Below are 144,179 nucleotides of genomic sequence, written 5' to 3' on the forward strand. Positions count from 1 at the left end.
CAGAAATCGCACTAGTCTAGGGTAAACTAAACTATAATGTAAAATGACAATAAAACCAATAAATCTCGGTACATAAACGGTATAAGTTATTCGGTCCTATTCGGTCCGGTTCGGTTCAGTACCGACGGTATTTGCAGCTGAAAACGATACCGGACCGAACCGGATTTTCAAATTCAGTTTCGGTCCGAACCGGACCGAATTTTAAACGGTCTGGTACGGTCCGGTAATAGGTAGTGCGGTCCACGGTACGGTTTGACACCCTTATGCTTCACGTCCAACATGTAAAACGGAAAGGAGGTGGAGCACAACCATTGCAGGTCTCAGGACCTAAAAGAATGTTTAGAGGAAGCATTAACTCCTCTCAAAAGATCACGATCTGCAATCCTCATGCAAGTCCGAGACTCAGGAAAATCAAGGTTACTAAAACCCCCTAGAAGAATACATACATATCCCCGAAATGGGGCTGACACGTTTGAGTATTGCCATTACAGTGAAAGCAAGAGACACCATACTCATGGCTGCCAACTGTTGGGAGTGAGGATGAGAGCTGAACCCTGGAGGGTGCTTAAATCGGCATGTAAAGGCCCTTCACTAGGACAAGGCTCCATATACACTGAAGAGGCACAGCAGGACTCCTCCACGCGATGGGACGGAGTAAAGAGGGAAGGCTCCAATGGTGCCCATGGATGAGGACCTTCCTAGAATGGTTGCAGCATTCACAAGTCCACTCCCAAGCCACTAAGGCAAATAAAGCAAGCAATAAGTGTCACAGGCGCTTTCAGGCCCTCCACAGGAGCACGCTTTATTCAAAGTGAGGCAATCACTTTCGACGAAGAAGGAAATCAATGATGTCTATGTCCCTCGCAAGGAAGCCATTGTATCCAAGGATAGGTTGGCTAAGACATGGGACAAGAAAAATCTTGGTTGATACCAGATCATTAGCAAACACTACGTCTCTAGATGCTTTGCCCTCACAGAGGATCAACTAGGAAGTGTCACCATCAACTGCAGCTTTGAGGTATAGCTTCCTGAGAAGTTCCACTTCCATAGGGGAAAATGCAGTTAGGTAGGATTGTAGGAACTTCCACCCACAAGTAAGTTGACCCACAATGTTTACGGTTAGGAGCAACTTGTCGGCGTGCGGCATCCCCTCGAGCCATCCCCCTTTCAGGGCAGTTTGTGTTATTGTATCCCCCAGGCGTGGGATGTGAAAATCACCAACTGCTAAGGGTGTTGGGCTCCGCAGGACTGATCGAAGATAGTTTAGGACCTATCGAAACGTTATCAGAAGACAGCCTGCAACTCCACTTGCAAGGGCCACTCTCACTAACTAAATATATAATAACAAGTGTAAGAGCTTGGGGCAACGAGGAGAACCAGTCAAAAAGGGGCCATGGTTACTGAACCTACTCCATATACCTCGGGGGTGACTTCCTTAGAAGTTTTTCCAAGGATTGTCCCGAGAAGTGACTTCCCAAAAATCATTGGAGGGATGCTTCTTAAGCCTTTCCTTCAGCGAGAAGCTTTTGCAACTTTGCTAGGAAGTGTTTGCAACTTTGCTGGGAAGCGTTTGCAACTTCACTACTGAAACGTGTTTGCAATTTCTTTGAGAAGCATTTGCAACTTCGCTAGGAAGCGTTTGCAACTTCGCTGGGAAGCGTTTGCAACTTCCCTAGGAAGTATTTGCAACGTCACAAAGAAGCATTTGCAACTTCACTGGGAAGCGTTTGCAACTTCGCCGAAAAGTGTTTGCAAACTCACTCAGAAATTATGGCAACTTCATGAAGAGACATCCACAACGTGACGAAAAGATGATTTATGGAAAAACCTTGTTTCAATCTTTAGTACGAGAATAGAAAAGGATTTTCAAATGCTCAGGAGATAGGAGCAGCAAAAGAGCTTTGGACAAACTTAAAGTTCATTTAGTGGTATTCAAGAAGTCACTCACTGTAGTAAGCTAACTCCACAGAAGGGGATAACCATCTGCCAAAGATTTGGGGGCTGACAGAAAACTTGACTATGAACCAAAAGATGGATGTTCAAGGAATTTTTACTCACAAGTAAAGTGCATCTTAAAACAAGTAAGAATCACTCACTCATACGAATTACAAGTGTTTTCCTAAGTATGACTTCCCATACGAAGGACACGCCTTTTGGTTTCTCCTCTTGAGTATTTATACTTCGTCATTTTCTTCATGGTTTCCTGAGTCGCTTATGTGGGCTCCCAAGGGAAGGGATTTATATTGGTAATCACTTCCAAAGCCTACACTTGTTTTTTTTGTGGAGGTCTGATCAAACATGCTTGTCAATATGATGTTGCACAAAACCCATACTCAATGCATGTTACGGATCCACTATATGAAAAAGTGCATAATTCATGAACTTAGACAAAGAGACGATTAAAAAAAAAAATTCTTCATTCACTGATTATTTGAAATCCGCAAAAGGAAAAGAGTTGCCATAAAGATAGGAGCTCTAAAAAAAAAGAAGATATCTTCTTGGATGGTGTACTTCATCATTCAGCAGTTCAAGGGTTGACATCATCTTGGATGGTCATTATGATAGTTATGGGGAAAGAGGATCCTCTTTAGCTTTAGGATGAGGGATCTTGGGATCAAAGGCCACAACAGAATTACTTGGAGGAGAGAAAGACTGAGATGCACCCTTGGGAGAGGAAGTAGATGCTTCCTGCGAGGTCTGCATCCAGCTAAACACAGGGGGATGTTCAGCCTTTTGCAGACGTTAGCATTTAAAAAAGAATTTTGCAAACTCTCTCCAGGGCATCTTCAGGAAGTCTCTCGGTCATTAACTTGAAGGCTTGATCTAGGCCAAATTCAAAACCAGGAGAGGCTGCCTTTAGTACCTCCTTCCTAAACTCGTAAGATTTCCTGAAGTTATTCACTGCTTCCTCCCAATATCCACATGCCTTGTCGATCAACTTTCTCACTTTGGCCTACATGTGATCCAATTCAGTTTGAAGAGCCTACTTCTCAAATCCCATTTTTGCACATAAGACTACTTGAGCTTCTTTTTCTTGTCGAAGATTGGCTAGGGAACTCTCCAGATCTTGCGTTTGGATGTATAACTTGAACTTCTTAGCCTCCACTGCCATCTTCTCTTGAAGAAGCTCTCTCCTAGCCCTATTTTCTGCCTTTCTTTCTTCAACCGCCTCATCTCTTGGTTCTTATAATGGATATTACTCTTGACAAGCTGGCCAGTCATTTCCATCAGAGAATCCACTTTCCTTTTGAACATGTCCTTTTCGGCTATGGCCTTGTCATGCTCCGCCACAAGAGTTGCGTCATAATCCTGACGCTCTTTCAAACTCCTGGTAAGAGCGGACACTTCGGAGGCCAAATATGTGCTTCGCCGGATCAGTCCTTCAGTCATAAAGACGGAATGGTACATATTCCTGAGAAATGAAGAGGATTAGCTCTTAAAGGATGATGAAAGAAAAAGAATTATGGAAAGAACTTACTATGCAACTTGAGAAACCAGGTTGTGCAGGGGGAACTTGTCAAAAACTCGCTTATCACACAATGCTCCATCCACTCCCTGATTTTTGTAGTTTCTCCTATGAGTTTGCCCTGCTCTGAAATTTTCCATTACGGAATCCAATAGGACGATGAGGGCTCTATTGGACTGATATGGACACTGTCTTCCCTAAGTACATTGGCTAAGGACGTTGCTGCTATTGCTGATGATGTTCTCAATACTCTCACTGGTGTCTTGGACACTTCGGCTATTGAAGCCTTTAATGCAGTTTTGGATGCTGGAACTGATGCAGCTGGTGTTGCTATTGCTAATACTGGTGTTGCTGCTGGTATTGCTGATGATGATGCTAGTGCTAGTGCTGCTGGTACTGGTACTGGTGTTGATATTGCTGCTGTTGTAGTTGGAGAAGGAACTCCAACGAGTTGAACATTCTCAAAAAATTTTAAAAGATGGGATGTAGTGGTCCTGGGTGCTGGGCTGGCCTTGACAATTTTGAAAGTAGTGAATTTCAAGGTTCTTTCCCCAATAGTAACTCCCGAAAGAGATTGCCCTGGAACCATTGTTGGGATACCCTTAGGATTTTTCCCAGACTAGCTGGCCTTCATCAACTTTATGGTGTATTGTGATAGTAAGACCATTTTTTGAAATATGTGGATGCTACCGACCAAAAAAAAGACCGCAGGTATATACTTGGACTCGTGCAGGATGTTATTGATGAAGTTGGGAAGAATAATGTGGTGCAAATTGTCATGGTCAATGGCTCCAACTTCACCTGTGTATATTCTCTATTGGACATAGGAGTGTCAACAGTGCGGTTTGGAGTAGTTTCGGTCTGGGCTTAATAGTTTCGGGTTGAAGAACACCAGCCTAAACACGGCCCATTAGCAAAATAACTATTTGGGGCTGTTTCGATTTGGTGCAGTTTGGATTCGGGCTGACTAACGGTTTGAAATCAGGTATAGTAATGATTTGGACTAAGTTAAAAGTGAACATTCAAATTTAGTTTTCTTATAGTTGGAGGATTAGTTTCAAATTATCTGTTTGGAATTACTTCGTGCTGGTTCAATCAACATCTATAAAACTTGAAAAGTCTTGTATGTAGTTTCAAAAACCATAATGCAAAAATCAAGTGCGAAGAAAAAGAATAAGAATACTTACATGAATACACACAAGATTATTTTCAAGACTTAATTCGGGTAAAGAAACAATCGGCTATGTAACAACCCCCGTATTTCTAACCCAGGATCCGTATTGCAGGTTCGAGAACCCGAAGGTCTAGTCGGGTAAATTTGTGGTGTGAAACCCACCCAACCGACCCGGAAACCGAGAGGCCGAGACCCGAAGAAAGAAGAAGCAGCGGGCCACCCGAGAGGACGGTGCGGCTGATTCCATGAAGGTTGATGATGAGGTCTATTATGGAAACAGAACCGATGAAGACTAATTAGTTGATGGACGGAGGCTCTCATCTTGGTTTGAAGGCATCTACCTACTAGGTAAGTCACTGACGTGGCAAAACCTCTTAGGTTTGGATTGATCGGGCCTCAATCCCGTGGCCTGGCGCATGGCGACGATTGGCGCGGGCCACGACCAACCACCGACCAATGGGGCGCTGGGCAAGTAGGTTGATTCTGCTCTATTTAAGTCTAACCCGAGTCCACCGATGCTGCCTCCAAACCCGGAACGAACCAAAGACCTCGCAAGCACTCTCGCATCCTTGGAGTTCGGCGGACTCGGGAACCCTTGCATCAAAAGGAGCTACTCCCTCTCTCTACACTGTCTTCCTTTGAGTTGAGACAGAGAAGAGAGCGCATCCTCGTGCAAACACTCCGAACATGTTCTCATGATCATCCTAAGGATTTAAGGCTAGAACAATGATCTTAACCATGATCATTGCAAGCTTGAAGGATTCATGATCAAACCATGATTTAACTCGAATCTAATCGAACGACCTCTTTGGATCTCTTCATTGACATGTTAGTGGTTAATGGTTGTGTTTCTCATGATCCATAATCCATAGAATTCTAGTGTTCCTCTACCTACTATGTGTTCTTCATGATGCATGATAGTACAATATGGTAGGACCTATTAGATTTATGCTCTAAGCCTACATGAAGACCTATGCTGTCATGTCATTACCAAAAGCAAGATCCATCCTCCTATAGTCTTGTCCGTCATCAAAACACAAGATCCATGGATTATTTATGGTAACGCCAATTGGATCTTGATACCGATGATTAGTGGAGGCCCCAAGCAGAATACACGAGAGCACCCCGATTAGTACCCGAACCACCAAAGGACAATCTCAAAACCGATCAAGCACGCGCAGGCGAGAGGGGGACCACCGACCAACCACGACCAAGAGACAGCAACCCGAATGGGCCGGATGTTGCTAACGTAGGGACCCAATATGTGATATACGTAGGACCCCCAAGGCCAAGATCACGACAGGATCGCGAGTATAAAAGGTAAGGATGGACCAAACAAGATAGCATGAACAGCTATATGAATGTCATTAATAGTTCTAAATAGATCTACAATGATATACACGTGCAAACGAACGAGCAACACATATGAATTGATCAGAGATACACCAATGAACAAATGATGAGATAGATCCCAAAGGAGACCAAAGGATGATATGAATGATGCAGGAGCACGATGGTTGGAAAGGAGAGGTGGACAGCCGGACTACACGGGAAAAGGGAGCGGAGATGCCCCGGACACCCCACGGGAGACAAAAGGATGCAGTAGGGGCAGGAGCGAGGGACCCAACGGAGGGGAGAGACCGAACGACCCGGGAGCAAGGGGACAGGGCGCAAGACCGGAACCAACCCGGAGAGGACGGAACACAGGGGGGCCAAGGAGGGGCAAGGAGACGGGCCACGGGCGAAGACCGGAACCAACCCGGAGAGGACGGAGAGCCCCACCAAGGGATAACCAAAGGGGATGAGTCCGAGCGAGGGCGGTGCCAAGGAACGCGACCAGGGAAGGAACGGAAAGGACGCGGGACGAGGAAGGAAGACCGGATCGACGAGAACCAAGAGAAGACGAGGCAGGAACCGACAGCGCCAGACAACCAAAGGGGAGAGAGGGGACAACCCCGCCAAGGGCCGAGGGAGAAGGACCCAACCAACGGCGCAAGACCGGGAAAGACCGGAGAGAACCAAGAACAAAGGTGAGGAGTGAGGGACCCAAAGAAGACGGGAGACAAAGCAGCGCCAAAGAGACCAGCAACAAGAGAGAACACACAGGCTCAACAAGCAAGGGGAACGCCAAGAAGGAAAGCAGAGCGAAACTACCAGACAAGGAGACACCGGGCGGAAACAGACGGCCAGAGGAAGCGCAAGGCGAAGAGACAACCGGGAAGGGAGGGACCACAAACGAAGAAGGGGGAGGAGAGAGGAAGAGGGAAGGGGACAGAGACTACACACAAGGAGGCACAAAGGGAGAAAAAGACCCAAGACGACGGGATTAGCACAGAGAGCACGGGAGAAAGGGGAGCACACACGGGAACGAAACAACGCGAGATTCATCTCAATGGATCAGAACCCGCACCGTTATGGTTGTTCAGATTAGTATGCTATGGGGAGGTGATCACCGTACCGTCTTGGGGTGGTCACACCCGGGAGCGGATAGGGTCCGGCAGGAGGGCGTGACATGTGGAGTGTTCGGATAGAAGTCCATGATCCATACCCTGAACACATGGATCTGGTTTCTCGAACGAAGAGCCTTGCTTTGCTTGGTAGTTGGACTTCTACAAGGCAAGCGATGTCTGGAGATGTCCGGAATGAAGGTAAGAACTCCCCCATGTCTTCTTTAGGGTTAGGTTGTACTTGGACATCAACCCCCCTAGCAAAGCATCCTTGTATAGCAAAATACATGGGGGAGGTTGCTAGTGGTGGTCGATTGAACCAAGCGACCGCCTAGTTCTAGTTGCGGGATTTTACCCTATTTTGCCCCCTGACTCCTATAAATAGTAACCCTTGCCTATTTTACGAATATTTTATTCGGGATTACCGTTTTTGGTGGTTAGACAGTTGTGGAGATGTGCTGGAAGTAGATCTGAAGTGCTATTAGAGTCCTAGAAGGTTCTACTATCATTCATAGTTGATCTGGTTGAGGTAAGTGATTCCCTGTTCACTCATGCTTCACCACTTGCTATGATAAAAGTAGATTAGTGTTTGCCTTTGGTTGTTCTTGATCCTTCTATGGCACTGCCTACCTTTTTGTTAATCTTGGTGAGATCAGATCCGAAAACGAAACCCAACTTTCATGAAAAGGGCTGATCTAATCAAGAGGGAGGTTTCTAGATAACCAATTTGATGTCTTTGTTTAGGTTTAATATCACCTGTGGTTATGGAAGTAATAGATTTGAGATTCGGACTATGATCATTCAAAATTCGGATTGAAAACAGATGATCAGAAGCCTGAGTTTCGGATTGAAACTCTCTGTTTTTGGGGCGGTCACTAGTTGCGGTCGCTTAGCCTAAGTGACCGGCTGGTTTCCAGTGACCAATTGACTTCTGGTTTTGATCCGATTTGATTCATTCGATTTATACCTTATTGTAACCCTGTATATAGGTGTCCTCTATTTGAAGAGAAAGTTTTATAATTGTTTACGGATTACTTTTTATGAACGAATTACTTATATGCAGGTAAGGGCATACAATCCTGTCTTTATGAATTGACTTGAACATGCTAGTCCAGTGTCTGTTATTATTAAACTTTAATTTCATATGCTGCTGTAATCATGTTTCACATGCTGATCTTGTTATATGACTGCTGTTTGTATTGTTTATACTTGCACTTTGTCGATTATGAATGTGATATGATATTGGTTGATAGTACGTGGTTCTAATGGAATAGGTATTCTATTTGGATATCTTAGCTTGGGATATAAAAAGCCTGTGGTATGGGACACATGCCTGCTGATGTCTCCAGCACTGTCATAACTACTGGATGACATATTTAGGTAGAGTCTAGAATTGCATGGCTAGGTACCCCACATGCTACTACCCTTTCGGTAGGGGAATTGAAGCCGGATGACCCGTGATGACAATGATGTGACGATGGTCCACTGTTAGTCTTATAAATGGTAGGGTTGCATATGTTAGGGTTGGGCTCATAGACGTACAAGGAATGGACCGGGTGTCGTGAGGAGTCATGAGAGCATTCCGCCCCAACAATATATGGATGACCATAGGGTTATGGAATGAAGTCCAATAGTGGTAGCCAGTCCATGAGGGTTCTCATTCCTAGGTTGCGAAGGATACTGAACCGAGTTGGTTGGTGCCATAGGGAATGTATCTGGACTTCATGTAGTATGTTACCAGTATGACCTTGCATTGGATTAGAAATCCCGACATGCGCCAGTACTCATGCCAATGGTCGTGGTGAGAGAGTGTTGACTTAATCCCAGCCACGGTTTGAGAGCTAGGTGTGGACTTTCCATTTTATTTAGGATCCCTACAGAGGTAATCAGTCCTTGCCGAATCAGAGTGACTAGACCTACCCAGATGAGGGTTGGTGTATATCTTAAAGCATGTCAACTATTAGAGACTTGCATAGTTAGATCTTAGCAGCATTCATACTTTGCACTCATACATATCATATATGCATTTCTGATTGGTTGGACATATGGATGGGAATTGTTATTGTTCTTAGTGAGTTCTCCAGAACTCATTCCTTTATTTGTATATGTTTTATTAGCCTGCGCAGATGGAGGAAATGTGTCAGAAGATGGATTGGTTTCCTATGAAGGAACCTTCGCGTATGAAGAAGATGTGGCACCGACAATGGGAAATGGAGATAGCCTGTGTGGGAGCTCTTGCGAGTGCTTAGAATGTGCTTATCGCACCCATTGATGGGCGGAGGAGACAGGTTGCCAGGCAGTTTGCTCAATGAATGGAGAAGAACTGGAGGACTCCTTTTTTAGAAATTCATGAAAAACATTACTTAGCTTTAGAGAAAGAAACTGGAAAAAAAATAATTTAATTCTTTTTGATTGCTTCTGCTGAACTCGTATTCTTTTGATTTATTATTCTTTCATTGATTATTTTATTAGAGTATTTGGACTCCTGTAATCCTTTAATTCATTAATTGAACTATTCTTGCTCTTGATTGTCTTTATTTGTATTTATTATTGTTGATAGACTAAAACCGTGGATCCTGTGACCGATCACTTCCACGGTTGTCGGGCGGGTAACCGAGACCGGCGGGTGGGGTGTGACAGGCTATCAATTTGGAAACTGCTACATCTATGCTGGAGTTGGATTTTTTTTTCTTTCTCTTACACAAATTTTTTCACTTTCTCTTTTTCTCCGAAGAGAAGGCCTACAATGATAAGAGAACCTCCCTCAATCTCTGGCTTAGCTTCGCATCCACTAAGTTACCTACCTTGAGTAAAATGGAATGGGAGGGAAAGCAAATAACATAGTCACAACTCAGTTCAAGCTAATTGTTTTCTTAGAAATTAAGGGCTGAATTTCAGATCCTGTTGCTGTCAGACACTTGCATCTCAAACTTAAAACAATAAATAAAAGTAATAGCATAGAGAGCAGTATTAATGGCTCAACTAAACACAAAATTAGTGTTGATATCACCTAATAATTTGCAAAGCAACACAACGAAACTATGTCCAAGAGAATTGTTGGCAAAGCTATACAAAGCTATAAAAATGCCAAAAAGCACCCAAGCTCAAGAGGAGGTTTATGTGGTTTAGCAGCAAGCTATGCTTTTGGTTGGGGGGCGAGATGGTTTTCACTACAAAGATGAGAAGAATAGAACATAGTTTTAATTCATTTTCTTCCTACCTTTTTTAACAGCGATCCCAATGGAGCAAATTACACATATTTCTTTGATGGACATTGGAGTTTTGTTTAGTAGAGAATGGGAATAGTCTTATTTTGAAAGCAAGAAAACCTTCTGGAAAGTTAGAACTACATGCCTCTGTGGCTCTGTAGATGCACCTGTAGCAACAGATAGGTGAGCTCTTGCCACAAAGGAAACAAAAAATAAAGAAACAAGAACAAAGAAGAACTAAGAAGATGAAGAGCAGTTGAGCAAATTGCCGCTGCTTGCTCGCTGGAGTAGCCAAGAAGATGAAGAGACAATGAGCATTGAAACCAAAAAGGGCAAAATAAAACCCGAATTTTGTGAAATAGAGAGTGATATGTGAGAAAGAGAAGAAGAGAAACCCTAAGGTGTTAAGAATTAGGTTAAGGTTCATTTAATTTACTAACTTATTTTATCTTAACAGGTAACGGGCCATGTTTTAGTTTCGGGCTGATTTGGGCCAAGCGCTTTGGGCTAGCACACACGGGTTGGCCCGAACCAGCCGAAACAGTTCGGGTTGAGGCTGCTCAGCCCATACACAGCCCATTAAGGTTCGGTTCGGGGCGGTTCGGCTATAATGGGCCGGTTTGGTCCGGTTTCAACGGGTCGAGTTGTAAAATGACACCCCTAATTGGACACCCTGCGCAGCTCACTTTACATCAGTAAGATCAGTATTATCCAGACCACAGTGGAGAGGGTCATGCAGGTAACTAATTTCATCTATAATCATAGCGTTGCTCTAGATATGATGAGGCGAGCATGTGACAGTAAGTTGGTGCGACCCAGTCCAACGAGACTGACAATTTGCATCTTTTTGCTTGACAGCAACTTTTCCCTTTTTGCCTTCATTTTGTCTCCGATCTTTAGGGTTTGTTCCTTGTACTCTCTACATATTTGTTTAAGGTTATTTTGGTGATTTTGGACTTGCCCTTTGATCTCTTTCTCGAAGATTACAAACCAAATATAAGGTGAGTACATTCACTCACAATTGACATAATTGCATTGTATATGATGTTAAATCTTGTTTGCATATGATAGCTACTATCTTAGATTCTTTTCTATACTGTTTTTAATTTTGTAATTACAATATGCTATTCATGATGTGAATTACATATTTATTATGAATGGGAATGATTGGATTTGTGAATGGATATTGTTTGGATATATGTATGGAATCATTGATGTGATGTGATTGCCTAGGTTTTGGTTGTGGAATGGGGAATGCCCTTTTGGCGTTTCTGTTATTGGACACTAGTGGAGGTGGTATGAGATGCATTTCTATGGTGCCCCTTGTCCATAACTACTGGATGACATACCTAGGATTGGTCTAAATGAGTTTGGCTAGGGAAACCCTGTCATATCTGACCTTATCGGAAGGGGTCTTGAGGCCGAGTGGCCTGTGGCAGCATTGGTGATTCCTCAAAAAACGTGCATCAAAGTCGTGAGAGGACATAAATCACATTGTGGGGGCCATTCATTAATAGGGTTGCATATAGTAAGCTTGGGCTCGTGGGCGCCCAATAATGCGAGAGGCATGAGGAGATACAAGAGCTTTCTGTTTATTATATGTGGATGACCAATAGGGTTAAGAGTCTACGTAGTCGAGAGGGAGATGGCGACTCTAGGGGGAAGGATACTGGAAAGGATTGAGAGAGACGATGAATGAATGTATCCCCTAAGTAGATGTGACTCAGTAGATGACTTGCATTAGGCTAAGTTTAACTCTGACACGCGCCAATACTCATACCAATGGTGGTGAATGATAGTGTTAACCTAAACCCCAGCCATGGAATGTTCAAGAGGGATGCCCTGACCCAATTACCGTGGAGAACCTAATAGACTGAGAGGGTTGAGGGAGAGTGATTTGCGACCTACCCAGAGGAGTATGATAATTTATCTTAATGCGTGTCTGCCAATAGAGACCAGCATATATAGAGTTAGAAGCATATTTGCATAGTTTCTCATATCATTTGCATTTATGCCTTGTTTTTTGTTCTTGAGATTGTGATTGTTATAATTGTTAATTGTGTTTGAACTGCTTGTTGAGTTTTTTTGAGTTCACCCTTTGGGGAACATGTTTTCTTTAGATTGTGTTGCAAGTACTGATGACTGCGAGATCCCGAACTACGAGGCCAATGCGTGCGACTCGCATGGTTCCCAAGATTTTGGCGACTGCAAGCAATACAATGAAGCATACCCGCATAATGACGGAGCATACCAGAATTAGCCGGATCTTGAGGCTTGAGTGTCCCGTACTGAAGACGGAGACATTTGAGTCTAGACATGTTTGATGCACATAGATACTCTTCATGTTTAGTTTTAGAATGATTATTAATTTTCTTTATTTTCTTTCCGTTGTAATACCTTAGTTTCGATCTACCTTCTGCATTGATTTTAGAGTGTATTTCCACTATACTCTATACTTTAATTATATATTGGTATCATATTTTCCGCACTTTGATATTCTTTTGTGATCTTTCTGAGATTCTTTCTTGATTATTTCTTAATTTACTTTAATACAATGATTTGTTCTTATTCTTGATTATATTATTGTGCTATGTGGGTATATGATTGCCCTAAACTTGATCTTCGAGACTGTGGATTACACCTTTGGGTATTCTAGATGGGGTACCGGTTGGGGGATGTGATAAATGGGGATGGCTAGTGGCCTTAGGGAGGTTATCTCTCAAGGATATAGTAGGGTGGTGCTTTATTCGGCCTTTGGTGATCTTTGGATTCGTCTTGAGTATTCCAACAAGATGCTTATCGATAATTATTGGCTAGTGGGATAGCGCCCAAACGACTGGCGGGGTCACCTTGGGCTAGGGGCCGGTTGGGGGATGTGATAAATGGGGATGGGTGGGCCAGGGGGGGCCCCGGGGGGGGGGGGGGGGGGGGTGGCGGGGGAAGTATTGCATGGACGTGGTCAAGAGAGTGGTGAATACTCATTGGAACATACTCATTTTACTTGAAGAGATTTGGAATTCCATAGGGAAGCTGCAATAATATGAGGTGGTTCATCAGGTTAGAGGGATGAATAGAGGTGCTGACTTCTTGGAAAAAATAAAGAGGCGAAATTTGATCCAGAAGGGTTTCCTGACTGCCTCATAGCCATTGTGGCTGATAAGGCTGGTGGGAGAGTTTTGATGAGATTGTAATTTGCTCTTTAATACCATTATCTTAATCGTCTTATATACATTTATATATTCTCTTCCGTTTCAACAAAAAAAAAATAGTGGCTGCAAACTGTTGCTGCCTCGCTGGTATTTGCCGATGCCTGAAGCTGTAAGTCTGATGAACTGATGCGATCATGTGGCCGACTTCACTCCACAGTAGATTCTTCTCGTCTCTTAACCAGGTAGCTGATCGCAAAACCTCTTATCACCACGGTTCTATCTATATTTTGTCATTCAGATTTCTTGACATATCTGAATAGGTCGAGAAGAGATTGAAAACAGAAGATCCATTGCAATCGACCAATCAGTGTTCTCTCCCATCTACAGATTCTCTGGGTTCTCCAATTTTTCTCGACTACGAACGTAGCAGCAACAGCTCGAGTCTCCAAAACAGCGAGCCTCCACAAGATTTTCTCTCGCATTCCCTTGATTTCCCTCCGAACCAAAAGGACCCATTTCAATTGGACATTGAACAAAACAGTCGGACAATCAAGGTGGCGGAAGACAACAAGGGTGATATCGAGCTTTTGATGGAACTCTTGGGTCTTTCGGATTTAAGGTTGGAAGAAGGCGACGAAAAAGAAGAAAGAGAGAAAGGATTGGCAAATGTAACTTCGGGGTCATGTTTTTGTCATGATGGGTTTTATTCAAAAATTGCTGGGTTGCAGGGACCCAAATGTGAGAAAGAAATGAACCGATTGGATGGATGGATTAGATACTTGTTAAATGATGGTGGGGAGGAGATGAGCGAACCATTGAGTATTGTATACTTGCTTCTCGGCAGAGCTGCTTGTGCCTCGAAGGATGCTGATATTCTTGAAGGGCTTGAATTCCCTTCTACCGTAGAAGAGTTTCTGCAGAATGATCCCCCAAGTAAGTAGATATTCAGAGAGATTCTCTCTATTAATATGTAACTTTTATGAAAATTCTTTTGATTCTCAGATTTTTTTTTGAGTACTATGAAAATATTTGAATTTGCTAAAGCGAATTTAGATTTGGAATATTTGAGAGATTTTGGTATCCCGAATGTTTTAAGCTTCCATTGCCTAAGGGGAAGGGAACACGGGGGCTAATTACTGTCAGCTATGGACACCATCTAAACAATCAGTTTTGTAGTCCTTCAAGCTTGCCAGTCAGTGAGGTGATCCATCTACAATCTCAACTATTGACCTCTCTCAGATTTTAATCAGGTCAGGTATTCCCTCAATTAGATAGAGTAGTTGGGTTGGAATCGGTTACATGGCAGCAAACTTACCACACTAGCTCAGCCCCCTGAAAGTAGTTGACTCCAGGCAAATCAAAATAGAATTCCTCCCATGGCGACAGTTTTCATCTTGCCCAGCGAAGACTTCATACACCTTTTATTGAGCTCATTCTCATCTGCACCACTTGAACACATCAGGAACATCACTCTGATGTGCTTCCGAGTTTCCATCCAAATTTTTTTGGAAGATTTCAGAATGTAGTAAACAAGTTGGGAATCAAAACCTTTGAAGTAAAACAATTCTTGAGCAATAATATGCATCGTCTTACCTGAAATATATATATATAGATGCATTCAACTTCTTAAGATGGTGTCCAAGTTGACTGGATCTATTTCGGGATCATGTATAATGTTTTCAAAATGCCCATTCTCCTCATATTTTAGAACCAGTGCCTTCAGCTTTTCTGTTCCCAAGCAAACCCTATTACCTGGCCAGATTCTGCGCATCAAATGGCTCAAGTTCTTAGGTTCTGTTTTGAAGCACTCGTCAGATTCGGAAGAGAATCACTGGAGTTTCAGTGTTTTCATAGCAACTGTTCGCCATTGGGCACACTGCTCATGAAACTGCTACCATTCACATTCTCTTTGCTAAAGAAACTTGTAGCACTTTCCAAATCCTTGGATGAAACCTCTTGAGGATTGGGTAGAGAGAATTTAGATGCTTCTAGAGGTTCAAGATCTTCAGACTTTCCGTTTTTGATGCATTGATCAAGGATAAATGTTATACTAACCAGGATTTAAGCATATAAAACATGGTTCTAGTGGGGGTCAGAGTTAACCAGCTTTCTAGGTGAACCTAATTGGTGTATTTAGGTGGCTTGAATTGCTTCAAGGTGTGCCAATTATTAGGAAGGGATCAGTGTTTCCTTCCAGACTAGACACACAAAGGTGTGTCTAAACATGCCAGCTCTCAAAACAGGGCACAAGTTGATTGAAGGGACATTTGAGGCTGAAAAGTTCCCCATGCTTTGTTCCCAGAAGGATTAAGAATGTTTTGATGCTTGAGATCTTCAATGTACCCTGGGAGCATTTTATGAGAGTTCAATGGCAAACAAGGTCTTTGGCAGCCTCCAAGTGCAGTTTGAATACTTCCTGAAACATTATTAGATGTCAACTGCTTTAGCATTTGGTGCTCTCCAAGCTCCACTAGGATGGACCCCACCAAATAATTGTGTAATAGGTTGAGATCAACTGACAGGCATTTCATGTCTGCTATTACAGTTCCAGGAATAGATCCTATGAGGTGATTTTACAACAGATCCATGAGGTCAGATGATCAAGCTGGTCCGTGCCTTTTGGGTAGACCCATTAAGCATGTTCCTATGAAGATTTGAGACTGAGAGAAACTTTAATAGGTTGAGATAAACTAACATGCTTTTCATGTTTGCTATTTCAGTACCAGGAATAGATCCTGTGAGGTGATTGTTGGACAGATCCATGAGAGTCAGATGATCAAGCTGATTTGTGCCTCTTGTGATAGGCACATTAAGCATGTTTCCATGGAGGTTTAGGACTGAAAGAAACTGAAAGTTAGAGAAAGCATCTGGATCAGGATCTGTAAACCTGTCAAGATGCAAATTACGTGGGTTAGTCGTTTGCTCAGGAATTACATATAGATCATTTTCAGCCAGCGCAAGTCCCTGAAGGAGCAGAAGCTTTCACATTGTAGGAGGAATGCTACCTGAGAATGTCTGTATACTAAGTTGTAAGGTGACCAGTAAGCCTGGGTTGCTGATTCTTTAATTGGATGGGGGCCCTGAGGAGGTTACCATATAGGCACAATTTCCTGCATGCACGCCCCTAATTATAGATATGATAAGGTTATTCATTTTCATTGATGACAAAAGGATCTCGTTGTCAACTTATTAGAGTAGAGTAAGAACATGGAGCAGAGACAAAGATCCAAGCTTGGAAAGTATTCTTCCAGTAAATTTATTATGCAAAAGGCCTAAAATAATAAATGATTTGCAAAAGGGTTAGAAACAACCTTAATTCTGTATTGGCTAGTTTTCCAAGCTAAGAAGGTCTTAGAAGAGTTGGAGGAATCCTGACTTGTGTTTGAACTTTGAAGGACACAACATGAGCTCTGTTTATATTCAAAACTTACCAAATACAGAACAAACTAAATCTTCCTAGTGGGAAACTTACAAGAATAAGATCCTAGCAAATCTACCCTAAACAAGGAAACCCCAAATATTGAAAGTAAACATTCTGTATTACAACACTCTCCCTCAAGTTGAGGCATAGATATTATCATGCTTAATTTACCAATGATACTATTGAACACCTTGGTGCATAAGCTCTTTATAAGCACATTAGCCCACTGCTTGTTTGAAGTAACAAAAGTGATACAAATTAATCTAATCTCAATTTTCTCTTTGATGAAATGTTTGTCAATCTCTACATGCTTGGTCTTGTCATGCTGCATTAGGTTATGAGCTATACTAATTGCTAACTTATTATCCAAGTACAACTCAATAGAAACCTTTGACTTTGACCCAATTTTCTGAAGCAGCCCTTTGAGCCATAGTACCTCGCAAATGCCCTAAACTCATCCTCGACACTAGACCTTGCAACCACAACCTATTTCTTGCTTCTCCTAGTCATCAGGTTACCTCCCACATACACATAATATCCAGAGGTAGACCTCCTATCATTTGGACATCTTGCCTAGTCTGGATATGTATATGCTTCAATCTTCAAGTGTCAATGAGCTGAAATCAAAATCCCTTTTCTTAGAGTGGCCTTTAAGTACCTCATGATACGATATACTGCATCCAAAAGTGAGGTGTAGGGATCATGCATATACTGGCTAATAAGACTAACTGCAAATGTGATGTCTGACCTAGTATAAGATAGATAGATCAACTTTCCCACCAATTTTTGATACCTTTGTCTTGTCAACCGATTCTCCTTTTGTGTTTAGGTGTAGATTAGGCTTAACAAGAGTTTTAGTGGGCTTACATCCTAGCATCCCAGTTTCTTCGAGAAGATCAAGTCTATGCTTAATTTGAGAGAGAGAAACACCACTGGCGTAATATGCCATTTCTAGTCCTAGGAAATATTTGAGCTTTCCAATATCCTCAAATTTGGCCCCCAAAAAGTCTTTATGCTAAAATCTTATTCTCGCTGCTAATTGTGATCACAATATCATCCACATATATACTAGAAGTACAATAGTGTGGGAACCATCTCTTTTAGTGAATAAAGTGTGGTCTGCATTGCTGTGCTTATAGCCATTAGATATCATGGCCTTATGAAACCTTCCAAACCATGCTTCCGAGCCCATATAATGCCCTTTTCAACTTAAATACTTTCCCATGAGTCTTGCAGTAGAATACTCAGGTTGCATATCCATGTACACCTCCTTTTGAAGTTCTCCATGGAGAAAACCATTCTTCAAATCTAATTATCGTAGACTCTTTTGACTTGGGAAAAAAATGTTGTAGACTCCACCCTTTATTCACTGCACCCAAAAGAGTAGTCTGAACTATGTTCATATTGGCAATAGGGGCAAATGTTTCTTGGTACTCAGGGCCATAAGTCTGAGTGAAGCCTTTAGCCACCAATCTTGCCTTATATCTTTCAACAGTCCCATTTGCCTTGTGTTTGATCACGAACACCCATTCACACTTGACAATTTGCTTTCCTGCTAACAAATTCACCAATTCCCGCATTCTTTTTTTTTTTTTTTTTTTTTTTTTTTTTTTTTCTTTCTTTCTTAGAGTTTGCGTTTCCTCATCCATAGCTTGCTTACTTTTAGTGAGATAATGCTTATTGTCAAGTGTTAAGAATAGAAGTAGAGGACAAAATGAAACTTTGACACTTTGGGTAGGGATTGATAAGAAACATAATTGGAAATAGGATGCTTGGTGAAAATTCATGGCTGCTTTCTCAATGCAATTGGTAAGTCCAAAGTAGGATTAGAAGAAGGGTCTGAGATAGACTCACTTGCAGGAATGAATTCTTCTAGACTAGGAACTGAAGTTTTAATCTGGCTTGGTTCACAAGGGGTTACTTGTGCTTCCATTGATATGATTTTAAAGGTCTAGGCTCCTCCCCTGCACATCATCCACCAGTTGTGTCTCCCGGTCACTCCATTTTCCAAAGGAGGATCATATGCAAAAAGGGTATAGTGTTATCATCCTAGTTCTCATTGTTTCTTTATCTCTATGGATGTTGTGTTCCAAGAACAAGTCCCTTTCTTTTCCCCTATACATCTTTAGGGGGAGAGTCATAGTGAAGACGTTCTCGTTTAATTCCTCCTTTTGCCCCTGCACATCATCCACCACTTGTGTCTTCCAGTCACTCCATTCTCCAAAGGAGGATCATATGTAGGAATTACAGGAGAAATATCAAAAGGAGGAATTAAACGAGAATGTCTTCACTATGACTCTCCCCCTAAAGAGGTATAGGGGAAAAGAAATGGAATTGTTCTTAGAACACAACATCCATAGAGATAAAGAAACAATGAGAACTAGGATGATAGCACTTATACCCCTTCTGTGGAGGAGGATAACCCAAAAAATGCTTTGTAACCCATGAGGATCCAACTTACCATGAATATCGTAGTTTCAGATAAAGGCAACACAACAAAAAACCTTAGGGGGTACTGTAAAAGCAATTGTCCCTAAAAGAACCTCAAGGGGGCAGTGTCGGTTGTCCCCAAAAGAACCTCAAGGGGGCAACGTTGGTCTAAGACTCAAGAAGGCATTTGGTTAATCGAATAAGTTACAGTAAGATCCGCATCACCCCAAATATTGAGGAGATACATGCATGGTGGACATTAGGGAATGTGCTATCTCAAGTGGATGTTTATTCTTGCGTTCGACAACCCCATTTTGAGGTGGAGTGTCGCTGCAATTGGTTTGTGTGTAATGTTATGGTTAGCTAATAAAAAGAGAATGCTCCTCCTAAGTACTCATTCCCGTTATCTATACAAAGGATTTTGACTGTGACCCCAAAATGGGTCCTAAACATTTTATGAAAATTTTTGAAACACCAGAAAACATCAATCTTTTAATGAAGTAGATCCATATGGTCCTAGTGCAACAATCTATAAACGTGACAAACCACTTATGGCCAGACAAAGAAACAGTGTGAGAAGGACCTCATACATCGGAGTGAATAATTGTAAAAGGAATTTTACTACCATGGTCTGAAATAAGGTTAACATGCCTAGTCTATTTGGCTAAAATACAGGATTCATAATAAAAATCATTCAGATTACATCTTTTAATTAGTTCAGGAAATAATTTGGACAAAACAGGTAAAGGGATGTGGCAAAGATGATGATGCCACTACAATAAAGTAAAAAACACAAGAAAGGCACACCTCTAGATTCTTGAGCTGAGAGACAAAGTCCCTCATCCTTATGATGTGTTGATGCACACCTCTTGCACTAGTGATCCTCAGGGATATTAACTACATAATTAGGGTCATGGCATGTGCTTTTTTACAAGACTTAAATTGCTCATCAATAGCTTTTAGTAATTCTTTAGCTATGTCTCTCATTAGAATTATGAATACTTTCAGAAATTTTTTGTCTTTATGTACATAACGTTGAGGTGGCTAGATCCCTCGTAGTGATCATAAAGATCCTTTCTTTCTTAGTGCTAGTATAGTTACCGTAGGTGGTTCTTATATTCATAACGCTAAGGCGACTAGACTGCTCCTAGTGATCATAAAGATCTTTTCTTCCTTTGTGCTAGTATTAGTTATTGTAGGTGGTGGTTCTTTCTAAATGACATAGTCAATGTACATCCACCCTAATTGAAGGAAAATCAACTCCTTCCATACCTTATAGTTAGCACCCTTCAATTCAAGAACATTACATTTGATATTAGACATATTCGTAGGTAATGGTACTGTGTAAATAAATTGTATATGCTTATGTCAATAATTGTTGGATTCTATTAAGAGTTTAATTAGAGTTTGTATTCATGTAAAATTCTATTCCTTATAATAATGTACTTTCTACTTAATTATAAATAGAGGGCTTAGGATCATTGATCAATAAGCCATTCTACCAACATTGTCTTTCACAACATGGCATCAGAGCCTAAGTTCGATCAGGGAAGAAAGAAAAAAAGAGAAGAAAAGCAAAAATCTCTCTCTCGTTGTTGAAGACCTCCCTCCTAATTTTTTCCAAATCCATTGCAGTTCTTTAAACCTATTGCAAACCCATTGCTGTTCTTCAAACCCATCGCCTTCTTTTTCTGGCAGTTCCACCTTTTTTTATTGGCAGTTCTTTAGTTCCGCTGCACTACAGTGAGTTCGATTAGAAAAGACCAAGAACAGAACAAAAAGGAAAGAAGAAGAGAAGAAGAACTCCGCAAACCCATACTCCATCTCCATCGCAAACTCCATCGTAGTTCTGAAACCAGACTCCATCTCCATCTCCATCGCAGTTCTGGTTTCATAACGATAGCTTTATAGTTTCTTACATCTTCTTCTATCTTCTTCTTCTGAATTTCGATCGATCTCTACACCTCTACCACCTCGCACCGCCATCGAACCCGGTAACCCCTCCTTCTAAATCCCTCCCTTCTTAAGCCGTGGCCTTAGCTAAAAACCCATTAAGCCCACCTGAGCCAAACCAAACCACATTTTTGAACCATAATTTGTTCCCCAATTCTCTGGTTCAAAATCCTATTTTGTTATATATATATATAATAATATAATAATATATAATATATATATAGATATAATAGGATCGGCGGGCGCATCCCGCTCCGTATTATGAGGAACATTTTCTCTTAAAATCAAACTTTGAAGTTATGGTTAAATTTCTATGGAATGCATCCCCTAGCCCAAAAGGAAAGTCTATTAGCTGAACTTCGTAGAGCGAGCTTGGCTATAAGTCTCAGTTCTGATAATTAGATGGAGCCACTGTAGGCTTTGTGTTTTGCGCCAAACGAAATTTACCATACAATACCAGTAATGACCACGAGAAAACTACTCCTTTGATATCTTTGCATTCATATAGTATAACTTTGCATTAGGCCAAGATATGTAAGTCTTTACTACGAAGGTAGTCTTGAGTAGGATATACAACTTTATTGATCACTCGCTGTATCCAGTTTCAATATTCACTGTTCACTATTCACAAGTACTATTCACTTGCCACTAGTAAGTTTACTTTTCTAAATTCTAGTTAATTTTCTTTACTGTCTTTATAAACTTTATATAATGAAGGAAGTAATAGATAAATTTACTGTTTATATTCATCTTTTGCATAATTGTAATAATTTTTCACAAATAAAAGAAGTATTTTGCAGTTTACTTGAATATTACAAAACAATTGTGAATATTATAGAACTTCCACAACCATATGTTGAACAAGAATTAACTCTTCCAATAGAAATCCGCGAACTTATCTTTGATAAGTTAGCATCTTCTTTAAACCAACCAATACAATAGTACAAAAAGAACAATTAAGAAATAAGTTTAAAAATCAAAGACAAATATATGTGATATACTTAGCAGTAAATCATTTTGACAAAAAAGAAACAGAATTACCTTGGTATAATCTTATAAATGGAATAAAATATAAAAGTCCCACATCAATGGGATTTGATCCTTATACATATGAATTACTCATGTCTGAAACTCTAGAAATAAAAAAACATGAAATTAAAATAGAAATTTTACATCAAAGAAATATTGGTGATGAACTTGTTTATATAAGAACAAAAATCCATAATATTATGAATAAAGATCAAGTAGTAATAGGTAAAAAAGATAGAAAACATATGAATAAAATTGAAAGAAATAATCATAGATTATTTGAACAAATTAAGAATTTAATAAAAATTTATGGAAATATTAAACAGTATATGGAGCTTAAACAAAATGAATTAAATACAGCAATTTATAATGAAGATAGTGATAATTACGAATTAGAATAATTATGCAAAAACTAGTAGAAACATACACAGTATATATAGCTGCTTTACAAAATAGTCAAACAAATAATGGAAAGAAAATAGCTTTTTGTAGCTTATTAGAATATTTTAAACATGCAGTAAATATTATTGAACTCCCTGAAGAAACTATTATTCAAGAAATAACTTTACCCAGTGAAATAAGAGAACTTATATTTGATAAATTAGCGTCATCCATAGAATCCACAAATTCAAAATTATTATCACAATTTACACAATTAAAAGAAGACACAATATCAAAAAGACAAAAATATTGTATACATAGGTTTTCGAGTTATTTCGATAAACCTGACGAAGAACTCCCTTGGTATAAAAATATAGAAAATATGAAAATGAAATTAGCTATATCTTACGGATATGAACCATTTGATAGAAGTTTAACTTTAATTGAAACAATAAATATAAAAACTCAAGAAATGAAAATAGAAATCCAAAAACAAAAAAATACAAGTGATGAGATAGTAATATTGAAACAAAAAATCAGAAATAATTATGATAGTATACATAGATTAACTGTTCCAAGATATTTAGGCCCACAAGGCCATACCCTAGAAGAAAGAGAACTTCTAAAAGAATTTAGACAACAAAATAATGAATTATTTGAAAAAATTGGAACATTATTAAAACAATTTGAACAAATAATTAAAGTAAATGAAGAAAATGACAGCTTATTTGAAGATTATCATAATTCGGAAGAATATTACTAAATGGACCAAGAAAATAAAAATTATAAAAATGAACTAATAATACTTAGACAAAATCAAGATTATATAAAAAGTGAATTAGAACAAATTATGTCTGTAACAAACCAATTAAAATTAGGGTAATTTTCATCTAGACCCCCTGAGATTTGGTCCACGTCATTTTTAGTCCAGTTTAAGTTTTTTTTTGCATATGGCTCCCCTGTGGTTTAATGAAATGATTAAACAAGGACAAGTTTAACAGAAACTGTTAATTTAATAATTTTTGTGACGAAAATGCCCTTTTTCCAATTTATTTGTTTTATTATTATTTTTTTAATAAGTTTCTTTCTTTTATTCAAAGAAAAAATACGAGTCTCTCCGTCTTCTCCATCGTCGGCCAAGAACTCAGCCAATTTAAACTCCTGCATGCGGTGGTTATCTATCTACCAGGCCATCAATCAAAACCGGAGATCGAAAACAAATTTCATCGATCGAAGAATGGATGGATAGATAGATACAACCACTACAAACCTCAAAGAATCGTCGTAGTTGTTGGGGCCTGAGGATAAGGAATGAGGCACGGAATCAGATTTGGTGAAAGAGCTAGCTAGAGAACTTTACCAACACAATAAATGAAACCCACCCCCACCTGATGAACGAGGGATGAACTCGATTGCAGATGAGGCGGTTACGGGTGGCGGTATCCTGTATGGTAGCCGTGTGGAAACATCTGAATTAAAAATTATTCCTCAACTCTTATTGTAAATACTCCCTTCTCTCCCTCCGTCATCTTCAGCCAGGGATCCCACAAAGATCTTTGCGCCTGAAATTCATAATCTCTCACCTACCTCACCTTCACATTTCATCAGACAAGCAATATGCATCTTTCTGCACTTCAATTCTCTCTCAAATTTTATAGATTCCTCAGGATTCTTTCCTTCCATCCTAATTCAGTATCTCAGTAAGATCTTGAGCCAACGACTAGGTACGGCCGTACGGGAAGGGAAGAAGGGTAGTAGAAGATGGCGTTGAGGATTCCTCTTCCAATTGGTCTGAGATCCAGCATCAGAAGCGATAGTAGCAGTTGCAGTAGAGGAGTAGCTGTGATTAAATCCAGCTTAAACCAGCAACAGAGAAGCACGTTGGCTTTCCTTTGCCTGTGATCCGAGGAATGCAAACACGAGGGGCTTTTCTTCTGCTTTGTCTTCGAAGCTTTCGAACTCAGCTGCAACAAGGGCTAAGCAGCAGTTGAGTTCTTGGCGGCGATGGAGAAGACGGAGAGACTTGCATTTTTTTCTTTCAATAAAAGAAAGGAACTTATTAAAAAAAAAAAAAAAAAAAAAACTAAAACAAATAAATTGAAAAAAGGGCATTTTCGTCACAAAAATTATTAAATCAACAGTTTTGGTTAAACTTGTCCTTATTTAAACATTTCATGAAACCACAAGGGAGCCATATGCAAAAGAAAACTTAAACTGGACTAAAAATGACTTGGACCAAACCTCAAGGGGTCTGGATGAAAATTACCCTTAAAATGACAACAATTACCAACAAGTGAAGATATACATAAACTAATCTTTTTCTTTGAACAAGAGCAAAATAGACATATAAAGTATAAAGAAATATATAATTTATTAAACGAAAGATGTGATAAAGTAAATATTAGATGTGATCAAATAATGGAAAAATTAGAATATTTAGAAAAGATAATTAAACAAATAGGATATTAGGCTATGGAAGACAACCTTATATATCAACAAATTTTACAACAAGCCAAAGAATATCACCCAGAAACAGAAGGCTTATCAAAATATGATCCAGGACAACCCATTGATAAAATTCTCCTTAAACAAAATAATGTAATTATCCTATTATATTTAAAACTTCTAAATAACATAGAACAATTACACAAAGATTTACTTTTATTACAGGATTTAATACCAAAGAAAACTACAGTAAATGATATATTATCTCAAATGGAAAATCTAAATATTAACAAGACAATAGGAATAGATAGACTCAACAACCAAAACCCTTAGCTAAATTTTACGTGCAAAAATCATGAGTAAGATGATAAGAAAATTTTCTAATAGACAGCTAGTAGGACAGTCCTCCAAAACTTCGGAAAGCCCACAAGAAAATAAAATAACAGAAATTGTAGATATAAATGAAAATATAGAAATATTTAGGAATAATGCTTTAAATCTATTAAACCCTAAAACCTTATATAATACAGCAAACTTCCCAAGAGATACCGTATTTATAAGACATAAAAACGAAGAAATTGTAAGTTGTTTAGAAGGACAAACCATCCGATTACCAATGGTGGACAAAGAATTAAAAATATTATTAAAACCAAAGCATATTAAATTAATACACACTGGAATATTTGTAGTTGGAATAAAATCCCTTACTCGAAAACATTTAGGCACTAAAGCCCTGGTAACAATATATGATTCTAGATGGAAAAACACAAATTCAATAATACAATTAATGGAAATAGATATGAACAATAATGTAGGGTTAGTATTCTTCACCCCTGATATGTTAATAGATAAAGAAGCCTTTATAAATAATATACAGATAGGAATACAAACTAAAGGATATGAAGGATTTATAGGAAACAATCTTATAATTTGTACAAGATTTTTAGGAGCCGGAATACAAAATTCAACCACTAATTATAAAATAAATATAAAAGATATAGTAGAAAGTATGGCTAGTAAAGGAGTAAAAGCCATAACACCCCCTAAAATAGACTCTTTTGAATATGCAGGATTACCATGGAACATTTCTCAAATAGTGCAAAACGATACACAAACGACAATAACTCCATCTGATCACTCAATGTATCAAACAGCTAAAGGAGAGACATTAATAAAATTCACAAATTATACAACCCTAACCCAACCTAAGACAGACACTAATACTGAATCAATTAGTGACTAAACAAAACAAAATGGATATCAAAAATACCTTAAAAGAAATGCACCAATCAATAGATAAATTAACAAATAATATAGCTATAATTACCAAATTAGTAGAAGAACAATGTAAAAAAGATAAAATAGAACAAGAAAACAAATTAAAGGCTATAGAAAAACAGAAAGAACTTGTTATAACACCCGATACAAATACTACCTATGAATCTGACATAGAATTCGAATCAGAAATATCAAATATTATTAATACGGAATATGTTATAGATCCAGAACGTGAGTATATACAAGAAATTATCGATAATATAAATAATGAATATATGGAACCACAAGAATCTAGAGCCAGTGCTTCAAATCCATCTCAAAATACTCACATCCGAGATACAACAATGAATACTGAAGATGGATCATCAGGAATGAATATACCTAGACCATCTGCACAACATAAAATTATATTTTGGTTTCCGGGAAATACCAACAATTTTAATCATAATACACAATGGAAATCTAGAGGACAAAGATACCCTACAGATGAACCGATAATACTCCAGAATCATGAACAAGGAGCTATATTAAATATAACACATCATGATCCACAAAAATGGAATATTGTTATATCTATTTGGAAACAACGAGTTACTAACGATATTTATAAAAATTTTAATGTAGAAAATTTAACAACAGAAGAATTATTTGCTAGATTAGAAACATATTTAGGTGACTCAGTTAAAGTGATATGGGAAAAATTTAAACAAGAATATCAACCCACATATCAATATTTAATAAATTTAGGAAATAATCCATTCAATTTCTTAAATTATGTAGGACAATTAGTAACTTGGAAAAGACCCAAATTTAGGAAACACTACAGAACAGGCCGATGCCCTAAAAACATTAGAACAAATGTCTTTAACAGATTATCAATATATTAAACAATTTTGTAATGATTACATGTATTATGGAATAAAATATGGATTATATTTTAATAAAGAAATAAGTGACAAACTATTTTTAAAATTATTCGGAATATTAGGATAACAAATACTCGAAGCTTGGAATAATTTTTTAAAAGACAAGGCTGAGCTTATAACTAAAGCAGATATGCACGGCCTCGGTATAAAAGTACAATTTATAATAGAAACACTCAAAGCTAAATGTGCAGACCAATTAGCACAAAAACAATTAAAGGGTGATAATAGCTATTGCGATATAATGTATGTTCCACAACAATACAATAGAAATATACCCTTCCATAGAAAACAAACTAAACAAAATAGAAATTACCAGAATCCGAAATACAACACAAATTCCACTAAAGGCCAAAATAGCTATACTAGTAAACCTCGAAAAACAAATTCAAATTACTCTATCCGAAAATCTACAACTAGAAAACCATTTTTATCTCAAGATAAACATTTTAGAAGATATGACCCTAGAAGGACATATAAACAACAATTAAAATGTTATACCTGCGGCAATACAGGACATTTTAGTAATAATTGCCCAAATTTACAAAATACATATACTCAGAATGCTTATTTAGTACAAAATACAAATCAAGCGTTATTAGAAATTGACAAAGATGTTTCAGATACAGAAAGCATTTATAGTATAATTACTATACATGATAGGGAAGACATAGAACAAGAAGATTTTTAACAAAAACCAATAGAAGAATTATTCCACAACATCAATTTAAACCATATTTATTAAATGACAAGTTGTTCTCATAATTGGATAAACAACAAAGGCAACCTACAAATAGGATGTCTCTACTGTGGCTTTTGGCCATCTTTACAAAACATGTATCAATGTAACAAATGTTATAAAGAGGCATGTAAATCTTGCCTTACTGGCAAAACCTCTCCATTTTTACGAACACCCGAATATTCAAATATAACTCTTCTCTCACCTACCTCAACCCAAAACACACCTGTTATACAAACTATAACTGCACCTTCTGATCTTAGATTAACACAAATTGAATCCAATTCTCGCCAACATAATGCACAACTTCAAGCTCGCGTTTCAGCCCTCGAATTTGATATAGTCACTATTAAATCTAATATTCAAACTATGCATACAACCTTACATACCTTAACATCACAGGTCCAATATATTACTGAATTATTACAATTAAAACAACAGTCTCAATCACCGCCTAACGAGCTATATAACACTGAATATTCCACAAACTCTGACCCCATTCCATTTCCTACTTTCCAATGTTCACCTCAACCAACTTTAAATACTCTTTTGGTCAAAGTCAAACTAACAATTCTTTCCACTAACAAAGAGATATTTCTTATCGCCCATGTTGACACAGGATGTACAAAAAACCTCATTTCTTCCCATTTTATCTCTGAACATGATACTCAGCCCATATCTAACCCACAAACCACGATCAGTTATGGTATTGATAATATTCCACATATATATACTCATCAACTCAAACCTTCCACAATTGCTTTTCGTAACCATTGTAAACAGTACTCTCTTTCCTACCCCCTTGACACCGTTTATATCAAAACCGACATGCCCCCTTCTATCGATATGCTTTTAGGCTTAAATTTCCTTTTAAATCACAATGCGGGTTTTCTAATCACCAAAGAGGCTCTTCTTCTCTTTGATGGTTCTACCCTTACACCCACGGTTTCTACCAATGAATATTGCGCGTCACGCCGTCGCATCACCCAATCAGAGTCGGCAACTTCGCGTGGTGGTATCATTAAGCTGATTTCCAAAACTCAAAAAACAAAACCCATTCACATTTCTTCAAATACATGCGCCTGTACACGAAATCAATGTGGATTACCTCCACTTCAATTACAATATAATGAACATATTGCAGAAACTTCTGAAAAAGGAACAATGAATGACTTCTGCATAATAGAACCTGAACATTTTGAACATCTAATTACAGGAAAATCTTTATACTATAGTCTTGACTCAAACAATGAAATCCAACAGATAATTAGAAATTTAGAAAAACTAGAAATCATAGCAAATGATAATCCACTTAAACATTGGAATGTTACAAAACCAATTTGTAAATTAGAAATAATTAATCCTGAAATGCGAATAGATACGGGACAAGCGAAATATACACCTAAAGATAATGAAGAATTTCTATTACACATGAAAGAATTATTAGAATATAAATTGATACAAAAATCAAATTCTAGACATTCTAGTGCAGCCTTCATTGTAAATAATCATGCTGAACAAATTAGAGGAAAAACTAGAATGGTAATAAATTATAAAAGATTAAATGATAATACACATGAAGATTCTTACAAAATACCTGAAAGAGATTATTTGCTAAGTTATATACAAGATTGTACAATATTTAGCAAATTTGATTGTAAATCAGGTTTCCACCAAATAAAAATGCATAAAGACTCGATAGAATGGACAACCTTTTCTACAACCTTAGGACATTTCGAGTGGTTAGTAATGCCCTTTGGATTAAAAAACGCTCCATCTGTCTTTCAAAGACGAATGGATAATATATTTTTAAAACACAAGAAATTTGCTATAGTCTATATAGATGATATTTTAGTCTATAGTAAAACACCTCAAGAACATATAAGTCATTTGAAAATAATATTTGCCGAATTTATGAATAATGGTATAATTATTTCTAAAAAGAAAATGGAAATTGGTAAACAATACATTAAATTCTTAGGAATGGAATTAGGCAATGGTACTATTAAATTACAATCCCATATTGCCACAAAAATACAAGACTTTCCTGATAAATTAACATCAATAACACAAATTCGATCATTTTTAGGCTTAGCTAATCAAGCTAGACTTATTATACAAAACTTAGGAAAATATTTAGGATCTTTACACCATAAAACTTCATCGAATGGAGAACATAGATGGAATAATCAAGATATTCTTCTTGTACAAAAAATTAAAAATCTTTTCTTAAAATTCCCTCATTAAGATTACCTACGAGATAAGGATTATCGAATAATAGAAATTGACGGTTGTGAAGAGGGTGGGAGCCATTTTAAAAATTAAACCATCGAACAACACCCTAAATCACTGAAGAAATCGTAGGTATAACTCGGGAAAGTTTAGTATAAAAACATTGACCTCGTGAATACGAATTAGGCCTTATTAAAGGACTTGATTGTATGGAAATATTCCTAACAAATCGACCATTTCACAACTGATTGTGAAGCCATAGTCAAGGCGTATAATAATTTAAATGAAAGGAAAATACAACATGGAGATGGGTTCTTTTAAGAAACCATTTTTATAATAGAGGATATAAAATTACAATAGAATATATAAAAGGTGTAGATAATAAAACTGCTGATTTACTATCCAGGATACACCAAATTTTACAGGACCTTGGTTAACCTCCTCTATTTTATGATTACATAGGAAGATGATATGCTCCGAGATCTCATACAAAGGAGTAATACAACTCCAGAACAAAGCTCTTCAGCTTCTCCTCTGATAACCCCCTCACAATTAGTGAATAATACATTCTCACCACAAACACGGCGTTTACTGCACAAGATAATGGGAACAGTCGGTAATTCAAATACCAGTGCAGCTCGCACATTCCCTTCTTTCTCACCACATAGAATTCCCTCTCCCCCAGAAACTATAAACTTTGGAAAACATATTCTGTTCAAAAACTCTCACATGAAGTTTGAAAATAGCAATGGATATATGATCAGTGATGAAGAGCAAATATGTTTGGACAACATATGGTACAATGCAAACAAGTGCATCACTCAACATAAAGCTATCTCAGGATTAGCAAATGCCATACATCTTCTTGCTTTCCTATACGGACAACTGCGAACAAAGAAAGGCAAGGCGAAGTTCTACGTCGTCTACCAAGGACACAATACTGGCATTTTTCTTGATTGGGAAGATGTTGTAGAAGCTACAAAGGGTTATCCCACTCATTTCTTCAAGGGATATGAGACCCTCGAACAAGCACAGATCTATGCCAAGTCAATGATTGGCCCAACATATTACGTAGATCCAAAACTACGTAATGCTCCTCCTCAACAACCCTCTTTCTCCAACATGGCTCAGAGAAACACAACTTGTATACAATGCGAGCCAATCAAGAACAAAAACAAGGAACTCTTGGATCAGGTAGCCAATTGTTCTATGAGGATAAGCAAGTTACAAATAGAAAATGCTACAAAAGAAAGACTAATTCAGCGTTTAGAAGCTTCGAACAAAAGCCTCTTAGCTGATTTACAACTTTACAAAGCACAAGATACTCCATCAGCAAACGATGCTCAACGAGTTGAACAAATATCACCAGGCTCTAGCTCACAATCACCAATGGAGGCCTTCAGAACAGAAATACTTGGAGAAATAGAAGCTCTCCTCCAACAAAAATTCACACAATACAGCGGAAGCTATCGTGGGCCCATAAACCCACAGGACGAACAAGAAAAAACATTGACCCCACAAGAAGACACTGAATATGAAATCGTACGACGAAGACACAACAAAGGAAAGTCTCCGTCAGCATCACAAAATCTACTAGAAATGTAGATTGAACAAAGGGGTGATTCCCTAACCATCCGTCTCACACCCAAACGACGTTAAACTTAGGGATGGTTTTTGTGGACTTTAACAAAACCACAAGGATTTTGGCCCAATCCATAAAGGACCACATGGTTCATAGGACAACCATGTAAAACTACTTAATTGTCCTTAACCCTCGATCCGGGCTACAACAGGATCCATGCTAGTACCAAGCATGAAAAACATTGGGTAAACTAGGCCAGGCTAGTATAAAACCGGCTAACCCTGAACACGGGTTACAAAACGTAGTGTTTATCACACTTGAGCATGCTAAGTATAAAAGTATGCCAGGCAAGAACCCTGTCTGTAAATTATGGGTTACCCACCTGAACCAAACCAATGTGGAAAACAGTAGTTTTATACTACATGGAATGCCACGGGGTGGTTCTTGAAGAAATACCAAATCTACGGTCCCCAGCAGAGTACACAGCTGCATGCGTAGAGGGTGTTGCATGGAATCATTCCTTTAATCATTAAAGTGACACCTCAGTGGACAAAGTTGTAAATACCAAAAAGGGCTAAGGGTATTCTAGTACCCTGAAAAATGTACCTTAGTCCTTTTACTTCCATCTTTTTAATAACTTGACAAGTGTAATAGTACATTGTAACTTAGCTTGAAATGGTGACATGTGTACTTAGGAATAGTACTCTCCCTTTGCCTATAAATAGAAGTATCTAGTGTGAGATGAGAGAGAGGAAGGATAGCAATAGATGAGTGTGAAGGTGTGAAGTTTCTCTCTCTTCTTGGCTCTCCAAGTGTAATGGTGCTCACTTTTATAACAAGCTCTTACTTTGTAACATGCTCTTGAAGAAATAAAGACAAGCTTTCATAATGGTATGTTATGATCTTTTCTCTACTTAGTATTTAGTTAACACTTCGGGGATCCCGAAAGGGAACCCTAAGTGGTTAAGATGTAGCTTATCTTTTGCCTTTGTTTGTATATTTTTTCTATTAATTTCTTAGAGGAAGGATTTGAGGATGAAAGCCTACAGTCGTGCTTCTATCATCTCTCCTAGGCCCCTCTAAATTTTGACATCATGCATCATCTGCACTTTATATGTATATTCACTTCTTTCATTTCTTTCTTTAATTTCTTCGAGGAAGGATTTGGGATGAATAGCCTACAGTCGTGCTTCCTTCATCTCCTAGGCCCCTCGATAATTTTTCATGCATCTCATTAGACCACATAACCAGAAATGGTCGGCTCTGCCGCTATATTTGGTGACAGGTGGTATGCATTTCATCTGTAAATTCATACTCTTGTAAATATTTGGTATTCATTTTTTTAATCTTTCAAACACGGTTTTAATTACTGTTACAAGGATGAATCTGGCATAAATTCCTCCTGTAAGACCAGTTTAATTTTAGAACACTATTAAGATCTGATGTGCTAGTCCTAAATTCCAACATAAGTCCCGCTTGCTGTGTGCGTTAGGGCAATTGGTTGTGGCTAGACATTAGCTCTGATAGAATTCTGAAAGCTAGGCATGTGATGGTGCACCGAAGGATTCAGAGTAACAACCATTAAACTTTGTAACTAAATAGTCGAAACTTTTCCTGGAAGGACCACTTACAGTGTTACACTCCACATAAAATATGCTAGCTGGTGTATTTCTGCTGTCCAAAGGTTTCCCCTTGGCAGGACCTATTAGAAAGTATGAAACCAGGTTTGTTCCTATCAGTCCTTAACATGAGTCTGGCTTGAAGAAGTTCAAGAGACTGGTAGAAGAAGAAGAGGTCTAGAACAGACTTATAAGACACACAATTCCTAACGATCTCAATCCTTATTGGGTAAGTGAAGACCCTGAGTAAAACACATAAAACTTTAATCTTTTTCAACAAATTTTAAATGGCTGTTACTCTGAATCCTTTGGTGCACTATCACATGCCTAGCTTTCAGAATTCTATCAGAGCTAATGTCTAGCCACAACCAATTGCCCTAACGCACACACCAAACGGGACTTATGTTGGTATTTAAGACTAGCACATCAGATCTTAATAGTGTTCTAAAATTAAACTGGTCTTACAGGAGGAATTTATGCCAGATTCATCCTTGTAACAGTAATTAAAACCGTGTTTGAAAAATTAAAAAAATGAATACCAAATATTTACAAGAGTATGAATTTACAGATGAAATGCATACCACCTGTCACCAAATATAGCGAGCAGAGCCGACCATTTCTGGTTATGTGGTCTAATGAGATGCATGAAAAATTATCGAGGGGCCTAGGAGATGAAGGAAGCACGACTGTAGGCTATTCATCCCAAATCCTTCCTCGAAGAAATTAAAGAAAGAAATGAAAGAAGTGAATATACATATAAAGTGCAGATGATGCATGATGTCAAAATTTAGAGGGGCCTAGGAGAGATGATAGAAGCACGATTGTAGGCTTTCATCCTCAAATCCTTCCTTTAAGAAATTAATAGAAAAAAAATATACAAAGAGAGGCACAAGATAAGCTACATCTTAACCACTTAGGGTTCCCTTTCGGGATCCCCGAAGTGTTAACTAAATACTAAGTAGAGAAAAGATCATAACATACCATTATGAAAGCTTGTCTTTATTTCTTCAAAAGCATGTTACAAAGTAAGAGCTTGTTATAAAAGTGAGCACCATTACACTTGGAGAGCCAAGAAGAGAGATAAACTTCACACCTTCACACTCATCTATTGCTATCCTTCCTCTCTCTCATCTCACACTAGATACTTCTATTTATAGGCAAAGGGAGAGTACTATTCCTAAGTACACATGTCACCATTTCAAGCTAAGTTACAATGTACTATTACACTTGTCAAGTTATTAAAAAGATGGAAGTAAAAGGACTAAGGTACATTTTTCAGGGTACTAGAATACCCTTAGCCCTTTTTGGTATTTACAACTTTGTCCACTGAGGTGTCACTTTAATGATTAAAGGAATGATTCCATGCAACACCCTCTACGCATGCAATTGTGTACTCACTTGGGGACCGTAGATTTGGTATTTCTTCAAGAACCACCCCGTGGCATTCCATGTAGTATAAAACTACTGTTTTCCACATTGGTTTGGTTCAGGTGGGTAACCCATAATTAGGGGGTTCTGCACAGCATACTTTTATACTTAGCATGCTCAAGTGTGATAAACACTACGTTTTGTAACTCGTGTTCAGGGTTAGCCGGTTTTATACTAGCTTGGCCTAGTTTACCCAATGTTTTTCATGCTTGGTACTAGCATGGATCCTGTTGTAGCGCCGGATCGAGGTTAAGGACAATTAAGTAGTTTTACATGGTTGTCCTATGAACCATGTGGTCCTTTATGGATTGGGCCAAAATCCTTGTGGTTTTGTTAAAGTCCACAAAAACCATCCCTAAGTTTAACGTCGTTTGGGTGTGAGACGGATGGTTAGGGAATCACCCCTTTGTTCAATCTACATTTCTAGTAGATTTTCTGATGCTGACGGAGACTTTCCTTTGTTGTGTCTTCGTCGTACGATTTCATATTCAGTGTCTTCTTGTGGGGTCAATGTTTTTTCTTGTTCGTTCTGTGGGTTTATGGGCCCACGATAGCTTCCGCTGTATTGTGTGAATTTTTGTTGAAGGAGAGCTTTTATTTCTCCAAGTATTTCTGTTCTGAAGGCCTCCATTGGTGATTGTGAGCTAGAGCCTGGTGATATTTGTTCAACTCGTTGAGCATCGTTTGCTGATGGAGTATCTTGTGCTTTATAAAGTTGTAAATCAGCTAAGAGGCTTTTGTTCAAAGCTTCTAAACGCTGAATTAGTCTTTCTTTTGTAGCATTTTCTATTTGTAATTTGCTTATTATCTTGTGCTTTGTAAAGTTGTAAATCAGCTAAGAGGCTTTTGTTCAAAGCTTCTAAACGCTGAATTAGTCTTTCTTTTGTAGCATTTTCTATTTGTAATTTGCTTATCCTCATAGAACAATTGGCTACTTGATCCAAGAGTTCCTTGTTTTTGTTCTTGATTGGCTCGCATTGTATACAAGTTGTGTTTCTCTGAGCCATGTTGGAGAAAGAGGGTTGTTGAGGAGGAGCATTACGTAGTTTTGGATCTTCGTAATATGTTGGGCCAATCATTGACTTGGCATAGATATGTGCTTGTTCGAGGGTCTCATATCCCTTGAAGAAAAGAGTGGGATAACCCTTTGTAGCTTCTACAACATCTTCCCAATCATATATATATATATATATATATATATATTGATGTTTCAGGGGTTCATATTTTTCAGAGTTTATTTGTTTTAGTTAAAAAAAAAAAAGGTAGATCTGTTTGAGTTGTTTGGCTATTGCATTCTGTGACATTTCTGTTACTTCAAAAGGGTGAAGACTGAAGAACTGCAGATAATTTTGTCAACATGACAACTATTGATGATACTCCTATACTCCCATTGGCTCTGAACATTACCACACTCTTCATCCTCTTTCGGTAAGATTTGATGGGACAAATTATTTGATTTGGTCCCGATCTGCTTACTTGACTATTGCTGGAAGAGGACTTGTTGGACACATTACGGGCACCACTATCAAACCTACTACCACAGGTGTTTCACAGGATAAATGGATCTCAAATGACTCTTTTATTATGTCATTTCTTTTGAATTCCATGATTCCAAATATTGCCCGTGGATATTTATTACTTGATACTGTTGCCCAAATTTGGAAGGCTACTACTGAAACATATGGACAGTTGGGGAATGATGCACAAGTTTATGAGCTATGAAAGAAGCTTCATGAGACTACCCAAAAGGAACTGATTGTGGCCCACTATTATGTTGAGTTGCGATCTCTTTGGCAAGAGTTGGATCATTATGGGGATTATCACCCCACTAATCCAGATGATGTGGCGACTTATAAGAAGCGCATTGATAAGATTCGAGTATATGACTTCTTGGCAAGTTTGAACGGGAAGTACTATCAGATCAGAGTGCAAGTCTTAAGTCGTTCTCCCTTTCCTACACTAGAACAGTCTTATGCTCTTGTTCAGTGTGAGGAAAGTCGTCGATTAGCCATGCTTCATACTCCTATTATGGAGAAATCAGCTTTATAGTCTGTTTGCACTAAATCTGATTCGGCTAAGGAGATTGTCAAGTGTGAGCACTGTCACAAACCATATCATACCAAGGCAAATTGTTGGAAACTGCATGGGAAGCCTGTTGATTTTGAGCAAAAACGAGCACAAAGAAAGGGAAAACCATAGGCTAATATTTCTGAGACAGTTTGCTACTCTGCGACGTATTCTACAGTCTTCTACTGCCGGTACAGCCTCGACCACTGCTTACTTTACTACCCATACCAACTCCTACCTTGCTACTTCAGGTAAAACTTTTACAAGCTTTCAAACTTCTTCTGTTTCTACTCCTTGAATCATTGATACAGGAGCCACAGATCATATGACAGGTTTATTCTCTTCTTTCTTACAATATTCTCCAACTTCTGGAAAGGATAAAGTTTGAATTGCTGATGGCTCCTATTCTTCCATTGCTGGAAAATGGACCATTTAGCATTCTCCATCACTTTCTTTGTCTAAAGTTTTACATGTTCCCTCTTTCTCTACTAACTTGCTCCCTATCAGTAGTCTCACACATGACTTGAATTGTAAAGTGATTTTTTTCCCATCTTACTATGTCTTCCAGGATCTGGTCACGGGGAAGGAGATTGTTCGTGGTAAACTAAACAATGGACTTTATTTGCTCGAGTTGATTGGAGAATCTGCATTTGCTTTGACTACATCTTCTAATCCGGTCCATTCGGTAATATTAGACCTTCATTAATGGCACCGTAGGCTAGGTCACCCCCTCTAGGAACTCTTAAGAAAATATTTTCTAATTTGGTTTCTTCTTGTAATGAGGATAATTTTTTTTGTGAAGCCTGCATTTTTCCAAAGCATAATCGTTCTACTTAGTTACCTTCTCTTCATAATAGAAAACCTATTCCTTTTATGCTAATTCATACTGATGTGTGGGGTCCTTGCCAACGTGTGTCTATTACTGGCCATAAGTACTTTGTTACTTTTATTGATTGTCACTCATGTTCTACATGGATTTATCTTTTAAAACAAAAAAAATGAGTTTTTTTGATGTTTTCGTGATTTTCATAATATGATTAAAACTCAGTTCAATGCCACTGTGAAGATCCTTCGCAGTGACAATGGCACAGAGTGTATTGATGGTGAATTTCAAAGATATCTCTCTTACTTTGGCATAATACATCAGACCAGTTGCGTTGATACAGCTGCCCAAAATGGGGTGGCCAAAAGGAAGAATCGGCATCTCTTAGAGATAGCCCATTCCATTATGATTGCTATGAATGTACCTGACTAGTACTGGAGTGATGTTATACTTACTGCTTTTTACCTTATGAATAGGATGCCCAGTAGGATACTTGGTTTTAAATGTCCTAATGAGATTCTTCAGGGAGCCTCTTCTTTTGTTATTCCCTTAAAGGTTTTTGGATGCGTGTGTTATGCTAGAATCACAGCCCACCAAAGTAAGCTGGCTCCCCGCAGCCTACGTTGCATATTTTTGGGGTATTTTGATACTCAGAAAGGGTACAAATGTTATCATCCTCCCTCCAGGAAAACTATTGTATCCATGGATGTAATTTTTCATAAGTTTTGCCCGTACTATACACCTCTCTAGGGAGAGAATCCTAGAGGAAAGGTGCTCTTTCCGACTCTAGATCTTCCTATCCACACCAACACAACTTAAGAGTCCTAGAAGAGTTTCCTGACCAGGAGGAGACTTCGGCTAGTATACCTGAGGACTCTAATCCTCCCCCTTCGATTTCTGAACCATGTGAAGAACCTAGCCAGGGAGAGACCACTCCTGTGAGACACTGTTGGGTCCTTCAAAACCAGATTGATCAGAATAAGGAGGTGCAGACTTATCAGAGGAAGAAATACAACCGGTTAAAGCAGGTGGAGAAAGGTGATATGTTACCACTTCAGTCTCTTGCTTCAGAATCAAATTCTACTGATCCCCTTAAGGTATGTTCTTTTGATCTTCCTATTGCTATTAGAAAAGGGGTCAGATCTTGTACTCAACATCCCATAGCTAAATATGTTTCTTATAACTCTTTGTCTGACTCCTACCGTGCTTTTATATCCTCTCTGTCATCTGTATCTGTTCCTAATTGGCAGGAAGCCTATGCTGATAAGAGATGGAAGATAGCTATGGTAGAGGAAATGCATGCAATGAAGAAAAATGACACTTGGGAGCTGGTTACACTTCCTCCGGGAAAAAAACCAGTGGGCTACAAATGGGTATTTGTGGTTAAACAAAATATGGATGGATCAATCAACAAGTTGAAAGCTAGACTAGTTGCAAAGGGGTTTACCTAGACCTATGGGATTGATTATCATGAGTCCTTTGCCCCTGTTGCGAAACTAAACACTGTCAGAGTTTTGTTGTCTGTAACTGTGAACAAAGACTGGAACTTGCACCAACTAGACGTAAAGAATGCCTTCTTACATGGGGAGTTAGCAGAAGAGGTCTATATGGGAATCCCACATGGTTTCTCCGATGAGAATACTGCAGGGAAAGTTTGTCGGTTGAAGAGGTCAATTTATGGGTTAAAACAGTCTCCTAGATGCTGGTTTGGATGCCTCCTGAAGGCAGTGACTTCTATTGGGTACAAGCAAAGCAATGTTGATCATACACTATTTGTCAAAAAGTCAGGTACTAACATCACACTTCTTATTGTCAATGTAGACGATATTGTCATCACAGGGAATGATGGTGAAGAAATTCAACAGTTGAAGAACTTTCTTGGCAGAGAGTTTGAAATTACAGATCTAGGGAAGTTACAATATTTCTTAGGGATTGAGGTGGCTCGATCAAAAAAAGGTATATTCCTATCCCAAAGAAAGTATGTCCTAGATCTATTATCAAAAGTGAGAATGTTGGGGTGTAAAGCAGTTGATACCCCTATTGAAGCTGGAGCTAAACTTAAAGAAAAAGAGGGAGAACTAGTGGACAAAGGAAGATACCAAAGATTGGTAGAGAAGCTTATTTATTTGTCCCACACCAGGCCAGACATCGCTTATGTTGTAGGTATAGTGAGCCAATTCATGCATGATCCATATTTAGCTCATATGAACGTTGTTATCAGAATACTACAGTATTTGAAGGGAACTCTTGGAAAATGAATACTTTTGTCACTCATTGATAATCTAAAAGTAGAAGCATACACTGATGCAGACTGGCTGGATCTCCAGACAGGAAGTCAATTTCAGGTTACTGTACCTTTGTTGGAGGTAATCTAGTTACTTGGAGAAGTAAGAAACAAAATGCGGTAGCTTTATCCAGTACCGAAGCTGAATATAGAGCTATGGTTCGTGGAGTTTGTGAGCTACTATGGTTGAAAGGCTTGTTGTAAGATATTGGAGTCTAAGTTCCAAAACCTATAATGTTATATTGTGACAATAAGGCTGCTATTAGTATTGCTAATAATCCGGTGCAACATGATCGAACTAAACACATTGAAATTGACAGGTTTTTTGTCAAAGGAAAGTTGGAACAAGGGCTCATCTGCATGCCTTTTGTAAGATCTGGAGACCAAGTAGCAGATGTTTTCACTAAGGGTTTGAAAGAAAGAGATTTCCTTCCTATTGTAGGCAAGTTGGGCATGACTAATATCTATGCCTCAACTTGAGGGGGAGTGTTGGATTCTATTAGGAGTTCAATTAGAGTTTGTATTCATGTAAAATTCTATTCCTTGTAATAGTGTACTTTCTACTTAATTATAAATAGAGGGCTTGAGATCATTGATCAATAAGCCATTCTACCAACATTGTCTTTCACAACAATAACTTTGAGATAAATATTAATTGTGATTCACCTATTTGAATTAAGATAGGATATGATCAAGCGATATACAAATAATCCCTATGGGTTAAGTTTTTTAAAACAGATACATATTAACTTAATGGTGAAACCAACAAATCATGTTCATTTTCCTAATTCTTGTAACTAAATTAAGAAATATAATTTTCTATCTCATCCTAATTGATCATATTAATATAATAAAATTCCTATTCACCGAGTCTGTCATTTCTTTGATGCTAGTTCATTCTTTCTCGGTTTATTGGTGGCCTTCTAGTCCTAGTATTTAAAACTAGTAGAGCAGTCGATAAGGAATTTCCTTTGATTTGGGGAAATTAATGAGAGAAAATTAGTTATAGTAAAGTGGGACCATGTCTGTAGACCAAAGAAGAAGGGGGTGCTTGGTATTCGTTGATTAAGGGGTGTTAACATGGCATGCTTGAGTAGGCTGCCTTGGAAGGTTAGAGATGATCCTTCCATTGTGGGTTTCTTTCTTAGAGCCCGTTTTGTATCCAAGGATGGATTGTTGAAATTTCTTTTTTTGGGGGGGGGGGGGGGGGGGGGGGTTCCAATCTTCTATCCTTCCAGGGCTAAAGAAGGTGTGGGATATGGTTGGTAGTACTGTACAGTTATATATAGGAACAGGGAGGGTGAATTTTTGGAAGGATTGTTGGGTTGGTCCTCTTGCTGTGGTGGTTTGTATTCCTCTTGGTGTGGAGGTATTTGGTGAAAGTTCTCAGATGGTGGCTAAGTTTATTTGCAGTAGACAATGGGGTCTTGCTTGATGTCTAGTCGGATGCAGTGAGATCAGTATTGGAAAGGATTCGATTTGGAAAGTTGCTTGCACCCCTATGGAGGACACATGTCATTAGGGATTGGAGTTGGATGGTTCATTTACTTTGCGTGGAACACTGTCCGGAAAAAATTCACATCTGGTGGGTAAGCTACAACCACGATAATGTCTTCAGCTGGAAATTATTTTCTATAAGGGTGGCAGTTGATGAGGCTCTAAAAAATAGGGTTGCTCACTTTGTTTCTCATTGTGATTTGTGTGGGACAGCAATTGAGACTATTGATCATTTATTTTTCACATGTCCATTTGTCTTTTGACTTGTTGGCACAATTTGTGGGTTGTTTTTGACTTGTCTTGGGACTGGCCTAGTTTATTGGAAGAAGCTTGGGGGTGGTGGTCGGACAAGGCGAAAAGTATCAAGATTTGCTCTCCTTTGTTGAAAGTTTTTTCTCTAATTATGTATGACGTATGGATGGAGAGAAATCGTTGAAACCTGAGGGGTGGCAATAAGAGTGTGCTTGGGTTTTTGAAGAAATAATGGTGGACTTGGGCAGCAAGAACTCATCATTGTTCGTTGCTTGGGTATTCATGTTTAGGTTAAACATAGAAGAGAACCCCCTTGAGGTTCAATGGCTGCTTCCCCAAGGTATGTGGTGTAAATTGAATATAGATGGGTCCTCTATTGGTAATCCAGGGGCAAGTGGAGTGATAAGAAATAGCGAAGGAATGATTATTGATCATTTCCGATGCTACTTGTGTGTGTGTGTTCTAGTGTGATACCTGAGTTTAAAGCCTCGTTGAAGGGGCTTGCTCTAGCAAGAGCCCATTCTATCTCTAACTTATGGGTGAAAATTGATTCCACTATAGTGGATTTGGTAGTGAATGGTAGAAAATTCCCATGGATTGTTTTGCAGAGATGGCATGGGTCGTAAGGATATCTAAGTGCGATTCAATGGAAGATAACTCACTATTATCGTGAGACAAACTTTGTGGCTGATCTCTTGGCTAAGTCAGCCGCAATAGAGAGGTGGTTGGAAAAAATTATTGAATGGCTGGCCACTTCGTAGTTTAAAATGGGTTGGGATGCGATGCAAAGACCTAGATATCAGTTTTTTAAATTGGTCTTTGGCCTGTTACTTTGGTGTTGCTGTTTTGCAGTTTGTTTTTCTCTCCTTTTGAGTGAGTGGTTAGTTTTCTTTAAGAGGGTTCTTGGTTGGGGATTCACCCTCGACCAAATAACTTTTGAGGTTTTTTTTTTTTTTTGGTCGTAAAACTCATATATCTACAATTATAATGTGAATGGGTAAAAGATAACATATGTGAAATTGGATTAGGTATTCATCTACAGGATCAGTGAAGAAAATAACCTCAAAAGTTTTTCTTTGTAAGCCTCTGAAGGAATGGTGATTTCTCTAATTGTTCCTTACTGGTTCCTGTTATGTAAAAGATATTCTTCTGTCCAGACTTAGTTCTTGAGATGTCGGCTTGCCACCAGACTCTGTACTTTCAAATCTGAGTAGCTTTGCAAGATGGTTTCTATTTGTGGCATCCTCAATAATACCAAGCTTTATGGACTTTCCAAACTCATTCCAGAACTTAGCATATTGACCTTTCTTCTCATCATTGTTATCTGCCTTCTCAGCTTCTTTCTTGTCATTATCACTAGCCTCATCAGGACCCTCATCAGCAATCTTAAGGATCATATCTAGAGCTTTGCGAATAAGTTTCTTCTTGATAGTCTTAAGACTCCTGTGCTGTTGAAGCATTTCTCGTGATACACTGAGTGGCAAGGTATCAGAATCAACAATACCCTTCAAAAAGCTCAGGTACTTGGGAAGAAGTCCATTAAATTCATCTGAGATGAAGACACGTATACCAAACACTTCAAGTTGGCTTTGTTGGAGATATAGAAGGTTTCACACAGATCATGAGGAGTCTTTGAAGGAACAAACAGCATAGCCTTGAACTCCATGTCACCTTCAGCAGTAAAGTGGTTCCATGCTAAGGGTTTCACGTTACCAAAGTCCTTTGCAAGAGAGTGGTAGAATTTTGTGTACTCCATCTCTAACCTCCTTTGGATTTCGTAGCCAAATAGCCTTCACATCATTCAAATGCTCCCACTCATATGTTGTTTCTTTACTGTCTTCGTCTCTGCTTTTCTCAGAATCTTCCTCTGAAAAGCTAGTTTCAGCTGTTTCCTCTTTGTCATTAGACTCATCTTCATCTGCAGAAACCTCCACATCAACTTCTTTTGCTTGCGCATATGGTTATAATATATAACCTTAACCACTCAAGAATAACTTTTTCACAAGTTAATTTAAATATGAAGTCTTCACAGGAGTTAGTCTCCTAATACTTAGATGAACATATGGCTAGCGGATTGACTTCGTCAATATGATCAGCCTGTCAGCAGCATGATCAGAATATTATTAATCCCTGTACTAATAAATCCAGTGTTTAAAATGGTTAAGAATGTTATATTTCAAACTCACAAAAGCTTGTAGTTGATACATAAAACTCACCTCTGCACTTGAACTTGCCTTGCACTTGGTGATGCCTGTTTTGGTTTGTATTGCTGTTTTCTAACTGTTCCTGTATCCATGAATTCCAGTACCTCCTCAGGGATCGGAATTTTCTTTTGTGGACAATATTGTAATAGATCTGCATAACAAAGCAACAGGTTTAGCAAAACTAGTATTTAACAAAGCAATAGGTTTAGCAAGGTTTACCACATTGAAAGATTCAAGTATTTTTGTAAACTTCCCACGCCTATCAGATATCTCCCAAGTATCTGAAAGAAATTAGAGTGCTGGTTTGATGATGCAAGATACACTTCATAGGACAATTACAGAGATGGGGGATTTTCGCCTCAGGGTTTTGATTGAGTTTTTGTAACACCATTTTGGCAATTGGTTGAGAGATCTTCATTGTAATCTTCTTTCTATATGGTAAAGTTCTTCTTCATCCGTGGATGTAGCACACTGCATTGGTGTGTGAACTATGTTAAATCTAATTGTTCTTCAGTTTATTTCTGTTTCTGTTCGTGATTTCTTGATGTTTGTTCTAGCATATATCTATTTTTTTGTTGCGTTGTGAAGAACAGAAGATGCTATATTAAAGATCTAAAGAATGAACAGAAAAACATTTGGGCATTCCTAAACTAGAAAATACAATAAACCAGCTGATCTAAGGGGCCTTTGGTATAGCTTTCAGCGGCCACTTGAAATCCAAATTGACTTTAGTCCTCACCTTTGACATTGCTAGGTGCAAGGAAGAATATTAATTATTCCAATATTTAAAATTCTTTTTCAATGTCCCAAAATAATTTCTTGGTTAATGAAATAGAACTTTCATGAAATGAATTCACCGAATGGAAACAAAGAGGTTGAAGTGTGAGACCACCATCTAGAGAGGTGGGATGAGACTCTCTCAAGATGGTTAAAACAGTGAGAAGAAACTATTGGAACGATGCATGGAGACAGGGGATCATATATTCTCAGGAGTTCCAAAACAATAAGAAGGAATGAAGAGCAGTCAATTGTGATGAAAAACAGAAGGAAAGCAACTTTTCTAGTCGAAGAAAGAAATCCAATAAAATAGTGTGAAAGTGGAGACTCCTTTTGGACTTTGTTATAATGAATGGAGAAGACTACAGTGAAATTTTACCCTCAAAAAACAGTTGCAAAAGTCCTTTAGAAATCTCTTTGCTTGGAGAGCTTAAAATCAGAACAACACCACCGTTGAATTTCAATGGTCGAGATTCAATTTTGACCAAGATTTCGGATCTGACGGTCCGAAATCTCGGCTTGATAGTCATGCGCATGACCCAAACAAAATCGATAAAAATTAGTGGAGATTCATGCAATGCCGTGTATTTAGCAAATTTTTTTTTGGTTACACTATGATAATGATAAAGCATGCATAGTGGAAACCCAATTTTTTTTTGTTACTCACTTGGTTATTTTGATCCAGATTGAGATCTTGAACTAAGGATATCGTGCATGGTGAGATCAAAAAGATGTCACTACAATTGCAGAGTGCCTATCTTTATTAGTCATGAATTTCTGTTATTCCATTCTGTCCAAGTATGGAATAATATTAGAATTGAAGTAAGGCTGTAAACAAGGCTTGCTATTCCACCAAGATGATACTTTTGAGTAGGGGTGTAAATGGATAACCGAAATCCGCTCTCGAATTCGCATCGGTATCCGTTTAGCAATATTCGAATCTGTCCGATTACTAATAGGATGCATATATGGTATGCCCCTTTCCTTCCGATTATTATCCGTTCGATTAAGTTACTTATTTGGATTTATTTTTCTTATTTTTACAATTTTTTACTTGATATATGTGACTATTTTTCTAGATTTTCTATTAAGATAACTACCGAGGTTGCTAAATTCTTAAATCTCAAACCTATTCCTTACAAATAAAATGGTAAAGCTACCAATAAGTAGTCGAAAACTTGTGTTAAATTTATAGTCATGCTCATTTATAAGAATCTACTTAAGAAAATAACTATCCGATTATCATCCGAATCCGACTGAATCCGTCTGAAAACGGATAGGATATTATCCGAATTTGTCCGAATATAATAGGATGTGGATAAGGTATTACCCTATCCGATCCGAATCCAATCTGTTTACACCCCTTCTTTTGAGGTTGTGGCTAGAATTGTTTGACAACTCTAGGAAATTGCTCCAAATGTTAATGGAGAATTAACAAGAAAAACTATATATGGAAGGTGTTTTTACATATATGAGTGAGAAGGGAACAACCTAACATAGTCCCCACTTTGCTTCCAAGACTGTAAGTCTTTCCTGGTCATGGTAATTGTAAAGTAAATTTACAGGCAGGAAACACACCCCTTCTTTTGAGGTTGTGGCTAGAATTGTTTGACAACTCTAGGAAATTGCTCCAAATGTTAATGGAGAATTAACAAGAAAAACTATATATGGAAGGTGTTTTTACATATATGAGTGAGAAGGGAACAACCCTTACGTTTCCTGCCTGTAAATTTACTTTACAATTACCATGACCAGGAAAGACTTACAGTCTTGGAAGCAAAGTGGGGACTATGTTAGGTTATAATAAAGTACATGAAGCTGACCTGATCAGATACACCGTTCATGGCAGAGTTAAGATTCAAATTTTCAGAAGCTTTTGTCCCCTAAACCTGAACTTGGTAGACAGATTTGAGAAACTAGCATACACTTTCTTTCATTTAGTTTGATGCAAAGTAGAGAAAACCAACGTGCCATAATCAATGTAGTCTGGAAGTTAAATGTGAACTTGCACGAGAAAACATAAATTAGATTCCTTCCTGCCGGAGGAAAAACAAATCCCCGAACTGCCTATTCTTCTGGAAGTCGTTTCATCAATCAAACTTTCATTATTGCTGACAAAATCTGGGACTTCCTTTGAAAGGAAATCTCTGATCGTGTTTGGGTCCCTAAAAGAAATGGATTATAATGCTGGTTAGTAGAATTTGACTGACAACCAATCCTCTCTTGCTAGAAAGACACCATGGAATGTTTTGAATTAGAATCACAACTGCAACTGAGTGACATTGGATATAGAAATTTAAAATCCACATTTAATTGTCTGTAGATACCAGCTGATCTTTAACAGTGCAACCCATTTGGATAATTCCCATGTTCGTTTCTAAGAGAGCAATCATCAACATACTAAGGTTACGCTGCCTAATGCTGGGTTCGTGCCGCAACAACTCCATGGTGTGACAACAGACCTTGGTTTTGGAACAATCCACAATTTTATAACACCAAAGGGATCTATAAAAATAAGTAAGAATCCAAATGTTTTGTTCATCTGATATTGCTTTCTAAAAGGAGAGTTCATATATTATGTTAGAAGAGTAAAACTCAAAAGGCTGTTTCAGTTGGCCAAGACCAACACCTCATATATAGTAGGGGTGCAAGTTTGGCCCTGGCGGCCCTGACCCGTCCTAAGCCCACCCTGAGCCCGAATAGGGCTTGGGCTAAAGATTTTGGCCCTAAGGGCGGGTTAGAGCCAAAATATTCTGGCCCTGAACTAGGGCCAAGGGCGGCCTGGGATTACTCTCTGGCCCGCCCAGCCCATCACGGCCCGTCCCTGATTTTTAGCCCTGACCCAAGCCCTCATTTTGGCCCTGATCTTAGCCCTGATTTTGGCCCTGATCTTGACCCCGACCTGTGCCCCCGATTTTAGCCCTGACCCAGGCCCTGATTTTGGCCCTGATCTTAGCCCTGATTTTGGCCTTGATCTTGACCCTGACCCAGGCCCTGATTTTGGCCCTGACCCAGGCCTTGATTTTGGCCCTGACCCAGGCCCTGATCCTAGCCCTGATTTTGGCTCTGATCCTAGCCCTGATTTTGGCCCTGATCTTGGCCATGATTCTAGCCCTGATCTTGGCCCTGATATTAGCCCTGACCCTGATCCTGGCCCTGATTTGAGTCTAAAGACCCTGGACCCTCCACCCACATTGAGAGGAATTAATTGTAATACATATAGGTGGATACTTGATACGTGTCAAATTTTAAAAACATGATCATGTTTTGTAGAAAATTAATAAAAATAAACTATAACCTTATTACCAATGTAATAAGCATCTATTTGATTTTGGCCCTGATCTTGACCCTAATTTTGGCTCTAATCTTAATATTAATTTGACGATGATCATGTACTACAGTACTAGATTTTTACCCTGATCTTCATACTAACATTGATATGAGTCTTGATTTTGATATTTAGTCACTTTGATCATATTAGACTATAAATTCACTTTTTATATTATTTTTAAGGTAATTTTATTGTTCCAACAAAGTCATTTTTAGTTCAATAAAATATGGATTTTGTTTTTTTTCTAAGGCGAGATAATATATTATAAATAATAAAAAGTATTACATAAAGAATTAATATCTAACAAATCTATACCCTAACTTCTCATCATGAATATCTAACAAATCTACCGTGATATTTCAAAACTTTTTTATTAAAAACATATAGCAATGTTTGTAACTAAAACATCATTTTCTTTAACTATGAAAAAATATTTTTTTTTTGTTGAATACTAAATTATTGTCGATTTACTTGTTAACAAGGTTTTGAATATGATTTTTTTTTGTATTGAATAAAGATATCAATTTATTGAACAGTTGTGAATGAAAACATACCTACCTACGGCTTAAATTCTTGACTTTGAAGATAAAATTTTCATTTATCAGATTCCTTTTGAATTATGAATCTCTGATGTTTCTAAGTTTACAAAAAAGAGTTTGTGTGACATTCTCTATAATTGACTTGACTTTCAAATATGCCTAAATTTAATTACAATTCTTCTACTTATTCTATTTCATGAATAATTTTAACTCTTTGCTACTGGAGAAAAACCAAAGGAAAAAACAGAATAAGAGAGAGAGAGAGAGAGAGAGAGAGAGAGAGAGAGAGAGAGAGAGAGAGAGAGAGAGAGAGAGAGAGGATAAATCTAAATGGGTATAAATAGTTAAATACATATTGAATCTAAGTTTTGGATTATTTGTTGACATCTTTAATATTTTATTTTCCAGAATTGAGTTTGGAATTTAAGTATTTAATTACTTTAATATGTATTTTAATTACTACCTGTCTTACATTTGATATTTACGACCAAAGATATGGCCAATTAAAGCTAGGGACAAGGCCAATTAGGGCCTGGGCCAATCAGGGCTAGGGACAGGGCCAATCAGGGTCAGGGCCAGGGCCAGTCAGGGACAGGGACAGGGCCAATCAGGGCCAGGGATAGGGCCAATCGGGGCCGGGGATAGGGCCAATTAGGGCCAGGGACAAGGACAGGGCCAATTAGGGCCAGGGACAGGGCCAATCAGGGCTAATCAGGGCCAATCAGGGCCAATTAGGGCGGGAATGGGCTTGGCTTGGCCCTGTAGGGCTTAGGGCCATGGACAATAATTATTGGCCCTGAACGTTCAGGGCCAGGGCGGGAATGGGCTCAAATTATACCGTATAGGGCTGGGCTTGGGATTGCAAAAGCCCGGCCCAGCCCGGCCCAGTTGCAGCCCTAAATTATATAGGAGGTTATGAGTTCAAATCTCTTTAGGGGTGGGGCTTTGCCTCGATATATATAAGTGAGCCCCGTACCCCATATATATATAAGCTACTAGAGTGAGAGTCCTTGTTGGACTATTCAAGGCAAGAGAATGGAGAGATCTACAAAACCAAAAGAAGAAGAATCCTACTATATATATATAGACCTATTATACATGACAGAATTTCATAGCATTTTTAAGTAGATTCCATATCACATGCGAGTCATTAAAGGAAACACTCAATCTGAGGTTCTATAAATAGTCAATTTTATATCACATATAGGGCTTTAGAGGGTAGAGTCTAGAATGTCTTTAATTTACCACCTCAAGGTAGATATTCTAGAACAGTAATCTTCTGCTTCTCTTGAAAAATATGAGAATGGGAAGTACCAGTTGCCTTAGTGAAGGTGTTGGCAGCAGATCCTTGGTAGATCCTTGGTAGAATTGAATTGCACTTGAAGTTTTGTCTTCTTGGCCCGTCACAAATAAAGTGAAAATCGTTTCTAAATGTTAAGCTTGGGCATGGAATACTGTATTTGCGAAAGCATAGGTGGCACCGACGTTGTGACTCCATAGAGCGGTGTTTAAAAAAATGAAGACCAACAAACTCTATGGAAAGGGATGCAAATCAGATCAACTCCGGTACTAGCGTTATATCCAACCCGTGTTGAAGAATAAGCATGGATTCACATCGTCTGTAATTCCTTTCCCTGCAATTCCCTGTAATTCTCTCATAGGATTGTGCCATGTGGCATTTAAGTAATCCAAAGATTACCCAACAAACTAGAGTTTAAATAAAATTCAAATTTATGGGTGAGTTTAAATAAAATACAAATTTAATTTAAATTGGATAACCATTGGATTACTTAAATCCCACATGGCACAATCCCATGAGAGAATTACAGGGAATTGCAGGGAAAGGAATTACAGACGATGTGAATCCGGATCAAGCCAGTGATAAACATGAAGCACTAAGTTTACTACCCTTAAGAAAATATGACCTAGATGTTTATACCCACTGCTTGTCTTACTCATGACGGGTATGATGCATTTGGTAGTCTTTAGAATCATCATGTTTTGTGAGGACTGAAAAGACACTATTGGTTGCAGAACTTAGGGTCTTACTTATGACATTATCAAGAAAGTGTAGGGGCTTTGTTTTTGTGAACAAGTTATTAATGTCTCCTTCAGCACTTGAAATACAGTGACATTATCTATATTGGTCAGGACTCTCTCTCTGTTTCACATACATATACACATAACCCTTCCCTCTGTTGTGAAGTCTGCTAGAAATTCACACAGCTAGGAGAAATCCTGCACTTCCATCTTCTTCAGCTAAAAATTCTGCTACTTATCCAACTTCTGAAAAAGGGGGTGAGAGGGTGTTTACTTGGCAAATCAGGACAGAAGGCCAGGCTTCTCTGATTCACATGCTTGCATACAGGAGGAAAGAAAGCTGTCCAATTTCATATCGAGTTAAGATTTGGTCATTTGGTTGGTTTATGTTTTGTTGGGAAAATTTTTGACTGGACTTTCAAGATGTGAATTTAGTTCCTTTCCTTTTGTCCATCTCTTAAACAGTTAAAATGGAGTTAGAAATGCATTAGCATTGGTTATTAGCTAGTCTGATTACTTCACTTGTTTCAGCTTTTACCTTACTTTCAATTTCTGCATGGTCATGTCTGCCCCATGTATGGCCTCCTATAGTCTCCTTTAAATATTCAGAGGATTAAAAGTAGAGAGATGATTTCCCAACCATCCTAGGGTACTGACATCATTAACAACAACAAATATAAGAACTTCTTACATGTCCCACAACAATAAGAGGTTTCCTGTGGGATGTGCCTGAATCCTACCATTTACAAGCTCAATAAGTAGATTTGCTTGATAGTTCTTCTCCAATTCTGTAGACCCTACTGAGTACATAACCACACGATCTTGCTGAACACAAGGTTTGAGCATTAATAGAACCTTTTGAAGTGGGAAATGTTGTAATAAAGGTATTCATTTTTTATTGTTGTTAGAAAGATGCATATCCATGACAACACAGAGTACCATAGAATTGTTAGAACACAAGCATCAGTTAATATTTGTTTAATGCTCTTTACAGCCCCCACCCATATTTCATTTATGTAATTACCAGTTAGTGAATTGAAGGATAAGCTCTACCCAAGGACTGATAATTTCTTGTTTCTTTATGGGCAGCTTGGCATGGTTAGTGTGGTTGAGACACTATGTGGGCAAGCTCATGGAGCAGCCAAGTATGAAATGCTGGGAGTTTATATGTAGAGGTCAAACAATCCTCATGGCAACTGGAATTCCACTCATGGTGGTTTAAATATTCTCAAAGCCCATACTTATCACTCTTTCTGTTCTCATAACTACCAATTGATATCTATAGCAAGCTAAGTACCAGTTGGAGCAAATAATATAAATGGAGCTGTTGCAGCACGTGGTTGAACTTCCAAGGATCGATTGGATTATTAAGTATTAAATGATTGGGTTATATATACAACTATTGTCTTTCTTTCTAGTAAGATTCAAATTATTGGGTTATATGTGCTACCCATGATGATGGAACTTGCTTTCTTTCATGGGCCCTTTAATTGCACAGGGTATGGTGGAATCCTCAACCTGCACTCTTTTCCATGAAAATTGGTAATTTGAATAAGGAGCTGGAGCAAAGTAGTAATGAGGACAATATTGTATGAGAATAGTTTACTGAGATCAGGTTAATTATGGGATCAACTTGTACGACTTGATCTGTTTAAGGGGGTGGGGGGTTATGAACTGTGTGCGATGCAAAAATCATAACAGGAAGTGGTAGTAGCATGCAGTAGCAAAGTTCATGGTTCTCTAGCATATATATTACTTCCATGTGTCCTACAAGTGATTTGATCATGTGAAGGAAAACTTGCCTCGTAGTTCATTTCTAAATATTACTCCATGTGTTTGCTTAAATCTCCCATTGCTAATGGTAATGGGTGGACAGTGGATGAGGTTATGACTTTTCAGGAGATTCCGTTTGGTGATCACTTCCATGTATGAGAAACTTCCATTTCTTGTCATTATCAATGCTGAGAGACGTTTTCAGTCCACTTGATCTTCCGTACTATTGTCTCTTGTATTTGCAGGTGCATTTGTGATATCAATTTGAGACTCATGTACCTCATTCATGCCATTGTGATGTTTACATGGGGATGGCATGGCTTAAAAGTTTAAACTCACTACTTCAATCAGCACAAGCAACATGCACCTTTATGATGCAAAAGGTGTAATTAAGAAATATGGCACCCCGAGAGTAAGAGTAAGAATTTTACACTCCTCTACATAGTGCAGTATTATACTTAATATATTATTGTTACTATAATTTTTTTTTTCTTTCTGTCAATGCAGTTCTTGAGGAATTCTTTCATTTAAGGCTTGAATTATACGCAAATGAAGAGAAAGGTACATCTATCTTCATATCACCTTACCCCAAGGTTATGTAAATTAATTTAAATAATGCTTAGGAGAACGAGATATTGGATTGGATTCTTTAGTGACGGAGAATGTTCCTCTTCCAGGTTCCGAGGGAGTGAAACCCAAAGCCAAAGCTGGAACAAGGAAAGCTCCTGCGAAGAAGGTTCGAGTCCCATGTTTGTCATTTGTGACGCTTATTTTCTGATTGCCAAGGAGTAATCTTATGCTTTGGTTGTTGTATATTTTCTCTTCTTTCTAGCAAGGAAAGGTCAAATCGGTTGATAGTGATGATGATGAAATTCTCGATCTAAAAGATCGATTGGCAGCATATAATCTTGAATCCTCACCGGAGAACCGTCAACGTGTACCACATTGATTCTAGAATTCAGTAGAATAATTTTGGTTCCTCCCATAATCACAGACTCCCATTATAACTTCTCCTTTATTTTTCTTTTCACGAAATGGAGACATGAAGCAACCAAAGCACCCCTAGCATAGGGGAAGAAACAACCGGAGAAAGAGGGGTGCCGGTAAAGCCAATGCCACCACAAAGAAGTGTGGACAGAGCCAACAAACCACCTACTCGTTAAATCCGAAGCTAATAACAGATTCGAAGCCCCGCTGAAAATGCAGGGGTGTCACCTGAGAAGAAAGTAAGGAAAATGAGAGCCTCCCCATTTTAACAAGAAGAGTGGTTCTGTCATGGGCAAGGTTGGAGGAATAAGCACTACTGAAGAATTGAGTCCTGCTTCTGAAGATTCCAATGGGGAGAGTGAGGTTCAAGTTGATGCTGTGCCACCTCCATCTAGGCCAACACCACAAAGGGCTACCCGAGGTAAGACCACGTATGTGATCAGTGATTTAGAGAGCGAGGAAGAACCTGTTGGTGATTTTGATTTTGAGGATAATGAAGAAGATTCTGATTAATTCTTAATTTTTTGGTCACCTCAGAAAGACTAAAGCAGGTTTCAAATCTTATTGGTTGTGAAACTAGTTTGAAACCTGCTTATCTTGTAATCTACATTCTTATCTAGTGGATCTAAAAAAAAAGGTATAGAAGAAGTTTAGTAAATACGTGCTTGAGGATTTTTGATGATATTCACATTATAGGTATAAAAAAGGTATAGAAGAAGAAGATGGAGTTGCATATAGCACAGATTTTAGCGATACTTTCCTTTGCTGTAGAAGCATGCTAGAGAAGCATGAACTTTGCTACTGCATGCTACTACCACTTCCTGTTATGATTTTCGCATTGCACACAATTCATAACCCCCCACCCCTTTAAACAGATCAAGTCGTACAAACTGATCCCATAATTAACTTGATCTCAGTAAACTATTCTCATACAATATTGTCCTCATTACTACTCTGCTCCAGCTCCTTATTCAGATTACCAATACAAATTGGCAAAGAGTGCAGGTTGAGGATTCCACCATACCCTGTGCAATTAAAGGGCCCATGAATGATCAAACCATCATATATTCATATAAGGTATCAGTATATTAGACAACCACATGTCTACAAGCAAACATTTCTGGCAACAAATCAGGTTTTAAAGCCGAAGAATCCCACCAACTCATTTACAACATTAACCAAGCAATCCTTCACTTTCAATAGAAAATCTTCAATATGAAGTAACACAATATAATACACTGAGAAAATGCATAGGACATCTCATGGGAAAGCCCAATTGTCATGCATCATAAGCTTCATTCTGACTTATAGCATTAGGAATGCGTCTTATCTAATTCACACTATGTAAACAAAAAACTTCACTATCTCATAAATTTCGAGTGCCGCCACCTCCGCCATCCTACACTTTATCACTAGGATAACGCTTTACGAATGCATTCAGCTATTTTTTCTGTTAATTTTGTCGCAAGTCAACACTGACTGGATCTTAATTTTGATGTTGCCATATATGGTAATAACTGCTTCACGCTCAAGGGGAAAGCTGTTCATCTCTATAAAAATGATGTAAGCCATATCATATCTTTTACAAAACCAGATCACTTTGTCATGAAGATTCACTAATAAATTCCTCGTCATCCCACTCTGCTCTTTGGTTTAATATTATAGCTCGCCACTGCAACACAATTAAGATTAAACCCAAATCAGAAACACTAGTGGTTGTTAACCATCAATAAATATCCAGGGAGTTAAGGTCACGTATCTAAGTTACTGTGAAATTTTGAAAGGTCCGAACTCTTCATTACACGAAGTTCAGGAATTACCTACCAAAAAAAGAAGTTCATGAATTAAATCAGGCTTCGCATCTGATTTTGGCACAAAAATCATGCTGCCTGAGAAAGCAACTTATTAAGTTCTCGAGTTGGCTGGTGTTTTCAGTTTACGATCGGCGACAGGTTCAACTCCAAGCATCAAACCCTTTCCCCTTACATCGCCAATGATGAAACTGCTATCTCAAACCCAATCAACACTTTCTCATTTGAGGCATGAAGGCAATGTAGGTCCATGGCAAACAACTGCACCATAATATAAATGACAACCAACAGTATGACTATCAATGCGAACCTGCAAAAAAACGTATATAAACAGTCAGTGGAGCTATCAGGAAGCTGGCCAATGTAGCAACGAAAAATTTTCAATTATCTATTCACTTTTACAATCTTTTCTCCCCCCCCCCCCCCCTTTTTTGGCAGGGGTGGGGGGTTGTATGTTACACACACACAGAGATTGAATCAGAGCTGAAAATAACCAAATCAGCCATATTGATCTAATGCAACTAAAACTCTTACCGGCACAAATAGCATGTAATACATATCAGATATTAAACCCACCAACATTTCTTCAAAACAGAGAAGATTTTAAGGAAGAATAGACTACAAAATTAAATACATTTGCATCGTATTCTAGCTCACCGACGAAGTAACAAGATAATATTAGAAATTTTAAACATGTAGTACATTCTGAATCATCACTCAACTATTCTAACATATGCATAAGGAACAAGAAACTAGAAGTTGTCTATCAGGAAATCTATATGTCAGAGCTCAAAAACAAATTAAAAGATTACAATGAACATTAAATTCATAGATTTATGGGTCTTCATTAAAAGACATAATCTGGGGTCCAAATTTAACACACTCAAAAGTTCGGCTGCCAACTTAGATTCTATTACAAATGGGAAACAAACATAATTTCCAGCCTCATAAACTCTAAATTATAATTTTCAATGGAAATTAAATAAAAGTGTGTTTATGTGTGGAGAGAATACAAATTCAAGGAAGTAAGATAGAGGATAATGCATATTTAGAATCTAATGATCTTTAACAATCAACTCTAAGGTTCACTTGGTTAGAAGCTTGTAACTCTCAAGAATCTGTAATTGCATCAATAAAAAAACTTGTCCATCATGGCATTAAGAATTTAGGCATTGTTTGGTCCAAATCATGTTGAAGGGCACAACAGAAATTGTGACCACTAGATAGTGCCAATTACCAACTAAAATTTAAGCAAGAAGAAAAACATCAACACCAAAATTTATTCAATGATGGACTCCATTATCAAAAGTTTGATTGATTCAGTAGGGACCATATCACAGCATATTATATTAATAAGTCATTTCATTAAACAGGATCATCTAAAACAAATTATATGGACATGGTATATATTCACAGTCAATGCAATTAAATAGGAAAGATATCCTGGATACTAGATCATCGGACTCCCCCTATTTACTTTACTAATGTGGTGAATACATGTCTAGATACTGCCTGGGAGAATCTGCTAAAGTGGGTTTTTCGAAATGAATGGCGGTAGTGATTCGAGGAGTAAATTCATGTGAGAGTCTCTTCGTTTGTATGAGAAGATAGTTCAAATCTTCTGTTTCATTTTTGAAAGTAACTCTGATAATTTGTTACAAAAGTTAGTCTAATATTGGAGTCACAGACTGAGAAGCTAATAAGCCCAAGAGGTCCCCTTGTCCCTGTTTCAATTTTTAATATTTCCTCTCCGAAATAAATTTTACATAAATGAAAAACATTAGCGATTCTTATTTCTTGATTGGATTCTTATTGACAACTTTGTTTGTTCAATACATGATTAACCTATTTTGGTTGCTCCTGGGTATTTTATTTTCCTTTGATTTCCAGTGGTTGCATCTAGTTATAATTTAGTTAAGAATTTAGTCATCAACACCTCCCATCTTAGTTTCCTCTCTTGATATTCTTGAAGTTATGAACCTGTGAATATAGTTCCTGGAAATAGCTCTCTAGCCCAAAGAGTGAAAGACATGTTATTGACTATACCAAAATGTTCATATAGAAACTGAAGCTAGTCCAATAGAATAGGGTTCTTTTCATTCTTTGTATTTTTCATTTTACATATGAAAAGAAAACTGAGCAATAGGAATGAACAAGACACATGTTCACACCAAAAAAATTGATTAATGAACCTGATGGGTTGGAACCATCAAACCTTGGATAACTTCTTTGGCCTCAGGATTTACCTTGAAAAACACATGTTGGATCTCAATTTTCAAACAAAGAAAAAGATAATACATTGAGAACTACATAGATGGCATCGTTTTCCTCCATGGATCCTTGTCCTCCAACAGGGTTCTACCCAAGGTCATAATGACACAAACAAATCCAATCGATCGAACACCAATCCAAGCTCCTAGCAGCCACCCGATTACTCAAAAACACATTCACACACACACGCACAATGACACAAACAAAAACACCAACAAAAAACACTTGAAAGGCACAAATGGGTCTGGAAAAGAAATATAAATGGCCGATTGTACTGAAATCATTAACAAAACTGCATTACAGATCTGAATTCTACCTTCAAAATGTCCACCGACGAGTCTTCCCCTTCACGCAAGTAACCTTGCTCAACAAAACCAAATGCATTCCCCACTTCCTATTACCTCCTACAACGTAATATAGCCACAAGAAATCCTAACAAACCTACTTTCCACGTGCCCCTCCTAAATGGGTTATTTTGATAACCTATAACTACCACACCCCTACACCCTGAACATGGTGTCCAAATTCTGCATCGCAATTGCACCACACTTGAAGTTCCCCCACATGAATGACAATCCTTGAGTAAATTAAAGACTATCTTTAGAAAAGCATAGGAATCTTTTGACCAGTTTATCATCAAGAGTCATCATTTTTAGAACTTTCTTTAGTTTAGACACCTTAATGGAGGAAAGCATTGAAGCTCCAATTTACAGAAATAGAGGTAATACCCATACTTCAAAGCTGTATTAATAATACAGGAACAAACATTACATGCCATGATACAAGATTATGGCAGAGAATAATCAAAACACCATTTAAGACGAGGAACTAATATTTTTGAGAACCATTTTGGTTTATGCCAATATCAACCACATAAGCTATTAGAAAATTACTAATGACTAAATAAAAGAAACAAACTTCAATTAGAGAATGACTTTACTAGGATTCTTAAAATTTTAACCAAGAGGAGAAGTATAAGATAGAAGGGCTGATAGCTACTCGAATTCAGTGGAGAAGGAGAAAAGGAGGGGGGGCCTACGGGCAGACAGGGCAAGCTCCTTCAATCTCTTCTCTAACCTACTCTAAACATCTAACAAGGACAGGCGGTCTTCTTGGTTATTAAGATTCTTGCTTGCCGCCATTCCTGACCTTGTAAAACTCTTTCTTCCTACCCCACATGGATTATCTACCCCCCCCCCCCCCCCCCAACAAAAAAAAAAGTAGAAGAAAATGACCAAGAGATGGAAACTAGGGAATTTAGGATTTTAAGTTTAAATTCCAGGGATTTCTGTTATTCTGTACTTTGCGTCCTTAGTTTAAATTTGTAATAAGCTAGGAGTTAGGGGTGATACTAAAAACTCCTTAAGTCCTAAGAAACTATCCTTTCCATTTTGGAATTAATATGTTATAAGAGAGAGGCCGCCTTTAATAGGAAATAGTCATTCAATCACTGGCTGCACTCCACAAAGCTTACGTGATATCACATTCTCCCTCTTTCACTTCTATTCTCTCTCCCTGTTTCCCTTCCTCTTTGCTTGGTCAATCATCTCTATTTTGTTGGTATCAGATCGAGTGCCAAAGTGGAGTACAAAGCTATGACTCAAAACTACCGCAGAGCTGATGTGGCTTAAGTCTCCTATTTTTTTGAAATTGGTTTGTCTATGCTCACAACCATACTGTATTATGATGACCAAGCAGCCATATACATCCAGCAACCCTTTATATCATGAATGAAACAAGCATATTGAAGTGGACTGTCATTTTCTTTGAGATGCCATTCGGAAAAGGTTGTTGAGACTCTGTTTATTTCATTTTCAAATCAGCTAGCAGATATACTTACCAACTCTTTATTTGCTCCTCTCCACACCTGTTGTGACATGCTGAGCATGGGTGACTCCAGCTTAAGGGGTTCAAAACCAGGATATTTTATTATATTAAGTTTGAATTCCTGAAGTATTCTAGTATTTTTTGTATTTTGTGTTCTCAGTTCAATTTGCAATAAGCACTAAGCAGGGAGTTAGGAGTAATATTATAAACTCCAAACAAATATCCTTTTAATTTTGTAAGTAACATGTTACAAGAAGGCAGCCTGCAATTGAGATTATTCATTCCCACAGGGCTGCTTTCCACAAAGGCTTGTGATAGCACATTCTCCCCTCTTTCTTTTCTCTTTGCTATTCCTATTCTTCTTTCTGTTTGGTTCCTCAACAGACTATTTTGTTTCAACAACAAAATAATAAATTTTAACATAAGCCTGGAGACAGCTGAAGCAACATAATGCATGCTTTTTGGGATTGGCTGCTCTTAGCTTGAGACCTTCACTCGTAAAAGATGACTGCTTTACAATTATTTGTTGAAGAATGGCCCAATGGTGCAAACCAAGGTGGCGATCTAATATGATGGAGAATGAGGAAGTGGGAGAAGAAGGATCTCACATTCTCACACACACTTGCGCAGAGTTTCAATTATAAATCTCATTCTCTATGGTTACTATAAATAAATAGGAAATGCACTTGAATAGAGGAACAGAAACCAACAGAATTAAGGAAATTAAGCAAACTAAATTATATCTATAGAAAGGAAAAACAAAGTTAACCCTATGTAATCTACAAAATAAATGCTGCATCCTATGTAAGCTACCAACCCTTGCAACCGGTTAAGGTCCAGGCCTTGTTTGGCCTCTAAAGTGATCATATAGTCCAGCCAGGCTATGGCTACTGCATCAGCTCTACCCCTCTGAAAGGAACTAAACTCCATTGAATTTGGATGAGATCCAACAATGCTGACCAAGATGACTCACAGTAGGAGGAACACAACCTCTTCTTGAGTTTGATAGATGGAAGGTTGTTCTCTGAGAGGAATTTTCATTTCATGTCCACAAAATGATGCACTCAGCAATCGCAGTGGTTTGAACATTTCTTTATTGAAGTTGTTTTGCATGAAAGAATGATAAAATTAATCTTTATGACAAAATTATTTGTAGCATAGGGCATTTTAGAATTTTAATTCGTCATAGCAGTTACAACCTGTGGTCCAAAATCAAACTCTAATTCAGACATATTTTTTCATAAATCGTATAGTGTTGCCATGTTTATAGAGCCTAAAATATGCTAGATAGCAAGTTTCAGCCCCATTACCCATCAACATCCAACCAAGATGGCCTATGGAGTTGCCCTCCCCAACCCAAAAAAACAGCCCAGCTAACCGAGATCAGCCAGCTCGATTTTTTCAAGGGGCCGAGCTACCCCTCAAGTTTCAAGTTCTTGGACCATGTCACAACCCATGATTCAAAGTTCACTCTAATTTAAACTTAATTTTTTTTTTCACAAATCTGATAGTGCCATTATGAACGGAAGGCCTAAAAGAGGCTAAGTGCCAAGTTTCATAAATCTGATAGTGCCATGATGTCCTAACATAATGTATCTTTAAGTGCATTATAAAATATTCAAAAATGTCCATATCATTTCTGACAAAGGGATGCCACAAGAACTACTTACCAATTTCCGAACCTCTGCAGAAGGATCTTGAGCAAGAGCAAACAAACCCTGGAGGTACTGATCCATGGATACAAGCAGTCCCTGAGGAACAATAACAACTCATGATGAATTTTAGCACCTGTAACAACAGAGCACTAGGTCCAGTACATAATGTTTTAAGGATTTTTATTTATTTATTTATTTTTTGAGGGGGGGGGGGAGGAGGAGGTAGTCGGTTTAAGAACCAAAAATTGACAAACAACTTACAGAAGGCATCAGCATAATGAACTGATTGACAGAACCCAATGAAAGCTTTCTAAGGGAGGCATGCTGTGACTGGAAAAGCTGGTCAAAACAGATTGAAGTGATTTTAGCAAAAAGATTTGTTCCAAAGACACCAACTATTCAGAATAAAAGGTTCAAAACTGAAGAGACAGAAATAAAAATATCTAACAAGAAACGTTCAGTCACCTGGAACAATCTGGGTAGAAATACATTGATAGGACGCTCAGTCAGGCCAGGCACATCTAAATCAAGCTCCTGGGGTATATTCTCACAGATCTGAGGTGCATCATGTGACTCAAAGGTTACTAAAAAATATTAAGTTACACACATAAGTTTGTTCCAGTATCTTTACAATTAAGAGCTTCATCAAATTATTAAGTACTACAAGCAGTAAATACATAATGCAAAGCAAACTGTAAAAGGGAATAAAAAAGCAATCAGGATTGGTCTCCAAAAGTTGAAACAAGAAGTACCTTCATCAATTCCACTATGCTTTATAGAACAAATAAATGTCCGATAGGCCTGATTTTGTTGCATTTATAACTACTTGTCACCTATTATAACTACTTCTATGTTGCATTTCCAATCTTGTCACCTATTATAACTACTTCTATGTTGCATTTCCAACTCTAGGCTTCTCAATCTCACTACCCATCAATCCCAAAATCTGCTGTCTCAAAACCCTATAGCTAAGTACAAATAATGCACAGATAAAAAGACCCACAATCCCATGTTTGCATGTTGGAGAAAAGCAATCCAAAATCATCTCATCACATCAAATAAGCTCACAAACATGTACACCAGCATGAAAGGAAAATACCTAACAACCTCAAGACTGTAACAGAAGTCAAAATTTGCAAAAACGAAATGCAGAGTAAAAATAAGAGGAAAACGTGAAACAACATTAATCGAAATGAAATATAAAAACTTACAAATCAATATAAGAATAAAACTAAAATAGAGGAAACTCACTTTTCCGTTTACCAGTCCTTACAACCCTGAACATCTCATCTTCAGCCACAGGTCTTACCTGCAGGGAAAAATAGTTCACCATTACAATGATCTCCAAGAGTTAGAAGTGTACTGATTAAAAAAATCTACCAAGTGAACACAAACTATTAACGTAGCCTCAAGAGGATGACCAGAGAAAGAGGAAAATGAAGTAGAAATTGGAACGGTGACGGCATTAACAGGGAATAACTCTCAAATAGACTACAGTATTCATTCTTCACATTCTTAAGGACTTGGAATCCAGATCTTGTGATACTGATGTTACAAGTAGTGAAAGCGATTCCAACTTACCTGAAGCTTCAGTCGTCTCAGAAGTTCGAGCATTTGACGATTCTGACTCTAGAAAAATCCATTCTCTTCCGCAACTTTGGGGTTTCCATCTCCTTCCTTCAAAACCTCATTCATCCTCTGAAATTCTTCCAAAATCCCTAGGATTGACACAGATGATGAGTGTAACTGTTTCGTCTGCTTTGACACAGATGATGAGTGTAAATGCGTACTAAAGCTCTTTACCCTTCTGCTTCGATCAAAACTGGGAAGCTTTGAACTCGTCTTCTCCTCTGCAACTTCGTATTTTGGAAGTTGGGGCTTTTGATTTTGAAATGAAATGAAACACGAGTTCAACTCGTCTTCTCCTCTGCTTCTTCTTCCTCCTCAACCTGCTGCTTCTCGAGCTTCTCCAAGATGCGAGCTTCGATCGATCGTGTAGCAAAGCAGAATAATCCCCTGCAACTGATTTCGATCGACTCTGACGGTAAACCCTAAACCTCCTCTTGCTTGCTGTTCTTCTTCTCCAGATTTTCAGAGCTCCAAATCGTTCACACGAATGTTAAGATTGGGCCATGGGTTTTGTGTATTTCAAAACATTTTGAAATTCTCAATTGAACCGCCCGGTTTTGGTTTTTGAATTTGTATATACGTATTTTGTATGTTGTGTTTTTAAAACGTATTAACCAAGTGTATGAAATACCAATACTTGAGTTACATAAACCACTCGAACCGCCCAACGAACCGTTTTAATTATCATTGGACCGAACCGTCAGCAACAACAGGGTTTACTCATGAGTTTTGATTATTTTAATCCAGGGATAAAGCGCACCGTCCGATCTAATCGGACGGTGCGCTTAACCGTCAAGCGCATTTAATGCGCTTGACAATAGCAAAAGCCAATTAAATCAGGATGGTGAAAATTTTAACCCCCCCCTTTGGTTTTTTTTCTTTTTTTTTGGGGGGGGGGGGGGGGGGGGGCCCGGGGGGGGGGGGGTTGGGGGGGGGGGGGGGGGGGGGGGGGGGGGGGGGGGGGGGGGGGGGGGGGGGGGGGGGGGGGCGCGGGGCCCCGGGCCCTGCCGTTAAAAAAAAAAAATAGTGGGGGGGGGGGGAGGTAAAAAAAAAAAAAAAAAAAAAAAAAAAAAATTTTTTTCTTTTTTTTTTTTGTATGTGTTTGGTAATATAAAAATAAAAAAATAATTAAAATTTTTTATATTTTAGATTGTAAATCCTTAATTCTCTTGCCTATGATTTGTGTTGCGAATGAAATGTCTGGTTATGGTACTGCATTTGTGATCCAATGGGGCATTCAACATCATTTACCCAGCCCATTCGAGTTGGATATGACAAGGATAGTCAATATGATACTTCGAGGTACATCCCATGGACAAGATAATAGTTGCTAGTGAAATATTTATAATGTCCCCTCGAAGAACTTTTATTCCGTCTTAGTCTCCTGCAATGGTTAACTAGAACTTTTTATGGTTTGTAACATATACTGAGTCAATACTACAACTAATTTTTGCCAGTTCTGATCTTGAATCAATTTGGGAACAAGTGGGATAGCCATCTTAATCAGCTTGAGCATTTTGTATGTTCAGTAGTTTATTTAGTTGACCATTCAAGCTCTTGTGTCAATATTTCTGTTAGCACCCAGATTCAAACTCAAGACACTGTTTTTCTTTAGCTAGTATGACAAGGATTAGAAGTGAGTAGGATTGTTATTTCCATAATACGTTTCATTCCCTACTTAATTTGAGGGATGCATATGAACGGTTTTGTGGATAATATCCCATTAGGTTCCCTAACTATCTCTACTTCCAATTCCAACTCCTTTGTGCATGTGAAATATATAAAACATTGTTAGGTCCATCATAAAATACCCCGTTAGTAATAATAGTAGAAATAGGATTCATGGACGTGGATTAAAAAAAAAAAACTCTTGTTCATTTACTGAGATTTTCGTGGGTCTATTTCTTCTTCTATGTTTCTGATACTAGATTGATCTCTCTTTTCTCAATAGATCAATCAGACATTGACCTCAAAATGTGGGTTTTTGCTTCATTACTTTTTGTGCATCGATATCAAACACCCACTGGTTTTAGTTAATGTCATCTGTTTGTATATGATTCATTGTAAAGGTGGATTTCACTGAAGATGAGAGAAGTAGAGATATTATAGAACCTTGTAGGAGCTGTATGGGTTGTATTCCTAAATGAATAAACATAAACATTATTCTTAGTTGATTTTTTTTCATCCTCTTAAAGTTTGCCTCATTATGCCTGAAGAATATCTGGAACTGAAAGAATGCAAAGAAAAACAACGTTGTCGAATTTGTCACATTGCCAAAAGTCATGCTCAAAATATTGGATTATACACTCTGTTAATGACTAAAATGGTCATTCTATATCTCCCGGTCTGAACCAGCAGTTGCACGATCCGACCAGGTTCGATACTTAGTAGAGTTCGACCAGGCGATTCATGGTAGGACCGGCCAGAGTGATAAACAGCATCCACCTAACAGGATAAGAAACCTCACAAGGGTAGAGTCCTACCGACCAACAACCACAGAGGAGTTCCAGTTAGGTTAAAGAACTCTCCCAAAGAGTTACTCTCCCAAAGAGTTACTCTCCTATAGCAACTCTCATTAGAGTCATATTCCGAATATAACTCCATCACTATACTCTATATAAACACCTCAGGTAAAACACTATGAGGCAGGTATTCATACTTCGTGTGATCAATTACTTGAGTTCTCCATTGAGTAGTTGAGATCTTATTATTGGTACTGACTTGTTCGTCGGAGACGTACCTCGACCCCCCAAGGTCGAGCTCGTATCTTGCAGGTTCGTGACAGGGAAGGACGAGCGAGATTTCGTATCAACAATTGGCGCCGTCTGTGGGAATCTTGATCAAAAAGCCATCGTGCAAATCAGATCAGGAACGCTAAATCAACTCTCCGAATAATAATGAGGTGATCAAATTCCCTTATGAGGTAATATTGTCTTCAAATTTTCTTTAAGGTAATTTAACCATAAAATCGTACATCCCCTCTTCTCTTAAATCAAAATAATCATTATTGATGTCGAGTTTGAGGGTTGGATACTCTTAAATCGAGTAATCGAAATTGTATGGCAACTCGTACACAGATTTATGAGAATCGACCAATATGTTGGGTAACTGCATCGGTTTTGCAAAAGTTACACTACTAACAAGGTTAATTTGCATCATCAAATGTCATTGTCACATTGAATTCTCTATTGGTTATATACAATTACCTAAAGAGATGACAAATTTACAGTGAATTTACCATGGTTACTAATTGATATTGATGATAACCATTCTTTATGTCAGCAAGTCACATATTGACAATAACGTGAATTCATGATAAGGATTCTTTATTTTTGTCTTTTGGCTGAAGCATCTACAATAAGTGATCTGCAGACTTTTGGCTGAAGCAATAACTTCCAATACTAACAAGCCCAAAGACAATGCCCAGCCATCTGATGCATGCTGGCCGTTCTGTCGTGCTGGAGGAGATATTAGAGAAGCCCCAAGCATGTCTCCGCTGGAACGAAGGGGAGAATCGCCTAATCGGTCTATCTCTCCCAATGATGACTCAAGATGGGCAAATCCCTGATTCGTTGAAGTACTGCCAGAGTATCCAAAGCCTCGATCTATCTGGTCTTGCACTTGGGTGGTGATACATCGTCAAACCCAGTTGCTGCCAGGGTGAAGGTGACGAGGGATAGCCGGTTGCTGATCTTAGATCACTTGCAGATCGCAGGGAAAGACTTTCAGAGCTGAGAAAGGATGTTAAAGTATTGTCTTCCTCAAGTTGAAGGAACAACTCGTTTAAGCATCATTCTTGCCTTCTTATGGCAGATTTTAGTCAGATCATGGCCTCGATTCATGGTTAAATTCATAATCGGGAGTGCCTTTGGTTCTTCCCCTCCTCTCGGTTCGCTGCTTCAACTCCTTGGAGAAGACGAGAAGGCTGTTGTTTAGGTCCCAAAAGAGACGATGTTGGTTGTTCAGCCCTTTGGCTCGACTCCAGCCATCTATATCCCTCGGTTCCAAAAACACAGGCGCTCTTAAGTCTTAACTATTTTTCTCTTTGCTGCTGCCAGCGATTCATCTGGGAGCTGCTTCCTCGAAAAAGGGGGGGCTTACACCCTCCACTTGTTTACATCGCCCTAATGGCCTTCTACAGATGTTGAAAGCCAATAAATCTCAACCCTCGTTATTGAAAAGCAACTCATGAGCGAGGTCAGGGAAAGCGGCTGCATCCAAAAAAGAAAATAAATATCCTTGAAGGAGTGCGGTAACGTGTGGATGAAGGCAACCATGACACCGCGGGATCGGCGTGAGAAAGGCTTCAATGGCAACGACTGTGTACACGCTAGCAGCAAAGCTCTGGCCCAGCGTCTCAAGCGACGTGTAAGAGCGATTCAGCTCGTTGGGTGTGCTGTCCAATGTTGCCAGCAGCGAGTGTTCTCTCACGTACGTCACCATCTGAATCTCACCGGCTCATTGTAACTGCATCCTTGCCGCACCGATATCAGTTCTCTCTCATCGAGAACGAGAAAGAAGACGACAAGCCGGCAAGTCACCTGGAGTGTTTTGCAGATAGTGACGCTGAGATTTCTTGCATTGTTTCAAATTTCATGGCGTTGAAAAATTTATGCATCATGCGCTGGTTTCCGTAAAAACCGCCCTCGACGTCTCCATAGTATGCGCTTGAGATACAAGAGGCATTGATATCAGGTTGCTGCCAGAGGTCGTGATATTGTCTGCGGGACGCTGCGGGTGAGGAGGCGCTGAAAATAAAAGCTCCGCCAGATCCAACCTTTTCTAATACGATGGCGCTGCTTCTGGACTCTTCACGCCTGGCTTGGCCGAAGAAGAGTTAAGGTTTGTACGACCTCTTCACTCACTCACAGATCGCAGGGAGTGGGTTCTAAAGAACAAAATCCCAGCGAAGGCTCCAACCAAGCAGCATCGACGTATCTGCAGCGATGTTGAAGTACAAAAATGGCAGTCCTATCAAACTTCACCAAATTGGTATGGGGCTAGTCAGGATGGCCTTGGGTCATATAATTGCCCCGAATGCACCCTAAAAATACTCAAAAAGTATTTCAGGGAAGCAAGAATAACCACCTAGTCATTCCCGATCAAACTCCTCGACCATCTCTAGAAAACGGACAAAAGTTAAAAGAGAAGGTAGGCGAGAAGTCCCTGGCATCTGAGAAAGAAATTCCAAATAAAGATCCTCTGATCAACGAAGATAATGATCGAGGAAGCAGCAACAATCCTCTCAAAAAAACCAAAAAACAAAAGAGTTGAGTCCGGACTGAGCAAGCGGGAAGAGCGTTTGAGCAAACAAATCAAAGAGTTAGACGAGAAGGTAAACAAGTTAAAGGATCCAAAGAAAGATGAGCTATATGCTTTTCTAAAAGAGGATCCTTTCATCCAAGCTATCTCTGAGGCGGAAATACCAAAAAGCTTCAAATGCCCAACTTTTATACTGTTCGACGGATCACAATGTCCAAAACATCATATCACTCACTACAGGTCGACCATGTCAATCTATAAGCATAATAAGGCAGCCATGTGCCAAAGTTTAGCAGCCTTTTTAACCGGTTCCGCATTGGACTGGTTCTTGGCGTTGCCAAGCGGTTTGATTATGAGTTTCGATCAGCTAGGGCGAGTGTTTGTGCTGCGCTTCCAGGGAGGAGTCGGATTGAAGAAAAGAGAAGACACTTTGTTTGCTATAAAACAAGGTAGAACGGAATCTATCCAAAGTTTCCTTCAAAGATTCAATAATCTTACCATGCAAATTGAAAGCATGGACGAGAAAATTGCCTTTCATGCGTTATACCAAGGAATTACTCATGAAGGATTGCTAGAGCGACTACTTCAAGATATACCAAAAACATATGCGGAACTGAATGAAAGATGTCATAAACAAGCAGAAATTTCGAAAACCATAGAATCTCGAAAGAGAGAACCAAGGGCCGAAAGGAGCAGTCAAGAAAGGGCACCACCGACCAGGATGTTAGGGATAAGCTCGACCAAGAAAGCTCGAGCAGAATCCCCAAAAAAGCAAGAGATCAGTAATTTCCCACCACTGAATACAAGAATATCCGAAATCTTGATGCAAATAAAAAATCAAGGACATCTTAAGTGGCCGGATAAAATCCGAGCACCGCCAGGAAAACGTGATAAACAAAAGTATTGTGAATATCACAAGGATCACGGTCATTGGACGGACGATTGCAAAAATCTAAAGATGGAGATAGAAAACTTAATCTCTCGAGGACACTTAAAGAAGTATATCCAACCTAAGCAAGAAGGCCGACCACAGGACAACCCTCCCCCAAAGAGAGAAAGGTCGGACCACAGGGAAGAAAGAAGAAGTCCGACCAAACTCCGACCTGAGGCGGATGAAAAACAAAGAAAAAGATCTCCAGTATATACTGTATTTGGTGGTCCGACAGAAGAATCAAATCGACAAGCAAAAAGAAAAGTACGATATATTGGGAATACTGAAACCCATAAAAATATATCTACTGAGCCAATAATTTTCTCTTCCAAGGATCTACAGGACGTCACAATCCCTCATGATGATGCCTTGGTAGTCAAAATTCTCCTGGAAGGAACTGAGATCCATAGAGTCCTAGTGGATGCTGGATCATCAGCAGACATATTATCTTTGGACGCATTCAAAAAGATGAAGCTGAAGGAAAATATGCTCCTCCCATGCGAAACCCAGCTTTATGGTTTCACGGGATCATCTACCCGAGCAGAAGGAAGGATCCGATTAGAGCTACGGATTGGAGAGCACCCACGAGATAGGATCGTACAGACCAATTTTATGGTCGTACGAGATTTATCGGCATACAATGCAATCATAGAACGACCAACCCTCTGCGCACTCAAAGCAGTGGTCTCCTCGCTACACATGAAGATGAAATTCCCGACCACAGAGGGAATTGGAGAATGTATAGCCGACTAGAAAAGTAGCCGGCAAAGTTAGAACGACTACATGCGGAAAAAGAAAAGGACAAACTCGACCATGACTATTGAAGTCAAGGACGATCGTGATGAAGAAACCTTGCAAAGAGCTGAACCAGTGGAAAAGCTAGAAAGAATCCACTTCTATCCCGACCAGAAGGAGCAAGGTACCATGATCGGTTCCGAGCAAGAAGCAGATTTCAAAACAAAGCTCACTGAATTTCTAAAGAAAAATTCTGATGTTTTCGCCTGGTCGGCTGAAGACATGCCAGGGATCGACAGGGAGGTAGCTGAGCATAAACTCTGTATTGATCCACAGGCAATTCCGATTGTTCAGAAAGGAAGAAATTTCGCCATTGAAAAACATGAAGCCATTCGAACTGAAGTGCAAAAGCTAAGACAGTCTGGCTTCATAAAACGCACAGACCACCCGCAATGGTTAGCTAATGTGGTAATGGTCAAAAAAGCAAACGGGAAGTGGCGGATGTGTACTGATTACACAGATCTCAACAAAGCCTGCCCAAAGGACCACTATTCACTTCCAAGAATCGATCTTTTCATAGATGCAACAGCAGGACATGAAATGCTCAGTTTTATGGATGCATATTCAGGATACAATCAGATCCTTATGCACCCTGAGGATGAAAAGCATACAACATTCATGGCTGATAGGGACAGCTATTACTATAAAGTAATGCCTTTCGGTCTAAAAAATGCGGGAGCAACATACCAAAGAGCGGTAAATAAAATCTTCAAACATCAAATTGGTCGAAATATGGAGGTATATGTGGATGACATGCTGGTGAAAAGCATCTCAAAAGAAGATCACCTAACTGACCTGGCAGAAGTATTCAAAGTACTCCAAAAATACAAGATGAAGCTCAATCCTGAAAAGTGCGTTTTCGGGGTATCTTCGGGAAAATTCCTCGGGTTCATGGTATCCCAAAGAGGAATCGAAACCAATCTTGAGAAAATCAAGGCAATTTTGGATATAAAAGCACCCAGAACCATCAGAGAAGTCCAATGCCTAACTGGTCGGGTGGCAACACTGAATAGATTTATTTCTAGATCAGGGGAGAAATGCATGCCATTCTTCAAAATTTTAAAGCAGGTAGCAGGTCAGAAAGGAAACATCTGGAATGATGAATGTCAGGGAGCATTTGAAGACCTAAAAGACAAACTATCCCGACCACCATTGCTCGTTATGCCGACCAGCAAGAAGGAGCTACAACTATATTTAGCCGCTTCGTCGGTGGCGGTTAGTGCAGTTCTCGTGCAAGAAGAGGGTAACATATAACAACCTATCTGCTATGTCAGTCATGTCCTGAATGATGCCGAGACTCGCTACCCAGAAGTGGACAAACAAGCCCTGGCACTGGTTATAGCGGCCAGAAAACTCCGTCCATATTTCCAATCTCATCCCATTACAGTGATGACTAATTTACCACTCAAAAAGATCCTTCACCGACCAGACCTGGCCGGAAGGATGGTGACATGGGCAATGGAATTGAGCGAACATCAAATAGAATTCAAACCCCGACCAAGCATCAAAGCTCAATCCCTGGCAAACTTCATTGTTGAAAAACAAGAAACAAGTCAAGAGGAGGACGAGCAAGGGGTAGAATCGATCAAAAGATGGACTCTGTTCGTGGACGGATCAAGCAACTCGCAAGGAAGTGGAGCAGGCCTATTAATGAAAAGTCCTGGGGGATTTGAAATAAAATATGCCCTTTGCTTCAAGTTTAAAGCATCCAACAATGAGGCTGAATATGAAGCCATGTTAGCAGGACTCGGGATGGCCAAAGCTCTAAGCATTCAACATCTAGAAATCAAAAGTGATTCACAGCTGATTGTAAATCAGGTGAAGGGAGTTTATGGAGCCAAAGAAAGAACGATGGAGAAATACCTGAACCTGGTCAACAATTACAAACAGTACTTTAAAGAGCTAGAAATAACTCAAGTACCAAGGGTTGAAAACGACCAGGCTGATTCTTTATCTCGCTTGGCTACGGAAGGAATGGATGTCCAAGCACCAGTGATCTACCTTGAAGAGCTTGATAGCCCTAGCATAAACAAGGTCGACCACATGCAAATTTCAACCGAGCTGGGGTGGATGGAGCCGATCATACATTATCTTGACAACGATCAACTCCCAGAAGACCAAAAAATTGCTCGGGCAATAAGGCAAAGAGCAGCCAGGTTCACGATCAGGGACGGACTATTATACAAAAGATCCTTCACCTGACCACTTCTAAGATGCTTGGGACCATTAGAAGCTACAAATGTTTTAAGAGAAGTTCACGAAGGGACCTGGGGATCTCACGTAGGATCCCGAACACTCTCTAATACAATTATACGCCAAGGATTCTATTGGCCGACCTTAGAAGAAGATGCCAAAGACTTCGTTAAGAAGTGTGACAAGTGTCAGGCACACGCAAAGATCTCCCATACCCCTGCAGTTCCTTTAACATCAACTCTATCCCCAATACCTTTTTCAAGGTGGGGAATAGACCTGGTAAGGAAGTTACCTAAAGCATCGGGAGGAAGAGAATACTTAATAGTGGCAGTAGACTACTTTACAAAGTGGGTAGAAGCTGAACCCCTTGCAACTATCAGTACCGAGCAAATGAAGCGTTTTGTCAAACATAACATATCGTACAGATATGGAGTTCCAAAAATATTAGTAACCGACCATGGAAAGCAATTCGAGAATGCAGCATTCTCAACATTCTGCAAAGAACAAGGGATCGATCATAGATTTTCTTCAGTAGCTTACCCCCAAAGTAACGGCCAGGTCGAGGTTACTAATAGAACCATGCTCGACGGGTTCAAGAAGAGGCTCGACCAGTTCAAAGGGAGATGGGTAGATGAACTACCTAGTGTACTGTGGTCGTACCGAACAACTCCCAGGACGACCACCGGAGAATCCCCATTCCGACTAGCATATGGAGCGAGAGGCTAGAGTCCCGAGAGAAATCCAAATTGGATCACTTCGAGAAATAGAATTTCGAAGAAGAGGCAAACATCGAAGGAATGCGAACCAATCTGGATCTGATTGACGAAGTAAGGGACAAAGCCCAATTCCGACTTGAAGAATATCAACAAAGGATAGCGACATATTATAATGCCAAGATTCGAAATGAACAATACTTGCCGGTGAACTGGTGCTTCGCCGAGCAGTGCTTCAGATCCAACCAATCAAGGGAAGTTATCCCCAAATTGGGAAGGACCATACATATTTATACGACAAGTCGCCCCCGGAGCATATCATTTACAAGATCCGGAGACGAACGCATGTAATCCCCGATCATGGAATTCAAACAATCTGGGAAATACTATCAATAAGAATAGCATCTCGAGAAAGTTGTGAACATGACAAATTTTGGGCGTTTTATTCCAGTTTTGCTATTTATTTCAGTGTGTAGACAACATGGGAGATTCATAATCCCAAGAAGTCAGATTAGTTTTTATATATAAATAAAGACATTCATACAAATTACTACTCAACTTCAACAAGATGCTCGAAAAAGACCTGAAAATCTCAGCGAGAGAAAAAGACACGAAAATCTCGAGCAGAGAAAAGACACGAAAATCTCGGAGCGGGGAAAAAGACACGAAAATCTCGGGCGAGAAAAAAGACCAGAAAATCTCGAGCGGGGAAAAAGACACGAAAATCTCGGGCGAGAAAAAAGACCGAAAATCTCGAGAGCGGGAGAAAAGACACGAAAATCTCGGGCGGGAAAAAGACACGAAAATCTCGAATGAGAAAAAGACACGAAAATCTCAAGCGAGAGAAAAGACCTGAAAATTTCAGGCAGAAAATAAAAAAAAACCTAGGCAAAAAAGACCTGAGATTCCTAGGAAGGCCCTACGAATCTTAAGGCATAAAAGACCTAAGATATTACTTAGGCAGAAAAAGACCTACACTCAATAGGCAATAAAGACCTAACATTCCTTAGGTACGAATACTTCAAAAGACATACCAAGTTATCATGCCCGGGAGGTAGGGGTTATGGACGAACAGTTGTTGACGAACACCTATTTAGTCCATGACCGAACAAACCTTACTATACCGAACAGCATGGCTTGGAATGATACAAGTGCATGACAAGAACGAGCACATATATACCGAACAAGGGTATTCCCATGACCAAGTAAACTTTACAAAGGAGGAAAATATGCCAAGAATGGTATCATACCGAACAAGTATACTTGGTACAAAAAGAGGAAAATACCATTGACAATTGTTCAATTTACATAGGCAAAATAACCTATGATAAATTATCCATTACAACTACTATCAACGAGAAAAGAAAAAGAAAAAAGAGATGCGAGAAGACTTACTCGTTTGAAGCTTTCTGAAGAAAAGAAGAAGAAACGAAAGTTATAAACTCTTCCACAGGGGGACAAACAGACTTCGTTTTTTCAAACAATTGCAAGAGGAAGACTTCGTTTTTCAAAAAACTTGCAAGAGGGAAAATTTGCAAAACACAGAGGAAGAAATGAAGAAGCAGACGACAATCACCTTTATATATTGGAAAAAGATTCCAATCCAAAGGCCTTCTGAATCCCTTAAAAGAATGATGAGGATTAAACCATCCAAATATCCCCATCCAACGAGCGACAAGAGCATCACGTGGACGGTAGGAGATCAACAGTCTCTTCATCATCCTGCGAGCATTTAATACGATGCGACAGCAATGACACGTGTCAAAACACGCACACTTTTTGAAGAACGTGCTTCGGCTTCCGCACAAAAATGATGGTTACTCATGAGTGGGACGTTACAGATTTCGATAAAGAGTGTGTTGATCGGTTCGACCATGCATCCTTTAAATTGAAAAAATACTCCCTTGAACCGAGCACAAAGTTCTCGACCACAAGGGACTGGGGGGGCTTATGTTAATGACTAAAATGGTCATTCTATATCTCCCGGTCTGAACCAGCAGTTGCACGATTCGACCAGGTTCAATACTTAGTAGAGTTCGACCAGGCGATTCATGGTAGGACCGGCCAGAGTGATAAACAGCATCCACCTAACAGGATAAGAAACCTCACAAGGGTAGAGTCCTACCGACCAACAACCATAGAGGAGTTCCAGTTAGGTTAAAGAACTCTCCCAAAGAGTTACTCTCCTATGGCAACTCTCATTAGAGTCATATTCCGAATATAACTCCATCACTATACTCTATATAAACACCTCAGGTAAAACACTATGAGGCAGGTATTCATACTTCGTGTGATCAATTACTTGAGTTCTCCATTGAGTAGTTGAGATCTTATTATTGGTACTGACTTGTTCGTCGGAGACGTACCTCGACCCCCCAAGGTCGAGCTCGTATCTTGCAGGTTCGTGACAGGGAAGGACGAGCGAGATTCCGTATCAACACACTCCATTGCCCATACCTACAACCCCTTGGGAAGATGTGAGCTTGGACCTTGTTGTTTGCTTACCAAGGACACAAAGAGATAAAGATTCTATCATGGTGGTTGTTGATCCATTCTCTAAAATTGCACATTTTAAACCATGCAACAAGACCATAGATGTTACTCATCTTGCATATCTTTACTTCAAAGAGATTGTTAAACTTCATGGTGTTCCAAAGACAATCACTTCAGATCGTGATTCAAAATTTATAAGTCACTTTTGGCGGACGCTTTGGAAGAAGTTTGGTACAACACTTCAATTTAGCTCTGCTCATCATCCTCAAACCGATAGACAAACTAAAGTTGTTAATAGAAGTTTGGGAAAACTTTTTAGGAACTTGATTTGAAGTAATTTACATTAGTGGGATCTTACTTTGACTCAAACTAAAGTTGCTTACAACCGGTCTTCAAGTCAAACAACAGGTAAAAGTCCCTTTGAGATTGTGTATGGAAGGAATCCTATTAGTCCTTTGGACTTAGCACCACTTCTGGGTTCTGGCCAGTCAACATTTCAGTGAAGATGCTGAAGAGCATGCCAACTATCTTAAGAAGCTTCATGAACAACTTCGGGACTGAATTACCAAGCATAATGAGAAGTACCAAAAAAGAGCAAAAAAGCATCAGGAGCCTGCTACTTCCAAAAAGGGAGACTTGGTGTGGATTCATCTTAGAAAAGAATGATTTCCTCGTGTTTGGCATGGAAAACTCAAGCCTAGAACTGATGGGCTATCCAAGATATTGAAAAGAATCGGAGAAAACACCTACAAAATAGAACTTCCAAATGACTTTGTTGTTTCGTCAACAATCAATGTTGCCGACATTTCTTCCTACCATGAAGATGAAGATGAAGGAAACTCAAGGACAACTTTACATGCAGCAGAAGTGTTTGATGCCAAATTTAAGGCCCAAAAAAGTAGCCCACGAGGACCACAAGCCTAAAGAAAACATTTAGAAACAATAAGTGGGTTGCACAGTCGCCAGTTTTGTGTCAACTTTGGACTCAAACCTATATGACTCTAGAAGAACTAGCATGAGAATTTATATGGATAGAAATCTCTGAAGTTTATTTTCTAATGCAACAAACGGAGAGTCATTTTGGTTTCCTAGATGAAGTTATGACCGTTTTTGTGGAAGTGGTCTAGTCTAACCGTCTATAGGAATTCTAGCTCTACTACATTTTTAAGGCCACTTCTCTTTGTCCAACCCCATTGGGACTAGCCTACCATGGAGGACATACAACCAACTACCTCTTTATACTTTCTATGTCTTGTAATTGTCATTTTATAGCTTCAAGAAGTCATTATTTGTTGTGGAGGTTAGCTTGTCAAACTAGGTATCATTTTCAAGGGTTTTTGGGAATTGCTTCTTACGCATGGGGTGATGGTCCAATGTACTTCTATATAAGCTCTCTATTATGAACGAATTTGACTAGTATTAGAATGGATTTTGAGTTTGCCCTTTGGCTTTAGAAGGAGTTCTTCTAGTCCTTTGGGTGGCGAGTGTCTTATCTTGAGTGTTCACTTGTTTTACCTCCTACTTTTCTAAACTTTCCAGCATCAATGTTGGATTCATTTAGAAGAGAGAGAGAGGGAGAGAAAAAGAGAGATATTTAAGAGAGAGTATGTGAGATGTTTAGAGAGAGAAGGTACACCAAATTTACATGATTCGGTTGAATGCAACCTACATCCACGCAAGAGTTTAAGATGATTCTACCATGTGAACGAGTTATTTATATGCTCTTTTCTAGAGAATCAAAGTCCTTGTTTATCAGTTATGTAGGACTCTAATAGTTGTTATATTGTGGAGTCCCTATGTTACGAGTTTTGTAGAGTTTGGGTTCACACGATGATAAGAGTTTGAGATTACATAGAATATCAACAAGGTTCTGCAAGAATGTAATCTACTTCAAACTCTACTGTAGATAAGGTGGAGTCCTTGTGAGTGTCATTTGTGGATAAGATAGAGTCCTTCTTGTGTTCTTTAGTAGGAATTTGATTCACTGTGGTCTTCTGAGAAGAAACCCTAACCGCGTAAGCCTAAGGAGAGGTGGTGGCTAGGGTTTTGGGGGAATTTGCTAGAAATGAGCTTGAGGGGATTACTTTTGTGTCAAAACTTAAGAGTCATGTTGCCAATGACACCACCTAATTTTTATTCTTCCTCTAATTAAAATAATCTAAATTACAAAAGTAACTAGGCAATTCAATACTAAAGCACAAAAAGATTGGTCAATTGACCACCTTCAAATTCATAACTTCCACCAACCAATGCATAGCTTAAATGCCCCAACCAATCACCCCAAGAGAGAAACATATCCGATTTTAAGAAACTCTTAAAGGAGTACGTCAAAAGAATATGCATTGCCAACATTTAGTTACCTCCTATCTCCTAATTTCTAGGTGTCATCCCATGCATTTTACAAAAGAAAGTCATTCCCAAACTTAACATCAACATATAAATCATCTCACTGCTCACTCCTTTTCTCCTAATGTACCCTACTAAGATACAAGCCATCTCCATTTCTTGTTGTGCGTAAGCTTTTGCTAGAGTTCTTTCTTTCTCTTCACTAAGTTTCTTCCTAGCAATAACATTCAATGCCAGAAAACAAGGCAACAATTCCATATGGAACGATCGAAACCAAAGAACCCTTAGCACCACCTTCCTTGAAGGAACACCATTGCAATCAACATCAATTACAGGAAGACCAATAGAATAATGCAAAGACGAGACTTAAGATGTTTTCTTGACTGTTCAATAAAGTGGCCTGTCAGAGAAAAGTTGGACCTGATAGTCTCACTTATCAAGTTCTTAAGTCTTGTTCTCTCATCATTTAAATGGTAATGAGTTCCTATAATTGGTGGTGATAGTAGTGGTTTTTCTTCAAGAGGGGGTGGTGCTCACACTAAGGGCTTTGTGGTTTCAATCATTCCATAAGGAACCATTGCCTTGTTTTCTGCTACTAGATGTTATAGATAGGAAGAAACTTTGGCAAAAGATCTCACACAATGAGAAAGGGAAATGGCTTGTATCTTAGCAGGGTGCATTAGGAGGAGCGAAATGGTCTGTATATTGAGGGTAAGTTAGGAAATTATTTCATTTTGTATAATACATCAGGATGAGACACGAAAATTAGGAAGACAAAAGGTAAATAAATGTGAGTAACACCTTTTTTTGACGTTCTCTTTTAAGGGTTTCTTAAAACTAGAAGTCTTTCTCTCTCTTGAGGTGATTGGAGAAGGCGTGAAAGCTATGGATTGGTTTGGGTCATTGGTCGATGGAAGTTATGAATCTAATGGCAGTCAAATGACCAATTTTGTGCCTTCGTTTAGGAGTGCCTGGTTATTTCTAAAGTGTTTTTTTATTTTAATTTAGAGGGAAAAAACAAAAAAATAAAAAATAAAAAATAGGTGGTTTCATTTGCTGCATGACTCTAAATTCTGACATAAAAACACGCAAAAGCAACATCCTAGCACATGGGGAGGCTGGAACCTCAAGCCGATGTTTACGGGCATGCTTTCATTTTTCTGTCACCCTTGGAGGCCCAAATTGCAATCTTTTCTATTTATTTCGTTTGTTTGATCTCGTTCTCCAAGCCTTCTCTATTGTTGAGCACGTTGGTGAGGAAATTGGTTCTTTGCCCTAATTTCGTCTCTTAGACATTTTGGAAGCAACAGACTATGCTTATTTGGATTCACATCGTCTGTAATTCCTTTCCCTGCAATTCCCTGTAATTCTCTCATGGGATTGTGCCATGTGGGATTTAAGTAATCCAATGGTTATCCAATTTAAATTAAATTTGTATTTTATTTAAACTCACCCATAAATTTGAATTTTATTTAAACTCTAGTTTGTTGGGTAATCTTTGGATTACTTAAATGCCACATGGCACAATCCTATGAGAGAATCACAGGGAATTGCAGGGAAAGGAATTACAGACGATGTGAATCCGGCTTGATCCACTATGTTTAAATGCACTTGGTTCCTTTTAGTTAAATTCTCTCTTTTATCAATTGTAGATGGTAGATTACATGAATTTTCTAAATAGTTCACACAGCTAGGAGCAAGTAACCAAGAAAAAGGCTAAATGGATTTAGGAATGTACACCCATACTCAGATTAAGGATAAACTGTAGAAGATATTGTCAATCTAAGAGTCAGAAAGGGGGCATACAACAAGAAGAATAAGAATCAAGGTTATATATTAAACAGAAGAACGATTCCTACCTCCAAGAACGATGGTTGGACTTCAATTAGTTGAACAAATGCTGCACAAACCTAAAAATGCAAACATTAAAGTGCTAAAGTATATACAATGAAATGCCATTAGAAATAAATACCAACCTGAACAAGATTGAGTAGACAATGAACACATTAAGCACCATCTATATTCACCCAAAAAAATAGGAAGAAAGAAAGAATAAGATAATATATCCAATATAACCAGAGAAAGTACACTCAATCCACATGGATTATCTACCCCCCTCCCCAACAAAAAAAAAGTAGAAGAAAATGACCAAGAGATGGAAACTAGGGAATTTAGGATTTTAAGTTTTGATCCCAACACACAAAAAAAGAAAACAAAAGAAACAAAAAACAAAAGAATTCAGCTTGATAAGGCATTGATCCAACACTCCTCACAATCAACCTCTATGATGTAGTAGGCTAATGATAGCAGTAGCAGAATTGTAATTTAATGGACTGCAAACTAAAGAGAAGAAAAATAGGATAAGAATAAGAAAGGGAACTTCAGGAAGAGAAAGATAAATACAGACTAATGGGAGTATATGAACAATAAATGAGTCATTGAAATTATCAAATATGTGGGGTGAAAGGGAAAACAATCACGATGTAAAAGGTGGGAGTAGGGATAGAATTGGAAAATAATATAAAGAAAGTAAACTAGAAGAGGGACAAAAAATGGAAAAAGGATCTAATGGGAAATAGACATGGAAGATGCAAGAAAGGAAATTCGGAGAAGACAATCAAGACATACCATCAAATAACACAATAAAACAATAAGATAAAGGGGGATTCTACTTGGAAATGAAACTCAGCGAGGTGATTCAATTTGAGGACTTATACTTCAGCTGAAAAACTGTGACTTCAAAATAGAGGACGAACTCCCTCCCTCTCTTGTTTCCCCTCTGATTCTCACTTTCTCTTCTCCTCATGCACCTTCTCTCCTCTCCTCTCCTCTCCTCGCCCCAGGTTCTCTTCCTTTGTTCTGTTTCTATGTTGGATTCCCTTTTTCCTTTTTGGGCCATGGAAATCATGGGATGAGGTGGGCACGTGATAGTCCAGGGTGATCTCTTTTTTTTTTTTTTTTGGTGTGTGGGTGTGGGGGGGGGGGGGGTTTGTGTGGAAGAGAGGGGAAGGGTGAAGTGGCAACAGCAGGATAATTCTTTTTTTAAACAAAGGGAATGTGGGGGTTGATGCTGGTGTTTTTCGGTCAGAACCACAGAGAAAAGAAATAAAGAAAGGAAACAGAACAAAAAGGGGTATGAGGGATATGAGACAGGAAAATTGTAGGAAGAAGAGGAAATGCTAGGGAAGAAAGACTGAAGGGGTGAAGAATTCCAAACAGAGATTTACCTAGATTAGGGATCTGATGCCACTAAGTAAGAGACAGAAAAGGTGAAGGAGGAACAACATAGATGGAGTAAAAAGAAGGAAACTCGATAAGAAACAAAGCTGCAGTGGTAGAAAGAAGAAATTCCAAAAGAGGGAACGGGACAAGAGTGAACAGGCACAAAGCCTTCAGACTATTTAAACCACAACTCTGTTTCTTTTATTCTATGCGCAACACCTTGGTTACAAACTTACAAGCATATAGATTCAGAAGAAACAGAACAACCATACCATTGACTCCTAACAATTCAGAACTTACTAAAGATGTTCAAATTCCTCCACATCCTAAAAATCTCCTTTCACATTTATCCTAACAAAATCGCAAATATCTACAAGCCTAAATTCCATATTTGGACTCAGTTCTCAATCTAGGTTCCAAAATGAATTTGGGTTTGTCCAAGGTTGTGGTGCATCAGTACCACTAATATAGGAGAGGAAGTGATCAGTTGTGGCAAAGATTAACAGGTAAAAGTAAAAGGACAAGAAAGAGAATGAGGAGAGGGACAAACTCACAAGGGAAGAAAGAGGGAGGCAATTTTGAGAAACTAAGTCAACTACCTTTCAATTACAAAAATCCCAAACTGAGTCGTAATTATACAGTTACATGCCCTAGAATAAAAAGAAGCACAACACGGAATGGAAACCTACTCAATACTGGAACCATCTAAAGGAAGAAATAAACTGAATTATAAAGTAAGGATCTGTTTGATAACTCACCAAGTGTTTCTGCTTGGAAACAATTTTGAGCGTTTCTGGAAGTAGAAACACTTTCCTAGGAGTTTGATAAAACTTGCTTCTGGTTTATTAGAAAATATGAAATGTAAGAAAATATATGAAATTTGCCATTGTTATGTTTAGAGCGCCAAATTCCATAGATAACCCTTCTCAAATTGTCTCACTTTAACCCAACCAACACCAATTTTTCTTTTGTTGTTGCATCGAAGTGTTCTCAAAGCAAAAAAATTCATAATTTCAATTTATGTTGCAAAAATCATGCGAAAATAAACAGTTTTCGGCCACTTTTTTTGCTTCTCAAAGCAAGAAACACCAGAAACTGTTTTTTGGTGGGTAACAAATAGGTCCTAAATAATCCCATGCAAAATAAGCTACATATCTACTAAGCTTCCTAAAGTAAAATAAGCTAAATGTTGCACGTTAATTCCAGATAACTTCTATAAATCTAACATCAACTACATCCTTCAATTATATTTATAACCTTTTTTTTCTTAAAAATATATTTTCCTAAAACAGAATTTTCAAAGGGGGGGGGGGGGAATGTGATAATATGTCAAGTTAATATATGTTAAACACCATTGTCCAATCTAAGCCATGATGTTCGAATATTTTTTTAATGTCAAAATTTTCAGATTTTTCAAAAATAATTTCTGAATGCAAAAATTGAAAATGCATAGGAAGAATATTCTATTTTAGTGTAAACGAAGAAGATTAACATAACTGTAGGAAATATAATTTCAGCTGACTATGATTTGTAAAATCACGTTAATTCATTGATGGGAATTAATCAATTAATAATAAGTAAATAAGTAAATAAAAATACTTCAAGGGGAATCTAGAAAATAAGTAGATTTGCTGCTTGTAGCCATATTTGAAGGTACACATTATCTTCTTCTTCTTCTTGCAATAGTATATCAACTAGAACTGCATAATGGTTGGCCAAAGCAAAGGGGCATTGCATGTCTGCATGTGAACCTGCTTTGACTAATAACAGGAAATGTGAGTGTAATTAATGTAAGAAAATCATTGAGGGGGAGGTGGGAACACCAAACCCAAATGGCATCTTGCTGGTGATGACAGAAACTTCACAAGCTCCCTTAATGTCCCAAATTATAAAGAAGGCTATGGCAACACATATAAGGGACAGGGAATAACTTAAGCGGAAAAGAGGTAAGACAGAGATAAGTTTGGTGATGGATGCCTAGAGCTAAGTTAGGAAAGGGATTATGGCTGCCAGAAGGGAAATGGATTCAAATCTAAGGAGACCAAGTTGAAGAACAAAGAGACCTTTAAGATGGACCAGGAGATATTGATACAAATGTTCCAACGAATTGGTTCATCCAAACCATGGTTTGAGATCTCGATCTCGACAAGGATCTCGGTCCCTCAAAAAACTGAGATCTCACGAGATCTCAGCTGAGATTTGGTAAAAAAAATCCCACCTCAACTCAAACTAACATGGGCCCATCTCTGTGGGTATTAGAACTCAGTTTGGGCTGGAATCTGGTATTTCACCTATTTTAGGCCTTCTAAACTTAGTAGTGGCCTTAGATTTGTGAGAAACAAGTGTATAAATGAGTTCCAACTCAACCCTAACTTTGAAACTGATACACTGGAGTAGTGAACATAAAGACTTATACAACATGAAATACACTACCATTACTTGAGATAAATGGAAACAAAGGTTTAAAGTCAAATAATGCACCAAACATGTTTACTTATTCATAATTTCACATTACAACATCAGTATGCTTATAAGTTGCACTACAAGATTACAAGAGTAAAATCAATGAGGCAAGTTTGAGGGAAAAAAACTCACCTTGCTTTAAGATTTGATTCAAGATCAATAGATCTTTGTTGTACATGAGCTAAACACCTTGTTGATGCAACCTAGGTAGAGATCCAACCAAGTTTCCAGTGAAAAATCCGATGGGATCACCAAAACTAGCCAAGGGGAAGTTGTGTTGACCTAGGTCGAGATCAAGATATCTCAACTCCTCTCGATTGAGTTGAGGCATTTTTAAAAGTGTTGCTCAGCTAAAATCTCGACTCGACCAAGATATCTGCTGAGATTTTGAACTATTTTGGTTTCACCTTGTATCTAGCCTCAAGGTCACAACAAAGCAAGATCTCGATTGAGATCTCACAAGACCTCGAACTATGATCTAAATAGGCTAGAGAAGAAGTAGAGCAACAGCCACAGCTACATCAAAGGATAAGGTTGAGATAAAAAGAGCTAGAGTCTCTATTCTGGAGGATTTAGAGTTTGGGGTGGCCCACCCCCAACCATTGACCCAGATATCAAGGTCTTCAATCAAATACTACCCTCACTCCAAGACAGGACTGGGAACACAAGAAACTAATACAGATGTAGACAAGTATAAAGGAGAAAATGGAGATTACTTTCTCCAAGTGAACTTTCAAACACAGCATCCTAGGCAATGCCTCTATATGCCCATAGAGCATACTACCAGAATGGTAAGATGAGGCGAGCAAGCCGACCAGCAATGCTGACAAAAATATGAGATGCATAACTTTTGGTTGTCCCACCTCAAGCCAAAGTACTTGGAGCACACTCAAGAGCTAAACTTGATGTGGAGCACTAACAACTACTTACTGACAATCTTATTATCAGAAAGAGAGAGAAAGAGAGAGAAAAGGAACATTTGAAATTGAAACTAATTTCTGTTTTCTTAGCACAGGAGATTTAAGAGAATAATATTAAATCACTCAAAGAAACATAGATAACATCAAGTTGCTTCACATTCAAAACAGATGCTAGAATAACAACAGCAACAACTTGCAGAAGATGATAACAAAGAAAAAAAAATAGTACCTAGAATTTGGAGCAGCGGTAACTGAGATATGTCGATCTTCACCTTCTGAAGAATGAGTTACTGAGATAGCAGTATATGATGCTGGCTCTGAAGGGCTGCTGATTTGAGAAGTCCCCTGACGTGAGTGTGCTGAATCTTGTTCACCGCCTGTGTTGTTGCGATGACGATAACGCCAATAAAGAAGAGGCAACGTTGCAACGCATCCGGCTGCATAACCCACAATCCACTCAAATAATGGGGCTTGTGGTTTCTCATCTCTTGATAAAGATAAAACAACAATGGATGCAACAATCTGGCTCACGGTGACTACTAGCTCAAAGGAAATCCACAAACCAGAATTCAACGGGCTCCTATGGCGACGGCCATACCCATCACCTCTTCTAATGGAAGAGGAGTTTCTAGAGTTCAACCCATTTGAGGAAGACTGAGAAGCAGGGGCATTTGTACCACTTGAAGATCTACCTTCATGGTGCGGCAAGTCAAGTGAAGGCAATGGATCACTGTGGGATGACCCAGATGAAGATGCATGACCACCCCTTCCAATGTCTATGACATGTTCTCTGTCACCTTGGCTATCTAGACGCTCCATTAACAACAGGAATCGGTCAGTATGGCCTTCACAGTTTGTTTCCAGTGAGGAGATGGCCATCTAAGTCCACAAGCAAAATTGGAGTTAAGCAAAGCATATAATGTTACTTATACACTTCTGTCTTTCAGGAGCTCTGCCGCACTGCTCTTCTCAAACTTCAAACTTGGTATATAAGCTCACAAGTTCACAATCACAAACAGAACAACCCTGCATTTAGCCCAAAAATCTGCAGAAAGCCAACACTTTTACTTGTTAAATACAAGCTCAACAGATAACATTTCCCCCCCCCCTTAAAGAACATAACTATTGTGCAAAGAGGTACACAGTGTCACGGACTCAAGAAGCTTGGAAACAAAAAAACCATTGAAAGAAATAGAAAATAGAGGCATTGCTTTCACAGAAAAACTTAAAAGACACATTGGATGCCACAACAGATGGTACCATCATAATCAGGCCATAATTCAAGGTAACTTGGAAAACAACGGTTTCAATGATGGTACCACAGCATCTCACTGCAAATCTTCTTAACTGATAACAATGGCTTTATATTTTTTTTAAAAATATAGATATAGTAAACATGAATTCACTTAGCTCAAAGAATTTAAAAATAAATAAATAAATTTCTAGCTCCACTAATAAAACTAGTCTGAACCAAGAATCTGTGTCAAATTTAAAATCAGTACAAGGATATTTTGAGAAGATCAAATGATCCCATTCAGGTGAAAAAGAAAAGCAACATCTGATCTTAATGTTTTTATTATCCAACCACTTCGCCATTGCAGTAGCCACTTAGTCAGTCTCGCTTAGTCAGTCTCGGAGTTGCATATACCAACCAAGAGAAAACAAATTACTGCTCTGAAAGTGGTCGAGAACAACAAAAGAAGGCCTATTGAATATAGATGATTCATTAAGCAAGAATAGAAAATAGAATCCCACATTATTAAACAATTAAGAGAACTGCACTATACATGTTAAGAAGATGAAACATGAGAAGCCATAATCCAATAAGGTGAAACATCAATTGATCGAGAATACATCAAATTCAACAAAATCTCGAACTCCACAACATGAATATAGAAGAGTAACAAGGCAAATTCTCCACGCACGGTCAACCTCCTACAGAACTGACCAGAAAATCAAACGAAATGAGAACCAAAACTAATACAAGCTCGCGAACGAAACTCATAATCCAGCTCTAGCTCTATCTTCTAGACAACAGATCAAACAGAAACCATCAAAAGCGGGAGTTTTGACTGACCCAACGAGCTTGAAGAGTTAACCGATCAAACACTGAAGACAACGAACCGATTCGAACACCAAATACACGAAGATGCATGTTTTAACATAGCCCAATTGATGAAATTAACGCGAAAGAAAGAAAGAAAGAAAGAAAGAAAGAAAAACCCTAGAGGCAGATAACGGTTTTGAATCCATTTGTACAGGAAAAAATAAAAAACCAATTCCAAATTAAGAACAGAAAATTAAAAGAATAGATTACAATGAGTAGCTGTGACTAACCAGACGCGATTGAAGAGGTAGTTGAGAGGAGAGCAGAGACAGTCTCTCAGGTTAGCTAATATATCAGTAGAAAAGAACAATCATTGTCAACCACAGTTTTCGTTAACTAGACAAAATAATCAATTAAAGCTCTAAAATCACATTTTCCTGAACAAAACCACTTCAAAAGGGCAATAAACTTTACAAAAAGTACCTCAGCACAGAGCGAATTTCAAAGCAAATATTAGCTCAGATCTGCTGCATTCTTGTCCATCAAGAACAAGGATACTTTACTTTGAACTGAACATTAAAACAACCCACAAAAAATGCATCAACAAACTCATTTGAGCTAGACAACGAGATGGGTACCTGAATAAACACAAGCAACATATCGAATAGATTCTCTAGGACCAGACATGGCTTAGAGTGGAGACGCATATCCTGGTCCTTTACTGCAACAACCATCGGAAACGGTCGCGTGTTGTACAACGACAGACGCCATTGCTAGATCTCTTCTGCTTGCTGCTTCTGCTTCCTGCTTCAAGCTATAAAATCTTCTTCTGCTTGCTGCTTCAACGTACTAGGGCTTCGTCTTCTCCTCTGCTTTCAACGTACTAGGGCATATCCTGATCATTTCAATCATGCTTTGGAATGAAAGAGCAGAGGACAGAGGGAGAGACTGTAGAAAACCAAACAAAGCTTGAAACAAACGCTCTACAACTTCTTCAACCTCCTGGCTGCAGTTTCTTCAGCTTCGACTTCGTTCTCAACAAGAACCAGGTTTCTTCTTCTTCTCCTCTGCTTCTTCTTCTTCGTTCTCAACTAGCACCAACTGATTTCGATCAACAGTCCTCTTGCTTGCTGTTCTTCTTCTTCTCTCCTTCGATTTCTTGCTTGCTGTTCTTCTTCTTCTCTCGTTCGATTTTCAGAGATCGATTTCATTTCTGACGCAAAAATGAGACTGGCGGTGAAAGACCTGTTTTTGTGTATTTCAAAAGATTTTGAAAATTGAAAATGAACCCGGTTGCTTTGGTTTTTAAAATCCGTATATACGTATGCACGTATTCTGTTTAAAACGTATTAGTCATTTCGTATGGAAAGGTTATGTACATAACCCACTAAACCGCTTTTACTCAGACCGCTGGTTTATGTTAGGCCGGACCGAACCGACAAAACAGTACAAACTTAACTGGGTTTACAATTTTTTAATCCAGGGATGAAGCGCACCGTCCGATTAGATCGGACGGTGCGCTTGACCGTCAAGCGCATTTATTACGCTTGACTATAGCAACGCCCACTGGAATTCAATAGACAGGATATAACTTGTTTTCCAAGTGAAACTTTTGTAGGACTTCTTTTCAGGGAACAAAAAAACAATACACGTTGAGAGAGAAGTACCTTCCCATGGATACTCTGTTTCAGATATGCCAACAGCCAGGAATTTCTCTTGTGATCGAACCATTTAGCTTGAACAATTTCTTTGACTGTGCCAGATCTGGTAATTTTACCAACGATGTACACGCTCAGATATCCAAGACCTGCAAAAACATTCATCACTAGCTTGAATCTCAGTCAGCTTCTTGCAGCATCCGATTTTTAGCTCCTCTAAATTTTTAAAATCTGAGAGACCTGGTAATCTTTCTAAGGACTTGCACCCAATAATACTCAGTGTCTTTAAGAATTCCAATCCATTAACGCGATGAAATCTCGGTTGGATTCTTGAAGTTTGCAATCTTTAGATTGTTCAAGTTCTGAAGGATTGACAGATCAAGAATTTTTAAGGAATCACACGCACTAATATCCAACCTTTCCAAGAACCCGAAATTGCCAATACCTTGAATCTCAGTTAGATTCTTGCAGCCATGAATCACAAGGGGTGCTTCAACTTTTCTGGCAGACAATGTAATCTCTCCAGAGATTCACAGTCAAGGATATGCAATCTCTCTAAGAATTCCAACCCGTCAAAACCACAAATCTCACTTAGATACTTGCAGCGTAGGATGTTTAGATTACTCATGTTCTTGGGCAGATCCGATAATCTTGGAATGCATGGGCAATCTACTATCATCAATTCTCGCAGGGACTCCAATCTGCTGAGGCCTGGGATATGGGTTAAATTCCTACAGTCCTGAATCCGCAATATCCGCAACTCTGTCAACCTTGAAAGAACAGCAGGAAATCTCTCTAATGACGTTGCCTTAGTTATCCTCAAATCTTGCCAGGAATTAAGGACCCTAGTTATCTAAATCTGCCGAATTAAAGTCGAAGGTCTCGGACGTTCCCTCGTCCTGGTTGGTTGTGTTTCCAAGGACTCCCATACTGTAGTGTCTGGTACTGTCCATGGGAATTCCAATCCATTTCCAGCTTGAATATCAGTCAGCCTCTCACAGTATGTGACAGTTAAGCACTTTAAATTTTGAAAGTGTGAGAGATCTGGTAATGTTACCAAGGATGTACAACCTCCAATAACCAAGATTTTCAAAGACTCCATCAATCCGTCACCAGTTTGAATCTCAGTCAGCTTCTCACAGTTTGTGACCTTGAGCTTCTCTAAATTTTGAAAATTTGAGAGATTCGGTAATCTTTCTAAGGACTCGCACCAACTAATATTCAGAGTCTCTAAGAATTCCAATACGCCATGAACCTCGGTTAGATTCTTGACGCCTGCAATCTTTAGATTCTTCAAGTTTTTTAAGTTTGACAGATCAAGTACAATTTTGAAGGAATCACTCACACAACTATCCAACACTTCCAAGAACCCCAAACTGCCAATACCTTGAGTCTCATTTAGATTGTTGCAGCCCTCAATAACTAGATGCTTCAGGCGTTTCGGCAGACTATGTAACTTTTCCAGGGATCGACACCAACGGATAGTCAATTCCTCTAAGAATTCCAAACTGTCCAAACCACGAATCTCACTTAGATTGTTGCAGCCTTCAATATATAGATTACTCAAATTGTTCGGCAGATCCGATAATCTTGGAATGAGTGGGCAACCTGATATCTTCAATGTCCGCAACTCTTTCAACCTTGAAAGATCAGCAGGTAATCTCTCTAATGATGTAGCACTCCTTATGCATAACTCTTGTAAGCATGTATAGTACTCAAGGTGCTCAATCTCAGACAGCACGGGACATCGGATGATCTCTAATTTCCTCAAGCTTTTCAAATCTCGCAGGTATGGTATTTTTCTCAATGATTCGCAGTTCGTTACCTCCAACGCCTCCAGAGAATCCATCCCCTCACCTTCAAAATCATATATGAATTGGTAGTCATTGAGCTTTAAAGTCCTTAGATATTTCAGATATTTCGAGCCCCTCAGTTTTGGTATCTTCTTTAAACTCTCACAGCCTTCAATGTTGAAGTCAACCAGGGAATCCATTTTCTCGTCGACACCTTCAATTTCTTTTAGGCTGCTGCAGTAATCAAGAATTAATCTTTGTAAATTCCTCAAGCCTCCTGGTGTACTTGATAGTGTTACCAATGAAGGGCAACAGCTGGCACAAAGTCTGGTCAAACTCAAGGGAAGAGTTGAGGAATCTCGAAGGAAACGGCAGAATGAAATATCAAGGCTAGTCAAACTTGAGGGAAGACCTGGGAGGGACTCAAGTAGTTTGCAATGACTTATATCAAGCGTTGTCAAGGAGATCATGCAACCCAATTTCTCCGGCAGCTTGTGTAGAGTGTGGCATCCCTTTAATTTGATACTTTCGAGAGAAGTCAACTGAAAAACTTCATTTGGGAGCTCCACCAGACTTTTGCAATTACTTAAATTAATTTCTTTCAAGAAGATCAAGTGGCCTAGCTTCTCCGGCAAAGTGACTAGACGGGTACATCCCTTTAAATCGAGCCTTTTGAGTGACGTTAACTGGGAAACTTCACTCAGATCCTTAAGATACTCGCAGTCACTCATATCTAATACGATCAAGTTCCTGAGATAATAAATGGATTTATCCATCTCCCTCAAGTGAAAACAACCTTTAAGTATCAATACCTCCAAGAGTAGATTCCTTGAAACATCAGGAGTTCTAGATAATTCATGACAACCCCTGAGATCTAGAACTTTCAGACAGGCAGCCACCTACAAAATTGCAATTATGTATAATTAGCTCGAGAAGGACAAAACAGATAATTTGTTTATTTGTTTATTTTTTTCCCTGCAGATTTTGCTATTAATAAATTACATGAAGTTAAAAATTAATTCCTCCAAACCTTAATGTGCTCCCAGCCAATCCATTCGTCTGACATTTCAGAATAGGATAGATCAAGAATAACCAACTTTTTTGGATGGAAGTTGGGCAGTCGATATTCAGACGGACGAAATGATGTCCAACAAAGCCATCTTAAGTTTGAAAAAGAATTAGTGATTTTCTCATGGAGAATTTCTTTCAGGTAACATTCTTTTATAAAAAGATGCTTTAACATGAAGTAAGCTCAGTTCTGTCATTGAAGCAATTCTTTCAATCGGAATCAGATTATCTTGTCGAACGTGGAGTCCTTTAACGGTACTTGTTCCCTACAATAACAACCTCAATTAAGTAAGAATAAAAGAATAAAAGAACACCTAATTCACAAAACTCCTCACAAAGAATAATAAATAAAACTATTCAAAACCTACCGTTAGTGTATCGAGTACTTCAAAGGTCTCCTCCTCCGACCATATTCGAGAACGTTTTCCTGCTTCGCGTCCATTTTCTTGATGAACAATATATCTTCCCAAATCCCGAAGTTGATCATGCATCCTTAGCGTATTATGTTCATCAATCGTTAGCAAAGACCTCGCACAGAGAGTATCAACTCCCTCTTCGGGAAAAGAACCATACCCTTTCCAAAAGTAACATGCAATGTCTTTATCCTTTCCAATTAAAAAACAAGCAATGTCAAGAAAAATTTCTTTCTCCCCAACATCTAATTCATCATAACTTACTTTCAACCTTTCAATGACATTGGTATTGGGAAATTTTTCCAATTTCTTTAACACATTTTCCCATTTTGATCTTACTTGCCTTGGATTTAGAGATGAGCCTACAACTTTAGGATTTAGAGATGAGCCTACAACTTTAAGAGCCAAGGGAAGTCCTCCAGTAGTTTCCACAATCTTTATTGAAAGATCCAAAAAATCAATTGGAGGTTTATTAGCTTTAAATGCATTATTGCTGAAAAGGACAAGTGAATCTTCTAGACCCATTACTGGGGGTTCATAAGTCCTTTGGTTTGGGTCAACTATGATATCCATTCTTCTACTTGTGATAATGACCCTACTTCCAATACTAAACCATTCACCATTTCCAACCAAAGACTCTACTTGATCACTTCTATCCACATCATCAAGCACAATAAGAACTTTTCTATTGTGGAATTTTTTCTTGATGAGTTCAATTCCATCGGACACATTGGTAATATTATGTTTGTCCTGACCCAAGATATCAGTGACAAGTTGTTTTTGCAAATATTCAATCCCATGCTTTTCAGCCTTGTCACGAACACCTTCAATGAATTTATGCTCTTCAAAATAACTGAGGACTTCACTGCAAACAGCCTTTGTAATTGTTGTTTTTCCAATACCACCAAGACCACGGACCACTATAGTTTTTCGGTCATTAGATTTAATGTCTAAACGGTCTAGCATATTTTCAATATGAGATTGAATTCCAACTAGCTTGTCAGGAAGAATGGAATGACTCTTTTGCAATTCACCCCGAATTGTTTTAACAACTTCCTCAATTAACTTCCCTTCGTACCTGCACAGTTGAAACCAATTTAATAGTAATAAAAGGATTTAGGTGGTGAATGATATATATATTGAAATAAATTAAGAATACTTAACAGGGATGAATCATTAAGTGGATTTATATTTGGTTCTCATTTGTTTGCTTTCATTTTTGCATGAATTCTCTATCAAAATTGTCCATATTGTTCTAGCTATTGTAGTTTACCAATGGTTGCAGTAAGCTAAAGTTCTCCATCTAACTGTTCATATTGTTGTTTCAAACGAACAACTTTGGGATTAGTTAATCCCATCTCCTAAATAGGTCGTAGATGACATATTCGGTGTCTCTTTTGTTGACAACATCTACCTTCAGTTGTTTTCTTATTTACGTAAGTTTGTTACCCATGTTCTTATCTTGGAGTTACAATAGGAAATTGAAATCAATTATAACCCAAGACAGAGAGAGATGTATAATTCTGTAGTTAAGTTCTCTTGTAGTTTAATGAGAATTTTCTCTTTCAGCAGAAAAATGGAAAAAAGAAAAACAAAGTTCATAATGAACAAATAGAATGCAAGCAAGCAAAGTAGTAGATAAAACAATATCCCATGTGTCAATTTTTGAGGGACCTTAACCTAATATACATTAAACATGGTAATAATCTGTAACACTAAGAAAGGGGAACTTGATTACAAGTGACAACACAAGTATTTCTTTTTAGTACATAAAAGAAATTGAAATTAATGTAATTTACTTAAAAGTATATATAATGATAAACTTGGATGTTGAGCCTATTTTGTGATGGCCCTTAAGATGATCCTGATTTTCCTCTTCAAAGTATCTTGTACTTTTCTATTGTTGGACAAAACTCTTTTTGATTGGTGTCAGTTATCAAGAGTTTTTTTTTTGGGTGGAAATATGAAAAGCAACTCATGAACAACAATAAAAAGAAGAGATTATAAAATAAAAAATAACCTCAAATATTGAGTACCAAAGGCTGGTTTTATAATTTTTTTCTGAAAAAAAAATCCTAAAATTAATGTTTGAAGCATCAATATCTTATCCGTCAGGTGATTTTGAAATATATATTTATACATACAACTATCAGTATTTTGAAATAGGATACCAATAGAGTGTTTTGAGATTGGAGCCATCTTCTTGGAAAAACAAGACCCACAATTAAATAATAAATAATTAAAAAAAAAATAAAAAATTAAAAATAAAAAAAAAAAAAAAAAAAAAAAGAAGAAGAAGAAGAAGAAGAGAGAGAAACATAATGTAAAAAAAGCTTAAGGATCTTCTCATGTGCACAAAAATTATTAAAAATATTAGTTAAAGTGACAATTTTTTAGAGACCTAAATTGAAAAACAAGTCTGAGCAAAATTAAAATCAACCTCTTTGTTTATTTATTTTATTTTCTTATATAGTAGATCTAGTCAATTTTAACTTAATTTAAATAAATAAAATCTATAAATAAAATTATGTTTAAGCTAAGTTAGGGACATAAAATAAAAAATTACAATAAATTGTGGTAAGTAAAAAAAATTTAAAAATAAAGAGCGTTTTAAATTTTAATTTGCCCATAAATAAAGTTGAGTTAGAGTTATTTATTTTCTTATCTAGTAGATCCAACTTCGTGACTTAATTTATGGTGGAAAAATTAAAAGAAAAAATTATTTACAGACTATACCTTAAATTTTATGGAACCAATAAAATAGAAGTGTTGTGTTGGACTTACATGTACTCCTTCAAATGCCATCCGGCCAGTTCTCCGAGCTCTTTTACAGCTTCTTTCCATTTATGTACGTCCTTCTCTTCATTATTATTCTGGTGTTTCTCAAAGACTTCAGCATCATGCTTCAGATATTCGGCGAAGTACAAATTGTATTCCGGGGCGTTCGCATTGAATTCTTCCTCGTTTCTTTTTCTTTTTTTTGGTAAGAATTCTTCCTTGTTTCGTACATCTCTTGGTTCAATTTTGTAGAAAATGGGAAAGACCATCTGATTATTCGTTTTCTTGCACTCGAGTATCTCGACCAGTTCTTTGAGACACCATTTGCTAGAAGTATAATGCTTCGAGAGGATGGGAATAGAGATTCTTGACTCTTGGATTGCAGTTTTTAGCTCCGAAAAGATCTCATATCCCTTGGGGAGTTCATTTTCATCCCTGTAAGTTTGAACTCCAGCTCCCCTCAAAGCATAATAAAGACAATCAGCAAAACTAGTTCGAACATCTTCACCATGAAAACTCAAAAACACATCATGACGCCAACTTTCAGACGAAGAAGAAGATGAGGATGCCATTCTTACAAATTGATTGAAAATCAATCGGCCGATCCTCTGATATGTGAATGCTGGGTATTCTGAAGTGTGATAAGTTATTTCAACTCTTTATATTTCTGAAGTCAAGTCGGTCTTTGATTCCTACTTTCCTAGCAAGTGGGCTCATTTTATATTCTAATAAAGAAGATTAAAAATTTAAAAAGAAATCAAAAAAGGAGAAACGGAAACCAAAGTAACATGCCAATTGGTAAACAGACATCAACAAAACGACAAAATCAAAACAGCCTTCTGAAGAAACCAAACAGAAATTGCATTAAAACTTTCAAACTAAAATGAAAAGGGAAATTACATAGGCCTCCTTCGTTTCCATTAACAGTATGGAATGCCCCTCAACCAGAAAACCTCACAAAACCCCTTCCTCAAACGGTTTATACTTATAATTAAGGGTGTCAATTTGGTATGGTAACGGTAATTCGGAACGGTACGGTACTGTATTGAATTTAAAAACTTCAAACCATAACTGTACCGTACCATATTTATATGGTATGGTATGAAAACGGTATTTTAAAAAACGGTATGGTATGAAACTGGTATAAAATCGGTATGTAAAAACGGCACGGTTCAGTATATTGTACGGTTTTGTTACGATATTGTATGGGAACAAGTGAGAAAAATCAAATCTAAACAGAAAACTAACAGCAAATTATGCATATGCCAATTGACAAGAATACTCCTGTTAGAAGAAAATTATATACATGACAGCTTGACGGGTGGTGATAAAAAATACATGATAAACCATTAGTAACTCTTAAGATAGCCTAAAGGACATAGACGAGACAAAAAAAATGGAGACAACATTAGCTATTCTAGAATTCAAACTTGCCTACATGTTTGTCTGTTCTCTCCTATACAATACAACATTTTTTAGGCTTCCAATATAACGAAACACCCATGTAAATTTCATACTTAAAATGCTTGAAAAATTGCAAACAAATGAAACCCTATGCTTTCTTGGCTCTTGCTGGTAGGAGGTTAATGGTTATTAGGCAAGTAGGCAACCTGTTTGGTGGGGAAACAAATAATAGAAATACAATCCCAAATTAGCACAAGTTGTTTAGAGACTAATAGGTTAAGATCTACAGAAATGGAAGAACCATTTATTACAACTATAGTCCTTTAGCACCTTGGTTTTTCACCTATTAGGGTTTAAAGGTTAAACTAAAATTACAAAACTAACTTTAAAAACGGTATTTGGTATGGTTAGGTATTCGGTAATTCGGTGCGATATACAGTATGTACCAACGGTATAGCGTCTGAAACCATAACTGTACCGTACCAAATTCCAAAAAAGGTTTCGGTATATACCGTACCGAATTTGAATCGGTATGGTACGGTGCGATTTTAAACGGTATGGTACGGTATGGTTAAACGGTTTTGGTACCGTATTGACACCCTTACTTATAATCATTAAAAATCAAATGACTATTTTTGTATATGACCATATTACCCCTTAGAATAGTAGAATAACTCTCATAACCCCTTAATTTTGATTGTCGACTCAAATTATTATACTTCTTTCTATGTTGGCCAATGCTAATTAATTATATTTCCTGTACTTTTTCTCATGGTTTTAATTTTAAATAAATTTATTTATATTAAAGGGTTCAGTGGGTAATGACTAACAACTTTTAATAAAGAGATTATACATGATAGTATCCACCCTTAATATAAAACTACCAGTTTCGAAAAAACAATAATACTAAATTTATTTTTTACCAAAGAAAAAACCCAAATTTATTCTTGCCAACTTATCATCGTTATTGCAAGACAACCATCATACTGTAGATGGCTTGATTCAGTCAATGATTAAGGTCATCGTCGCTATGGTGATCGAGGGTTACACCAGATTAGGGAGATCAACTATAGGGTTTAAGAGATGGATTTGTGTTGTCGTTTTTACAATAAATATTCAAAATATATAATGTGTTCTAATAGATAGAGATAACAAGGCCACCTTTTTCACAAGAAAATTAAAAGATAGGTTACTCTGACCACATTGCAATCCTGCAACAAAGAGGAGAATTATTTAAAAAAAAAAAAAATAATAATAATCTTCCTTGCTTTGAAGCCTCAAAGGGTTAGTGACAATTTAGTTAGGTTCTTAAAAAAAAAAAAAAAAAAAAGAAGACAATATAGCTAGGTTGCTGGCCCCTTGTTTCCAGCATCACTGCCAAAACGAAGGCCAAAATCAGCCAAATGCTACTAGTGTTTTTTAAATCTTTCATTTTCTTGATTTTGAAAATTATTCTTATCAGAAAATAGTAGTAATTTTACATAGCGTTTTCAAATGAATTTATTAAATATTGGTAAAAATGTAAACTCACATATTAAGGTTAATAAATTAGTGATGATGTGAAATGGTTTTTTCCCCTTCTTTTTTCTTTTTGGGGGTGGAGGAAAGAGGGGGATTGTAAGGTTTTGGTTTTAAGTAGAAGGGTATGTGTGGTGTTTCCTATGAAAATGGAAGTGACTCATGTAAAAAGCTCAAAAAAATCTATTAAAATTGCTTTTTAGTTATTTCTTATTATTAATGTAATAAAAAAATAAATCAAAATATCAAGTAGGTCTCTTATTTTTTAGTCACTTATATCGTTTAATTAAAGGAAGCAATCAGATGAAAATGATACAACTTGCTGATCAAGTAATTATTGCCATAATTATACTTAATTTGGTCAACAAGATATTTTTTTAATACAGTAAAATACCTCTCTAATAATGGAAAATGTCTATTGTATCCCTTTAATTAAACTAACCAATCAAATGAAAGTGATGTCAACTAGCTGATGAAGTAATTATTGTCATAATATTGCATGATTTGATTAATAAGATTTTTTTTAGGGGTACATTAAAAAGAATATAATAGGTCCTCCACACAATTAGAGAAAGCATTCTTACCTTTTAAATAAAAAAATATATTAAAAGGATCTAATTGTCATTTTAATTTATTGTAGGATAATCCCGTGATTAAAAACAACTATAGGAGTAGCAATGATAATTTCTTAAAAAGAAATTGCTTGGAAGCATCACCCACAATTGAATGTAACGTTTGATGTCATTTATGAAATATTTAATAGTGAAAAATTTTCAACTCACCACTCAATGTATGTCGGCATCATCATGTCTTTTTCCAACTTTCATGTGAAAGGGTGTGAAGATTTCTTCCAATGTGCTAAGTAAGAAATTGTCCTTGTCAGGAATCAAGCAACTTTAATTGAAAGTAGGCAAGGTAGGGGTAATACGGTAATTTTATATATAATTATGAATAATTTTAAAATTAAAGTAATTAAAATAATTTGAATTATGGTTTAATGGAAGACATTAACATATTGGACTAACGGGTCATCATAAGTTCAATTTTAGGATCTCTATGGCTAGTTTATTTTATTAAAAAGTGTCTATGTTTATGAAACTGATACGGAGGGATTTATGATCTGACCGGGTTCATACCTGGTCCGACCCTCGACCCCGGTAGAGACGGAGAGAACCGATTCGCTCCCGAGCAAACCGGATCCAGAAGATGGCTTGCTGAAGAAGAAAGCTTATTCGGCTGCAAGCGTGCCCTAATCCTACTTATGGATTAGGGTAATCACCCTAATGATGGCAGACTCGAATTGACGGCTGCGGATAATCATTATCGAAGGGATAAACATCGTATAACCTAAAGGTTATCTCAGGAGTCCTCTACTAGCCCAAACTAGTAGAAGTCTATTGCTCAACGGATCTCACTGATAAGATCCAACGGCTACCCGAAGAAGGCTCAAGTGCATCCAACGAAGGAGATTCGAAGGTACACTCTATATAAACCTCACTTCCATACAGGGTGAGGGGATCGAAAAGAATACTATCTCGAGACTCGAGTTCGGATACATACCGATAGACCTAAACTATCGCCGATCCGCTATCTAGATCACCTTTCCCGGTTCTTCATTCCTTAGCTCGCGCTTCTGCAGGCAGCCGTTTGTGATTAAGTTCATCAACCGACTTAGCCTTCGGAGGTGGACTCCCGACCCCAGCGGTCGGGCCACATCTGACGCTTTCGTTTTGCAGGACATCACATGGAGATCCAAGGGCTGAGTAGATTTTGGACGCATCAATTGGAGCCGTCTGTGGGAAACGACTTGAAAAGCCATGGTGACTAGATCAGCAGCCGCAGCAACCGCTGCACAACGTAATTCCGGTGTTCAGATCCCTGGAGTGAATAATCCAGATATTCCCCAGGAAAGCCAAAATCCTATTGAGGTGAATGGTGGCTAGGGAGGACGTAATCCTCCTCCAGATACAATCCAAGATCAATTGGATCAGGTAACGATTCAACTCTTGGAGGTGAGCCAAGCACTCCGCATGCTCACCGTGACGAGTGGTTTTACCACAAGAGCCCGATCAACGCGATTCAGTGGAGACGTGCATTGCCACGTGACCAGAGATCGGCTGAAGACCGGAATATTGATCAGAATTTCCGTGAAGGAGACTGAGGACTTCGGAGGATCGATGATCAACCGAGGCGAGACGATCGGTTCGACAGACCGCAAGAGAGTACAACTGATTCAAACACAAGGTTGGATACAGGGGTAAGAACTCACTCACCCACTGTTAGAAGAACCGTTCGTGATGATCGAGCAGTTTGCGACGAGAGGAATGCTCGGGAAGGACGGGCTGTTCGTGATGATCGAGTAGCACGGGATGATCGTGTTAATCGAGGTCGTGATCATATTGCTGAAGATCACCCGACCTAGATTGGTCAAGAATTGGCCAACATCAATGAGAAATTAGGGCAGTTGGCTAAGGGAAGAATAATCGAGGATATTTACTCGGTCATTCGGAAGACTCCCTTTGCTGAGCCAATTGCGGGATATCGGTTTCCCCATAACTTCCGTCCGCCTACCTTCTCAACATTCGATGGCTCCGGAGATCCAACAGCTCACATCGGCTATTACCAACAGCACCATGGCGTTTCGTGTAATTTCGATGAAATTTTATGTGGTTTTTGGTTCATCTCTAACCGGAGCAAGACAAAAGTGGTTTTCTAACCTCCCCTCCGGAAGGATCGTAAACTTTGACGAATTGGCGCGCCAATTCATAGGGCGATTCCAGAGTGGGATACGAGGTCAAGAAAACGGAAGAAACCTTGTTTATCGTCAAACAAGGAAAGAGTGAATCAATCGGAGAGTTTCGAAAAGATTCAACAAGGTGACGATGGAGATAGAAAATTTGGATGAACAAGTAGCCGAAATCGCTCTATTCACGGGACTCACTAATCGGAAACTCCCGGAGTTATTACTACAGGATATGCCTCGACTTATGCCGAGTTGGTACAGAGATGCCGAAGCGAGTTGAAGTCATGGAGATTCTAGATGCGCGCCAAGGAGATAATAAAGTCTCCAATAAGGAACAAAAGGCTCCCGAGCAGAAGCAGAAGCCAAAGAAAAATGTTCGCGATCGGGTTGGAAAATCCCAGCCTTGGCGCCAAAGATCCCCCGGTAAAACAGGATCGGGAAAAGTATTGCCGATTCCACAAGGACTATGGTCATTATACTAATAACTGTCGTCATCTGAAGGCAGATATTGAGAGATTGATATCTCAGGGACATCCGTCCAGCTTTGTTAGCAGGAGAAGGGAGGAGCCACGTGAGCCACGTGCGGCTGCTGCTCCGAAAAGGGATCGTTCGGTTAGTTCGGAACGATCAAGGGAGGCCCCGAAGTCTAAGAAAGGCAAGGAGGTGATTGAAGCTACTCGGTCACCTATCCTTACCATCTTCGGGGGACCAGAGCCCGAATCACTCCGAAGTCTGAAAACAAAATCCAAATTTGTTGGAACCGGAGAGACGCAGAAGCGGAAGAAGCTGAATGGTGAAGATTCTATCACCTTTAGCGAGGAAAACGAAAGAGATGTTTGTTTACCTCATGATGATTCTATAGTCATCAAGGTAGAGATTGCACGGCGGGAAGTGCATAGAGTTTTGATTGATACAGTGGTCTCAGCACTGACCTAATTTCCTACGAAGTGTATCAAAAATTGAAGGTGGATCGAGACTTGATGAAACCTTTATCCACACATCTATATGGCTTTGCAGGGTCATCTGCAGTGGCGGAAGGATCGGTCCAATTGGATTTATCCATTGAAAGTTTTCCTAAGGAAACAACTGTCCGAATCAATTTTTTGGTGGTTCGGGAACTACCAGCCTATAATATGATCCTCGGCGACCATCTTTATCCAAGATAGGTGCTATTGTTTCAACAAAACACACCGAAGATAAAATTCCCGACCGATATGGGAATTGGTCAAGTCTCCTCCGACCGTAAGATCTCTCGCAGAGTTATGTTGCCTATTTAAAAGACAAGGAGGGCCCGAGGAAGGTAACTCGCCCTCCCCATAGAAGTTCGAGATGATCGGGAAGAGACAGAGATGCAAAGACCCGAACCAAAGGAGAAGCTGGAGCAAATCCAACGTGTACCGAGGATGAGAAAAAGATTACTTATATCGGGTCTGAACAGCTGGAAGAGTTTAAAGATGAGTTGAAGTTATTTCTTCAGCAGAATAAAGATGTATTCGCATGGTCCGCCGAGGACATGCCCGGAATCGATCGGGCCATTGCAGAGCACAAACTCGGATAGACCCTAAGGCGAAACCAAAGGATACGTAAAAGAAGAAATTTCTCCATTGAAAAGTATGAAGCCGTTCGGAAGTTGAAAAACTTAAGAATTCTGGTTTCATAGAACCAATTGAGTGCCCAACTTGGTTGGCCAACGTGGTAATGGTAAAAAAGGCGAATGGGAAGTGGAGGATGTGTACAGACTACACAGATCTAAACAAAGCTTGCCCAAAAGATTGCTACCCGTTGCCTCGAATTGACCTCTTGATAGATGCGATCGCAGGATATGAAACTTTAAGTTTCATGGATGCCTACTCGTGGTATAATCAGATCCTTATGAATAAGGAGGATGAGAAGTATACGGCTTTCATGACTGATCGTGAGAGCTATTATTACAAGGTCATGCCTTTTGGCCCGAAGAATGCAGGAGCAACATATCGAGGGCCGTCAACAAGATTTTCAAAGAGCCGATAGGAAAGAATGTTGAAGCTTATGTTGATGACATGCTAGTGAAAAGTTATACAAAAGCAAATCATATTGCAGATTTGACCCGAGGTTTTCTCAAGATCTACGGAAACATCAAATGAAGCTAAACCCGAAAAATGTGCCTTTGGAGTCTCCTCGGGCAAATTTTTGGGCTTCATGGTATCACAGGGGGGAATTGAGGCTAATCCCGCCAAAATACGAGCTCGATTGATATGGAGGCTCCCAAAACCGTTCGGGATGTGCAAGTGTTTAATAGGGAGAGTTGTCGCTTTGAATCGATTCATCTCCAAGTCCTGGAGAAAAATGTTTGCCTTTCTTCAAGGCACTTAAAGACTTGAAGGGCAGCAAGGAAGCAAAATGGACTCAAGAGTGCCGAAAGCTTTCAAGGAATTAAAAGAAGCACTTGGACAACCACCGATCCCGTCCAGACAGCAGAAGGGGGAAATATTACAGCTATATCTAGCGACGTCCCTTTCGGCGGTCGGTGCAAGACTTGTTCGGGAAAATATAAAAACAGTGGCCGATTTACTATGTAAGCCACGTGTTGCTAGATGCGGAGACGAGATATTTGCAGATTGAGAAGCGTGCTCGCTCTCATGATGGCCGCCAGAAGCTAAGGCCATATTTTCGTGCTCATCCAATTGAGGTATTTACAACTTTTCCTCTTAGTAAAGTTCTTAACAAACCCGATTTGTTTGGAAGGATGGTGTCCTGGTCGGTTGAGCTTAGCGAGTTCCAAGTGAACTTTAAGCCCGTAACCGCAATCAAGGCTCGTGCATTAGCCGACTTTGTAGTAGAAACTATTGCACCAAGTGGAACCCACCATTGAGGATCCCATTATACCAACCACTTGGGAGGTATATGTGGATGGTTCGAGTAATAAAGATGGAGCAGAGCTGGAATTCTATTAAAAAGTCCAGCAGGATTTATTATTCGATATGCTTTGAGATTCGCATTTGATGCAAGTAATAACGGCGGTAATATGAGGCCCCGATAGCAGGGACTTCGGTTGCAAAAGCATTATCTATTGCAGATGTTACTATTTATAGTGACTCTCAGCTTATAGTCAACCAAGTCCAGGGGGAGTATGGCATTAAAGAACCACGCTTGCAGAAATATCAAGAGATAGTGCAGGCCTTTCAAAACCAATTTCGGCATTTGAAGATATCTCAGATTTTGAGGAATGAAAATTCAGTGGCAGATGAGCTATCCCGACTAGCCAATGCCAAGGAAAAGAATCTAGACCCTTCGGTCTACATTGAAGAGATAACTTTTCCAAGTTATCATGAGAAAGAAATTTCTTATATTGAAGCGTAACGTTGTTGGATGGATCCAATAATCGAGTATCTAAGGGATGACAAATTACCCGAGGATCCAAGAGAGGCAAGGTTGATCAAGATTCGATCAGCTAGATTTGTCATTCGAATGGGAGACTATACAAAAGATCTTATGCTGGACCCCTTATGAGATGTATAGGCCCCGAAGGAGCAAAATCAGCTTTGGCCGAGGTTCATGAAGGAATTTGTGGAGCTCACATGGGTGGCCGAGCCCCGGCCCACAAAACTCTAAGACTTGGGTTATATTGGCCTAAGGTCCAAGAGGCTGCTATGGAGTACGTTCGTCGATGTGGTAACTCCAAATTCATGCTACAAGATCGAGCGCCCGGCGGAAACTATGACTTCAATTCTAAATCCCATTCCCTTTGCAATGTGGGGAATTGATATCATGGGCAAATTCACCAAGGCATCAGTGGACGGGAATATCCGATAGTAGCAATTGATTACTTCACAAAATGGGTAGAAGCCAGTGCACCGGCGGCAATTACCGAGAAAAAGTGGAGAAATTTGTGCTTGAATCAATCATATATCGCTTTGGGATTCCAAAGATTATTGTCACCGACCATGGTACTCGGTTCGATCGTCCACAATTTGAGCAATTCTCGTGGAACATATATGATCGAGCATCGTATGTCCTCAGTGGCATACCCCCAAAGCAATGGGCAGGTAGAGGTTACTAACCAAACGCTACTGGAAGGAATAAAGAGAAGACTCGAAGCTGACAAAGCTTCTTGGGTCGAAGAACTTCATAATGTACTGTGGGCTTATAGAACTACGGTTCGAACACCCACAGGAGAAACTCCATTCAGGTTGGCATATGGATCCGAAGCATTGGCACCAGTGGAGATAATGGCGGGGACGTTACGGGATCGTGAGTTCGAGGAAAAAGCAAATGAACAAGGACTGCTTGATAGTCTTGATTTTTTGGACGAAGTTCGGGCAAAGGCAATAGCACGAACTCAACATTATGAAAGAAGGATAGCGTCTCATTATAATACTCGAGTGAAGAATCGTCGGTACTTAGCCGGAGATTTGGTGTTGAGAAACACCCTAGCTTCCGACCCGCGTCACCAAAGAAAATTGGACCCTTCCTGGGAAGGACCTTATATGGTTGTGAAACCGGTCGGTTCAGGAAGGCTGAAGAACATCAATACCTAGAAAGAGTTGGATCGTTCGTGGAATGCTAGGCGTCTCAAAAAGTTTTATCCTTGAGGATGATTTCAATTTTGTTCGCGATGTAATCATTTTCAACTCAATCAATGCAATTTTTGGCTTTCAACAAACTATCTTTTGATTGGGGGGCATCATACACCACATTCAAGAACAAGATCCAACTATAAGGCATCGGATGAAAATTCGTGTGGGTCCTTCAACACTTATGGAAATTTTTCGAACTTTCTTAAGTCGAGGCATCGGATGAAAATCCGAGTGAGTTCCTTTTGCAAGGCGTCGATTTGAAACCCGAGTGAGTTCCTTCGAGACTTATTGGATTTTTGAATTATCCTTAAGTAAAGGCATCAGTTTAAAACCCGAGTGAGTTCCTTCTTAGACTTATTGTATTTCTCCGGAAATCCTTAAGTAAAGGCATCGGTTTAAAACCCGAGTGAGTTCCTCCCTCCCGACTTATTGTATTTCTCCGGAAATCCTTAAGTAAAGGCATTGTTTCAAACAACTAAGACCTAATGCAACGGCGATTCAAGTGGCTAGCAAAGTTCAAGATAAAGTAATTTCTTATTTCTTCAAAAGATCCAAAGAGGCCAGTATCAAAACAATTACAAGAGCTGGATACAATCTTCGATCAAAAAAGAAAGTCATCATAGGTGACTGTTAAGAAGTTATACAAGATCGACACGACTTTGCTAGAACAAACATATGAGTCAACCATTGGTGGGGATTCAAGGAAAAGAAGAGAAGAAATGAGGATTACAAAAATATTTCGATATGCATAAAATCCTCCGCAATTTCATACTCTTTGTCCAGCTTGTCCAGGAGAAGTATGGTCCTCGACCAAACTCGCATTCAGTACAAGCTCGTCATAATTGACTTCTTCCAGGGGAGAATAAACAGGAGAATCTTCCAGATACTGCATAATATTTGGATCGGAAGGTGGAGGAGCAATCTTATCCTTGGTCCAATCGGGAGGAGGAATACCGTGTCGGTAAATACTTCAGATGGCAAACAAGACCGTAGGGAGTCTTATCAAAATGAGGATCCTTCCTTAATATTGATTCCCATACTCCGTTCTCACCATCCCTAGACGCCCGCAAGTTATAAGCATTCAAGCATATCAACAAAAGGCTTACCGTGTAAATACTTGAAGACGCAGCTCTGCGAACATCGCTTGGAAGGGATTCGGCAAAGGAACGACAGCTTGCCTTTCGTGTAACGTTTCAGATCCTTTGGCTCCCGACTTTCCAACTGTTCGCTCCAAGCCGGATCTTCTCCCCCGGCATCATCCAAGTCCGACCGAAGACGACCAATCATTGAATTTTTTTCTCCCGCCACCTCCCAAGCTAGATTCCGAAGGCGAGCAATCTCAACATCTTTAGCTTCGAGATTTCCCAAAGCCTAGAAACTTCATTGCTCAATCCACCGAGCCTAGAAACGCTTCCACTTGGTTGTGGAAGTTACCAGAAGACTCCCGCAAACAACTTCCGAGTTAGCAAGGAGCGAAAAGTAATTTTTCAGAATCGGAGGATAATGAAGAAGGACTTACATCACCAAGTGACTCGTAAAGACTTCATCTGGAAGTTTGGAAAGAACTGCGCTCTCGAAGTCATTCGAGCAGCAATACACCATTCCAACGCTCTGTCAAACTCGTTTGACACTAATTCAAGCGAAGGATGAGAAGGATGAGCTACACCAAGAGAAGGATGAGCTGCATTACTTGTCACCCGACGGCGCTTCCTAGTGGCAAAATCCTCCAACTCGGAAGGAGAGGAGGAGGATGCCAAACAAGCACTAGAGTTAGAAATAGGAGCAGCACCGCTGGGACCACACCTTCATCGACGCCAACATAGTTGCCTCAAATGCACGAAGAGTCTCCTTCGGGGGTGCACCAACGAGCTCACCAGCCGGAGCGCCGGAGCACCATCGGCAACGGAGTGATCAAGATCTTCCCGGGAAAGACGAGCGATCACTTGGGCAAAGGAGGCACAGGACGGCATCAACAAACTGCGGGAATCGACTTGAAGATTCACCGGCAGCAGCCGCCTTACGCTTGGAGGATTCACTAGCTGAAACCACCGCACCGGCCCCAACCACCACCGACGGAACGATTTTCTTGCAAGAATTTGCTCTGATAAAGTTCGGGTTGATCTTGGGAGCCACTATGAAAAAAAAACAAAAAAAAAACAAGCCGTATCAGTACAGAAACAAACGACAACAACAAGGGGGAAACCCTAGTTTTCTATAACTCGACAAAACAACAAACTAAACCCCAAGTATAACCACGTGCAGTTTACTCGGGGGAAGTGGGGAAAGAGATGAGTAATCAAAAAACTCACTTGTTTAGAAGTTGATAGAGCTGTTGTTGGAGTACGAGGAATACGGAAGCAGGCTGAAGGACGAAAGGTCGCTTTAGCACTTTAGCAAATCTAACTTGCAGAAGTCAGGATAGATGGAAAGTACCCATGAAGGCTTTAAATTGCCTTAGGTATTAAGACGACGGTTGAAGGCTAAGGACAACCGACGACCTAGATCGAAATGACGCTTCGAAATCCGCAGAAAGCAAGATCAACGGTCGGAGGGTTGCCACATGGAAACATGTGGAAGCGAGCACCTGATGCAGAGATACCTCCAATCGTCGCACCGCCATTAAAATAATGGATGTATTTCCGATTCATTGGAAACAGTGAATGGTATACAAAGGCAGAAAACGTTTGAACTTCGCGAAGGGAAACGTGCGGACTTTGCAATAAATGAAGTAGTGGGGAAGATTAATGCATCTTCCCGAAACGCATCTTCACAATATTTCTACAAGATTATTATTCGGCGAGGAATGAAAAGTTAAGTGATAAGTTTTATCATTAATACTTTGATATTCAAGGCAAGATTTCGGCAGGAGATGGGGAAATATAAATGCCAACATGAGAAAGAAATGTCTATTCATTAAATAGAGGGTAAATCTATACTAAAAGATAACTCCCTAAGCCTTTTCTTCATTGTTGCCCGAGGGACCCCGGTCGGGAGGACTTTTCTCGAGGATCATGAGAAGAGCCTTCCTCAAGAATGGCATCGGCTGAGTCCTCTACAAGCAGCAACTTGAGACTCGGCTTGTGATTTCTCCTCCGGAAGTGCCGGCTCGTCATCGGGTATGCCTCATATTGAGGGTCACTGGAAAAGGATCATCTTCTTCCCGAGCCCATCCAGGAGATCCATACCAACTTTCCCGAAGACCTCTTTGTGGCACACCTCACGAAAAGGAGCAAGATGTCGAAGGCGGGGATCGATCCAAGGATTCGCTCCCAAACGTCGTTCGCCCCATGCGATAAGCTTGAAGGTTGTAGAGACCTAGTAGCTCCGAGAAAGGTACGCTGTCGGGTATTTCCGAATGCACTCCTTCCGAAGCTCGGCTTTATATGCTCGGGCTTGCTAGGGATCGCCAACTCGGATGTTCTTCGAGCTCCCTACATTTGATTTCAAGCCTGTCACCAAACAACGTGGCAACCGCTTTTGCTTCCCGGCCTCGCGCTCGGCAGCAGCTGCACGAATCTTCGACGCTCGAGGGCCTCCTTGAGGGAGATCAATTCTTCCTCATGCTTTTCACAGCTCTCCACGGCAGCTGCAGTCAGCTGGTCTATTTCTGAATTGGCTTTCGCCAAATTCTCTTCACGGGTTTGCAAAGAAGGAGCTGGTGCGACCAACCCGGCTCAATGCTTCCATGTGTTGATAAAAGCTCAACACAGCATTCCTGGGAAGGCCGAAAATATCAGAAGAAGTCATAAGGAATTATGAGAAAATAACTAAGCAAGAAAACCGGTACCTTGTAGATTGACTAACAAGGGAGGTGTCATCTAGGGCTTCAAACTCCTGGCGATCGAAGGAGCAAGACCGAGGGAGCTCCATTCTGCAGCTTTCTCGGGATCCCGAGTAACCCCGTCGGTCATCTTCGGGGTCCACTGGGGGTGAAGACCTCCTCACCATCCGTTGAAGCTTTGGATTTTTTGTTGGAGGGAGCATCAATTGTGTCATGCCTCCTCTTGGTCCGGGCGGAGGAAGAGACATTAGACCTCTCCACCATCGGTTTCTTCCCTTTACCTGAAGCATCAGCTATAGGCCTGATATTCCTGATACCCCTATAAGAGGGGTCGGGAGAGGGAAGAGAAGCCTCTTGATCTACGGTCAAGACTCTGGGCGATCGTTGCTCGACTGTCACAACGGCCCTAGAGGCCTTCACTCGCAGGCTTTTAGGGTTCATTCTTGGAGGCACCGCAAAGAAGAAGGACAAGAGTCGAATTCAAAACATATCACTTCAATCAAATTAAAGGATGATGGTTAGAAGCTCACAATGAGCCAAGCCCCAAGATCTAAGGATGGAGTTATACTCCACTTCAAATCCATGTATCTCTTGATACCACGGAATGGATTTGATCTTCCCGATGGCCGCCTCGTCTTCTTTGGATAAGGGAAGGCCTCGGTTACTCTCGGAAGAAGAAGTACACCTCCTCCAGGTGGTTGGGAAGTTAAGATCTGATGGAGGCGCTCGACAGAAAAAGTATCGTTCGCGCCATCTTTTGTGGTTAGAAGGGCAAGTTCCTTTGACAAGGATGCTGCCCCTCCAATCAAGTTCAGCCTTATTGCATTTGGACAGAAAAACCCATCCGGGAGGATGGGAGATAGAAAGAACATGAAAATGTACAAAGAGAGAAAGAGATGGCGTAATGCCAAGTTCAAAACACAAACCCAAGAAGCCGACGATGAGACGCCAGCTATTGGGGAGGAGCATTCCGGGACAAATGTTCCAATGATTCAGAACTGCGGAGAACAAAGGATTAAAAAAGGGAAAGCGAACCCCGCTTTCCAGTGCATCTATGTACAGAGAAAATTCACCCGAAAGGGATGAATCAACCCTCTCATCAGGGTAGGGAGCCCTAACCTGATATGAGGAAGGAAGATCAAAATCTTGGACAGCTGAAAGAAGGGTTTCTCATTGTAAATGGAGGGAACAGAGCCAGGTCCACCATCGGACCCGGAGGTTTGAGGCTGCCTAGAAGACTCGACAATCTTGGAAGATCCAGACTCGAGAAGGATAGGAGAAGTTTCGGTTTTTCGTTCAAAACCTTTTTGAGAAACTTCAGCGAACTCGCGCCAGAGGACAGTTAGGGTTTTGTTATCACTATCCGACTGTTCGGGAGCAGGAGAAGCAAAAGCATCACTGCTATTACCAACACTGGGTACTAAAGAAGCCCTATCGTCCGCCATTACTCGTTTCAAGAAACTACAAAAAGAAAAAGACCAGTAAACTTACCGATTCAGGTGAGACGGAAGCTTGAGAGTAGGAAGGCGCGAAGCGAACAACAAAGGTTCAAATTCCGGACAGGAAGAATGAAACCTACGAAGACAACGAACCGCTTTTAAAACTCCCGCACGAGTGTTTGGGAATCTGAACGATCGAGATTGATTCAAAATCAGCGATCAAGATTGAAAGACGTTTTGAAAATTTGAACTCACGAATCCGAAATAGGGATTCGGAAACCGTCGCTTGGATGACGTGAGACACGACAGATCAACTGCAAGGAGATATGTGGCCTTACACTCACACCGCTCGAGGAAAAGTGACCACCACATTAAATGTGATATGACATTTAATGAAGCACGCAGAGATTATCATCTGACGACGAACCCAGTTAAAAACCAAGCCCTCGGGATCGACCGAACGCTTGGTCTGGGGGGCTCGTGATACGGAGGGATTATGATCTGACCGGGTTCATACCTGGACCGTCCCTCGACCCCGGTCGAGACCGAGAGAACCGATTCGCTCCCAAGCAAACCGGATCCAGAAGATGGCTTGCTGAAGAAGAAAGCTTATTCGGCTGCAAGCGTGCCGTAATCCTACTTATGGATTAGGGTAATCACCCTAATGATGGCAGACTCGAATTGATGGTTGCGGATAATCATTATCGAAGGGATAAACATCATATAACCTAAAGGTTATCTTAGGAGTCCTCTACTAGCCCAAACTAGTAGAAGTCTATTGCTCAACGGATCTCACTGATAAGATCCAACGACTACCCGAAGAAGGCTCAAGTGCATCCAACGAAGGAGATTCGAAGGTACACTCTATATAAACCTCACTACCATACAAGGTGAGGGGATCGAAAAGAATACTATCTGAGACTCAGGTTCAGATACATACTGATAGACCTAAACTATCAGCGATCTGCTATCTAGATCACCTTTTCCAGTTCTTCATTCCTTAGCTCGCGCTTCTAGCAGAGCCGTTTGTGATTAAGTTCATCAACTGACTTAGCCTTCGGAGGTGGACTCCCGACCGCAGCGGTTGGGCCACATCTGACGCTTTCGTTTTGCAGGACATCACGTGGAGATCCAAGGGCTGAGCAGATTTTGGACGCATCAGAAACATACTTTGCAAAAAATGCTTGTGAAATATACAGAGAGATGTTAATAAATTAAAGCATTGGGGGGGGGGGTGTCAGAGCAATTTTTTAATAGTATATTAAAAGGATCTAGTCATAGTAGTTTATATTTTGGGATGATAAGAATATTAAGGGTAATTTCGTGAGTAGGAATATTAAATTTTCAAAAGGACTCATGGAGTCAAGGACAATTGACTGTGGCATTTATTGTCATTTAGTGTGAACATTAATTTATTTTATTTTATTTTTATCAAACAATGACATTAAATTAATTAAGCTGGGTTAAAGTACCCAGCAGAAAAAGATACATTGTTGAACAAGCAAAAAGGTGGTTGGTCCAAGTGGTAAGCAATTTGGTCCGCTTAAGCAAGGTTCCGGTATCGAAACCTTGTGGATGCAAAAAATCCCCGCTGGGAGACTCACCCACCACAGCTAGGTGTGCGACTCGGGTCAAAAATTGGATTAGTCAGGGCAAAGCCTTGGAAACCGGGGTTGGCAAACCAAAAAAAAAAAAAAGGTGGTTGCAACCAGCAAACTTTAAAAATTCATAATAATCTAGATCCTTTAGCCAATAAATCAGCATTACTATTAGCTGATCTAGGAATAAAACATACATCTACAAAGTCAAACAAAACCAATAAGGATCTAATGCTCTCAAAGATAGAAAGACAAACCCAATTTAAGGAGTTCTCCTTTCCTAAGAGACTTAAAACTGCCGAACGACAATCATAATGTAAGTGAATGTTCTTAATGCCCAGTGTCCATGCTATTTGAAGGATATCCCTGATAGCCTCCAGTTCAACCTGAGCTGCGGATAATATGCAACCTGACTTGATTTTTGCCGCTAAGAAGCTGCCATTAGGTTGCCAAATGATACCGGCTTTGCCTCCTCAACCCTCACTGTCCTCCCATGAACCATTTGTATATTGGAACACACTTGAAGGAGAAACCTGCTGATGTTCTTGGGACAATCGAACTCCTGCGGCTGAAATTCTCGGTCGCCCTCGGAAGCCGAAATTGCATCCAATTCACCTAACAAATTATGAAGATGAATCATTGAACTATGAAGATTTGGAATTTTAGCTGAAAAAAGATAATCATTTATTGACTTCTAGATAATCCAACATAAAGAACTCCATATTGTGTGTATTCGATCAATATTTCCTGAATTTCTGAATTTTCCTTCAATGAAATCCCACCAATCTAACATGCAATAAAATCATTCATATCTAACCTTAAGAGGGATGCTTTCCAGCATTGTTGAGAAAAGGTACACTTAAAAAGTGTATGAACTAGTGACTCAGATGCAGACTTACATAAAAGACATAAGGGAGAGAGAGTTCCACCTTTCTCAAAAAGAGACAATCCTATTGCAAGAGCATTGTGTCATGTTTTCCACAGGAAAGACCTTATCTTGGGAAGTGTTTTGATTTGCCAAATTTTCCTCCAAAAGAGTGTTCCATAAGATGTAAATCCTCTATTTTCCTCCAAATTGAACATCAATTATTCAATTAATTGTTCATGTGCGTGATATCATTGCTTTTCTTTCACAATCTTGCATGTGAAAGGGTGAAAAAGAAATCTTCCGTCACTTTTGAAAAGTTTTTTTTTCTTTCCATCTTGCATGTGAAAGGGTTCAAAAAACTTGTCCATCACTTTTGGAAAATATTTTATTAATGCATAACCTAATAATGGAATGTACTGTATATTTAAAATTAAATAATAAATTAGAGGTTCAGTGCTCTAGTTTCGAGTTTTATTTGAGGAAAAAAAACTCCTAGATTTTCAAACCTTGACCGTGAAAGCCAAATACCAGAGTAGTGAATGATATTATTTATGGAAAGAAAAAAAAGAAAAGAAAAAAGAATGATATTAAGATTAGAAACTCATGATATCATAACGTGTCATCATTAGTTATACTTTATGAACCTATGTGTTTATTGTTCCTTTTTCATTGTTGATTTACAATCCATGCTAGATGTATTCTAAGTTATTTTCAAACTATGATCTATTGTTTTCTTGGTCTTAGAGTGAATCCTCATTCACTTTAGTCTATCCATGAAATCTATGGATTGATTTTGGATGAAGCCTAGTATGTGATCCGTTAGGTTTATATTCCGTTGGCCATGTTTGATGCCTAAACCATGTTAGATAATCTCCTAATATTATTTCAAAGTTATCCTATTAATTTCAAAGTATATGGAACTCAAACGATGAGATTCCAATCAAATCTAGGTTTTACTGTCTGTACTACGTAGGCTTGGTCGATTCCCTTGGTCGCCCCAAAAGACCTTGCCCCAAGCGACCAAAGGGTACAGTGACAACAAGCTGCCCCATTTGACCTTGTTTCATCTTCTAACCTTAGAGGCTTGTTCCTAATTTAATGCTTGTATGTTTGGGTTTCTTTGGCAACTTTGAACCAGTAGGTTATATTCCATATACATCAATTGCATAATTGATGGGGAAAGATCCTTACCTAGATTCGCTTTCTTAAATATAGAATATTTGCAGCGGAAGAAATCTGGATTCCACGTTCGCGTTCCTCCACTAAAGCTCCACCGGAGTGATTCCACAATCATTAGGAAAAGGAACAAATTCCACAACCCAAATGCCGTGGAATAATGGTATAAAGATCTAAAGCGAGGAACTCCTTTCCTAGATTTCTAGGAGAGAGGGAGAGAGAGAGATGGGAGCTGCCTCTTTTCTGGAAAACTCACGCACAAAATGAATCACACACTATCTTGCACTCTCAAGTGATGCGGTGGTTATAAATATATAACCTAAATTTAAAACCCCAAAAAAATTTTTTCCCTTTTTCCCCTCTCCTTTATATAAATAAAAAAAAAAAAAAAAACAAAACAACATCACTTGCACTGTCACATCCACCCAGCCGGTATCCTACCTGGCATACCCGGGTATGTGATCCACAGTCCAAGGATCAAGCATCGAGGGACCATGCCTCCCACATACGCGATAACACAATCATGAACGATAATAATCAAGGTAAAAGCAAATAATAAAAGGAATCATGGATATGATAAGAACATATAATCAGAGTATGGAAATTAATATGATGTCAAATGTGTAAACAAAAGAAGGAAGTGAACAGAATTCACTCCTTCTTAATCACAGCGGAAAGTAGCTAAGTCAAAGTTAGGTTACAACCCAAATGTAAAAGAGTAATCAGTGAAAGTTAAATTACAGATCCAAGTGTTTAACAAAATCCAGGGGGTGGGTAGCTAGACAAGTATTTCCTCCATCTTAATAAGTACATCCTCGTAAGTGTAGACGAAGAAAACCGAACACGGCCGCTCCCTCACCACTGTGGAGCTAACCCTGGTACGTAGTATAATCCTCTTCGGTACCATAACCCTGATCTTCATAGTAGCCACCACCCGGACAGTAGTATGCGGAATAATGCTCTATCTCGTAGGTCGTACCATCTGGGTCTTCAACACCTGTGGAATAATCTAATAAACATTTGCACAAAAGAAATGAGTTCAAAAGAACTCAGCAAGGCAATTATTCCATAATTCATAAACCACATAAGTACGAGTCATGACATGATGAAATATGATATGAAACACATGATGTAAACATGATTCTAACTCTATGAATGCTAGTCTCTATGGTAGACATGCTTTAAGTCATAGCACCATACTTCTTTAGGTAAGTCTCAGTCACTCAGCACCGGGGGAATTGGGTCCTGCATCCCTCTCGGACAATCCATGGTTGGGGTTTTGGTCACCACTCTCTCACATCACCATTTGGTCTAAGTATTGGTGCATGTCAAGGTAAAGCCTAGCCCAATGCAAGTCATCTACTCAGTCGTATCAAGTCAGATCCGGATACTTCCATTCCTCCCATCCCGGGATCCTTTCCGATATCCTTCACATTAGAGTCGCGGATATTATCCACCAGACTCACCAACCCTTTTGGTCATCCACAAATAGTAGACAGGAAGCTCTCACGTCCTCTCACGGATATGACTCACCGGTCTCGAGTGCCCGTGAGCCCAAGTCTAGCTATTTGCAACCCTACCAATAAATGGTTCCCACAATGTGATTCATGACCTCTCACGGATCATTTCACCGGTCTTGAGAGCCCACAAATCCCCACTACTACCATGGGTCATTCGGTCTCAATACCCTTCCGATTCGGGTCTGACACGACAAGGACATCCTAGCCACACTACTAGACAATCCTATGTATGTCATCCAATAATCCGGGAAAGTGTCGATGGACACCTTTGGAGAACATCCCATACTATTCCCTCCGATGTCCAAGGACAGAAGCGTCAATAGAACACTCCCCAATCCCAAATTATACCTAAGCAATCACATGCTCAAGTCCATCATACCATACACGATGATACATCATCATAATAGAAGTTAAGTCATAACATCGCAATGATTCATCATATATATAAGTAACAAGAATGACTAATCATTATAACAAGAATATATATAAACAAAATATTATTGTTCTAAAGCATGTATAGCAGTCCTATGATGTCCAAAAGTAATAAAGAATTTATGTTCACTAAGTTATGAACATCAAGACATAATTACATGGCTTGTATATTTATGGCGGTAATTGTCCTTACCTTAAATTGTGATGATGATGATCCAAAGGTCACAAATAAATGATTCACTGATGGTAATAAGACCCTAGACAAACATAAATGAAAGATTAGAGAAGAAATCGGGAAAATCGGAGGATGAACGGGTCAAAACTGTGAAGGACACAGTTCAGCAGCATGCTTGGTCGATGCTCCTTGGTCAATGGGATCGACCAAGCAGGATCGACCAAAGACAGTCTCGGGGCTGCATAGTGTATTTTTGGTGATTTGGTCCTAAATCGGTCTTCCAGGGCTCGTATCGATCCGGAACTTGGAGGGATGATTAATAACAGTATAAGAATACATCTAAGCAAGTAATTAACATCATCTAATGATTTAATTAGAAAGCCCCAAATTGGAATACTAAGTTCTATAGACAAGAAGCATAGCATCAATGAGAAATCAATGTAATTGAAAGGGAAGCTAGGGGATTAGTTGGGGAATAGGTTAGAAATAAGATTGCAATCATTTGCAAGCCATTACTTAGACTAATCATACTCTACATTTCAGTTTAAGACAATAAATCAAGTTGCTAAGCAAGGAATCATGGTAATGCATATACAAGAATCAAAATGATAGTATATCATAAGTAGGAATGGAAAGAGATCATGGTTTAGTGAGGAATGAACACTTGGAGTGATGGTTGCAAGGTTGCAACAGTAAGAAAAGAAGAGAAAAGAGTAGGATAGAGAGTGAAAATGAGAGTTCATACCTTGTAGATGAGTATGGAGGCAAGAATCAAATGATTGGCAATGATTAGAGTAGAGTATCCTTCACCAATATCAAGGAGGAGCTTTGGGGAACCTTCTCCACATTCTCAGGTGTTGCAATGATTAGAATAGGGTCAAAACACGAGGCTAGCATAAATAGGGTGTGGAATACTCCAAAGGAATCATTAACTCGAATCTGGCAGCCTTGGTCGATGCTCCTTGGTCAATGGGATTGACCAAGCAGGATCGACCAAACATAGTTCAGCAGAAAATCAGCAAGAGTTCAGCAACTTCGGACAGGGATTCAGAAGGCTATACGGGGTCAATTTGAGTGGGGTTTTCTTCTACAAGTCAATCAAGAAGTATAGTTTCGGGAAATACCTTTGGATCGTGCATGGGAGTTCATTAGGTGTGTCACATCCTCCCAGCCGGTACCCTATCTGGCATACCCGAGAGTGTGATCCATAGCCCAAAGATCAGGTATCGAGTAATCAACCTCCCACATAAACAATAACATAATCATGAACAATAACAACAAAAGTGCAGAAGATAAACCATAGATCCAAATAGGGAAAGAATGAATCATTTATAAATCAGAGTACTAGATATAATCAGAGTGTCAAAACAGATAAGTAAAGTGAGGCAAAAATCCCACTCTACAACCAGCGGAAAAGTAGTTCTAAAAGAGAATAAGCAAGACAGAATCTAATCCCAGTAGCAAGTACAATGGGTAACTAAATTGTTCTCCACTTTATAGACAACATCCCTATAAGTATAAATCTCATAAATGGCACAAGGGCGCTTCCACTCAATGGTCAGACTAAGCATCGTACGGAGCATAACCACTCGCGGGATCTTCAGTGTAATTGTTGTAACCGCAATCACCTTCCTGGAGATATGCCTCTTCGCCTTGCGCTTCTTCATAGGGACCATCATAATATTCAAGACTGCAGAATAGTCTAACAAACGTTGTACAATAAAGGAATGAGTTTCAAAGAAACTCAAGTAAGGGCGATTAAATCCATAATAACATAAATGGCAGGATTTCAGAAGAAACATAAATGCAATATGGTATGAGACAAGCAATGAATGAATGAATCTAACTCTATATATGCTGGCCTCTATTGGCAGACATGCTTTAAGTCATAGCACCGTACTTCTTTAGGAAGGTCTCAATCACTCATCATCAGTTGGTAATGGGTCCGGCATCCCTCGGGACATTACATGGCTGGGGGTTAAGTCACCACTCTCTCACATCACCATTGGTCTAAGTACCAGCGCATGTCAGGGTTAAGCCTAGCCAAATGCAAGTCTTCTACTTAGTTACATCAAGTCAGATCCAGATACGGCCATTCCTCGTCCCTGGCGATCCTTTCCGGTATCCTTCACACTAGAGTCCTCATAGTCCCTGACTACGGACTCATCAACCCTATTGATCATCCACATATGGTAAACGGGAAGCTCTCACGTCCTCTCACGGGTTGGTTACCGGTCTTAAGCGCCCGTGAGCCCAAGTCTAACTATCACATCCTCCCAGCCAGTACCCTATCTGGCATACCCGAGAGTGTGATCCACAGCCCTAAAGATCAAGTTTAGGAACGATCATATCCATTTCGCACAATAACATAATCAAAAGCAAGAACAAATCATAATGTTCAAGTAATTTATAATAAAAGTCAAGAAAGGATCTCAAAAGGATCACTATAGAATATCAGAGTGCGGAATAACAAGATACCAAATCAAAAGACAACTGTAGAGTATAGCGGAAATATACCCTACAAACACATGCGGAAGGTAGATCGAAATCTAAATAAAGCTCTAAGCTAATACAAGTAAAGTAAAAGATAAGTCTAGAAGAAACAAAGGAAATCAAATCCACATCTTCAGTCAGCTCTTCTGGTTCTTCAGTCTTCATCTTCTTCACCTTGCGCTTCCTCATACGGGCCGTCAAAGAAATCCAAACCTGTAGAGAAGTCTAACAACAGATTGTACAAAAAAAGGAATGAGTTTTGAAAGAAACCCAGTAAGGCAAGTTAATCCATAACAACATAAATAACATGGAAGCAAACCATAACAAGATGCAATGCAATATGAAACAAGTAATGTATGTATGCATCTAACTCTATGTATGCTGGTCTCTATGCAGACATGCTTTAAGTCATAGCACCGTACTTCTTTGGGAAGGTCCACTCACATCCTCAACCATTTAAGATATCTTGGATTCTCTCACGGATCATTTCACCGGTCTTGAGCAGCCGGTTGGTAATGGGTAAAGTCCACATCAAACCATGGTAAGGGGTTAAGTCAACACACTCTCTCACAACCGTTTGGCATAAGTACTGGCGCATGTCAGGGAAAAGCCTAGCCCAATGCAAGTCATCTAGTCAGTTATATCAACTTAGTTCCAGATACGTCCATTCCTCGTCCCTGACGATCCTTTCCGGTATCCTTCGCACTAGAGTCAGCGTATCCTATGGCACCGACCAACTCGGACTACGGACTCATCAACCCTATTGGTTATCCACATATGGTAAACGGGAAGCTCTCATGTCCTCTCACGGGTTGGTTACCGGTCTTGAGCGCACATGAGCCCAAGTCTAGCCATATGCAACCCTCCAATAAATGGCCTCTTTCAAGTATCCACAATGTGATCCATGTCCTCTCACGGATTGGTTACCGGTCTTGAGCGCCCACGAATCCCCATTGCTACCACGGGTTGTTCGGTCTCAACACCCTTCCGATTCGGGTCTGATATAACAGGGGTATATCCTAGCCAACCACTGCTAGACATCCCTAGGTATGACAACCATTGATTCGGGAAAGTGTCGATGGGCAACCCCGGAAACATCCCATACTATTTCCGATAATGTCCAAGGATAGAAGTGTCAAAAGGACACTTCCCAATCCCAAACCAAACTTAAGCAAACACATTCTCAGATCAGTCATGACATACACAACCAGCAGTTCATCATATACAAGAGAATGTAAAAGCAGAAATCAGATTAGGCAATAATCAGTAACTCATATATCATGAATAATAAAAAGACAATATAAACAAGTGCTACTGTTCCCACAGTAGGAGATCAGAATTAAAATACAATAACAGTAGGTAATCTCATAGTTTCATAAAGTAGAAACCAGAGAACAGGCAATCTATGTAGTTAAGGAATTAACTGTCCTTACCTGATTATTGCCGAAGATAATCCAAAGATCAAAGAGAGAGACACCAAACATGGCAAATAAACCCCTAACAAGCATAGATACAACATTAGGAAAGATACCTAAAAGATCAGAGAGCAAACGAATCAAATCGAGCGAAAATTGAAGCTACCGACTTCATTGGTCGATTGCCTTGGTCTACTGACCCAGTCGACCAATCAGTCGACCAATCGAGTCAAGACGGAATAGTGAAAACTGTTTTGGCCATAACTTCTTCGTTTGAAGTCGGATTGATCCGAAATTTGAAGGGGAACTTCCTAGGATGTATTAGAATCATATAGGAGGATAAAATCATCAAGTCATGGTAAAAAGATGGGTTCTTGATTTGACCCAAGAAACTAGGGTTTCAACCTTAATGGCTCTCATAAAAAGGTTAAGATCACAGGAGGGAGGGAATTGATGATTGGCCAATTACAACAAGAAGAATTAAAGAATATTGAATTTAGATCAACCTCCACATTACCCATGAGGTTTCCCTCACATGAGAGGTTACCAAAGGTTCTCCGGATGATCACACAAGGTTAGGGTTTTAAGAATTCAACTGGCTGGGGTTGAGATCATGATGATGATCATAGATCTCAAGGAACAAGATGAGATCATGGAGTGGATGGTTGCAAGAGTGCATCATCTTCTTCCTGATCTCATCCAAGAATAGATTAAAGAAAGAAAATCAGAAGTAGAAGAAAGAAAAGAGAGTAGACATACCTTTGATGCGAGAGGAAGAAGATTACTTCAAGTCTTGTGAGAGATCACCAAGGAATGCAAGGGAATTGATTAGATTAGGGTTCTAACTCGTTCCAGAGGCTTAGGAGGCATAGGAGGCGGAGTATTCCCGAGATTAGGCTTAAATAGAGGAGACAAGACCAAATTGGTAAATTCAGACACCATTGGTCGATTGGATTGGTCTACCGGTCCAGTCGACCAATGAGTCGACCAATCAAGACAGCAAGGTTCAAACAGGGATTCGGAGGGCTATACAAGGTCAAATTGAGTGAGGTTTTCTTCTACGAGTCAATCAAGAAGTCTAGTTTCCAGAGATACTTTCAGATCAAGAATTGGAGTTCATTAGGGATGCTGGACCCATTACCAACTGATGATGAGTGATTGAGACCTTCCTAAAGAAGTACGGTGCTATGACTCAAAGCATGTCTGCCAATAGAGACCAGCATACATAGAGTTAGATTCATTCATTCATTGCTTGTCTCATATCATATTGCATTTATGTTTGTTCTGAAATCTTGCCATTTATGTTATTATGGATTTAACTGCCTTACTGAGTTTTTTGAAACTCATTCCTTTATTGTACAATGTTTGTTAGACTATCCTGCAGGTACTGAGTACTATGACGGTTCCTTTGAAGAAGCGCAAGGCGAAGAGGCATATCTCCAGGAAGGTGATTGCGGTTACAACAATTACACTGAAGATCCCGCGAGTGGTTATGCTCCGTACGATGCTTAGTCCGACCATTGAGTGGAAACGTCCTTGTGCCATTTACGAGATTTACACTTATAAGGATGTTGTCTATAAAGTGGAGAACAATTTAGTTACCCATTGTAATTGCTACTGGGATTAGATTTTGTCTAGTTTATTATCTTTTAGAGCTACTTTTCCGCTGGTTGTAGAGTGGGATTTTTGCCTCACTTTACTTATCTGTTTGACACTCTGATCATATCTAGTATTCTGATTTATTTATGATTCATTCTTTCCTTATTGGATCTATGGTTTATCTTCCGCACTTTTATTATGATTGTTCATGATTATGTTATTGTTTATGTGGGAGGTTGATTACTCGATACCTGATCTTCGGGCTGTGGATCACACTCTCGGGTATGCCAGATAGGGTACCGGCTGGGAGGATGTGACAAAGATCATTGTTCTAGCCATTAATCCCTAGGATGATCATGAGAGACAAGTCCAGAGATGTTTGCAACAGAGAATGCAGCATCTCCTCTACTGTCTCAACTCAAAAAGGAAAGAAAAACAGAGATGGAGGAGAAGAAGAGAGTGTAGACATACCTTTTGATGCAAAAGGAAGAGTTTCGACGAAGATCCGTCAAGAAAATCACCAAGGATGCAAGGGAGATGACTTGCAGAGGTCTTTGGTTCGTTCCAAAGAGTTTGGAGGCAGCAAATACGAAGTAGACTCGAGATTGGACTTAAATAGAGCAAGAAAAACCTAATTGCCAAAGACAGCACTCATTGGTCGAGTGGATTGGTCGACTGGTCCAGTCGACCAATCAGTCGACCAATGCTGACAGCAATCCCAAAACAGGGAATTGAAGACCCAGATCAAATCCAATCCTAAAGGGGTTTTGCACACATGTCAAGTGACTTACCTAATAGGTAGAAATGCCTTCAAACCAAGATAGAGAGCACTCCAAGTCCATCAACTAATCCGATCTTCATCAAGATTCAGTTTCCATAAATAGAACTTCATCATCAACTCTCATGGATTCAAAGCAAGACACCAAGTCCTCCACTGGGATGGCCCAAAGCTGACTTCTTACTTTACTTCGGGTCACTGGACCTACAAATAACAAAGTTTCCGGGTCAAGGTTAGGGCTGGGTTTTACATTCTCCCCCCCCTTAAAGAAATTTCGTCCTCGAAATTGAGAGCGCACTGTGCTTCCAAAGAGGTAAGGAAACTTCTCCTTCATGTCTTCTTCCTTCTCCCAAGAAGCTTCTTGCCCCCCGGGGGGGCCCCCCCCCCCCAGGGGCCCCCCCCCTCCCCCAAAAGGCGCCCCCCCCCCCCCCCCCCCCCCCCCCCAACTTCCCCCCCTCCCCCCTCACACCCCCCCCCCCCCCCCCCCCCCCCCTTCCCCCCTTCTTTTCTTAAAAAACAGAGGCGTAGGTAATGCTAATCGATACGCAACAGTCCAACCTTTTCCAAAATCTCGAAAGGTCCAATGAAACGAGGGCTAAGCTTTCCCTTAACATTGAATCTCATCACACCCTTCATTGGTGAAACCTTCGTAAAGACTTTCTCTCCAACTTGAAATTCCAAATTGGTCCTTCTCTTATCAGGCATAAGATTTCTGTCTTGGTCGGGCAGACTTAATCCTTTCTCTTATCATATCTACCATAGCACTCGTAGCTTCAATCATTTCGAGGACCTAAGACTTTTCTTTCACACTGCCTCGACCCAAGACAAAGGTGTCCTACAAGTACTGCCATACAAAGCCTTGAATGGAGCCATGCCTATTGTTGCTTGATAACCGTTGTTATAGGCAAACTCAACCAAAGCTAGGTGTTCATCCCAATTACCACCCATATCCACCACACAAGATCCGAGCATGTCTTCCAATGTCCGAATTGTCCGCTCGGATTGTCCATCGATCGTGGATGATGAGCTGTACTCAAGTTCAATTGGGTTCCCAAGGCCTTCGCAAACTATTCCAAAACCTTGAGGTGAACCTAGGATCACGATCCGAAACAATACTCAATGGCACACCATGCAGACGAACCACATTATCCACATAAAGCCTTGCTAGCTTATCCAGAGTATGAGTGATCTTCATAGGAATGAAGTGGGCTGATTTGGTCAACCTATCAACAATCACCCACACAAAGTGTCATTGCCTTTACTTGTCCGAGGCAAACTAGTCACAAAGTCCATAGAGATATCCTCCCACTTCCAACTAGGAATAGGAAGAGGTTGAAGTAATCCAGATGGGGGTTGTTGAATGGCTTTCACACGTTGGCAAGTCTCACACTTGGCAACAAAATCATCAACATCAGCCTTCGAGACCAATCCACCAAAAATGTTCCTTCAAGTCCTTGTACATCTTGGTGCTTCCGGGTGTATAGTAAAGACCGATTGGTGTGCTTCCTTCAATATTTCTTTCTTAACTTCTTCATTTGTAGGCACGCACAGTCTTCCTCTAAACAATAAAGCACCATCCATGGATATACCAAAGTCGGGGTTCGACTCAGGATTCGAAGAAATCTTCTCAACTTTGATCAAAAGCTCTTGATCGGAACTCTGCAGAGCAACAATCTTATCTCTAAGACCAGATCTTGCCGTCATGGCAGAAAGAATAAAATCAGAATTCTCAGGGACAATTTCCAAATCAAAACTCTCAATAGAAGACGACAATGGTAAACTCAAAGCATTCAAATCCAAAGTCTTCTTCTGGTTCTTCCTACTAAGAGCATCAGCAACAACGTTTGCTTTCCCAGGGTGATACTGAATATCACAATCATAATCGGAGACTAGTTCCAACCATCTCCTTTGTCTCATGTTCAACTCCTTTTGGGTAAAGAAGTATTTCAAACTCTTATGATCCGTGAAAATGGCAATCTTCTCACCGTAGAGGTAATGTCTCCAAATCTTCAAAGCAAAGACAACAGCGACAAGTTCTAGATCGTGAGTGGGGTAATTCCGCTCATAATCTTTCAATTGCCGAGAAGCATAGGCTACGACCTTGCCATGTTGCATCAGTATGCAACCCAATCCAATCTTTGACGCATCGGTATAAACTGTCATACCACCGGAACTATCAGGTATAGTCAAAACCAGGGCACTTGTCAATCTATCTTTCAACTCTTGGAAATTCTTCTCACAGGCGTCAGACCAAACAAACTTCTCCTCTTTCCTGGTAAACTTAGTCATAGGAGCAGCCAACCGAGAAAAATTCTCAATAAACCTTTTGTAGTAACCCGCCAATCCAAGAAAACTTCTTATTTCCGTTACCGACTTCGGTCTTTCCCAATCAGCCACAGCTTGAACCTTTTCAGGATCGACACGAATACCTTCGGCTGAAACCACATGACCAAGGAATACTACTCTCTTAAGCCAGAAATCACACTTGCTAAACTTAGTGTACAACTTCTTTTCTCGCAACCTTTGCAAAGTGAAACTTAGATGACTCGCATGCTCTTCTTTGCTCTTCGAATAGATCAAGATGTCATCAATGAAAACAATCACAAACTTATCAAGCACATCGTGAAATACTCGGTTCATGAGGTCCATGAACACCGCAGGAGCATTGGTCAATCCGAAGGGCATGACTCTAAACTCGTAGTGACCATACCGCGTTCGGAAAGCTGTCTTGAAGATATCACTAGACTTCACTTTCAATTGGTGATATCCGGACCTTAAGTCAATCTTTGAGAACACAACTGCACCCTTCAACTGATCGAAGAGATCATCAATTCTGGGCAGCGGGTATCTATTCTTGATAGTTAGCTTATTCAACTCACGGTAGTCGATGCACAAGCGCATACTACCGTCTTTCTTCTTGACAAACAAGACCGGAGCTCCCCAAGGTGACACACTAGGCTGTACGAAACCTCTATCAATGAGCTCATTCAACTGATTTTGCAACTCTTTCAACTCAGTAGGAGCCATCCTATATGGAGCTTTAGATACCGGAGCGGCACCAGGGACAAGATCAATTGAAAACTCGACATCCCTGTCTGGAGTCACTCCCGATAGATCATCAGGGAAGACATCAAAAAAGTCACAGACAACCCTGACTCCACTTTACCCTTGCCTTCAGATGAAGCATCATCCACTAGGGCATAGACTTGCATCAGTGCAGACAGCACCTTCTTACAAACCCTTCTCTTTTCCCCCTGAAATTCTAAGACCGGACTTCCACAAATATGGAACTGGATTTTCTTTGAGGAACAAAGGAACACAGCTTTGTGGGCTGTTAACCAATCGATTCCCAAAATAATATCGAAGTCCTTCATATCAAGAATTACAAAATTGGCTTCCAAGTTCTTCTCACCAATCAACACAGGACATTTAGATAACCCCTTATCTAGTTTCACAACAGGACCAGTAGGTGTACTAATCAATAAACAACTAGACAACTTCTCAGGGATTAGGTTAGTCTTCTTGATGAATGCAGATGACATGAACGAATGAGATGCACCCGTATTAAATAAGACAAATGCAGAAATAGAAGCAACTAACAATGTACCCGTAATCACTTCATGGCTTGGATCCTGCCAAGACTGGAAATACTGAAAACTCTACCGGAGGGAGGAGCAGGAGCACTCTTCACCACTGGAGCAGGCTGCTGGGCGGGCCGCTTCGGACAGTGCACGAGCGAAATGACCAGCTTGCTTGCGGTAGAAGCAAACGGGATTGCTTGGATCCAACGGGGGTGGCTGCAACAGAGGGCTTACGAACAAAAGGCCTTGCACTTGCACTTGCACTTGCACTTGCACTTGCTGGTGGTCGGTTTCCGCCATCTTGTCTAAAACCGGCCGGGCTGCTGAAAACCCGAGTTCGACCTACACTCTTAGGCTGAAAGGTAGGAGTGGGGTAGGGTGTAGGTCTCACAAAACGCCGATCATTACGATCCACCAAACCAGAATTTCTTGATTGCCCGGGCTTTTGCACACGAGCACTTTCCTTCTCTCGTTTCTTCCAACTTCTTCGAGTTACGCACCACTTGAGCATAGCTCACTATAGGGCTGGACCGTGAGGTAAGCTTTAATGGCGGGCGCAGTCCTTTGAAGAACTTCTTTGCTTTGGCGAGGTCATCCTTCGGAGAATCTGGAGCAAAGAAATGAAGCTCCTCGAACTTCTGTTGGTACTCCAACACAGACAGAGATCCTTGTGTAAGAACCATGAACTCAGCTTCCTTCGCATCTTTCACCGCCTCGGGAAAGTAATTCATACAAAAAGCCTCTTTGAACAACTCCCAAGTTACAACTCCTGCATGCAAACCTTCCAAAACAGGCCGAGTGGAGATCCACCATGCATCAGCTTCTTGTTGCAACTTCGTTCAGCAAACAGAATCTTCCGAGCTTCCGAGCATTGCGGATGTCGGAAAGCCTTCTCCAACTCACGAAGCCACTTGTTAGGAAACAAGGGGTCCTTGGTAACTCCAGTGAAAGTGGGTACTTGCATCTTCGGAAAACTCTCCATCAAAGCGAGTATGAGGAGTTCCAGCTAAACCTCCCGCATTTAGGACTGTGGCATGAGGATTCACATTAGCACCAGCTCGGGTCTCATTATGCAGAGTCATGAAACCCACCAACATCTGGTTGAACTGAGCTGCTTGCTGCTGCATCATATTGCTCATAATATTGGCAATATCTCGGAAACTTCCAACATTCGAGGCACCAGGTATCTCATGGGTACCCTGATCAACATTAGGTATCTCACCACCTCCATGAGGTATTTCACCACCTCCTTGAGGTATTTCACCACCTCCTTGACCACTGGATTCACCACGCCCACTTCTCAGAGTAACCATTCTGCAAAACTGAGAACATCAAAATACCAAATTTCGAAGTTTCAACATAAACCACAAGTCCAAATGATTTGAAAACTTAAATCATACTCAAATATATCCATATAGTCATCAAACAATAATCCATAAGGCAAAAATCACATTTTCCAAAAATTCAACAGCAAATGAGGTCTCTGTGACCATTGGTCGAGTGATTGGTCGACTGACCCAGTCGACCAATGAGTCGACCAATGCAGACTGAATGCGAAAATTCGCATTATAAGCCTCATTTCCACATTCCAACTTCATTCTAACTTCTTCCAAAGGTGAGAGAGCTCTAGGGAAAGTCTCCAAAGGTTCTCACAAGTATTCTTGAGGTGTTTTGGTGCTTCAACAACAACACAACAACACACAACCATCACAAACAAGGTAAATCTCTTATTCTTTCTTCCATTTTCATCTTCTCATGCTTGCATTTCAATCAAAACATGCTTTGCTTGTATCCAATGAGAGAAATCATGCTTAGGAATGCTTAGAAACATATTCCCTAGGTTTTAAACACAATGCCATGCATAGACAACAAGTTCTAACATATTGGTGTTCATCTCGCAACGTTTTCATACCGAAATCGTTATCTTTAGAAAAATTTCGTTTTCTCTCAAACCGTTTGAAATTTTTGCACGAGATCAAATTCTACATGCTCAAGATGATATTGTAGATAGGTCCATACAGTTTGATTAAACCAATTTCAACTTTTCAAAAATCCAATTTTGACCTAAATTGCAAAATCCCCAAATTTCCTTCTTGCTGAATTTTTCGCTTTAATCCAAGTTTTCGATCAATTTTCTTCAAACAAACTTCATAGACATGAAATTCCAAGTATTGCGCACATACTAGTATGTTCAAATCAAATTTCCCCCAAATTTGAAATTTTCCAAGAAATTACGAAAATACCCTTTTGGCTCAAATCTTAAAGTAGCACTAACTGGAAATGTCTCTTGTCTCTTTCACAGATACACACTATGCAGAGGGGAGGGCGAGGACGAGGTAGAGGTCGTGGTCGCATTGTAGGTGCACTTAGGGGCAGAGGTCAGGTTCCTTCAGAGCTTAGACAGGAGGTTAGGAGACCAGACATGTTCGACACACCTCAGGCCGAGTTCCTGTACGAGGCCTACTTTAGTTACTGCAATATCGAGATGGGACGTCTACTTCACTTACGCCAGCTCAGAGTCTTTAGGATTCGGCAGAGATTCGACACATTGCAGTGGACTCATCTCTTCACCGAGGATCTGCCGGTATACCCGGAGCTAGTGAGGTTGTTCTTCAAGCAACCTTACCTACACGGAGGAGGCTCGAGGCCAAGGACATCCACTTAGACTTGTCCTCGGGAGCAGTGGTCTTCCGGACTCAGATTCGCTTATCCACCCGAGCACCGGCTGAGATCTTACGGGTTCCTTACTATCCATAGCGGTGTGTGTGGATACCGCGCCGAGCAGATCCGGGACAGCCATCCGATGCCGTACGAGCTTCGCGAGATATGCTCTACGCTATGGGATAGTCGTCGATGCTTCACTCCGTGGACCAGCGGACGGATGATGGATTCTGCACGGATTATCGGTCGCATAGTCGGCCGACACATTATGCCGAAGGCCGGACATCACCATCGGGTCACAGTGATGGAGGCCTTAGTCATCTACCGCATCTACATGGGCTTCGAGATCGATCTCTCCTACATCATTCAGCAGGTCATGCTTGGACTTAGTTCTCGCGGCCTAGCATGCGGAACCTTTGCTACGGGAGGCTACCGACCTTGATCTTCGGGCATTTCGGGGTGAGTTTCGAGGATACACCGGTGGACACCGGTTCACTGGGGATACTCAATCGGGACTCGAACCATTCGTCGGATGAGACTGCAGCGATCGAGAGAGATCTCCTGGTACGGAGGTTGAGGATGATGAGGAATCAGAGGATGAGGATCAGGAGTCAGAGGATGGAGGAGAGGATATCGGTCCTGATAGTGATGATCAGGCCGGAGATGATGCAGATATGCATGAGGATGAGCCAGTGCATCACGAGTTTCCTTCATCACACTTCGAGGCAGGTGGCCCTTCACATGCAGTTCCAGAGACTTCAGATCTTGGGGCACAGATGAGATCGATGACTTCCATGCTAGAGAGGATGGAGGTCGGACGAGGAGTAGATGTACGAGAGGATGGAGTCATGACAGGATAGGATAGAGCATCGGGTGACTCAGCTAGCGGAGGAGTTCGGAGCATACAGAGATCGGGAGAAGATCACCTAGATAGACCGTACCCTAGGATTTCCATTTATGCATTTCAGATGTAATCGTTGTAAAAACTTTTGAAATTAATGAAGTTCATTTTGTTTCACTTAATTATTGTATATTATGCACCTTTCTTTTCCTTGCATTAGTGACATTTGTTTAAGTATAATTATGGTATGTTATTCGGAAATGTTTTGTTATGCTTCATAGTTTAAGTTTCTAATCCAGTGTTCTATTATTCACTTCTAAGAGTAGAAGAGTCATTTCAGATCAATGACTCAGGAATGTTCAGTTATTGTCTTTTGTGGTTAGGATCTCCTCGAACCTTGGGCTCGATACCAATCATCACATCCTCCCAGCCGGTACCCTATCTGGCATACCCGAGAGTGTGATCCACAGCCCGAAGATCAGGTATCGAGTAATCAACCTCCCACATAAACAATAACATAATCATGAACAATAACAACAAAAGTGCGGAAGATAAACCATAGATCCAAATAGGGAAAGAATGAATCATTTATAAATCAGAGTACTAGATATAATCAGAGTGTCAAAACAGATAAGTAAAGTGAGGCAAAAATCCCACTCTACAATCAGCGGAAAAATAGTTCTAAAAGAGAATAAGCAAGACAGAATCTAATCCCAGTAGCAAGTACAATGGGTAACTAAATTGTTCTCCACTTTATAGACAACATCCCTATAAGTATAAATCTCATAAATGGCACAAGGGCGCTTCCACTCAATGGTCGGACTAAGCATCGTACGGAGCATAACCACTCGCGGGATCTTCAGTGTAATTGTTGTAACCACAATCACCTTCCTAGAGATATGCCTCTTCGCCTTGCGCTTCTTCATAGGGACCGTCATAATATTCAGTACCTGCAGAATAGTCTAACAAACGTTGTACAATAAAGGAATGAGTTTCAAAGAAACTCAGTAAGGCAGTTAAATCCATAATAACATAAATGGCAGGATTTCAGAAGAAACATAAATGCAATATGGTATGAGACAAGCAATGAATGAATGAATCTAACTCCATATATGCTGGTCTCTATTGGCAGACATGCTTTAAGTCATAGCACCGTACTTCTTTAGGAAGGTCTCAATCACTCATCATCAGTTGGTAATGGGTCCGGCATCCCTCGGGACATTACATGGCTGGGGGTTAAGTCACCACTCTCTCACATCACCATTGGTCTAAGTACCGGCGCATGTTAGGGTTAAGCCTAGCCAAATGCAAGTCTTCTACTTAGTTACATCAAGTCAGATCCAGATACGACCATTCCTCGTCCCTGACGATCCTTTCTGGTATCCTTCACACTAGAGTCCTCATAGTCCCTGACTACGGACTCATCAACCCTATTGATCATCCACATATGGTAAACGGGAAGCTCTCACGTCCTCTCACGGGTTGGTTACCGGTCTTAAGCGCTCGTGAGCCCAAGTCTAACCATATGCAACCCTACCAATAAATGGCCCCCACAATGTGATTCCTGTCCTCTCACGGGTTGGTTACCGGTCTTGAGCGCCCATGAATCCCCATTGCTACCACGGGTCGTTCGGTCTCAATACCCCTCCGATTAGGGTCTGACATAACAGGACATCCTAGCCAAACACTACTAGACAATCCTAGATATGTCTTCCAACAGTTTAGGAAGGTGTCCAGAGGGCATCTCCGGAAACATCCCATAATATTCCCGTAGTTGTCCAAGGACAGAAGTGTCAAAAGGACACCTCTCCTTTCCAAACCATACTTAAGCATACACATGCATCAATTCATATCATCACATATATGGTAACTTCATATATGGAAAGAAATCAATAATTACAATCACTTTGTATATAATTGGTAAGTAAATCATACATGAGTCAATTCAATATGATTAAGCAATGCTACTGTAATCAAGGTTATGCAACAGTAGTATATCATTGTAAGAATCTAATTTAGGAAACAACTCAATGATATTCAAATATAGAAACTAGATTCATGCTATCTATGTAATTAAGGAAATAACCATCCTTACCTTTTATGACTCGCAAAGGAATCCTAAGAAATCAAGTAAGATCTTGGCAAACTTGAGAAGAAGGTCCTAAACAAGTGTATACAACATATTAGGAAAGATCCCTAACAGAAAAGATACCAAAACACCCAACACAGACCAATTCTGGAGTTGCTGTACTCATTGGTCGAGTGGATTGGTCGACTGGTCCAGTCGACCAATCAGTCGACCAATGCAGACAGTAGCCTAAAATTGACTCCTTTCTCGGTAATGCCCCTTTAGGTCGAATCAATCATGACTATAGGTAACACCCCAAAGTAGCCACATCAACCCTTCGTTTCATGATGCCGTCGAAAGTCACTAAGAACACTAATAGACCATAAGGTCCAGGACTAACACAATGAAAGGAGTAGGGATCCATCCTTTCATTTCCAATGATCGCTAAGCACACATAGTATGATGTATGTGCTATGGTGGAGCATTCTATACACAATAGAAAGTATGTCCCTCACAACACCATAAGGTCTTAGTCTAGTCGCAACCCCTTGAGCCTAACCCGAGTTTCTTTATTGTCACCACCTTAGCGCCACATAAAGTATTCGCACTTGGTTCCTATAGGCAACATGAATAGTGGGAATATTCATGTTGATTCTCTTCTTAATAGAGAAACTCATCTTGATTCCAAATCAAGGCAACATCATGATTATGAATTGACCTACACAAAGTATTCACAATCCGTCTCATCTCTGCTAGCCTCCAAAGCGCCAGAGGCGTATGCTCGTGTGAGTGAGCCATTCTTTTGCCTATTGACATATCTTGTTTTATGCTAGAAGAACAGAATCACACAGAAGGTGAATAAAATAAATGCTCGAAAGAACTCATGTTACTTAATAATAAGAAAGTTTCAGTACAAAAGTAAGTCACAATCTACGCAAGCCCAAGGATTTTACATGGGAAATAAAAGCATCCTTGGCTATAGGTTTGGTAAGAGGGTCAGCTACCATCTGACTAGTAGATATGTGTTTAAGTACAACTTTCTTCCTTGATATAATGTCTCTAACAAAATGATATCTCAATTGTATATGTTTGATCTTCCCATGATCCTTGGGGTCCTTGACATAGCTAATAGCTATAGTACTATCACAATAGACAAGGGTAGCCTCTTTGGATGTCATCACAAATCTAGTATGTCGAAGGAATCTCCTCAACCAAACAACCTCTTGAACCGCAGCTGAGCATACTACATATTCTGCTTCCATGGTCGAGAGGGATATACAAGTTTGCTTCTTGCTACACCATGAAATGGCCCCGCCATTTAGCATGGAAGCATATCCAAAGCTCGATTTGCACTCATCAATGTCTCCAGCCTAGTCAGCATTGCTATAGCCAACTAACCGCAAATTCGATCCTTGGTAACACAACATGTAGTTACTTGTTCCTCTGAAATATCTCAATATCCTCTTGACTTCTTTCTAGTGCTCTATGCCTAGGTTTGATTGGTACCGACTAACCAAACCCACTGCATAACAAATATCCGGCCTAGTACACATCATAGCATACATAAGGCTACCCACTGCACTGGAATATGGAACTCTTTCCATCTTGGTTTTCCCCTTTGGAGTCTTAGGACCCATATCAAGGCTTAATTGCAAACCCTTCTCCACTGGAGTATCAATTGGTTTGCAATTGTGCATTTGGTATCTAGTCAAGACATTGTCAATATAGGTCTTCTGAGATAAACCCAGTAATCTCTTTTGCCGATTCCTGACAATCTTGACACCAAGCACATAACTTGCTTCACCCATGTCCTTCATATCAAATATGGAGGACAACCATTTCTTAATGGTTTCCAATAGCTCCTTGCTATTGTTAGCCATGAGTATGTCATCTGCGTACAATGTCAGAATGACATAATTACTATAAGATCTCTTGGTGTAAACACAATGGTCTTCCTCAAGCATGGAAATCCATTTTCCATCATAGCTTGGTGGAAGCGCACATTCCACTGTCTAGATGCTTGCTTTAAGCCATATATGGACTTCTTAAGCTTGTACACCTTGCGCTCAAGTCCATTAGCTTCAAAGCCTTGAGGTTGATCCATATAGATCTCTTCCTTAAGTTCTCCATTGCGAAAAGCAGTTTTTATATCCATCTGATAAAAGCTCCAAGTCCAATTGAGCAACAACGGCTAGTATGAGGCGGATGGAGGCAAACCTAACCACAGGGGAAAAGTTTCCTCATAATCAACGCCCTCTCATTGGGTGTAGCCCTTAGCCACTAAACGAGCCTTAAATCTCTCAATAGATCCATCTGCCTTTCTTTTGATCTTGAGAACCCACTTGTTTCCAATTGCCTTTTGGCCCGGCGGTAAGTCAACCAAGTCCCAGACATGATTAACTTTCATCGACTCCAACTCTTCCTCTATCGCTTTCAACCATTCCTTTGAGCTTGTCCCCACAAGAGCTTCTTGCTCGCTCTTCGGTTCATGCTCATCGACTGGAGCCATCTCATAGTCTATCTCTTCAGAAGTTACCATGTAGGCTTCATCCTCTATGTCAAAACGTCAACGAGAAACTAGCCCGCACCCACTACGGCGTAGGTGCATGTCAGATTTCTCAACCTCTAAGGGAGCTATCACATCTGCAATCCCACTCCCACTAGGATCTTCTGGATGAACCCTAGGTTCATTATCCCGAGTCATGATCCCTGGTGTGACAAGATCACTATCTTGTATCTCAAAGAATTTCGATGATTCTTTGTTAACTCCTGAAAGAGATGGAAAATCATTCTCCAAGAATGTTGCATCCCTAGATTCAAGTTCCGTTTTCCTCTCACTCTCATCTAGACCAATGAAGACATGTCATTTCAAGAGTTCAAAACATCTTACAAAGATACACTTTCTTCCTCTGGGTCCAAGCTTCCCATATTGGTGAGATGTAGAGTGAATATATGCTGCACATCCCCATGCGTGCAAGTAACTCAATTATGGCTTCCTTCCGGTCCACAACTCATATGGTGTGGAAGGAACCAATTTGGTTGGAACTCGGTTGAGGATATAGGCCGCAGTCAACAAAGCATCTCCCCAATAAGAGATCGGTTGGTTTGCCTGCGCCATCATGGATCTCACCATGTATAGCAAGGTTCTATTCCTCCTCTCAGTAACCCCATTTTGCTGTGGAATAGTAAGTTTCCTAGATATCCCCTTTTCATCACACAACCCTTTGAACATATCGGAGAAATACTCTCTACCTCTATCGGTTCTAAGATTTTTAAACCTTTTATCTAACTGATTCTCAACTAAGCTCATGAATTTCTTAAAACATTCTAGAGCTTCTGACTTATGAGAAATTAGATAAATATGACCATACCGTGTATAGTCATCTATGAATGTGATGAAATAAGTATGTCCTTTTCTAGTATGCACATTGATGGGTCCACATACATCTGAATGAATAAGTTCTAGAGGAAGAGAGGCTCTCAAAGCCTTTGTGAATGGTTTTCTATTTGCTTTTCCTGCTAGACATGACTCACAGGTTGGCAAATCAAATAGTGAACCTTGGCCTAAGAGACCTTCTCTTGCCAACCTGTTCATCCTATCTAAGCCAATATGTCGTAGTCTAGCATGCCACATATTAGAATCAATACACACATTATTTTGGCAAACAGAAGCATTACTAGAATTAGATAAATCATCAATTCTATCCTATACAATAAAACCATTATGAAGAAAGCCATAACCATAAACTGTATCACCTAGATACAAAACTAAAGAATTGTTCTAAAAAACAACTCTAAAACCATGTCCTAAAAGAAAAATAATAGAAACAAGATTCCGCCGAATGTTTGGAGCATACAACACATCATGGAGTAACAGCGTTCGACCACCTCGCAAAACTAATTTGCATGTGCCTATGCCATGAACCTCCACACTTGAGCTGTTCTCCATCGTTATTCTCCTACTTCTTCTTGGAACACGACGATATTCCACGAAGCTCGAGCGTTCCCTTGTTATGTGTTCTGTCGCATCTGAATCAACAATCCACAAAGGATTTAGTTCAGCAAGCATAGTAGAACTTGTTAGATAAGAAGATGAGGTATAATACACAATACATACCTCCGGCTTAGTGCAATCATGAGCAAAATGACTAGGCTTTCGATAGTTGAAGCAAATCAAATGTGATTTCTTCTTGCCAACTCTAGTCCCCCTTGAACGCTTGGGGCCACTCTTGTTTTTGTTCCCACCCTGGTTACTTTGCCTGGACTGCTGAGGTTGAGCTTTCTCCTTCTTGCGCTTAGAGCCTGCACCCTTACTAGTGCTAGCTTCAACTGCAAGTACTTCAGTTTGAGGGGCATCAGCCAACATCCGATCCTCCTCTAGCTCAAGGTGCTTGGCAGCTTGATCAAAAGTCTTGACATCATCAACATGAGTCAAGAAGATCTTCATATGCTCCCAAGTCTTCGGCAGTGACCTGATGACTGCGGAGACTTGGTCCTCATCAGTCTTTTGGGGCCCACATGCGCTCAGCTATGGTCATATGTTGCCTCATGGTGTGACCCTGGCGCATTTTATAACCGTCAAAAGTGAGTTCGAGATGGCGGCCTCTTGTGGTGGAAGTCCCTCCATACTGGAACTTCACAGCCTCCCACAAAGACTTTGCAGTCCTATGCTTCTCAAACCGAAGCATCAGGTCATCCCTCATGGAGCTCAGGATTGTAATCCTAGCTACCCGGTCTTTCCTCTTCCAGGCATTGTATAACTCAAGGTCCCTGCAATGCTGTGTAGTGGTACCTTCCTCAAGTGGGGGCATGGTCTGGTTTATGGTGTGAAACCCAGCCCTGAACCTTGACCCGTAAACCCTGTTGTTTGTAGGTCCAACAACCCGAAGTAAGGCAAGAAGTCAGCTTTGGGCCATTTCAGTTGAAGACTTGATGGCTGGAGTGGAATCCTTGAGTGTGGATGTCAATGTCCCTTCCTTGGAAACTACACCGATGAAGATTGGATTAGTTGATGGACTTGGAGTGCTCTCTGTATTTGTTCGAAGGCATTTCTACCTACTAGGTATGTCACTTTAGGTGTGTGCAAAACCCCTTGATGTTTGGACTTGATCTGAGCCTTCAATTACCTGTTTTGAAGTTGCTGTTCTGATTGGTCGACTCATTGGTCGACTGGACCAGATGACCAATCAATCGACCAATTGATTCTGTTTTTGAAATTTGAATCGTGGCTACTCTATTTAAGTCTAATCTTGGGAATACTCCGCCTCATCTGCCTCCTAAGCCTCTGGAACGAGTTAGAACCCTATTCTAATCGCTTCCCTTGCATCCTTGGTTGATATCTCGCAAGAACTCAAGCAATCTTCATCCTCCTGCATCAAAGGTATGTGTATGATATCTTTCCTCTCTATCTCTGATTTTCTTTTCTTGAATCTGTTCTTGATTGAGACCTTGGAAGATGATGCTGCATTCTTGCAACCATCTATTCCATGATCTCATCATGTTCCTTGAGATCCATGATCATCATCATGATCTCAACCCTTGCCAATTGAATCCGGGAAACCCTAACCCTTTAAACCCTAACCTTGTGTGGTCATCAGGAGAGAACCTTTTGGTAAACCCCCCATGTGAGGGAAACCTCATGGGTAATGTGGAGGTTGATCTAAATTCAATGTTCTTTAATTCTTCTTGTTGTAATTGACCTAACAATTTACCTCCCTTCATCTGGAACTCTCAACCTTTTCATGGGAACCAAAAAGGGTGAAACCCTAATTTCTTGGGTAAGATCAAGAACCCCTATTTTGATCATATTAGAAGACCCTCACTTTATTTTCTTTACTAGAATTGTAACCTATTAATTTTAATTCCTTACCCTTGATCATAATATATTTTTCCTTCATAATCTATGTTTAACCTAATTAGGATAACTTTCTGGTTCCTGAGTTGTGACCTAGAAACTTGATTTGATTATTGGTTTGTTGTCCTCTATAGACTTAGATGTTTCCATTAAAGTTTCCCCCTTATTTTGTACCCTTTTGAACCACCAAATTCGGATTCATATTCTAAAAATTCTGATTTTTGATGGCTAATGTCTCTGTTGGTCAACTCATTGGTTACTGGGGCAGTAGACCAATCAGTCGACCAATGGGTACAACAACCCCATTCTTGGTCTGTTTTGATTTAATTGTAATATTTTCTTCTATGTATCTTTCCTAACTCATAGTATACACTTGTTTAAGACTCTTTTCTCAGGTTTAGTCAAGGTCTTACTTGATTCTCTAAGTTCCTTTACGAATTAGAAGGTAAGGACAATTATTTCCTTAACTACATAGATTACTTGTTCTCTGGTTTCTACTTTGTGAAACTATGAGATTACCTACTGTTGTTGTACTTTAATTCTGATCTCCTACTGTGAGAACAGTAGAACTTGTTTATATCATCTTTTTCATTATTCATGTTATATGAATTACTTATTATTGCTTAATCTGATTTTTCTTTTACATTCTCTTTTATATGATGAACTACTGGTTGTGTATGTCATGACTGATCTGAGAATGTGTTTGATTAAGTTTGGTTTGGGATTGGGAGGTGTCCTTTTGACACTTTTGTCCTTGGACATTATCGGAAATAGTATGGGATGTTTCCGGGGTTGCCCATTGACACTTTCCCGAATCATTGGTTGTCATACCTAGGGCTGTCTAGCAGTGTTTGGTTAGGTTATACCCATGTTATATCAGACCTGATTCGGAAGGGTATTGAGACCAAACGACCCGTGGTAGCAATGGGGATTCGTGGGCGCTCAAGACCGGTAACCAATCCGTGAGAGGACATGGATCTCATTGTGGATACTCGAAAGAGGCCATTTATTGGAGGGTTGCATATGGCTAGACTTGGGCTCACGGGCGCTCAAGACCGGTAACCAACTTGTGAGAGGACGTGAGAGCTTCCCGTTTACCATATGTGGATAACCAATAGGGTTGATGAGTTCGTAGTCAGGGACTATTAGGACTCTAGTGGAAAGGATACTGGAAAGGATCGCCAAGGGCGAGGAATGGAAGTATCTGGACCTGAGTTGATGTAACTGAGTAGATGACTTGCATTGGGCTTGGCTTTTCCCTGACATGCGCCAGTACTTATGCCAAATGGTTGTGAGAGAGTGTGTTGACTTAACCCCCCTGCCATGGTTTGTCCTGAGGGATGCTAGACCCATTACAAAAGGTGTTGTGTGATTGACCTACCCAAAGAAGTACGGTGCTATGACTTAAAGCATGTCTACCATAGAGACCAGCATACATAGAGTTTAGATGCATACATACATTACTTGTTTCATATTGCATTGCATCTTGTTATGGTTTGCTTCCATGTTATTTATGTTGTTATGGATTAACTACCTTACTGAGTTTCTTCGAAACTCATTCCTTTTGTACATTGTTTTTGTTAGACTATTCTGCAGGTACTGATTACTATGCCGAACAGTACGATGAAGCGCAAGCCGATGAAGCGTACTACACGCAAGGTGTTGGCAACCATCAAGATTACTCTGATGATCCCTCAGTTGATCAAGCTGCGTACTACGATTAAAAATAACGTATATATGGAACGTCTCAAATGGATTGATGAAGTCCACTATTTTGAAGACGTTATTTATAGAATAGAAAACTCTGATGTTAGATATTTCTCTTAGTTCCTTTGATTCAGTTGTTATTTCTTTTAGACTTACATTCTGTGTTCCGCTGTATTTTGTGGAGTGAGTTTCCGCCTCACTGTACTTCTTTTGATGTGATTACATCTGGTATCATTTTTGCACTCTGATTATATTGATTATTCATTTCTTGACTTTAATCTTTTGTTTATAATATTTTAAACCTTGACTATTTCCTGTTTATGATTATGTTATTATATATGTGGGAGGATGATTTCCTCATTACTTGATCTTCGGGGCTGTGGATCACACTCTCGGGTATGCCAGTTAGGGTACCGGCTAGGAGGATGTGACATATGGTTTCCAGCATGTCTTGCTCTTCCAAGAGATATTGCACCTTTCAGTGCCAGAGGTCATAATTCCTCTCATTCAGTTTATCTCCTTTAGTGAGGTCAGCAACAATGCTCTTGGTAGCAGCCATTAAACTAGAGACAATATATACAAGGATGGATGAGTTCAACTATTCTAGCATAAAAACACAACACAAGCAACAACAAATCACACTAGCATAGTCAACCTCTGGGATAAGCATTTAAACCAAAAGAGATGCATGCAAACATTCAATCAAATTCTCATGCAAACCCACATAAACTTATACACCAGTTTCATTCTGTGCAAGAAACATGATTAATAGACCCATAATTAAAAATAATTTTATTAAAATAAAACATCCAATCATGTTTATGCTATGAGGTGATTCACACAGAATGCTTCTACCTCATTAGCTCCCACTAGGCCTCAATGCCCAAACATCACACAGATTATCGAGCCATTGGTGTTTAGTAATTAGAAACACATTCCAAACCTCAGACGGATTCTGAGACGGATCGCCATCTGATAATCCATCTGAGACGGATTTTGAGATGGCTCACCGTTTGGAAGTCTGTCTGCCCAAACGAACTGCCGTCTCACTAGACGGACTTTCCGTCTAGTCCACCTGTGATCAGACGGATTCTGAGAAGGCTCGCCGTTTGGGACTCTGTCTGGTTTTCAGTGACCAAACGAACGTCTTTTCCCTTTGAACGAATTTCAGTTCCACAGAACAAAAAAAAAAAAAAAAACGATTTTTTTTCCAAAAAATTCATCCAAAAATATGCATGGAAAAAATCCAACAAAAATTGAACAAAAACATTCATCATGGATCATCAATGCATGCAATTTTTTACGAAAGGGAAATCAAAGGATCCTCCCACTCGGATCCGAACCAAAATATAAGGATTTCTAAAAATCCTCTCAATTCTCCCATAGGTTTCCTATTAAACCTTGGATCCTCCCATTGGGTCCTTTCAATAAAAATTAAAAAATGGGGAGGAACGGGAGAATCGTGGGAACCATAGGCTCTAATACCAATGTAGGTTATATTCCATATATATCAATTGCATAATTGATGGGGAAAGATCCTTACCTGAATTCAATTTTCTGAATATAGAATATCTGCAGCGGAAGAAATCTGAATTCCATGTTCGCGTTCCTTCACCAAAGTTCCACCAGAGTGATTCCACAATCACTAGGAAAGAAAAAAATTCCACAACCCAAATCGCTGTGGAATAATGGTATAAAGATCTAAAGCAAGGAACTCCTTTCCTATGTTTTTAGGAGAGAGGGAGAGAGAGAGATGGGAGCCGCCTCTTTTTTGGAAAACTCATGCACAAAATAAATCACACACTATCTCGTACTCTCAAGTGATGCGGTGGTTACAAATATATACCTATATTTTGTAACCGCTCAAAAGTTATTTTCCAGATTTGCCCTTGGGCATTTAATTTATTAATATAATTAATAAATCCCAATAGAACCTATCATTCGATCTATTATTCGGAGATTTCGAATCGATTATAAGGTAAGGATGTTCACTTACAAATAACATGGTTTACTTTCTATTCTCGAATGCATACTATTGTTTTAGATTTATTCATGATAGGTATGCCTCTGTATTTTTAGTATGTTATTCATTATATGATACACATATTTATTATGAATGTGAATGAAAGGAATGAGAATGGATTGAAATGTAATATTATCATTTGGAATCATGTTGAGATGTGATTGCGTAAGTTGTAATTGTGGAATAGGGAATGCCACTTGGGCGTTTTTGACTTGGGACATCAGTGGAGGTGGTATGGGACGCTTTTCTATGGTGCCCATTGGCACTTTCCATAATTACTGGATGACATACCTAGGACTTGTCTAGAAGTGTTTGGCTAGGAAAACCCCGTCATATCTCACCCCATCAGTAGGGGTATTGAAACTGAATGACCTGTGGTAGCAATGGGGATTTGTAGGCGCTCAAGACCGATATCCAACCCGTGAGAGGACACAAATCACGTTGTGGGGGCCATTCACTGGTAGAGTCACACATAATAAACTTGGGCTCATGGGCGCTCAGGATTGGTACACAACTTGTGAGAGGACTTGAGAGCTTCCCGTTTATTATATGTGGATGACCAATAGGGTTAAGAGTTCATAGTCCGAGTTGGTTGGAGCCATAGGATACGATGACTCTAGGGGGAAATATACTGAAAGAGACTACCAGGGGCACAGAAGGGAAGTATCCGACTCCGAGAATGATAAGGCTCAGTAGAGGACTTGCATTAGGCTAGGTATAACCCTAACACATGCTAGTACTCGTACCAATTGTGATGTGAGAGAGTGGTGACCTAAGGCTGGGGTAATTGTCTGAGATAGATGCCTTGACCCAACAGTTGTGAAGAACCCAATAGATGTCTCTTGTTGAGGGAGAGTGACTAAGACCGCCCGAAGGAGTATGGTGTTATACCTTAATGCGTGTCTGCCATTAGAGACCATCATATATAGAATTAGAAGCATACTTGGACACTATTTCATATCATATGCATTCATGCTTTGTTCTTGAATTGTGACTGTAATTGTTATTTGTGATTGAACTACTTGCTGAGTTCTTTTGAGCTCACCTTTCGAGGACAACGCTTGTTAGACCTTGTTGCAGGTACTGATGACTTCGAGAGCCTTACAAAGCCACGGCAAGTGACTCGTATTGTGAACAAGGTGCTAGCAATTACGTACATCACAGTGAAGATTGTTCGTGTGATGACTGTGCATACCAGGATTAGTCCAATCCTAGAGTTGGAGTATCCTGTGCAAGAGACAGAAGTTTTCGAGTTTAGACATACTCTTTCTGATTGGGAATTCCATTATGATTATATTTAGATTGGTTTTGATAGAATTTCTTTATATTCTCGATAACAGTTGGGCTACATCAAGGGTCAACTTTAAGCCCATATCTATTTGCTCTGGTAATGGATGAATTAACCAAAGACATTCAAGATGAGGTCCCCTGGTGTATGCTTTTTGCGGATGATATTGTGTTGATTGATGAGACCCAAGTGGGGATTAATACCAAATTAGAATCATGGAGATTAGCTTTGGAATCAAAAGGCTTTAAACTTAGTAGATCGAAGACAGAATATTTAGTTTGTAACTTTAGTCATGATCGGCCAGATGATGAGGTGGTGATACTTGACGATAAAGAGATTTCTCAGAGTGATTGTTTTAGGTACCTAGGTTCAATCATAAGTAAAAGAGGTGATTTGGAAGATGAGGTTTCCCAAAGAATTAAAATAGGGTGGATGAAGTGGAGAGGTGCGCCGGGGTCTTATGTGATCGGCGATTCCATTAAAGCAAAGGAAAATTTTATAGGACCGTGTTCGACCAGCTATGATGTACGGTGCGAGTGTTGGGCTGTTAAAAAGAATCATATAGATAAACCGGTAGCAGAAATGAGGATGCTAAGATGGATGAGTGGCAAAACTAAGATGGATAAGATAAGAAACGATCATATTAGAGTTGGGCTGGGAGTTGCTCCCATAAGTGATAAGCTTAGAGAAAGTCGTTTGAGGTGGCACGGCCACGTTCAACGGAGACCTATAAATGCTCCTTTACGGAGAAGTGATATAATCCATATTGAAGGAACTAGAAGAGCTAGGGGTAGACCTAAGATAACCTTAGGAGAAGTGGTGAGAAAGGATATGTATAGCTTAGGCCTTGTATCTAGCATGGCCTCGAATAGAACTGATTGGAGGGCAAGAATCCATGTAGCCGACCCCATTTAGTTGGGACAAGGCTTATTGTTGTTGTTGTTGTTCTTTATATTCTTCCAGTGGTAATACATTAGATTTGATCTACTCTTTCGCATTTGATTTTAGAGTTTATTTATGCTATATGATGAGCACATTTATGTGTGAAACCTTAGGGCATGGAGCATGCATTTTCACACTTAGAGTGGAGCTACCTTGGGTTTTATGTTGTTTTTGAAGATTTGAGGACTTTTCAATAGTTAAGCAAATATTTGGAGCTTTGGGTATGAATCATGCAATTTTACACGTCAAGAGGTCCATTCAAATTCTCAAATGCGAAAATGGGACTGTTCTGGAGCATGATGGGCTAGAGATGTGATTATGGGCCAACTCGGAAATATTTAAGAGATAAAGGTGGCAAATTTGATCTACGACTGAGATTATAAATTATCAATCAAACCTACAGAGATATTATTGGGAGAGTCCAAATGGAGAAAAGAGTCCTTGCATACCTCAATATCTTATTTCCTATTTGTGATTTGATTAAAGAAAGAAAAAGAGGAAAAAGAATTATATTTAGATAAGGAAGAAGGAAAAATCCCGTTTTTGAATGTCTCTGTTCAATTTCGATCAAGCCCTTCATCGAACGGTCATCTGATGTCCGATCGAGCTGATTTTTGGAGGAGAGCTTCACGACTTCTTGATACTAAAATCCAACGGTGAAATTATGCATTGGATCTATATAAGTCAGTCCTATTGGTACTTCAAAACCCTAATTGGTTGAGTCAGATAGGAACCCTGAGTTTGATTCAAATTCTGTCAAGATTCATATCCCATGTAATCTCTATAAAAGGAGAGCATACTCCATCAAGGGAGAACATGTTTTAGAGCTTAGTAGAAGCACTCTTTCTTTTCTCTTTAGTTTATTTAGGCTTTTTCTAGTTTTCTTTGCTTGCTTTTGTGAGATTTTAAATTTCTAGATTGAATGTTTAGGTTTAATTTTTCTATGTAATGCAATTCAAGTTCCAAGTTTCGAGTTTTAAGATTCATTTTTCTTTGGGTCTAGCAATTGCAGATCTAGATTTGGTTGTTAGGGTTGTTGAGATTCGAATCGTTTGTTCAATTTGCAAGTAAGTAACCTTTTCAATAATCTTCTCTCCTCCCTCCATTCCCGCTTCTATCTACCCCTCCATATTCTTAATTTAGGATTTACTTTCAGCATTTATTTATTGTTCTCCCTTCCCCTAGGTCCTTGATCAGAGATGCCTATAGTCGTGCCTCTCTTTGGTTAAAGTTTCCCTTTCCTTTTATTACTTTGTTATTTACTTTTTGCAATTTACTTTCAGCATTTATTTATTATTCTCCCTTCCCTTGGGTCCTTGATCAGAGATGCCTATAGTTGTGCATCTCTTTGGTTAAGGTTTCCCTTTCCTTTTATTGCTTTGATTACTTCTTTTCTGCAATTTCTTTTTCTCTAATATCCGTTCCCCTGATCGGTGGACTATAAGCTACGGCAAGGGGTCCATGGTCAAAGTCATTATTATTATACTCCCCTGCCCTAGATCCAGAGCTGACACTCGGATCACTTCCATTTTATTTTTATTTATTATTCGCATTTTTTTCTGCCTTTATTAATTATGCGTTGATTATGTTTGCTTTAATTTTCATTTCAATTCTATTGCATTAGATGTATGGATTAGGATTGTTCGTTTAGTTTAATTAAGTAATTAACAAATTTTAATCATTGCACTCTTGCATTATCATTAAGAAGTTAATTCTAAAGTGGCATATCTCCTTGAGATCGACCCGTTAGCTACACGATACCGTGCGCTTGCGGTTACTTTTAATTTCACAAACACTATACTCTACATTCTGATTATATATTGGTATCATTTTTCCACAGTTTGATATTGATTTGTGATCTTTTATGAGATCCATTCTTGATTGTTAAATTAATTACATTTATACATTGATTTATTCTTGCTCTTGATTATACTATTGTGCTGTGTGGGAGG

General features: G+C 39.5%; 2 protein-coding genes across 9 annotated transcripts; one reads left to right on the forward strand and one right to left on the reverse strand.

Annotated features, from left to right (window-relative positions):
• Positions 1-13,434: 13,434 nt before the first annotated feature.
• Positions 13,435-52,894, forward strand: LOC149025745 (uncharacterized). 2 transcript variants are annotated; one of them, XR_016171774.1, is made up of 4 exons: positions 13,435-13,687; positions 13,766-14,378; positions 51,809-52,645; positions 52,738-52,894. XR_016171774.1 is itself a non-coding variant. In XM_089145951.1 (3 exons), the coding sequence occupies exons 1-3, from the start codon at positions 13,640-13,642 to the stop codon at positions 51,820-51,822; spliced, it is 675 nt and encodes a 224-aa protein (XP_089002077.1). In that variant the 5' UTR covers positions 13,435-13,639; the 3' UTR covers positions 51,823-52,729. The 2 variants fall into 2 exon arrangements, 1 of the variants encoding a protein (XP_089002077.1); XM_089145951.1 differs by lacking the exon at positions 52,738-52,894 and having other exon boundaries at positions 51,809-52,729.
• A 1,497-nt stretch (positions 52,895-54,391) lies between these two features.
• Positions 54,392-87,317, reverse strand: LOC149025746 (uncharacterized). Of its 7 annotated transcripts, XR_016171778.1 has the most exons (7): positions 62,847-63,175; positions 62,625-62,761; positions 62,295-62,352; positions 61,509-61,598; positions 61,305-61,382; positions 61,059-61,139; positions 55,512-55,600 (listed from the first exon to the last, which is right to left on the reverse strand). XR_016171778.1 is itself a non-coding variant. In XM_089145952.1 (3 exons), exons 2-3 carry the CDS (start codon positions 84,887-84,889, stop codon positions 55,462-55,464), a joined length of 789 nt encoding a protein of 262 aa, XP_089002078.1. In that variant the 5' UTR covers positions 84,890-85,055; positions 86,696-87,317; the 3' UTR covers positions 55,181-55,461. The 7 variants fall into 7 exon arrangements, 2 of the variants coding, with proteins under 2 accessions (XP_089002078.1, XP_089002079.1); XR_016171777.1 differs by having other exon boundaries at positions 62,625-63,175; XR_016171779.1 differs by lacking the exons at positions 62,625-62,761; positions 62,847-63,175 and adding an exon at positions 62,465-62,597.
• Between the last annotated feature and the right edge of the window lie 56,862 nt (positions 87,318-144,179).

Source organism: Hakea prostrata, chromosome 2, assembly GCF_041222555.1.
Source record: "Hakea prostrata isolate BN-2017 chromosome 2, UWA_Hpros_2, whole genome shotgun sequence".
Lineage (NCBI taxonomy): Eukaryota > Viridiplantae > Streptophyta > Magnoliopsida > Proteales > Proteaceae > Hakea > Hakea prostrata.

Excerpts from the sequence above, each read along its gene's own strand:
- LOC149025745 (XM_089145951.1), top strand. The coding sequence starts at position 13,640 with ATGTGGCCGACTTCACTCCACAGTAGATTCTTCTCGTCTCTTAACCAG. Across the intron at positions 13,688-13,765 it reads TCTTCTCGTCTCTTAACCAG|GTCGAGAAGAGATTGAAAAC; the intron begins GTAGCTGATCGC and ends ATATCTGAATAG.
- LOC149025746 (XM_089145952.1), bottom strand. The coding sequence starts at position 84,889 with ATGGCCATCTCCTCACTGGAAACAAACTGTGAAGGCCATACTGACCGA. Across the intron at positions 55,601-84,239 it reads ACCGCTGCTCCAAATTCTAG|GTTCGCATTGATAGTCATAC; the intron begins GTACTATTTTTT and ends GTTTTTTTGCAG.